This window comes from Acomys russatus, chromosome 23 (assembly GCF_903995435.1).
Source record: "Acomys russatus chromosome 23, mAcoRus1.1, whole genome shotgun sequence".
NCBI lineage: Eukaryota > Metazoa > Chordata > Mammalia > Rodentia > Muridae > Acomys > Acomys russatus.
Window position 1 is genome coordinate 30,932,080 of NC_067159.1, and position 144,179 is coordinate 31,076,258.

Genomic DNA, 144,179 nt, shown 5'->3' on the forward strand with positions numbered 1-144,179 from the left:
TGAGAATGGTAAATACTCAAGATGCACAGGCTCCCTAACTTATGATGTTTTGATTTATGATTTGTTTACTTTCTGATGATGCCAAAGAAATGCACATTCAGTGAAAACTATACTTTGAATTTTGATCTTTTTCTGAGCAAGTAATTATGCTGTGATAAGCCGCCCCCCCCCCCCATAGTTCTTGGCACATCAGGAGCATCCAGTCCACCACATAGTCAGTAAGGGAAGCTGCTGATACTCCCCTGTGTGTGGTGTGACTGAGTTCTCATGGCTGGGAGGCTAGGTGTATTGAATGCATTGCTGACTTGTGTTTTCGATGTGCAGTGTATTCAGCGAAATGTAACCCTATTGTAAGTTGAGGAGCACGTGTGTGACATGTGTAATGCTCACTACAACTGCTCGTTGTGTCTCTGAGTGGAGTTAAGAGTGGCATGACTGTCTGTGCATGTTTAATCCAACAGTTCAGCGTAGATGAGATGTATTTCCTGTGTATCCTATATCCCAAAGAATGAAAGGCTGAAAGTGATGAAGTGGTAGATTTCAATGGACATATGAGAACATTTTTTGATACTTCAGATTCTCTAGCAAAATAATGGATTCCTCACTGAAAAAGTTACAACAGAGGCTGCAATATGTATGCAGAAAAATCTTCAACTGGAATGTTGTACAAACTTCAAAAAACTGCCACAAAGTTGATTGCCAATCTGGCCCATTTATTTATTTTTCATTTCATTAATTAATTTATGCACTTTACGTTCCAATCACAGCCTCCTCTCCTCTCAGTTCCTCCCTCTGCCCTCCCTTCCTCTTATTCCCTCTCCCTTTCTCCTTAGAGAAGGGCGGGGCTCCCACGGATATTAACCAGCCTTGGTGTATCAAGTTGCAGTAGGACTAGGCACATCCCTTATTGAGGTTAGACAAGGCAGCCCAGTTAGGGGGAAGGGACCCAAAGGCAGGCCACAGAGTCAGAGACAGCACCTGCTCCCACTGTTAGGGGACCCACATGAGGACCAAGCTGCTCATCTGCTACGTAAGTGTAGGGGGCCTAGGTCCACCCTATGCATGATCTTTCGTTGGTGGTTCAGATTCTGTGAGCTCCTATGGCCCAGGTTAGATTCTGTAGGTTTTCTTGTGGTGTCCTTGACCTCTCTGTCCTTCATGCCCCTCTTCCACAGCTCAGCCTAATGTTTCTGGCTCATTTATTTAGTGAACTACAATAACCAATTTACAGGACCTCTCTCATATAAGTGCCAAAATTATACAGAAGAGCCATCTTTTTTTTTTTTAAGATTTACTTATTTATGTATGCAGTGTTCTGCCTGCCTGTGCCCCTGAAGGCCAGAAGAAGGCATAAGATCACATTATAGATGGTTGTGAGCCACTATGTGGGTGCTGGGAATTGAACTCAGGACCTCTGGAAGAACAGTCAGTGCTCTTAACCGCTGAGCCATCTCTTCCAGCCCGGAAGTGCCATCTTAAGTGTCACCATGGACTTTCTTCAGGTAATTGTTCTCCCTTAGTGTTTCCCAGATACACAAATATCTAGACACCACAGCAAAGGATGTTGTCATTTACCTTACTTTATAGAAAGAATAAAACCTGAGAAGGTGGCTTCTCTAGGATAGGTGTCCTTTCTGAAGCCCTTCATTTTCAATGTAGCTTACAAATAAATTTGTATCTCTACAAAATGAATTGGTCTGGATTTAGAACATGGAAAATTTATAATAAAATGTATTAAAATAAGGACAAGAATATCCACTTGTCACATCTGGTGCCTACTTCTGAACATTAATACAACAAAATAATATATTTAATTTTTGCCTGAGAATGGTTCATGCCTCTTTTTAGTCTAAGCTACTACTGTTAAATATGTCCAAATGTTCTGTTTTAAGGGCAGTATTGCACCAATTAAGCACAGTATTGGCAGGACAGCTCTGAGCAGGGAGTGTGGATTTCAGTCATAAAGACTTGTCTCATAATATTTAAAGAGGCTAAAATTTAAAATGTGAAGTAAGTGGGTTTTATTTCTCCTACTGTCTAAGAAAGCTATTTGCAATATGAGAATATCTCATTGTTGATGGCTTGTAGAATAGTTTTATAGGTCGCTGGAAGTAAAATTTTAGTGTCTGATAAAAAAAATGAATTTGTAATTTGTGTAAGCCTCAGACCCAAGGTATTTCATAGCTTTTCCTTTAAAGTTCTAGTTATACTTTTAGTTGTAGAATAAAAAGTTGGAAATTATACAATCAATGCAATAAAGAATATGCATCTCTAGGTTGGAACGTCATTTCAGAGACTTTGCTATGTTATTAAATTTCATGAAAGTCTACGATTTCCTCAGTATACAGAACTACAGGGTTGCACTGTATTTTATAAGTAATGAGAAAGAAAGAGAAATGCCATGTGGATGTGCTGGTGTCAAAGAATTGTGCTGTCAGCAGAAGTCTCTTTCTTCACTCAGAAGATCAATAGCAAAGCCATCATTACAATAGCACAAGTATTCAGACTGTTTTCTTACCCTACCCACCTAGTGTGTGTGTGTGTGTGTGTGTGCGCGCGTGCGCGCAATTTTTAAATGTTCCTTAAATTCACATATAAATAAAGAGTAAAAATGAAAGAACTGACAGACTTGGTAATTCAAATTTTAAACAGTGTCCCATGGGTTGCAAGACTCTAAAATGTTCCTTAAATTCTCAGTCTTTATCAAGGTTTTCCAGAGACCAAGTTGAAAAAGAAATGCCGCCCCTTTCAGTAAGAGACTTGAAAAAGTTCTTAAAAAACATTGCTATTTTCACATCAACATAATTAATTACTGGAAAATCATTTTACTTTAAAAGGATCATTAAATCATGGATCTACTTAAGGAGTACCTATTACACCCTTAGATCCTAGGCTCTGTACTGGGTGGCTATTCATTACATATGTTTTGGAAGAATTACTTCTATTCTAAATTTTTGGGACAGATGTGGTGGTCCCATGCCTTTTATCTGAGTAGTTGGAGACCAAGACAGGCAGATCTTTAAGTTAGAGGCCAGCTTGGCTATAGAGTAATTACAAGGACAGGCAGAGTTACACTGAGAAACCTTGTATGGGGTGGGAGGGGGGACTAAAACTAAAGTTTCTGAAAGTAGAACATCTTTATGAAAATTGCCATCGGTTCCATGCTAGCTCAAATTTTATTTCAGAGGAAAACCTCTATATCCTTCAGTTTAACAGTTAACAAGTAATCACAGCTTAACACAGGTAGGCACAGCTGTAGTAAGGCTGTTCATCAATCTCGTATTAACTTTTGCTTTTAAAAAAAAAAAAATGCTTTTATGAGCTGGACATGGTAGCCCATACCTTTAATCCTAGCATTCAGGGAGGCAGAGGCAGGAGGAGCTCTGTGAGTTTGAGGCCAGACTGGTCTACAAAGTGAGTCCAGGACAGCCAGGCCTACATAGAGAAACCCTGCCTCGAAAACAAAAAACAAACAAACAAACAAAAACAATACTTTTATGGCTCAAATCCAGGGTAATGAAGTACATGGAACAGTGCACAAATCGAATGAATTTTTTTAGATTAAAGTCACAAACAGCTAAGGATGGGAATATGCGGCGGAGACAGAACCGGCTGCTTTCTTCGAGCTCAAGTGCGTTGTTAGCACAATGGCTGTGGGACATTGTCTGCGCTAGATGCTGTACCGGTTTCAATTGGCAGCAATCTCTTATCTAAAAACTGCAGATGTGTGAACAGTCAGACACAACGGCAACGGGGAGGGGGGCCGTGTGGTGGGGGTAGGGAAGCGAAGTCCAGTAGCTGGACCTGCTTCTGAATTGTTTTCAAGCTCTTTTCTCCTCAGACGGCCAAAGAAAACCTCTGAAGAATGTTTGGAATCAAGGCCTGTCTGCTCTGGGCCACCACTCACAAATCCTGCATATTTGTATTCTCAAATTATCTTAAATGTCCAGTAGGTCCGTCTTAGGGTTAATAAGCACAAGAGCTGACACCAATTTACTGAAAAGAGTCGTGGCCTCCAGTGAGCTCCCAGCACTTCTACACTTGCTGGCACTTCTGCGATGAGTCATTCAATATGTTATATAAATGGTGCGGATGATTGTGTTGATGATAGTGGTCTGGCCTGCGCTTGCAATATTAAGTTTTAATGTTTTCTGTGCTTGAATATAGAGAAGTTTCTCAATGATTGATTAGAGCCATTTGCTGGCTATTTCAGAACATTACTTCTAAAAGCCCTGTGTTGACAAAATAATTTATTACTAAAAGTCCCGAGATTACTCTTGAAACACAGTCAATACCGTGTGATTTTGAGAGCTGTGCTCAGTGCACAGTAGGGAAGTAAAGAGGGGGAATTAAGGCAGTTGTCTTAATATTTAAAGTCTGTCCTTGTTCACAAGCCAGAAAGACTGTGTAGCCAACAGCCGCGGTAAAAAATATTTGAGGTTCTCGAGTTTTATTTTCATTTCTATTACAATACCTGAGCTTAGTGAAGGGAGGAAAAATGAGTTAACCCTTGATTTGTTAGTGCAGACTTGAAAACAATTTATTTTACACCGAGTTAACGTGGAAAATATATCCATTTATGTGATTAAAAGTGATGATGATTATAACAATAATAGAGAAAAGAGAAACCGAACGAATCATGAGACTTTCCTTCAAAGTAAGATCTTGTCTTTCTGGGGATTTGAATCATCTGGGTCCTGAATTCTACCATTCGAATTGAGTAGGCAAAGCCCATTTCCAGCAATAAGCTCAGTTAATGTAGCAGATGGCACAGGGTTACCTGTCCCTCACCTTTCCTGCATCAATAGTAATAGATTAATTCCATCCTGTCTCATGTTTTGACTTCCAGGTGCTCCGCAAGTATGATTTCATCATTGCAGCACTCCGCCCGACGAGGGAAAAAAATTAATAAACAAAATATACCAAAAATAAAACCGGTATTAATTTATCTGAAAGCACCTGTGTAAGACACGCAGAGAAATTAAATTGCATGTTTATATTAATTATATAAAGAAAGACAGCATTGTTCTGTTGTTCACTTTTGCCGCAACAAAAGACTTTGTTGGGAGAAGAGTTTCAGCGGGAGAGGAGTCGCGTGGAAGAGAGCCATGGGGAACTGCCAAAGAAACCGAAGTTTATTCCTTAGGTGTGCGAAGTTGTCAAACAAAAAGCAGAAATCATCAGGAAACTTCCCTGAAGGTCATCCTTTCAAAAGAGTGTCAAAATAATCAAGTAGGCAGTTTCTCAATCCATGTGCCTGCATTTCTCCTCCCTCGAGAATCGATTCCCCTCTAACCATGGCTTCTCACCACTTCTAAAACTGAAAATGGAGGAATAAATAAAACGCTCTTCCTAGTCGCTCAACAAGGGCTGCCCGTGAGCTACTTAGGGAAGCTTGAGGCTGGTAGGTAGTCCAGCGACATTTGTTTCCATAAAGGACGTTGCCAGGAAACTGGAACCACCTTAGGACACAGCAAAATGTCCCACCTCCCCTGGCCTCTGGACCTGGCTGCAGCCTTAGAGGAGGCACGCGCAGCCGCAGTCTTCCGCCTCCCTGCGATGGATGGCCCCATCATCCCGGGTCGCGTTCTCTGGGCCTCCGCGGTGCAAGCGCAGGGCCATCTCAGTGAATTTTATCCTTGCCCGGCGCCTTTCCCCGCCTTGGACATGTGCAGTGCCCGCCTTGAGAGAGGGATGCGATGGAGCCGTGAGAGGAGAAGCACCCTCCACCCCCGAGACCCCCCGTGGGCATCGGACCAGAAGAATCTCTCTCGGCTGAGGGTTACTCCAATAAAGAGACAGTTAACACTGGGCTGGCCCCTTCCTCCCCGAGTTCCTCCTACAATAACTTTAAGGAGACAGACAGGCACGGAAGGAGAAGAGATGGTCAAGTCTATCTGTCTTCCTGTAGTCTTTGTTCCTTGAAGTAAAACAGTCGCTCATCGCGCCCACCACGCTTCAGCTTGGAGGCCACAGTGTCCGCCTCCATCTGCAACGCATTGGGAGCTTTGGCACTATGCGTACAAATCCAAACAGAAGTAAGTATTAAGGACAGTTGGATGTGTAGCTGCCAAGGCTGCTTAGCTATTTTGGCTCAGCTCTTGCTCAGTAGTAAAGAAGTAGACAGCATTTGGGTTTGGCAAGGTCACTGTAAAGCCCTTAATCTGCCACTAGAGGCTGCTCTGAGGTCTTAATATGAGGGCTGATAGTAGTGAGAAGAGACCCCTCCCTCCCCCAGTTAGGGACTGGAAAGTCTGGAGGTGGTACTAGTTTGCAATTCACTCTGCAAAGTTTCACCCACACAGATAGCCTTTTGTTTTTCCTTTCTTTCTTCCCCTCCTTCCCTCCCTCCCTTCTTCCCTCCCTCCTTCCCTGACTCTCTGCTGTCTTTCTTCCTCCTTTCTTTAGTTCATATCAGTGTTTCATTTTTGTGGACATCCAAGCAGAAGATAAATTCTTACTTTTGCTTTAGTGCATCTGTATTTGAAAGTAGTGTATTATATGCCCCTGGAATGCCTGTATCCTTTATTGATATTTTTTATTTTATTTTATTTTTCTATTAGAAAGAAACGCTCGTATAAAAGGCATGACCAAAAATGCAGCGTGCCTGTAGCTTTTCTTGCAAACCATTACAGTGGATTAAATGACTGTTCTCTTTTCCTCAGTCCCCCTTTAATAAATAATGGATTTTAAGAAAAGTTTTTTTAAAGGCATGATATAATTAGATCTCAAATAAGCAAACACTAGATGACCCAAGGTGAAGATTTATGAAGAGTTCCAGTAGCTAATGGTGACCTCCCTTCTTATTAAAAGCATGTTGCATTCTGACAAATGAGACCTGCCCCTCCATGTCAGATGGCAACTGCTAATCTAACACATGAGTCTTACATGTTCTCCATTTTGCATGCACATTACTATGCTAGATGTGTTGTTTGTTCTAGGTTTTGCTTTGGGTTATTTTAGGTTTTTGTTTTTTTGAGATTTATTTATTTTATGTGTATGCATGGGTGCTTGCCTTTGTATGTCTGTGGACCGCTTGTGTGCATGATGTCTGTACAGGCCAGAAGCAGGAAGAGAGCATCAGAAACCTCCATATCTACAGTTAAAGATGCTTGTGAGATGCCATATAGGTGCCTAATTCAGGTCCTCTGCAAGATGGCTCTTAACCTCTGAGCCATCTCTGAAGCCTTGTGCTAGGTGTTCTCTGTGTGAAAATGTTATAACAGTCTTATAAAGCAGATATCATAATGCTTTTAATTTTTATTAAACTTTTTGAAGATGTATTTATTTATTCATTTTATGTATGACTGCTCTATCTGCATGTACACCTGCATGCCAGAAAAGGGCATCAGATCCCAGTATGGATGGTTGTGAGCCACTATATGGCTGCTGAGAATTGAACTCCAGACCTCTGGAAGGGCAGACAGTTCTCTTAACCATCGAGCCATCTCTCTAGCCCCATAATCTGTTTTTTAAAAATCATGTGTATGTATTTTTGGGGGTGGTATGTGCATGAACCTAAAGAATTTGTAGTTTGACCAAGGATAATGGTGCATGTCTTTAATCCAAGCTAGCATTGGGAGGTAGACGTGGCTAGATCTCTGTGAGGCTAGCGTGGTTTACATAGCAAGTTCCAGAGACCCAGGGCTATAGTTAGAGACACCCTGTTTCAGAAAGGAAGGAAGGAAGGAAGGAAGGAGAAAGAAACAAAGAAACAAAGGACTACAGAATTTCATAGATCACTAACGGCCTCCTTAGTGTCCCATCCTCTGGGCCTGAATCCTGAAATACTGATTAGGGGCAATGAGAGAATGAAGACAGAACAGAAACACAGGTGCTTATACAGTGAAGCTGGGATTAGGAGGGATTTGCCAAATGCTACCACTTGAACTTGGAACTTCAGTGTGTTTATTATGTACAGCAGAGGGGAAGGGGCTAGCAAGTCCTGGTAGGAGGCCTCTGCAGGTGGCAGTTTTAGGCTGTAACTATCTGGGAGGAGGCTGTATCTTTCTGTTTCTGTCTGTGTATGCACAGGGGCCAGAAGAGGCCATCGGATGTGCTCCTCCGTTTCTCTCTGCCTGTTCCTTTGAGGCAAGATCTCTCCCTAAATCTGAGGCTCATGTTTTCTTGGCTAGGCTGGAAGCCAGCAAGTCACAGCAATCTTCCACAGTCTTGATGGGGTTTCAGAGACCAGAATGCCAACAGGAATGGAGGCAGTGAAGATGGTGCTCAGGAAGTTTTGATGAGAACAAAGACTCTGTTGGGAGTTGAGTGAGAAGCCATGCATGTTATGTTGTGTGAAAGAGTTTGTCTAAATTGTTTTGGTGCTCGAAGACTGTATAGGAGACTGAGTTTAAAGATGTCATCATCAGCTGGGTGTGATGGTACATGCCTTTAATCCCAGCATTTTCATGAAAGGCAGAGGCAGAACTCTGACTTTGAGACCAGTATGGTTCACATAGCAAGCTCCAGGACCACCAGTGCTACATAGAGAGACCCTCTCTCAAAGAAAAAATAGATAAGGAGAAAAGGAGCAAGGGTGGGTGGGGGGGGTACCACAAAACAGCTGTGGAAGGTATATTGATAGCCCAGTATTCAGGCTGTTGCATGCGTAGAGTTAGTTGCTTTTACCCAGGTTTAAAATGAGAATTGAGAGCAAAAAAAAAATTGAGCAGAAAAGTTTGAAAAACTTGTTGTTTCATCAGAAAGCCTGGAATAACACTGGTGCTAAAGAAGGTATAGTTGGGGGATCCAAGATGGCGGCGAGCAGTGTGGACCGCGTTTGGAGGCTCCAGTGAACAATTCAGGGAATTGCACAGATTTCTGAGCCAGGAACACCGAGGTCCGAACATCACGGCAGCAGGAGTGCTCCACGGTTCGGAGGGACCAGGGTGCGGAGGACCTGCGTGCCCCTGCACACGGGAGGAGCGTGGTTTTTCTCTGATCGGAGCGGCAGCGGCAGAGGCGGCAGCACCAGCGGCACCAGCAGCGGCGGCTGAGGTTTGCAGCTCATAGCCTTCCGGTGGAGGCGATTGGTGTGGTGGCTGGTGGCAATTGCTGCGGGAGAGGGGACTCGGGGCAGGATTTGGGTCGCGTGGAGCCTTTGGACCCAGACTGGACTCGGCGGACAGTTCGGCCCCAGAGTCCCGGGTATTGGCCCGGCCCAGCAAACAATTCTGCCTGAGGCACTAACTCAGCGTGGCCATAGCTCCCCTGCTGTGGCGCAGGCTTAGTTGAGCTCGCTGCTCCACACTAGGCACTACCTCAGCTCAGCGGCAGCTCCCCTGCGGTGACACAGTCTGGGCAGAGCACTTGTTCCACCACTGGCGCTAACTCAGAGCAGCTGCAGTTCTCCTGCTGTGGCGCAGGCTTGGTGACGTGCTCGGTTCCATCCTAGGCACCACCTCAGCTCAGCGGCAGCTCCCCTGCGGGGACACAGTCCGGGCGGAGCACTTGTTCCACCACTGGCGCTAACTCAGAGCAGCCGCAGTTCTCCTGCTGTGGCGCAGGCTTGGTGACGTGCTCGGTTCCATCCTAGGCACCACCTCAGCTCAGCGGCAGCTCCCCTGCGGGGACACAGTCCGGGCGGAGCACTTGTTCCACCACTGGCGCTAACTCAGAGCAGCCGCAGTTCTCCTGCTGTGGCACAGGCTGGACAGAGCTCTCGGTTCCACCAGCTCTAAGACTCTGGTTGGACACAGTGTACAGTTTGAATCCAGAATTCCTGGCTGAGATTGGTGGTCAGTTCGGGCCCTGAGTCAATAACTGACCACAGCACGCACTTTGGGCCAAAGGCCCTAGTGGAGCTTGGTGCGTAGTCCCAGCCCAAAAATTCTGGCTGGGCCCTGTGTGCATTTTGGGCCCAAAATCCCTAGCTGAGCTTGGCAGACGGTTCTGGCCCTGAGAATCTAGCTGAGTTCTGCCCGTGGTTCGGTCCCAGTGCTCCTGGCTGGACTTGGCAGGGAACACAGAAGGCTGTGGATACCTTGGCCTGACCCAACGCTCATTCAGAGACCCAGAACAATTGCAGGATCCACAGCAGAGGGGGACTGAGGATCACTGGCTGTGAGAGACCAGAACAACAGGGCTAACCTCCTAACATCCACACCAGTGAAGCTTTGAGCTCGCAGCCTAGGGAAATCGTAAGAAAACAAGTGAATCTATCGTCAGACACCCTCCATTCAACTCTGGAAGCTACCCAACAAAAACAAAGACGGCAAGATGTCTAAAGGACAACGAAAAAAGCAGACGCAAAAAACCCCAAAACAACATGGCGTCTCCAGTTTCCAGCTATCCCAAAGAAAACAACCCAGAGAACTCAAATACAATGGAAATACAGAAAATGACCTCAAATCCTTAGTAATGAGGATGATAATGGAGGAAACAAATAAACTTCGTAATCAAATGCAGGTAGACGCAGACAAACAGGTGAGAGACATAAAAGAAGCACATAAAGTGGAACTGGAAAATTGCAGGAAAATGCAAACAACCAGATGAAAGAAATAACTAAAACGGTTCAAGCTCTGAAGACCTATAAAGAGGCAATGGAAGAAACTCAGGAATATACAAAAAATCAGATGAAAGAAATCAAAAAATCAGTTCAAGATCTGAAAATGAAATGGATTCAATGATAAACACACAAACAGAAGAAAAACGAGAACGGGAGACCTCAGAGAAGAAGGCGAGCAACACAGAGGTGAGCTTTTCTAACAGAATCCAAGAGATGGAAGAACGAATCTCAGGGCTAGAAGATACAATCACAGATATTGAATCAACCATTAAAGAAAATGCCAAATCTGGAAAACTCCTGACACAAAACATCCAAGAAATTAAGGACACCATGAAAAGAAGAAATTTGCGGATAATAGGCATTGAAGAAAGAGAAGACATCAGACTCCAGGGCCCAGAAACTATTCTCAACAAAATCATAGAAGAAAATTTCCCCAATCTAAAGAAAGAGATGCCTATAAACATACAAGAGGCCTACAGAACACTAAATAGAATTGACCAGAAAAGAAAAACTGCCCGCCACATAATAATCAAAACACAAAACATGCAGAACAAAGAAAAAATATTAAAAGCTGCAAGGGAAAAGGGCCAAATAACATTTAATGGTAAACCTATCAGAATTACACCTGACTTCTCAGCAGAGACCATAAAAGCCAGAAGGGCCTGGACAGAGATCCTGCAAACCCTAAGAGAACACAGATGCCAGGCCAGACTACTTTACCCAGCAAAATTATCAATAACCATTGATGGAGAAAACAAAATATTCCATGACAAAAACAAATTCAAACAGTACCTATCCACAAACCCAGCTTTACAGAAGGTACTAGAAGGAAAACTCCATCCCAAAGGGTCAAGCTACAACCAAAACTACTCAGGAAATAGATAACTATCCCATGGCAAAAACACAACTACACAAACGCTCGACTGGAAACAACATCAAAATTAAGACTCTTAACAGTCACTGGTCATTAATATCTCTCAACATCAATGGCCTCAATTCTCCAATAAAAAGACACAGACTAACAGAATGGGTACATAAACAAGACCCAACATTCTTCTGCATCCAAGAAACACATCTCACCCATAATGAAAGGCATTACCTCAGGGTAAAAGGTTGGAAAAAAATATTCCAAGCAAATGGTCACAAGAAGCAAGCAGGTGTAGCCATTTTAGTATCGAACAAAATAGACTTTCAACCAAAATTAATCAAAAGGGATGAGGAAGGACACTTCATACTCATCAAAGGTAAAGTCAACCAAGATGACATCACAATTCTGAACATCTATGCTCCCAATACAAGGGCACCCACATATGTAAAAGATCTCCTAAAAAAGCTTAAACCACACATCGATCCCCACACAATAATAGTGGGAGACTTCAACACCCCACTCTCACTGAAGGATAAGTCATTGAAACAGAAACTAAGCCGAGAAATAACATCATTAACCAATGCCATGGGTCAAATGGATCTAACAGATATCTATAGAACCTTTCACCCAAACAAGAAAGAATACACCTTCTTCTCTGCACCCCATGGAACCTTCTCCAAAATTGATCACATCGTAGGTCACAAAGCAAGCCTCAACAGATACAAGAGGATTGAAATAATACCTTGTATCCTATCAGATCACCATGCTCTTAGGCTGCAATTCAACAACAACAGAAATAACAAAAAGCCTACACGTTTGTGGAAACTAAACAACTCTCTGCTAAATGACACCTGGGTCAGGGAAGAAATAAAGAAAGAAATCAAGGAGTTTCTGAAATTCAATGAAAATGATGAAACAACATACCCAAATTTGTGGGATACATTGAAAGCAGTGCTAAGAGGAAAATTCATAGCACTAAGTGCCTTTAAAAAGAAATTGGAAACATCGCACATAAGCATCTTAACAACACAACTGGAAGCCCTAGAAAAAAAGAAGCAGAAACACCCAAGAGGAGTAGACGCCTGGAAATTATCAAACTCAGGGCTGAAATTAACAAATTAGAAACTAAGAAAACAGTCCAAAGAATCAACAAAACCAAAAGCTGGTTCTTTGAGAAAATCAACAAGATAGACAGACCATTAGCCAAACTAACTAAAAGGCAGAGAGACAGTATTGAAATGAACAAAATCAGAAATGAAAAGGGAGACATAACAACAGACACTGAAGAAATTCAAAGAATCATAAGATCCTACTTTGAAGGCATATACGCCACAAAATTTGAAAATCTAAGGGAAATGGACGATTTTCTTGATCAAGTTCACTTGCCAAAGTTGAGTGAAGAACAGATAAACAAGTTAAATAGTCCCATTTCCCCTACAGAAATAGAAGCAATCATCGATGGTCTTCCAACCAAAAAAAGCCCAGGGCCAGATGGTTTCAGTGCAGAATTCTACCAGACCTTTAAGGGCGAGCTAATACCGATACTCTTCAAGCTACTCCAAAAGATAGAAATGGATGGAAAATTACCAACTTCATTCTATGAGGCCATAGTCTCATTGATACCTAAACCTCACAAAGACTCAACAAAGAAAGAGAATTTCAGACCAATTTCTCTTATGAACATAGATGCAAAAATACTAAATAAAATACTTGCAAAACGAATACAGGAGCACATCAAAGATATCATTCATCATGACCAAGTAGGCTTCATTCCAGGCATGCAGGGATGGTTTAATATACGGAAATCCATCAATGTAATCCATCATATAAACAAACTGAAAATAAAAAACCACATGATCATCTCCTTGGATGCAGAGAAAGCATTTGATAAAATTCAACACCCATTCATGTTTAAAGTTTTAGAGAGATCAGGGATACAAGGCACTTTCCTCAACATAATAAAGGCTATATACAGCAAGCCAATAGCCAAAATCAAAGTAAATGGTGAGATACTCAAGGAAATTCCTCTCAAATCGGGAACAAGGCAAGGCTGCCCACTCTCTCCATATCTCTTCAATATAGTACTCGAAGTTCTAGCCAGAGCAATAAGACAACAAAAGGAGATCAAGGGTATCCAAATGGGAAAGGAGGAAGTCAAATTATCCCTCTTTGCAGATGATATGATAGTGTACATAAGTGACCCTCAAAACTCCACCAGAGAACTCCTAAAGCTGATAAACACCTTCAGCAAATTGGCTGGATACAAAATTAACTCAAAAAAGTCTGTAGCCTTCCTATACACAAATGACAAGCTTGCAGAGGAAGAAATTAGGAAAACCACACCCTTCACATTAGCCACAAGCAATATAAAATATCTAGGAGTTACCCTAACTAAGGAAGTGAAGGACTTGTATGAAAAAAATTTCAAAACTCTGAAGAAAGAGATTGAAGATGACCTGAGAAGATGGCGTGATCTTCCTTGCTCATGGATCGGGAGAATTAACATAGTAAAAATGGCCATCCTACCAAAAGCAATCTACAGATTCAATGCAATCCCTATCAAAATAACTACACAATTTTTTAAAGACATTGAAAGTTCAATTCTGAACTTCATATGGAAAAACAAAAAACCCAGAATAGCTAAAACAATCTTGTACAATAAAAGATGCTCCGGAGGAATCTCCATACCTGATCTCAAACTGTACTATAAAGCAATAGTACTTAAAACAGCATGGTACTGGCACAGCAACAGGCTGGTTGATCAGTGGAATCGAATCGAAGACCCAGATATGAATCCACACACATATGGTCACTTGATTTTTGACAAAGGAGCCAAATCCATTCAATGGAAAAAGGATAGCATCTTCAACAAATGGTGCTGGTCTAACTGGAGGTCTATGTGTAAAAAAATGAAACTGGACCCATATTTGTCACCTTGCACAAAACTCAAATCCAAGTGGATTAAAGACCTCAACATAAAACCAGAGACACTAACTCACTTAGAAGAAAAAGTGGGAAAGAGCCTGGAACATATTGGCACAGGAGACAACTTCCTGAACAGAACACCAACGGCCCAGGCCTTAATGTCAGCCATTAATAAATGGGACCTCATGAGGCTGAGAAGCTTCTGTAAGGCAGGAGACACTGTCAAGAGAACAAAGCGACAGCCTACAGACTGGGAAAAAATCTTCACCAACCCTACGTCTGACAAAGGTCTAATATCCAAAATATATAAAGAACTCAAGAAATTAAACACCACCAAACCGAATAACCCAATTGAGAAATGGGGCGTGGAACTAAACAGAGAATTCTCAACAGAGGAGTATCAAATGGCTGAGAAACACTTAAAGAAATGCTCAACCTCCTTAGTCATCAGGGAAATGCAAATCAAAACAACTCTGAGATTCCATCTTACACCCATCAGAATGGCTAAGATCAAAAACTCAAGCGACACCACATGCTGGCGAGGATGTGGGGAGAGAGGAACACTCCTTCATTGCTGGTGGGAATGCAAACTAGTACAGCCACTTTGGAAATCTATCTGGTGCTATCTCAGAAAAATGGGAATAGGGCTTCCTCAAGACCCAGCTATTCCACTCCTTGGAATATACCCAGAAGATGCTCCAGCACACAACAAGAAAATTTGCTCAACCATGTTCATAGCAGCCTTATTCATAATAGCCAGAACATGGAAACAGCCTAAGTGTCCCTCAGTAGAAGAGTGGATAAAGAAACTGTGGTACATATACACTATGGAATACTACTCAGCTATTAAAAACAAGGAATTCCCGAAATTTGTGGATAAATGGATTGAGCTAGAAATGATCATAATGAGTGAGTTAACCCAGAAGCAGAAAGAATCAAATGGTATATACTCACTTATATCTGCATACTAGCCCAAGGGGCATGTCCCACGAAAGCCTTCACTTACCAGGAAACTGGGACAGAGGGGAAGGCATCCTATTCGGACTCTAAATGAGAGACGCATGGGAGAACAGCAAAATAAAAGGATCCAGAGGGTCCTAGAAATCTACAAGTAGAACAATATGATAGGCAGATTTGGGCCCAGGGGTCCCGCTCAAACTAAGGCACCAGCCAAAGACAATACAGGAGGTAAACTTTAAACCCCTTCCCAGATCTAGCCAATGGTCAGAATATTCTCCACAGTTGAGTGGAGAGTGTGATACGACTTTCTCACATACTCTGGTGCCTCACATTTGACCATGTCCCCTGGAGGGGGAGACCTGGTGGCACTCAGAGGAAGGACAGCAAGTAGCCAAGAAGAGACTTGATACCCTATGAGAATATATAGGGGGACGTAATCCCCCTCAGGAACAGTCATAGGGGAGGGGAATAATGGGAAAATGGGGGGGGGGAGGAATGGGAGGATACAAGGGATGGGATAAACATTGAGATGTAACAAGAATAAATTAATAAAAAAAAAAAAAAAAAGAAGGTATAGTTTCTGACCACATTATCTCAAAACAACAACAGCAAAATAAAGCAAAATAAACAAACAAAACAAAACAACTCAAGTCTTTTGCACAGGGACAGTAGAAAAGATGCTTTGAAGACATTTCTGAAATTGGCCAGACCCAAACCATTGCCAGCTCAAGAATATTAAAGAATAAAGCCACTGAAAGAGTTTCCCTTGGGTACCTAGCTTAAATGGTCATGCCCAAGAATTTGTTTCTTCAGGATTCAGCTCACCACATTGAGCAGCCTACAGCCTGGGTATTCAGAGGTCACTAAAGCCATGACCCAAGTAAATCTATTTATTGTTTGAGCTGATGATAGATCTTGTCATTATTCCTGCGATGCTAACTTTGTTGATATGAAGAATCCAAGAGTTGTGGAGTCATGGAGGCTTCCTCCTCATTTTCAGTGGGAAGCCAGGCACCGTATGTCAAGGCCAGGATTCCTTTAAGGAGCCCCGATGAGGGTAACATAGGAAGTGATTAGAATGAAGACAAAGATGTAATGGAGATTCCAAAGGAAATAGAAATGTCAGGTACATGGACTATCTGCCGTGGAAAACATAGCCAGAGAGGAGAGGAGAGCAAGAGAAAGCCAGTGGTGGAGCTAGCAAGGCCTTTGGAGCACACGTCCTGCTACTGTGTGCTCCAGGTGCTGGACTGTAGGGTTTAATGTTTGCCCTTCTGTGTGTTAGCCTTGTCTTGACCTAACCTTTCTTTTTCATAACCTAGTTGTTCCCTTTTAGAATGAGAACATTTTCCCTTCAATGCTGTTCTTTGGGTATACATAAATTGTTTAATTTTAAAGAGACTCAGAGTTTAGAAACTGACTTGAGTCCTGACAGAGACCTTATATTTGGACATTCAAACAATATTGGAAAGTTTTAGGTTTTGAGACTCTTGGAAAAAGAATAAGTACATTTTGGCATTGAGCTAGACATGTGCCTTAGGGTCAATTTTATGATTTGGATGTGAAATGTTTCCCCAAAGGCCCAAAGTGCTTGGATGCCGACTGATGGGATTTGGGAAAGTGTTTGGACCACACAGGCACCAACCCACCATCAGCATCCATCTTAAAGAGACTAACTTTGCTCTATGCCGTCACTCTGACATTCTACCTTGCCATGCTTGGAGCCAGAAGCAGTGGAGCCAAGTGACTGTGGATTGAGATCTCTGAAGCCACGAGCCAAAGTAAAGTTTTCTTCCTGTTAAATTATTTCCCTCGGGTATTGTGTTACTTGGGTATTTGTTATATTTGGTTAATACAAAAGGTGCAATTCAAACAGCTCTAGTGACATGTAAAGTCAAAGCACAAACATTAGGTCTTATAATACTTAAGCTGTGCTCTTCAATAGCCACTAAAGAAAGTACCTCTTCCCTTTAATACCAAGATGAAAAATTAACACCATCTATGTAAAAATATCTTAGCTTGGAAATCATGACTAAGATGTAGGATATTTTCTGGGGTGCAGTAATTTGAAGCGTGACTTTAGCATGTTAAGTTTAAGGATTGGATTCCAGTTGAATACTAGTTCTCAGCCATATAAACCCAGGCTAGCTATTCTAAGTGATGTAGAAAGGCTAACTATTCTAAGTGATGTAGAAAGGCTAACTATTCTAAGTGATGTAGAAAGGCTAACTATTCTAAGTGATGTAGAAAGGCTAACTATTCTAAGTGATGTAGAAAGGCTAACTATTCTAAGTGATGTAGAAAGGCTAATTATTCTAAGTGATGTAGAAAGGCTAGCTATTCTAAGTGATGTAGAAAGGCTAGCTATTCTAAGTGATGTAGAAAGGCTAACTATTCTAAGTGATGTAGAAAGGCTAACTATTCTAAGTGATGTAGAAAGGCTAACTATTCTAAGTGATGTAGAAAGGCTAACTATTCTAAGTGATGTAGAGCTCAGGGTACTTGTACTCTGTTCTGCTTTCGTTTTGTGAGTTCACATTTCATTTTAAACTTTAAGCTAAACTTTGGTATTTTATATGCAATTGTTGACTAATCTGGGTTGGACTTAGAGAATAGTTTATCATTTACATAGTAAAGAAAGACCAAAATCACAGCCTTTTAATTACCTCAAATTATGGTACTGTCAGCCTATTAGTTGGTTTGACTAAATGTTTATGGCGTCCCTCTTGGATGCTTTGAAGAGTTGGAACATCGTTTCTCATTATAATGTGAGTAAATATTTTTATAAAATCATACATTAATTTGACCATTTTTATTGATCTCTAGATCTGGACCTTTAACTTCTTAGGTGAGAATCAGTTGTGCTGCTCAGTCATAATCACTGTTACAATTTTAACACAAGATCTTCCAATTACAGTGCATATTCAATTGATCTGGAAGTGTTAATTACAAAGATATATTGACTGAAGTTATAGATTATATATTACTTTATCAAGAGTTGTTTATCAAGTTGTTTAATTTCCTTCAAGGGGAACTGGCCAAGAAGGAAGCTTAACCACATTTTTGTAAAGTGTTTTACAAAACTCAAGTCCTCTGTGTCTTGTAATTTGGGTGAATTTACTATTGTTCTATGCATTAGAGCAAATGGATGCAGAATAATTTATGTGGGACACCTGTACCTTTGCACAACTTTTAGAGTGATTTTGATCTAGACAGTTGCCTTTGAACTTTCATAAGTGTTTACCAACATGGCTTCTGGCTCATCAAGTTTTTAAAGTAACAGGGGAAAATATCTGCATTCAAAGTCATTCTGGTTTGATAAAACTTAAGAAACTGCCATTAAAATAATATTGTAGTAAAACTTTTTCTGAAGAATATATTTTGTTCATTTTGATATTCTGAATTTGGCTTCACATTATTCAGTTATCAATTAACTTTGTACTTGCATAATATAGCTTTGGCTTTCTGTACAATTGTTTCAATAATTCACTACTGACTTTAGATGGCTTACCTCAAGAAACGTAGTTTTAGCAGACCAATGAGATCACAGCCCTATTAGCATGGGATCAAAGTGAGATCTTAGGTGGGTGTCAACAACTCATTAGAGAATTTGTGGTAAAGATACAGCAAAACCCAGAAAGGATGTCAAGAAAATGTTGTTGTTTTCTTTTTCCTTTTGGAAGAATAATTATACTACAGATACAAAGGGAGAAAAAAAATCAAATATTGGTGATGTAAGAAACAGGATGCCTTGTAGAATGGAATAACAATGGAGGCCAGCACACATTTAGAAAGCAATGCCCGTGCACTTGAGAAGACACTGGCCTGTCACTGGTGTGTACTCTGCCTCTGTCTGTCAACTGGCCTTCTCCTTCAGTGACTTTCCTTTTGACATAGGAAAGAAAGTGGTCAAATGAGAAAAATGAACGAGGCCACCCTAGCTGAAGGGGCACTGGTTAGCTGAGACATGCCTGAAGACAAGAAAAGAGTTATTATTTAAAAAAACAAACAAACAAACAAAAAACGTGTTTTACACATCTTTATCCCCGGACTTTGCGCCAGCTAAGAACAGTAGAAGATCATATTCTTTTACTTGGATAACTGTGTACATTCCAGAAAAGAGTGTGGATTCAGGGAAATGCAACCTGGCTTTGAACTGACAACTTTTCTCTTTCCCACTGAAAAGTAACATACTGCAGAATTAAAAGAAGAGTGGTACCTGTCAATAAAATAAAACTTCTCCGTGGCCATTTCAAAATGTTTGGTTCAATATGATGCATTGCTAAATCAATCAGACAGTCCTTCAGGCTATGTGCTGTCTTGCTTCAATGTGTTTTCCTTCCATCCTTCCCGTCCTTTGTTTACTAGTTGGGGGCGGGGGGCGGGGAGAGAAGTTCCTCCTCTTGTTTTTCCATGGAATTTCAATGATTGATAGACTGTGTTTTAACAATAACGAAATAACATTGCTCTCAGTTACCGGTTTCCCCTCCCCTCCACCATCTGTTACGGTTGAGACCTTAAAATGCTCTCTACAAACTCATGTGTTGAAAGCTTGGTCCCATGCTCCTCCAGTAGGAGGGTTGTGGGAACTTATGGAGGAGGGGTCCAGTGGGAGGCGGCAGCTCATTCGGACATATCCTCGTAGAGGATCTTGGGACCCTGGCCATCTCTGACTTTTGTTATTCTGACCATGATGAGGTAATTAGCTTTCTCCACCAAGCTTCTTTGCCTTGCTGTTACCACAGGCCCTAAAACAACCAGGCCAGATGACCATGGGCAAAAACAGGGAGCTAAAATAAATCACCTTTTAAGTAGATTTTTCGGCTATGCTGTCAAGCTGCAGAAAGCAGACCAACAAACAATCTCTCTTGGTTTTCAAATGGAGGGGGGAAAAAACAAATGCCTGTGATTTTATTAATAGGAAACAAATTATTGGAAAATGAAATAATTCATCATTTTCACACACAAATATATGGTAATAATTATAACAATGTTCTCAGCTTCTTTTCATTCTCCCCTTTTCTCCCCTCCCTTCTGCCACTCTTCCTCCCTCCAATGCTTATTGGTTCTTTCTTTTAGCCTCTAGATTTTTTCCATAGCATTTATCACATATACATATGTATGTATATATGTATATGTTGGGAAAATAATAGAGTCTTGCATTGAAGGGCCTTTTTCCCTAAAATTGAAAAATAACTCAATTTATGTAGCGATTTTCAGGTTATATATTTTAACAATCAAGGGTATATATGATATATGGGCAGCTAGATCAAGGTATAGAATAACGTGACCAGACTCTGGCTAAATTGTAGCCCGCTTTATGGCTATGTTATCTTTTGCTTATTAATTAATGAGCATTCAGGCTAACATTCACTTTTTGGCTATTTTGAGTAATACTTCAATGAATATCCATGAATATCCAGGTGGTGGTGGCACATGCCTTTAATCCCAGCACTAGGGAGGCAGAGGCAGGCAAATTTCTGTGAGTTTGAGTCCAACCTGCTCTGCAAAGTGAGTGTCAGAACAGCCAAGGGCTACACAGGAAAATCCTGTCTCAAAAACAAAAAGACAAAACAAAGAACAAAAACAAAAAAGAGTTTTTTATGTGATTCTGAACACTTTTTCCTGTAAATATTCCAGGGACTAGAATTACTGTCATTTTTGGTGAGTTTACACTTAACATTTTCAGAGCTGGGGAAGTCAGTGTTGAAGCCATCTCATGGATACCTGACAGTACATAGATGGATCATGGTACCAAAGTCAAACATTGCTCCATCGAAGAATCTCTGATCCACATTTCTTCTTTCCTTCTTTTTGAGGATGGGGTTCAAGACAGGGTTTCTCTGTGTAGCCTTGGCTGTCCTGGACTTGCTTTGTAGACCAGGCTGGCTTCGAACTTATAGCAATCTGCCTGCCTCTGCCTTTTGAGTGCTGGGATTAAAGGCTTGTGCCACCACACCTGGATCTGCTCCAAATTTCTTTAATGCCCCTGTTTTCATTACTTTTTTTTTTTTCTGTTATGAAACATCATGACCAAGACAATGTACAGAAGAAAACTTTTATTTGGGTTAATGGTTCCAGAGGTTAAAGTTCATGATGGCGGGGTAGCGCCAACAGGTAGCAACTGTAATGGCTGAGGCAGCAGTTAAGGGCTCACATCTTGAGTCACAAGCAGAAGGCAGAAAGAGGCAACTAAAGATGGCCAGAGTCTTTAAACTCTCAAAGCCTACCACCTCCAATGACACACCTCCTCCAAGAAGGCCATATCTCCTAATCCTTCCCAGACAGTACCACTAACTGCAGACCAAGCATTCAAATGCCTAAGAAGATGTGACATATTTTTTTTTATTCAAACCGCCACAGCTCCCACATTCTAAAACTTATGGGGGTCACCCTAGTCCAACGGTCTATACCAGACAAGAGTCTGTTTGCAGCCTTTATGTGTGAAGGAAAATGAGCAGCAAGAAAGCACTAGGTCAGTAGAAATGCAAAACAAAATAAAATTCTGTGATTCTAATTAGTATCTTTCAGGATCAGCCCAAGAAACACCCTCGGTTCTCCAAGCAGAAAAGAATTTAAGAGGGAATGAAGAACACGTCTGCTGTTAAGGCACCCGAGCAGAACAAAGAAGGCATATCTATGTCTCTCTGACCCAGAAATAAAACCAACCAATATTACCCAGAAGTGATAAGTTAGGTACCAAGCTAGTAACGCCCTGAACCGCAAAGGTGGTAAGTGTGAGGTGGAGGGGGAGGCAGGGTTAGAGTTCAGAGGCCGCCAAGTCATATCTGCCCTTGGTGCTCTTTTCTCCTCACTGCTGTGAGTGGCTCTTTCATTGACTGTCTTCTAAACGTCACACAAGAGCCTATCAACTGTGGAATCCAAGCTGTATGAATGCTCAGCCGCCATCTCAACCCTGCAGAGCAGGATGGGTTACTGTGGTGTTTGAAAGAATGACCCAGTGCTAATGGACACTATCTAACCAATCTTGAAATCACATGCTCTCAATTGCCATGAGGGCATAAATATTTTACATTTATCTTTGGCAATTTAACATCTAAGTATGCTGCAAAGGAGTGTCAGGACAAAACACTGGTTCTGAAGCCAGTCAGCATCCTTTCTGCCCAATTTGTCTCATCTCCCCCAACTAAGTGCATTTCCCCCATTGGCCTTTTAAAGCTACTTGTTGATTTCAGACAACTGTAAGTATGGTACTGGAGTACAAGTTTGGGGCATATAATGTAAATAAAGTGAAAGATAACATTTTTATTGTGTACATGTGCCCCCAACTCTCATCAAACCAATCCTGAACTTTCCAAGTAAATTTAGATTTTTCTAAATGGAGCAGATCGCAAGACAGGAATTCTGTGTTCTGCCTGTTGGACAGCCATTGTGAAAGATTGGGCATCAAATGTCACCATCAACATACCCTGGCCACCAGCTTCTATGAAATTGATGTCTTTCATCCAGTCACATACATAAATTAAAGTTTTTAATTTATTAATTTTATATGTGTGCACATGCTCATGGGCACACACACACACACCACCACCCTACCCCATCCCACTTCCCCACACCACATGCCATAGCACATGTGTGAAGGTCAGAAGCCAGGCTTTGGTTCTCTCCTTCTACTCTGGTGATGGAACATAGGCTGTCAGTGGAGCCATGTTGCTGGCCTACATAGATACTTTTTATCAAATGTATTTTGTATAGGTTTGTCTAAAGGTCTGTAATTTGTCTATGAGAAGACATATCCTTAGGTTGCTGCAATGCTGGAGACAACCTTGAATTTTCTCCATTTTTATACTCTTGTTACCAGGGAGGACAAAGCTAAATTTTAAGTCCTTCTACTTTTACTGAATAATCAGTCTTTTCTCTTTCCTGAACAGTTTCCAATTACGTTCACTCTTCCCTATAAGGCCCACAGAGCACCGTTAAGCACTCCATACCCATTAATTTCATAGTGCATTTGAAAGAACTTTGCATGCATCAGGAGAGATGAAAGCGTGTCGTGTGTGACCAAGGCCAGGTTCTTGAAGCACACTTGTCATGTGCTAAATTATTTAGGGAATGCTGCCATTATGGTTACTCAGGAGTAAGGTGTCACTGGGAAACAATGGGTTTTTTCCCTCAAGTTAATAATTTACATTTATTTAAAAAAATAATATAGCACTGTCTGATTGATTTTGTGTGAGCAAAGGCAACAGTCAGTCATTTCTTTGGCTCATTCATTCAATCCTTGAGCAAAACTTAAGCCAAGGTTACTTTGGTAGGATTTAAAGCAGTGAGACATATGTGAATAAAATGATATTAGGTCTATATAATTCTGAATAATAAAATAAAGATTAAGATGGCAATGTGTCCCGCAAGTACTGGTATTTAAACTTTAAAAATCAATCAAGAGAAAAGATTAAGTGGTGTTTCTTTGGTACTAAAAATGTAAAGCTAGGACCAAATTATTCTATTTTCACAGATTTAAGATACAAGGAATGATATTTAAAGACATTAATGTGGCTATTAAACCCTTTAGTTTGTAAAGACATTCCTATGAAGCACACTTAGCAGAAATCCCTGAGTATATTAAATACTCTATTAGTATCTTCCTTCAAAAACAAAGAGGAATAATTTAAAAGCTTTGCAAGACACAAACACCGTACTTAGCAAAAGCAGAACTCATTTCAAAGGCTCCCTCTGCAGTCTGTAAAACAGGCCACCTCAGCGGAATCACAAGATGAAGTGCTTTAGCCATCCTTCCGCGAGCTAGTAAACCACTCGCTTATGGACTGTCTGTTCACTTTCAGCCACTCAATATTATTCTTCACAGTTTCCAACACTTGTTCTCTCGGCTTTGCTCCTGCTCCCGCGTTTGGATATTTTGCAAAAAAGCTCTGTATCTAGAAAAGAGAGGAGACGTGATTAGAAAAGCCATTCGGAGCCCGCTTTGTTCAGGGATCCCATTTGGAAACTGGCTTTGTGTTTTTTATGATAGAGAATTTGTCCCATCTCCCGGCGTGGTGCTCAGAATGTGCCTGCCCCACACGTGTGTGAGCAGTCACTCCTCTTGGCTCTGGGCCCCTGGGAACTTGTTTAACCACAAGAGGCTATAATGGGGAAGGGGAGCACCAAGCCCTGGTTAGCATGCTCACTTCTGGTGACTTCTCTATGGTCTGTGCATTTCACAAAGGCCTCTGTGGGCAATGTGACGTGTAGCACGATTGCTTTTCTCCAGATTTTTACTCTAGGGGTCTGAAGAATTTCATATACTTTCACTTCATTTCCTAAAGACTTGTAAGAGGAAAAAAAAAATCTCTCTTTAACATAGTTCTGTACTCTCTCCTACCTTCCAAACTCCCCATGAAATTCAACAAGAATATTAACCTGCCATCTTCAAAATTAACATTTTGGTTCTAAACACATGCAGTAATCTAAACATTTCAGTATCCAATATACAGATATGGAAACTTCATGACATCTCTTTATCCTACATTAATGGACACTCTGTTTTCTTCACTGGGATTTATGGGATTTGTGATTCATTTCAAAAGTCCCAAACCACTACTTCTAAGTGGATTAGAATCTCAACCAACTTACCCCAGAGTCGCAGCTAGCTCCCTGGATCGGGGAGGCACACTGCACACACTTCCAAGAGCCTGACCCAGCCTTCCCAGGCCTTACAGTCCCCAGTTTTTAAACCTTATCATTTCTTTGTCATTTGAATCATTTTTTTTTTCAGGTTAGGAAAAAAAAAAGCAGTGTACATTGATTAGATATAAAGGGTTTCTTTTTCTTCTCATGTCTGCGATGTGATTGGAGAAAAGTTTACATTTGCTCCTCCCTAGACAAGTAGAAAGGATTCTGCCTCCATACCTGCCAGAGCTGCAGTTCAGTGTTGAAGGGTTCAGCTATGGTGACAAGCCGGCCAAGGTATCTGTCATTGAGTGTGTATCTGTAGACAAACAGATTGTCAGTATTCAAGCATGGAATCTTTTACTAGATGAAAAGTGTGTGTGTGTGTGTGTGTGCGCACGCGCGTTTACATGTGTGTGTGTGTGTATATGTGTGTTGTATGAAGTAGTTTTCAAAGGAAGCTAAACACAGTTGAAAAATATAAGATGTCTCCCAGGATAAAAGTGCCTGCCATGCAAGCCTGATGCCCTGAGTTCAATCCCAAGACCCCACAGTGGAAAGAAAGACCTGACTGCCCAAAGTTGTCCTTTGACCACCATGCATGTGCGTGTGCACACATACACACACAAACACACACACACACACACACACACACACACACACACACACCCAATACACTTTTAAAAGCAAACACTTTTATAATCATATTCGGGAGTAAAGTCTATAAGCCCCATACTTCCTTTTCCATATAGATTTCATACCATTTCTCAGATGTGGTAGACTGCTTGTTGTATCCCCCAAATACTTTCTTTTCTCCTGGGTATGTAGGTACACAGATAATGACTGAGTTTCTCCGCCTTCCTCAGAACTAGGTACAGACATGCCATCTAATTCTTATCAATAAAATGCAAACTAAGTCATGCAGCACACTAGAACATAAAGGAAATGTCCTGTCTGTTTCAGTTTTTGTTGTTGTTGCTGCTGCTGTATTGGAATGCCTGTGACTGGGGAATATGTAAAGAAAGAGATTTATTTAGGCTCCTAGTTCTAGGAAGTCCAAGACTATAGTGCTAGCCTGTGCTTAGCGTTTGATAAGGGTCTCACACTGCTTCACCTCACAGAGGGAAAGCAGGCAAGCGCACAAGAGACATGTGTCAGAACCCGGGCAGCATCAGGTACTTTACAACAGTCACTTTCTAATTACCTTGGAAGATTTTTAGCCTTTTTGTTTTTTTTCCAGACAGGCCCTTGTGCAGTCCAGGCTGGCCTTGAATTTTACATATAGCCAGGGATGACCTTGAGGTTTTGACCTTCCCAACTCCTCCTCTTGAGTGCAGGGATTGCAGGTGTGGGGAATTGAACCCAGGGCTTTGTGCATGTTAGGCAAGCCATACCAACTGAGTTAATTAATCCTGCCCTAGTCTCACTCCCTCTCAGCCTGTAAACATCAATGCCCAGTTTTAACGTGTGTTTTGGTGGGGACAACCTCTAGGTATGTCTAACCCATGCTAACACGTTAGAGTGCCTCAGAACCTCACTCACACAGGGCTTCTTTTTCTCCCTACAGATAGAAATGAAAATCTCATCACAACTAATTACAGTGGGAAAAAGAAAAAAAAAAAAAAAACTCCACAAAGTCATGTATTAAAACTTGACCACTGAGCCAGGAGGTCAGGTGGTACACAATTTCAATCCCAGCACTCTAGAGGGAGAGACAGGTGGATCTTTGTGAGTTTGAGACCAGCTTGGTCTACAAAGTGAGTCCAGGACAGCCAGGGCTGCACAAAGAAACCCTGTCTGGAAAAACAAAAACACGAAAATTTTCACCACTGAAATATTGGAAAATGGATATTGGAATATATACCTATATATAAATCAATAGGAGAAGTTTTATTATGCCCTAGAATTATTATACTCCAAAAAACAAACACGTCAGAAGATAGAAGTAGGTAAAGTTTGCTTTATGCTACTTTTAAGTTTTTTTTTCTTTTGCTATAAAGAAGAACTGTTGTAATCAAAAGTAAAAGAAATTAAGGAAAAACATTGTAATACATTTGGAAGCAGAACCTTCTATAGAGGAATTTTAATTCAGAACATGGCTTCTCTGACAAGAGATCACATCAAAAGACCTGCTAGGTCCCTGTGAGCTGGCTAGAATACAAACACGCCTTTAATCCAGGAGACTGAGGCAAGCATATGTGAGTTCAAGGCCAGCCTGGTATATGGAGCAAGTATCAGAAAAGCTTAGGCCCAGGCATGGTGATCCATGCCTTTAATCCCAAACAACGAAGGTAAAGTTAGTTTGTAGAAGGAAGCACCCATGATTGAAAGTGATGTGTAATTGTGTGGCAGAAGAAGAAAATCACAAAAATTTGACAGAATAGGATCCGCCCAACTCTCAGGAGAAGAGAAAGGAAAGGGAAGCTTCTTAAGGGGCAACAGCAGAGAGAGAAAAAAAAGCAGTTTTACCGGTTGAAGAGAGAACAAGCTAGACACGGGTGAAGACAGAGTGAGGAAGAGGAGGCAGCAGATTAGAGCAGATTGCTGGAGTTAGCTTTAAACCAAGCAGAGCAAGTCAGGGCCCGAGAGAGAAGCCAGACTTAATAAGCCAACTGGGAGAAAAGTTTAAGCCAGAACAGCTGAGTTGAACCAGCCAGCCCAGAGCTCAGTAAGAAAAAGAAAAGCTGAGATTATTAAGCAGTAAGCTTATCTCAGAGGCCGAAAACATTCTAGGCCTAGGTTAGATTGTATGGAGGCTAGAAGTTTCCAGGACTAGGCCTAGGTTAGCAGGAGGAGGCAGTAAGCCTCCCAGACAACAATTGAAACAGGTGAATGAAAGTTCCTTTTACAACCCTTTCCTTCTATATAAAGAATCATGGCAAAGTGCTACGAGGGAGCAATATTCCGAGATGAAATCAGCCGAGAGATGAAAGATAAGAGCTTCTGCACACTCACACAAAACCCAGCCTCACTGCAGACACCGCTGAATTTATATCCATCACTTCTCAGGCAGTCCAAACTCCTCAGTCACTACCGGAAGGTGACTCCTGTGCAGCGGATGTAAACACGTTTTTGTTTTGATACCAAGTGTGGGATGTGAAACTGCCTCCTGAGAGGGCACATATGTTTGTCCGCTAGAAAGAGGCTCATGTGCAGGCATGGTCTTTGCCAGCTGAAAAACATCCTGTACGGACTATGGCAGTGCATAAACAGTCCAAATATCCAAGCTGAAAAACATACTCTACAGACTATGGCAGTGCATAAACAACAGTCCAAATATCCAAGATCAATCGCTTTTGTATCGCTTGGAATTGCTTGTCTGTGCAGAGAGAAATGGTCCAGAGAACACTGCAGGGTTCCTGCTGCTGCTTGTTCCTGCCACTGTATTTGCTGTTGAAATCCTGATGACGAAGAATAGAATCGCCCCAAGGAACTGAGTCTAAAAAGGTCTACTTCCACTGTCCTCTCCTATCTAGGTAGGTGGGTTGGAAGGGAGATAGAGGCATTAAAGAAGCCAAATAAAGTAGGTTGTTTAGAAGAGCAAAGCCTGGGCTGGAGAGATGGCTCGGAGGTTAAGAGCACTGGCTGCTCTTCCAAAGGTATTGAGTTCAATTCCCAGTAACTACACGGTGGCTCATAACCATCAATAATGAAATCTGGTGCCCTCTTCTGGCATGTAGTTGTACATGCAGATACAACATTGTATACATAATAGATAAGTCTTTTTAAAAAATTTAAAAGATCAAAGCCTATACTCCTAGGCACTGCCACTGCCACTCAATCACTTCCAACCCTGGCAGGAAATAATGCCTCTTCCTTACTGAGTGCTTGCTTTCCAGACCCCTTTTCTGCCCTCTGACTATATACATCACTGTCCCTCCTACTCACTTGCTCCCATGTAGGATGCACATTTGCACCAACTGCTATTCTTTCTCTCTACTCCAAGTTGTGTCTCCGTCCTGGGTCATTTCCACATGATTCATGCAATATATTATCTCTTGACCATGTTTCCAATGATGTTTTCTTTTTTCAAATATATTTTATTAATTTATTCATATTACATCTTAATTGTTATCCCATCCCTTGTATCCTCCCATTCCTCCCTCCCTCCCATTTTCCCCTTATTCCCTTCCCCTATGACTGTGACTGAGGGGGAATTCCTCCCCCTGTATATGCTCATAGGGTATCAAGTCTCTTCTTGGTAGCCTGCTATCCTTCCTCTGAGTGCCACCAGGCCTCCCCACTGACTTTCACACGAACTCTGGTGCCCCATATTTGACCAATCATGTTTTCTATGTTCCACTTTAGCCACCCAATTCCCAAAAATGCCTTGGGATCACTTTAAACCTGCATCTGAAATTATTCATTTGTGTGGTGTCTACAAAATATGCTTTTCAGTTTTCATTCTGCCCATTCTAAGCTTAGCTGGATCTCTGGAGCATTGACTTTCTAATAGCAGCTACTATTGGGCCATAATGCTTTCCTTTCATGTTCCACTTATTTATTTATGTAGTTGAGATGTGATGGCTTAATATACTCAACCAGACTTTTAATTAAACCCAAGCTCTCTTGTATTGTAATAACCCATGTCTAGCAAAACCCTAACGTGATGAAATCAGCTTTTCATCTTCTCAGGTTGTTTCAGGCGGTCAAGTTCTGGCTCGAGAATCCATGACACTCTCCTGTATTGTCTCATTGTAAATTCATGGATTTAAATATCAAGCGATAGCCCCACCTGACTCCTCCCCCTCCATTTCCCTAGACAACATGTTCATTTTCCTCCAACTGGTCTTTTCCAAATGTTTTCTCTCCCTTCAAACTTCTAAACCCTAGCCCTCCTTTCCCCCTTCCTCTTAAAGATGTCGTTGCTTTCCACTGTACAGAGAAATGCAAAATAACTTCCCCACACACACACCTGTCCCCACAAACATCTGCATTTTGACGGATGTTTTTCCTACTTAAAAAGCAACAACTTTACTTTTTAAAATCTTTAGTTTGTTCCACATACTGGAACTTTCTCATCAGCATTTAAACACATTTGATACATTAAAATACCCTCAGTATAAAAAAGAAAAAAGTAGGGAGGGGGCTGGACAGATGGTTCAGTGGTTAAGAGCACTGGCTGTTCTTCCAGAGGACCTGAGTTCAATTAATGGCACTACACGGCAACTCACATCTGTCTGTAACTCCAGCTCCAGAGAGCCTGACACCCTCACACAGACATACATGCAGGCAAAACATCAAAATACATAAAATTAAAAATTAACTTAAAATTTTTAATTTTTAAAAAAGAAGGAAAGGAAGGACCTTCCTTTTTAATGTGACTTTTTTAAAGTTGTCTCTCCCTTCCACGCTCGGTCAGTCTTCTCGGGAGATTTTGCTACACACTCTTGCCAGCTCTTTTCGTTTGGAATCATTCCATATTGCTGTTCTTTAAAACTCTTTTTAATAAAAGTTTAATTTTTACGAGTGCTAATTACGTATATAAAGATGGCGGTGGTGTGTGCCCATGAGGACAGGTACCTGAGGAGGCATAAGGGGCTCTGGAGCTGGATTATGGGTGGTTATGAGTGTCTTGACGCGAGCTCTAGGGACTGAACTCGGGTCCTTGGCAAGGGTAGCAAGCACTCTTATAGCTGCACTGTCTCTCCAGCCTTGAATATTTCTTCCCAAAATTACTAATGGCCCTTTGCCAATAAATCCAGTGGACTTTCTTTTTCTTTTTTTTTTTTTTTAACTTCAATTTACTTCAAATTTTAAGTGGCATCCAACATGAGAACATATCTCTCTTGGAAAAAAACTGAACAAACAAACACCAAACTTTCTCTCTTATCCTTAAAAGAAAATATATAAGTCAGGCAGTGGTGGCGCACGCCTTTAATCCCAGCATTTGTGAGGCAAAGGCAGGCAGATCTCTGGGAGTTCAAGGCTTTCCTGGTCTACAAAGTGAATCCTCTATAGAGGACAACCAAGGTTACACAGACAAACCCTGACTTGAAAAATCAAAAAGAATAAAAAAAAAGAAAGGAAGAAAGAAGGAAGGAAAGACAGTCAGACAGACAGAAAGAAAGGTAGATCTTATGTGCAGCAGGCTAAATCCTTGTCATCTCACTTTCCTCTTCTGCTTCCATACTCCCTCCATGTTCTGCGAGTCCTTCATCTTCCCTCTTGCTCCATGGTCCAGTTTTCACTGTCTTCTGCTGCCAGTTGGTCATTGTCTCTTGATGCGACCATTACAGGGGCCCATTGTGTTTCCCGAACCCACTCCGGCCTCCCAGTGCCCAGGCTTCCCCATCACCAGCAGAAGCATTCTTTTTCAGAAGAAACCCATCATTTCACTGTATCACACACTTCTAGTGACCAACTTACCATTGCTATTAGAATAAAAGTCAAATTTTAACGTGACTCTACCCCCTCTTGACCTTTACCCTTTACTTTTCTGGTTGCCTCAGCCAAGATACTTCAGTTTTTGTTTAACTGCTTCGCTCCTGCCCTCCCTTCAGTTCAGCCAGCACTTCCTCAGGGAGACCTTGCCTCCAACTTCTTTCCAGTTGCTTAGTTTCCCTTTGCACTATTTTGGCGTACCCCAAGTCTCCCTTCTGGGTAGTTGCCACAGTTGTATGCATGCATTTGTGAAATTCTTGACATAACATCATTCTCACCAAAGTCTTAAGTTCTGTAAGAACTGAGAGTCTTTCCTATTGCAGCCCCAATGCCAAACTTGGAGGCCAGCACATAATGCTTGCACTTCATGCCTTACTAGAGGAAAGAATTATAATTTAAAATGAGGTATTACGGCTTAGAGAGATGGGTCAGCAGTTAAGAACACTTGTCGCTCTTCTAAAAGATCAGAGTGCAATTCCTACCACCTTCATGGTGGGTCATAACTGTCTGTAACTCCAGTTCAGGGGGAGGGTACGCTGATACCTTCATCTGGCCTCCCCAGGCACCACACATGCATGCGGTACACATACATATATATACAGGCAAAACACCCATACATGTAAAATAAGAAAAAAATTGAATTAAAAATAAAAAGTAAACATGAAATATTAGCAAGGGTATTTAAGAACAACACTGAGTACGGGAACATTCTGGGGAAATGGGCAGTTACTATCAAATGCCATTTACCAGAAACCCTAAAATCCTTTCATTTAGTAGCAATGACGTGAAAGGAGTAAATCATAAAAAACATGTGGATAACATGACTTCATGTGTATCAAATAAGCATTCAGAGAGAAATGACACAAGAACAAAGGCTGCTGTGACAGGAGAGATGATTTCTGACTAATCCCATTATAGATTACTTAAACACTCTTATTATTGCCTACAGCTTCAAAGAGCATACATATCAGTGTTGTAAGTAGAAGATGGGAATTTTTTAAAAATGGAAATATGTTTGCTGCTACAGTGAAAATCTAGAGTCCCAAGAACAGCTGCGAATTGCAAGTCATAATTATTCAAATGGCCTATAATTTCTGCATTATTATTACTTTACTCTTAGTGACTAAAAATTAAAATAAATATTTGGGAGCTAGCAACAAATACATCGAATAGAAATTGCAAATACTTGTTTAAATCCTACCTACACTGGAGCAAATTATGTTTATCCCAAGGTTCCAATATCATATGACATGAAGAAACATTCTGTGTCTTCACTGCAGTGGCTAAAACTACAATAAGAATTTAAGTATATCTCAACTGGCTTGAAAAAGTTAGATGAGGTCATCTTCTTTAATTTAATATTTATATACCTAATACTACATCAGATAGCAATTATTTTGATGTATTTACATTTTTAAATTAAATACTTATTATCTTGAGATAATGTTTAGATGTGTAGTTCATGTCCATTATGTCAAAGCTATTGCATTTTTTTTTTCATCTGTAGCAATCTAAAATCAAGTTTGATCAAACCCTACTACTGACCTATTGAGTTTGTTGAGCATCACGGTTTCACCTAAGGGTTCAGAAGACTCAAGAGCAAAGAGTTGTTTCGCACGTGTATTGGGATTTGTGGTTAAAGCGAACACTAGAGAACACAGCAGTGACCTGGCAAGCAGCAGTCATAAAGATCGATAGAAAAGCAGATTATTTATTTGTGGCTAACAATAAGTTGTTCAGAAATAGAGGCAGTAACAGCACTCTACCCAAAATGTGGAAAACATTCAAGAGTTTGGAAATATTTGAATAAAGCTTGGCTTGTTTCCTATTTAACATGTCTTTTATAATTTTTCATAGGGAAATTCTATTTCTTCACATTAGTAAAGCCTTTTGTGTAACACACATATGGTTATTATATGATTTTGTGTTGGGGCCATCTGCAATAATGGCTCATGAAAGTTAGAGCACCCAATGATGATGAAATATTAAAAGCCGTGGGCGAGGCTGTGGGCCTAGCTCTGACAATGGTTAATCAATTCATTGTCCATGGAAAACAGTTTAGTTTGTAAGATCTAATGTTTACTTTAAAGCCAGATGTTATGGTCTCTGTAACAAAGTAAAACCCATTTTTCTACTTATTAATCATTAAGGTATATAATAAATAAAATCTATTTTTATCTTTTCACAATTTAAAAGTAAACATTGTGCTTCATTTATATAAATTTCTTGCAGAATAGGTAGATTCGTGATCTTTCCACTAACACAATACACACACAGTAGGCGTCATTAGGCATCCATCTTTATAAACGGAAAGTGATCCTCAGACAAGATCAATTCATATTCTCAGACAAGACATTCTTGTTGAATAGATTTACTCAGTTTAAACCATGCCTTTCAATGAAACAATTATAAACAGATGAACCGTGGATATGGACTCTTAAGCACACACACATCCCAATGCTTAGAAATGCTAGTCACAAGAAGAAAAGAGGCAAAAGTCTATCATCAACAGAAAAAGCAATGTAGAAAACTTTAGTTGAGAGCTAGAGATACAATGTGCGTCTCAGAAGGAAAAGGAGTAGAGACAGACACAATGGTACTAGTGAAAACAGGAGATAAAGGCCATCCCTTTGCCTATATTTCTCAGAGAACAGTAATTACCAACCTCTGCTGAAAAGAAAGATTAAAGTAGATAACAGAGAGCCTTCCTAACATGAGGCTTACAGGTAGAATGACCATTCTTCAATGTGTGCACACTTATTCGGGAAATGTATTAGTCTACTTTCTATTTTATATTCTTCCAAATAACTGTCTTTTCGATAGAAGTTGAGCATTGCATTTAAAAGGATCAGAGCCAAGAACAGCAACACATCCTCTGCGTGGGGCTAAAGAAATAAGAAGCTTGGGGAATCATCTCTCATTGTCCTGCTCTTCCCTTGTCATCAGTAGTTCTTGTTTTCAAGATGCTATTACTAAGCATATGTAGGTTAGCCATAGAGCATATGCTCTTTGCCTTGCGAAGTCCTCAGCACCATACAAACACACACACACACACACACACATACACACAGAGGCTGCCTCTACCCACCCCACCCCCACAAAGTGCTATTGCTTAAGAAATGTAGTTCCCTTTTTAGAAGCATCCAGAATACTTACAGTTTATTATCTAGTCAAGGGAGATGAAAGTTCTTGAGACACAGGACTCTACGTGAAGCCCAACTCCAGGACTCCTCACCTAGTTTTCAGCAGATAGTAGCTGAGAACTAAACATGCATCTGGCATGCTGTTATGATTCAGTGTAGTGGGCAGAGTCATATTAACTCTTTTTTTTTTTTTTTTTTTTTTTTTTTTTTATTCTTCTGTGCACTGGTGTTTGCCTTTATGTATGTCTGTGTGAGGGTGTTGGATGCCCTGGAACTGGAATTACAAAGAGTTGTGAGCTGCCGTGTGGGTGCTAGAAACTGAACCCGGGTCTTCTGGAAGAGCAGCCAGTGCTTTTAACCAGTGAGCCATCTCTCCAGCCCCATATCAACTCTTTTTAATTAAACAAAAAAATAGTGCTATTTGGTTCTCACTCCAGATCTCAGAATCCTATGGATCAGCTGGAAATAGCAACTTTAAGAAAAAAGAATTGTGTCTAAAGTGAACAGACTTGTAGAAGGCACCCAGAGAGGGTGTCAAACAAGGAAAACAAGGTCTGAGCATCCTACCTGCTGACCAGATAGTCCCAGTTGAGTTGTATCCAATTCCAGGCCATGGTCTTCCCAAGGCTGTTGTATGAAATGTAGCGGATGACCGTAAACACATCCTGAGTTTTAATGATATTGGGGTCTTTGAGCATTTCCAGATACCTAAGACAAGACAAGAAGAAAACTGCTTCAAAATAAACATGGAATGTTTTACTGTCACCTACATTTCAGGGCCACACAACTTTCAACCCTGCAACTCAACTCTTGAGGTATCACAGCTGCAGTTGCATGAGTTAAATAGAACAAATGGGGAAAGATGTTTTTAAAAATTAGTGTGTTTAACTTTTTAAAGAATAATCTCTAATTTTGATGGGTAGAAAAGATCATTCTGAGTGAGGTAACCCAGACCCAGAAAGTCACACACGGTACATACTCACTTATGAATGAATATTAGTCAAATAATAGAGAATAACCACGCTACAATACATAGACCTAAAGAAACTGAATAACAAGGAGGACCCTAAGGAGAATGCTTAATTCTCATGCAGAAGGACAAATAGAATAGACTAGGAAGCAGTTGAGAAGAACAGGAAGGGAGTCTATCAGAGAGATCCTCTGAAAGACTCCACCCAGCAGGGGATCAAGGCAGATGCTGAGACTCACAGTCAAACTCCAGGGTGGAGCACAGGGAGTCTTATGGAAGAGTTGGGGGAGTAGAGGGACCTTGAGGGGATCAGGAGCTCCACGGGAGACCAATGGAGCCAACAAATCAAGGCAGAGGAGGGCAGTGCTGCAGAGACTGACGCACCAACCAGGGAGCATGTATGTTATGGACCTAGACCCTCTGCTCAGATGTAGTAGATAAGCAGCACAGTCTCTCTGTGGGCCCCATAGTATGGGGACTAGGGACTACTTCGGACATGGACTCTGGCTCCCAGACATTGATGTTGATCACTTCCCTCTGGCAGGGCTGCTTTGCCAGGCCACAGAGGAAGAGGATACAGGCAGCTCCAGATGAGACTTCATAGACTGAGGTCAGATATGAGGGGAGGAGGGCTCCCCTTTCTGAGGACTAGGGGAGGGAGGGAGGGTGGGATGGGGAGGTGACAAGGGAGAGGGCTACAATCGGGATGTAAAGTGAACAAATTAAAAATAAAAAAAAACAAAAAAGGATAATCTCTAATTTTGATGAGTACTGAAATAGAAACATCTAAATCTAATAATTTAATATTAGCTAATATTAAATATTTAAAAGACTATCAAAAATTAAACTAATTTATGATTTAAACTACTTTAGAATTACCAAAACAATTAAAACTAAGTTTTAACAATTACTGTGATAAAAGAACAATTATTGAATGCAAGCACTTGTTTGTCTAGTATTTCACTGAATTTTTTAAAAGCATATGTTAAAGAAAAACTTAAAGTTTACTTGTTAATATAAGCTATCTAGCTATACTTATAGTTTAATACAAATAAGTCCAGAATCAATGAAAGAACAAATGGATAGATGCTTATTAACTGTTACACTAAATATTGCCATTAGAATTATTTCTATCTAGCCGGGCAGTGGTGGCGCATGCCTTTAATCCCAGCACACGGGAGGCAGAGGCTGGCAGATTGCTGTGAATTCGAGGCCAGCCTGGTCTACAAAGCGAGTCCAGGACAGCCCAGGCTAACACAGAGAGACTCCGTCTTAAAAAGCAAAATACAAAAAACAAACAAAAAAAAGAATTATTTCTATCTAAAGCCACCACATGTTTTGTTTACTATGATAACATATGATAATCAATCTTCTTGCCTTGTTCCATGGCTTCCTACATGTTGGCTTGGACAATTCCTAATTTTAGGGGAGATCAGGGTTAATAAATACATTTTTAAAAAATCACTCAATTTGAGATGTGAAGTAGGTTAGGGAAATACTCTTTATCAAAGAAGAAAGAAAAGTATAGATTTCCTGACATTTTTTAATATGTCAACGTCGAACATACTTAATACTGAAGTCTAGACATAAAATAGCTCCAAAGGTCTGTAGTGGAAGGCCTAGCCTCAGTTGACAATGTTTTAGAAGTAATTAAGTCATGGTAGTGCTGTCTTCATCAGTGGATTGATCCATTTTGATGAATGCTTAGCTCAATAGGCTGTGAAGAGGCTCCACTTAGTTGAAGTAGGTGGATCCCTCTGAGGGGTGTATGTTGACCCTTTCTGTTTCCTGGCTGCCATTTGGTGATGCCATTCTCCTGTGATGTTTCTACCCTCTGTCAGGCCTAAGAGCATTGGAACATGAACTCAGCTCTGTGAGCCATGAGCTTAAATTAATCTTTCTTCACTGTAAGTTGTTTTCTTAGGTGTCCAGGCACAGTAGTCAAAAAAGAAGACATTTGACCCCAGAAATTTGCCATAAGTTAGACTGAAGAAAACTCACGTTTTAAGGTAAGTGTGTGCTGTGGGACATTAGGATATGCTACCCTCTCCTGTCATGCTTCAGGGGAAAGTCCTGCAGATCAATATCTAACTTTGTGCAATGCCCAACGTGTAATGGGAGCACAACAGTATGCCAGCGGCAAGATGAGGTGACAATATTAATTTGTTTAAGAAACTCCCATGTTAGCTGGGCATGGTGGCACATGCCTTTAGTCCCAGCACTCGGGAGGCAGAGGCAGGAGAATTGCTGTGAGTTCAAGGCCAGCCTGGTTTACAAAATGAGTCTAGGCAGCCAAGGCTACACAGAGAAATCCTGTCGTGAAAAGAAAGAAGTAGGAGGAAGAGGAGGAGGAGGAGGAGAAGAAGAGGAGAAACACCCAATGTTGCTTTGGCTTATCAGTTGTATAGGGGAGTCCTAAACTGATCTTCAGGTTAAAAAAAATGTGCAGGGGTGCTGAAAAGGCCGATGGGCAGACCAAAGTGCTGCACACTTCATAATCAGAAGACATGGCTGTGACCATAGCACTGGTCTCTAGAAGTCAGACAGAATTCTAGCAGGTAAAATGTGACCAGTTAAACCCCTCTGAACCTGGCCCAGGACCAAAATAGGTAAATCCGGTAAGGAAGACTAGCAAGAAACAGAGTTCCCCTTTCTCCATCACTATTAAAGGATGTGTCTCCTTTGTATAGAGGGAAAATGTAGGAGGGAGGAACTATGGGTCACTTACTTTAATAGTATACGTAAAGTAGGGTTTGGGTTTAATGACTCATTTATAAGCCAGACTTGCAGACAAAACCAGTGGACATCAGCAGTTCTTCATTGTACTGGCTTTTAGAACCAATCAGACAGAAAACAAAGGTGGCTACCTTCTTAAGTACGTGCACTCGTACAGATAAACCTAGTCCAGTGTGAAAAACATCACATTCATCATATGCTCAGATAAGCAAGGAATTCCAGGGACGGCCTCACTTCAGCCCAAACTTGCTGCCAAACCTCCTTTGTTATGGTCATCACTCAAGATCTGGAAGACTTTGCAGACACTTGGAATAACAATCCCACGTGTGGATATTGCTTCAAGTTCACAATTAGATTATGAGACTACTTTCTATGGCAGACGGTACAAGGTAGGGCAACTTGTCTTTCATAAGGAATGCCTTAGGGGAACATTTTGACACAGTAGTCCATGGAAGTTCTAGAAACTGTACTAAGGTGGTGGGCTCTGAAGGGTGTGTGTGTGGGTGTGTGGGTGTGTGTGCGTGCATCCACTAGAGTCTTGCTAAAACATCTAAAATAGTTGCTAAATTCTTTAACAAATATAACTAGCACCATGCCATCTAGCCTAATGTTTGACAGATATCAAGATGGTCATGCTCTTTACTTAATCTAAACCAATTTTATGTTAATTATTTAATTTTTGTATTATTATGTGTGTATGCATCTCTGTACTTAAGAGCCTGATGCTCACAGAGGTCAGAAGAGGGCCTTAGTTCCCCCGGGACCAGCAGGGAACAGGCAGATGTGGGTCAACATGTGGGTGCTGGGAATAGAATTAGGATACTCTGAAAGCGCAGTCAGCACTCCTAACTGCTGAGCCATCTCTTTAGTCCTAAAGTTTATTTTAAATTACACATTAAAACATGTCAAGCCTGGTGGAGAACAAAAGCAGGGAGATCGCCTTAATGTTAATCTACGGCCACATCGTGAGACCCTGTCTAAAAAACAAACAAAAAAGAAAATGGAAGAATAAATTGCACATAAGTATACATATTAATGTTGCCAGGCTTGGGCAAAGCGTTGGTTGGATTTAACCGCCACGACCACGAAGCAAGCAGTAAACAGTTTACCTTGCCAGAAGAGTAACATCCCTTATGGAAGCTAAGCCATAGAGCAGCTTCTCCTTTTCTTGGGCTAGGGATGTTTTTTGGTATTGCTCTAGGGTATAGTTCCATGAAGCCTCATTGCCGGAGTTCTGCATTCCGTAGCGGTACACCAGAAGCCTGAGATTTACAGGAATGCTGCAAAAAGACATGATGTTTCAGGCATTTCATGTGTTTGCCCATGACTCTGTTTAACATCTTCTAGCCATGCAAACAACACAAGAAGTTACCTTTCGTTCCTTGTTACCCAGCCCTCAAATAACTGCGAAGCACTGTTCAAGGCTTCTCTGTCTCCCATCTTGCATGCAAATCCTAACACAGAGGCACGGAGTAACCTTAAAAAACAAAACAAACAAACACAGAGCCAGGGCCTTAACAAATTTGCATTAGCTCTTAAAACACAAACGCAAAAATGTTTAAATGAATATTAGTTTTTAAAAGGTGAAAAATAACTTTGTGATGTGGCTTCCGGTATCGTCCCATGTCAGAGAATCTGCAATGAGCTTCACTTGTTCTTGGAAGTACGCCTGAAACAGAAGAGCAGGATGTGTGAGTGAGAACTTGCTACTTATCTGCATCTTCCGTCACCTAGAGCCCCCTATTGTAATCTTTCTCCTACAAATTCTGACAAGTTTGAGCCAGTGCTTAGGAAAAGGTTCACATTTTATAACGCTGAGTTTTCCTTCAGTCCTAAACACACAAATCATGTTTCCTAAGATGTTGGGGGAAGGGCCCTCTGTGATGCTTAGTTTTGGTTGCCAACTTGACACACCCTGAGAAGGGAGTCTCAGTGGGGGCCTGTCAGATTGGGTCAGCGTGTAGGTAAATCTGGTGGGATTTGTCTTGATTCCATTGTTTGATATGGAAAGACCCAGCCCACCAAGGGCGGCACCATTCCCTGGGAAGGGGGTTCAAGGTTGAGAGTTGAAGAAGTAAGCCATGCAGGTACAAACATGCGTTAACTCCTTGCTCTTTGCTCTTGACTGTTGATATAATGGGACCAGCTGCTTCAAGTTCCAGCTGCCCCGACTTCCCTGCTAAGGACTCTAACCTGGAACTACGACACCCTCTTTAACTTATTTTCTCCATATAGTAATAAATAGGACAGCATCTCACACACTTGTGATACTAAGATGATTGTTTAACCATTGGTGAGATATTAAAAAGTGACAGCTATTTAGATTAACAAAGGGCATTTAGGGGGTCCTCACTATCCCATTACCACAGGCAGGCAAGTATTAAGATTCCTTTTACACAAATGAAACTTATACTCCCAAATATCAAATATCAAAGTCAATTTTGATATCACAAACCAAATATCCCAAATATCAAATCATTTTTCCAAGGTCTTTTATTTAGTACACAAAATAACTAGATTCAGATCAAGAGTGTGTTTAAAATTGTGAGCAGCCTGCCACAGTGCTGCTGACATGACAAAGAAAAGGCCGATAAAAATGAAAAGCTTAAAGCATAACCCCAATGTGGATGTCAGAGTAAGATAATATAATTTTCTTATTTTGTTAAAAATAAATTAATATTTGCAGATAAATCCATTTTAAAGTAGATTCCAGCTTATAGCTTAAAGTAGTAAAACTTTAAACAAAATGGTCATATTCATTTTGATACTAAAATGGATGCCTTTTTGAGATATACTGAAACACAAATAGGAAACACTGCAAACTGAAGATCAGACAGCCTGTCTGCTTCGATTAGTCATGCCCTCGCACATCTCTTATGTCATGTGGTGGGTAGACATCCCCCAAGAGGTCCTTCCCTTAGACGCCACCCTCGTGCACTGAACATTTACATTTGTGGCATACTCATAACCTTAACGTCACCTCTATCATGGGGTACAGCTCTCTGTCATCTTCAAACATGCTAATGATGTAGGTTACAGCTGAGATGGCTCTCTCCCATGGCAGGAAATCCTTTTCTGATCTGAGATACTTGGTCAAGTTCAGAGCTATCTTATAATCCAGAAGTTGAGCTCTGGAGAGAGAAAATAAATAGGACAATTCACTGAAAGCCAGACTTTCGATCCAAAGGATCAGTATGGTGACCCCAGAGTTTCATGTTTAGTGAGAATTCCTCTGCTAAACAAACAAACAAACAAACAAACAAACAAAAAAAGCGCACATAGGAGCAGGAGAGGTGGCTTAGTAGTTAAGAGCACTTGCTGTTCTTGCAGAGGACCAGAGTTCTCAGCGCCCCTGTCAGGAGGCTCACAGCTACTGGTAATTGTAGCTTTAGGGGATCTGATACCCTCTTCTGACCTCTGTGGGCCCCCACACGTGTATACACACACACACACACACACACACACACACACACAAAATCTTTTTAAATAAACAAATTGAGTTTATTATTGAGACTCAACTGAAAAGTTTTGTGCAGTGGGGCCAAAGCTTAGTAATGGAACATTTGCCTGGGGCCATAGTAATCAGTACCCCAAAAATGTATAGAAAAGTATATTTTAAAGCCTAGCACAGATATATTTGAGAACAATGTTAGATAGAAACACTGACTTTAAAACTTGCATCTTGAACATTGAGACACACAGAAGATGCTGCCCTCGGCCTCACCCAGAGAGGCCATTCTCTCTGTGTGGAGAACAGTGGTGAATGAAGAAGAGATATGGCAGCTCAAGGTGCTGAGCATAAGAGACAATGGAACGCTGAGCCCTAAGTTCAGCATCTACCCCCTCCCTGTAACGTTCAGGGAGCACTGCAGAAGAAGTCCAACTCAGGAACACAGTGGGAAACACATTCGCTGTTAGGAATCTAAGGTGGGTGCACCGTGGTCAAGTAACAACTCGGTGAGAACTTGGTATAAGGAAGATTGTCTTTTAGGTCCCACGTGCCTATTTCCTGATTTATTCCTTATAATAATCATCTACAGTCATCTCCAGGCTTTTATAAGGAGATTGATCCATACAGAGGTGAAGAGGCTTTTATTCCAGTTTCTACAGAACCAGATTTTAGCTGGGTTCAAAAGCCTACTGTTTAACCCTTTGAAATCTGAGGACATGGTTTTTTTGTTTGTTTGTTTTGTTTTGTTTCATTTTGTTTTGTTTCGTTTCATTTTGTTTTGTTTTTTACTTTGGGTAAGTTATCTAAGGAGTCCATGTCAAATGCTTGTTATCCTATCCAAGTAGTCATTGGTCTGCTTGGCTAGTAATTCCTGAACTCTGTATTGTCACAAGCTGGGTTTGGATGCTCATCCTCATGAGAGGGTTTCTTGGGCAGTATGGACACTAATGATGTGTGTAATGCATGTATGTACGCAATGGTGCTATAGTGCTGTTGGAAAAGACGAAGCACCTAAGAATGATGCCCAACCCAGGCAGAAGCCGGAAGAGGCTTCTGAAGGAATCAACGTCTACTCTCACATTTATACAAATCTACTGAAAGGCAGAAATCAAATCAGCTGTGTATCTAGTTCCTGCAGAGGGTCAGAAAGAATTATTAGGATCAGGTGACCTGAAAAAAAATCAAGAGCCACCGTAGCCACCGTTGCTCTGCTCCTCAGTCTAGGGCAGGTGCCTTTACCCTTTGATCCATCTCCGCATCTGTGGTACTGCTGATCACTTTCAAATATCACTAATCAAGTCCCTGGTGTGGAGCAAGCCATACTCCAGGGCAGCAGGGAGAGGCAGGATGGAAAGCTTATCTATGAGTAGCTGCTATCAATCAGTGTTTGCTATAAGGCTCATATCATTTTTTTAAAGGGCCAAAAGTAACAGTGATGCTTAAAATACAGACTTTGGGATATTTTTCAATTTAAAAGATGCAATACTCAAATGTAATCGTAATTCATTTTAAAGATACATGGGAAAACTCGGGGTATTTTAAGTGACTTACTCTCCTTTTGAAACATACCTTGCCAAAGCAAAAGCATCATCGATAAAACTTGTTCGGTCCTCAGAGGAGAAGATCTGGAGGAAGAAGAAACAAAAGCAAAGCCATGATTCCCAAAGCAAAAGGCACAGAAACAAAAAAATTAGTATTGTTGACGTGCAGTTCTTGGAACAAAACTGCAATAGTCCATCCTGTCCCTTACCGTGTGGTTTGAGGAGAGAGTATCGGTTATCTTGCCCCAAGTTTCCACTTCATAATTTACACGATAAAACCCGATGTGATCTGGGTTTATTTTGAGAAAAGCATCTTCACTAAGATTAGTATTCAAAGTGGTTCCTGTGGTAGTAAACAAACACTAATGAGAAACATGTTTGCATACCCTGTAAACACAGAGAAATTAGACCCAGAGGGCAAAAAAAGGGGAGGGGGAAGGAAGAAAAGCAATATTAGCGCAAGGAGTCGAGTTTGATTTGGACCCAAAGCCCCTAAGCCTAATTCTTATTTAGTTGCCTAACTTTAGAATGTCGCTGGAGTGAGCAAGATGAACAAGAAATAAGCAATGTCAACAACCACCCTGCCATTTGTAACTTATACCCCTCCCTGGCAGAAGCATGCCACACCAAGTGCAGTAACTCTAAGCTGGCCAGTCTTTGCCTAAAGACAAAGAAATCCATGCCTCCTGGGAGGAAGCCATATATTCCCAAGTGTAATGGATTAACTGTGTGAAGGCTGTTCACTAGGACAGCCCGGAGAAGGGCTGAGATGCAGACATTTAAAGAAGGCCTTCTCAAAATCATCATGGAAGGCTGGACCTGCCAATATATGTTTATAATTCCAGCTACTCAGAAGGCTGAGGTAGATTATAGCCTTACTCGGAGTACAGTGAGTTCAAAGCCCAGTCTGGGCCACCTAGTAAGACCTTGCCTTAAAATAAAATTAAAACAGGTCTGGAGATGTGGCCCAGGGGTAGAGCACTTGCCTAGCAGGAGGAAGCAGCTGGATCTAATCCCCAGAACGAAATACATCAACACTGCAGCTAGAGAAAATAGCTATTGCTAAGCAGAATAATAATGTGAGAATCAGGACACATCTGAGGTGCTAAGACATGCAGCAATTGACTTGGAACCCAAATGCAAATGTTCTCACTTGGCAATCTGTGTCCTACTTGTGCTTTCTGTTTTTGTTTTTGTTTTTAAAGATTTATTTACATATTATTATGTATACAGTGTTCTGCCTGCGTGTACACCTGCAGGCCAGTAAGAGGGCATCAGATCACATTATAGATGATTGTGAACCACCATGTGGTTTTTGGGAATTGAACTCAAGACCTCTGGAAGAGCAGCAGCCAGTGCTCTTAACCTCTGAGCCATCTCTCCAGCCTCTGTACTTTCAGTTTTATTTGTCTTCACAAGGTCATCTATATCCTTACTTCAACTGACTATAATAGTGCTTTTTTATCAGTGGAATTAGCAAATTAACTTTCTTCCCAAAGTACCACCCAAAACACACAAGAAGCCCAGTGCTGAAGGGATAGAGGTCAAACATATGCCTTAAAAATAATAACTGTCCATAAGTATCTGTCATTATTACTTCTGTTCTTTGCCATTAATATATATCTTGCCTATGTGGAAACCAGACTATTCAAATAGTGGTGTGGGAACCTAGACTATGTGAGAGATTTCAAGGAGCTTAATATAGCAACAATGTAAGAAACAGCACTGGGAAATAGCAGGTGAGGCTAACAGTGAGGGCCAGGGCTTCAGTGTTAATGAAACATACCATGCAAAACAAGTTATCCTTGGAGGGAAAGCACAGGAAAAATTGTCAAACAAAGAAGTTATATGTTTAAGTCTGTTTTCTAGAAAAAGAATTCGACAGTGATGCAGAGATATTTTGGACTAGATTCTATAAGCAAGAAGACCAGTTTGGAACCCAACTGTAATAATCTAAGACAATAAAGGGTGAGGCCATGGACTCATGTGGCCACAACGAGAACGGAGCAGAGACATGTCAGAGGGGCAGCGGTCCAACCCTCCTTCTGCCTAGAGGAGGAGCAAAGGCTCACATGGTGGGATGAGGGATGGTGCTGCCAGCAGGGAATAGAGGAAGACAAGTTTGGGAGGAAAGGTGATTTAAATTTTGGAAGCATTTGCAAGGTCTGGAGGCTATCCAGGACCCAGTAGTTTTTCATAATATATATGCGAATTCTTCAACAAGACAATAAGTTTCCTTAGGAACCTTCAGAGCAGGTACTTGACAAATTGTAAACCGTTACCTCACTGGTGCAGTATCAATCTTTCTTTGTCATTTGGCCATGGAAAAGTTGTTGAAATGAAGCTAATCTTTTGGCAACCTCTCTCTTTGAACGTTTGTACTGGGAGGAGAGCTGCTTGCTAAGGGTAAAGCCATACGTTACTGAAGATAGAACAGGAACTTCGGAGTTTGACAGACCTGGGATAAAATCCTTTCCGCGAGACTGGCAAGCTGTGTAACTCTGTCCAAATCACTTGACCTCTCTGTCCCAGTTTACCGTGAGGGAAGCAGGGATAAAAATCCCTCTCGGGCCATTGTGAGGATTAAGTCAGATAATGCAGATGAAGCAAGGTCACATCGTTTGGTGTTATGTGACCAACAGATGCTAGCTATCCCCATTATTATGAAACGGGATAGGCTGCCAGTTCTAGAAATAGCCTACAAATATAAATAACATTGAGAAGTTCCTGGCAATCCATCTAAATACTGCAGTAATTTACTGTGCTTTCTATGTACCCAGTTAAGCCTGTCTAACGTTACTGTGATTTTTCTCACTTTATAGATGAGGAAGCTGAGACCCCGGAAGTCAGTAGTTAAGGACTTTCCAAGTTCACACTACATTGAGAACAGTTGACAACAGCAAACTGCAGAGTTGTTCCATGATGTAATGAAGCAAGTAGAACTGAACAGCCAATGCTAGAGTATACACTTATTTTAATTTATTTTCTCTTATGATTATAACACCACTATGTGTTCTTTATGGGACGCTTGGGAGATAAAGTATAAAAAATGCCAGGCAAGGTGGCACATGCCTATACTGTTAATTCTAGCACTCAAGGGGCTGAGGCAGGAGGATAGCTGCAAGTTCAAGTTTCATTTGTGCTACAGGATTGACTTTGTTTTAAACCAAACAAAACCAAAAAGTGTACATGATAATATAAAAAGCTACTCATCAAGATTAATGTTTTAAGTTTCCTTAGTGTGTATGTGTGTTATTGTGCTCTAAAGCTTTATTTTATATATTTGAAGATGTATGTGCAATGACCACAAAGGACTATCTCCACCTTATAAGTCAGTTTGTTCTATTTTTTCCTCATTCTGTGCAGCAAGTGTTGAATAAGTTATCCCTGGGTAGGGGATCTTTCTAAGAAATTTCACTCTCAGGACTGAGTGTCCAGTGAGTCAAGTACTGGCCAAACAAATGGGAGACTCAAGCTGGGATCCCCAACACCCCATAGGAGGCACACACCTGCAATCCCAGCGTTAAAAAGGCAAAGAGAGGGGAATTCCCAGAGATTGTGGCCAGTTAGTTTACCTAAAACAGTAAGCTCTGGGTTCAGTAAGAGATCTTGCCTCAAAAAGTAAGGTGGAAAGTGCCTAAACTCTGGCGTCTGCTCCCATACACATGGTTGAATGTATACACACACACACACACACACACACACACACACACAGACACACACACACCACAAAGTTATGCTGCATGTGTGGTCCTAGCTGTTCAAGAGACTGATCTAGGAGGATGTAAATCGTGAGCTGAAGTCTAGCCTAGTCAACTTAGTAAGATCCCAGTATGGGGAAAAAGTGGAGAGAGATAGGGAGGAAAGGAGAAGCAAGGAACTGAGTCGTGACCCTGTGAGTCATCATTACAGAGCTTGTCCTGGATCTCGGCAACTGACATAGAGCATTTGCCTACAATGAGACTTGTTTGTTATTTGGGTTTTGTGACCAGATTATGGCCTAGGCTGGCCTGGAATACACTATATACCCAAATCTGACCATGGGCAAATAACCCTCCTCCCCCGGCCTCAGCTACAGTCTTGATACGTAAAATGCAATGCAAGAAAGTCTGGAAAAAGGCAACCTGTCTGTCCTAAAGAAGGGTTCCCCCTCTTGTTGATTTGGAAGAACACCCATGAAGGAGAGCTGTATAGTAAGGATCTGCTCCTGTGTCTCCCACTTGCGCCAGGAGGCAAGTATCCCCCTGAGCCAGCACATACATTCCCAACGCTTTAACTTTTACAGGTCTTGTTCTGCAGAGACTAGCACCCATGGGAGAAATCTGCTAGTTGTTTGCTACACCGTTCTCTTCTACTGGGTAGGAGCTAGATTACATATATTAGTCTTCCTCAACACTAAGTGGCACCTTACAGCTGAGACCTGGACCTAAAATGTAGACAGAAGCAATGGATGCTCTGTTAGTCCTAGTGCCCCTGGTATTTTTCCTCTGTGTACTGGTTTTAAAAGACCCATTTAAAAAAAAAAAAAAATTCCAACATCCAAGCTGAAATGGAACTACCAGTAAAAAACAAAAACAACAACTCCCTCCCTCCCCTGCTCCCCGAATTTCCAAGCTGTTATTTGCTGGACAGTGTGACACCTGGAAGACAGTGTGAGTCAGGAACACTTCCTCCTTTGACTGTTGAACCAAGACACCAAGTTTCCCTCTCCTAGACACCAGTCCTGGAGTGATGCTTACAGGAACACTGTGCTTAGACAAGATTGATAACTTCTTTGTTCTGTGAGTCCTTCTAAATGTTAGAACATCACAAATCAAAGCTTATTGATGGTATCCTACTAGATGTAGGTGCATTGTGATAACAAAAATAGCAGCTTATATCAAAGCAGAGGTGTAATTAAATCGCAACACAAGTAAAATCTAGGAAGAACAGATTAGGCCAATGGCCTTCCACTGAATACACTCTTACCAAATTCTTACCATGTGCCTAGCACTTGCTGATAATAAGTAGATGGAGGACAAGAGATACCAGAAGTATTTTTTTTTTTTTTTTATGTTCAAGGAGCTTATAATTTAATTAGAAAAGAAAAGAGAGAAAATGGAGTTTCAGTAACAGTGATTTCTGTTCAAATACCAACCACTAACACTCAGAATTATAGGACTAACAAAGCTGCGAGCATTATATAAGAAAGATATTTATAATAAGTATCTGCCAAGAAAATCCCAGTGGCCACAAATAGCAGCAGTAAAGGTAAGGAAATATATTTTGATAATAATAAGTTCACTTAACAGGGTTAAGACAATTTAAACAAGGGTGATTTGGGGGGAGTGAAGGCTAGGTTAGAACAGCCAGAAAACATTTTTGTGTGAGATTTACTTCTTTTACTAGAAACAACATATTTTTTTTCCTACTGCTTAAAATATCCTGTACAGTATTTGTGTAAATAAAAGATCCCGGAAGTCCTATTATTGCTTGGAGCATTTCTAACGGATGAATCATCAGAGTGGCCAAGAGCAGGGACGTGAGGCAGGTAACCTGAGCTGGATGCCCATCCAGTACACCCAGGACATATTCGTCATCTGGGCCCTGAGCTGAAGATGTCCTCAGACAGGAAACAGGAACTCATGGCATAGCCTAAAAATGGAGCAGGCACTTTGAAGTAGGAAAAGATGTCTAGTCTTTTTTTTTCTAGTGAAGAGACCAGTCATGATCCTGAAGTTTCAGATAAAGGTAGGTTTGGTATCATAGCTCCTTGGACACTGAGCCCTTTATTCATTCATTTATTCACTCCTGCATACAATAAACAATCACTAGGTGTCTGCTGGAGAAACAAAGCAGTAGCAACAACCGTACAGTTGCTCATTTCTCCAAAAGACTATTCTATTAGCAGGAGAGACACAGATAGGCCAATAGTGGCCCAAATGCCGTGTGCAACATGTCTAAAAGCTACAAGGAAGCAGCAAGTTCCTTCTCCTCTTGCTTTCACACTATGCTCCCCTGCCTGAGGTGCAGGTCCCCACGGGACTTGGGCAGTCCTATCACCCTCAAACTCCAGTGAGCTCCTGAACTCTTGTTTTTCATAGCAACCTTTTCTGAACCCCTAAATCTACACTGGTACTTGTCCTGTGGTGCCTTTACCACTTGTATCATGGCAACACAGTGTACAACAGAATCTGTCTGTCTGCAGACCTGCCCTAGATCATCTGTAAGGCAGGGAGGGTTGCACTTCTTCTGGTGTTCATCCCCAAACTGTCCTCAAAATTGCTTTTAAGAAAATACTTGGGGCTGGAGAGATGGCTCAGGGGTTAAGAGCACTGGCTGCTCTTCCAGAGGTCCTGAGTTCAATTCCCAGCAACCTCACGGTGGCTCACAACCATCTGTAATATGCTCCGATGCCCTCTTCTGATGCGCATGAAGACAAGCATACTCATACAAATAAGTACGAAAATACTTGTTTGAGCTAGGAATGTGCTAATTTGGTTCCCGCAGTGCTTGCCTAGACATGTTAGATTGCATCCCCAGCATGGTATAATGCAGGAGTACAGGTTCGTGCCTGTAATCCCAGAACTCACAAGCTGAAGCAAGAGAGTCAGGAGTTCAAGGTCATCCTTGACTACATGGGAGTCCAGCCTGGCTTACACTAGACTCTGTCTCAAAATGAAACAAAACAAACACTTGCCTGAAAGATTAAACTAATAAATTAAGGGCTGGGTATTCAAAAATTCTTTTTAATAAGTATATAACAAGTATTAGAAGGATGTTTATTCTGGACTCTTGACGTTTGTTTCCTGAAAGTGAGCTATCACTTTCTAGAACATTCTTTTATGTGAAATACTCATTCCATGAAAGCACTGGAAAAACTGTGTTAGAACGGATGAATTATTCATGTTTTTAAGTTTGTAAACGGCAAATCAAGCTGCTGCCGAGACAGTCTTCCGACCATCAGCTAAACACAACAACCAACAGGGAAAATATGCGGTGTTGGTTCATGTGAAGGCGCTGAAACCCTAACCTTCTCATTGTGACTTTTATGAGCACTGTGGGACATCTTTACTGCCTGTTATTTCTCTTTCTGTCCTCTTCATTTTCCATTGGCAAGCCTGCCTGTGAGGAGGAAAATGGTCAGCAGACAGACCACAAGACATTCAGCTTAGAACTTAAGCACAGCATAAACATGCTGAACACTGAGACAAATCTGGTATTTCTGGAAGGTTTCAGAGTCATTGGCCACAGTGTCATAACAATAATTAGCATAAATGACGAAGGGGGAGTTTTCTAATGAACATATTTTATGTCAGGTCCAGCCTGGAGATGGGATTTACCTTCATAATAGTGAATACGGGAGAGTTGACAGTAGAAATAAAAATGTAAGACAATTTATAACAAAGGCAAAAAAAAAAAAAAAAAAAAAAAAGAAAGAAAAAGAAAGAAAGAAAAAAAGAAAGAAAGAAAGAGTAAAGATGAAAAAACATCTGAGGCAGAAAAACCACTACACAAATGATTCTAACAGTATTCTGTTAAAAAGATGGACAGACAGATAAAGAAAAGGAGATGCAGCCATATGAATATTGAATGGTATATGCCCTTTATGGAAGGAAATGAAGGATGGACCCTTGCCACAACACAGATGAAACCTGGAAAGTCTAAGCTAGTTGAAACAAGACAGTAGAAAAACACTACTTTGCCATTTCACAAAACTAATCTCCAGAGTAAGTTAAGTTCTCATTGGCAGAAGTTCAGCAATTGCTTGGGGCCTGGTCATGTGGAGGACAGATGGGCAATCACTAAATGTATGGGGGCCCTTCTGAGGTGATGGCATCATGTAGCTACAAACTTATCCAAAAAGATGAAGTAATACACTTTATCTTAAGTTTTGTTTTTTTGAGCCAGAGAATCATGCCCTTGCTTGCAGGCTGACCTTGAACTCACTATGTAGCCAATGGTCCTCTTGCCCCTAGATCCTGAGTGCTAGGATTACAGCTGCTCACCGTCATGTCTGGTTATGTATGGTGCTGGCAACTGAACCCAGGACTTTGTGCACACTTGTGCATGCAAGTGGATTGCTGTGAGTTCGAGGACAGCCTGGTCTACAGAGTGAGTTTCAGAATAGCAAAGGCTACACCGAGAAACCCTGTGTTGGAACCCTGCCCCCTAAATTAAATAAATAAATAAATAAAAAGCAGGCCGTTCACTTAGCATTTTAAGAAATTCAGTATCTTTCTTATTTGATATAAAGAGCAGCAGAAGAAAGCAGGAGGAAGAAAGGACATAGGGTGGGTTAAAAGGGAGGGGAGGAATCTTGGGAATCCAGGGAAAAGGCAGGAATCTTACAGCTTGGTTTTCCAATGATTGGCATATAAGTAAAATTCCTTTGGCTCTGGCCATTTATTTCTGTCTGCCATGATAAATCACTAAAAAGGGCACATCGAGGTGGGAAAGCTTTCACTGTAGACAAAGTTTTATAATTGTTGATAAGTTATTTGAGAGATGCTTTTAGCTGAAATTTAAAAGTCTGGCTTAATTGCTGGCTGCCTCGTTGTATTTATATTTGTTTACTGAAATGCATCAATTCAAAAAAGGAATGGATGTGTTAAATAATGCTTACCATTTTTTTCTGACCGATTGAAGACTGTGACCCTTGAAACATCGTTTTCGGTCCATTTGACTGGAATATTCCATGTGTAACTAAAAATTTTAAGAAAAACATTTAACTTAATCACAAAAAAACTTATGTATCAAAATCAACAGATGAGCACATTTTTCTTTACAAATTATTGGCCAGTGTGTAGTGCGCACCACATACAGTTTGTAAAATGTACTCCAGAGATGAAGAGAAGTCACGCCTTGGACAGTTCTCAGTTTCTATAAACCCACAAATTGCAGAATTTTGCATAAAATTAGATAAGGGTGACTAAAAAATGTTTTGAAATAAACATCTTGCACAACTTGCATAAATGTAGCATTTTACCTCATAGTGCAGAGCCTCTGCGTGCGTGCCTATATAGGATCTAGTGTGGTGTGCTTTCTGTTAAATTATATTGAAATTCTATCCTCCTACACACTAAGTATTTTGTGCCCTTCTCTAGAAACCACTTAATAATTACAACCCTGAAAATCAGTACTGTTAAAAAAAAAAAAATCACCAGGTAGACTTACTTCTTGGGTGCCCGAGTGTTCTCTTTAGCTACTTAGTATTTCAGGGGAGGGGGATGGGTGCTAGTTTTGTTTTACTGTTTGTGTCTGTTTCTGTGGAATTGGAGGGCTGACTCTAGGGCCCCCTGCGTGCCAATGATGGCTGTTAACAAGAGCTACTTCTTAACTTTTCATTTTGAGACCGATCCCCTCTAAACTTCGCAGGCTGGCTTTGAATTCATTATATAGCTCAGGCAGCTCTTGAACTTGCCATCCTCCTGTTTCTGGTGGAGTGTCTGGCTCCATGATTCAGGAGACCAGGATGTAAATGGTTTCTTGGGTTCTACAGCGAATGTGATGGGTGCTTCAGGCGTACCCAGTGCCATCTCCTTGCAGTTTTTTTCATCTCCCTATCTGAGTATGCTTCCCTGCTTGGCTAACGGGGTGGGAGATGCCCTCTGGCCGCTGGGGCCTCAAAGCCCAAAGCTCCAGGAAGTTCATTTCTCTGAATGTGGCCCTTCGCCTCCGTGGATGGGAACAACAACCTAGCTTATGTAATTTTCCAGGTATGTGGAAAACAGCTTTCCCGCGGTTGGCAGCCAGTTACTCTCCATGGATCGCGCATCCCCACCCTCACTCCCCTACGCCTTCCTAGGAAGTCACTATACTTGAATGGCCATCTCCAGGTCTGTTTTTAGGGAGCCTTACAGCTTCTCAGAAGAGAAACAAAGCAGCATTGTAAAGAGCCCCATTTTGTGGTCTTGCCTGCCGCTACATTCTTCTAATTTTAGCATCATGACATTGTATCTAATCTCAGTTGAGCAAAGACAAAGATTTGGGAACATAAAATGTCCAAGAGTGGAAATCAGGTAAATGAAATAATAAAGAGTGTTTCATGCTATCTAAATTCAGGGGTACCAGGAATCAGGGGTTCCTGAAGGTGTAATGAGTGTTCTGACCTTCTTACAGGCTCTATCAATGCTAAATATGGCCACTCTGGTTTCCTTCACTGACATTGACTTAATTGTGCAAGATGGCCCACCTCCTCCCTTTCTCCTGTCTCTTAATGAGGAATGGGCATCCAAGGTCCAGATAGAAAGAAATCCCACTGGCAGAGATGGAGAAATGGCCTGTTTGAATGATAAAACTTTCTGTTCTAAGTTTCTTCTAATCTTGGATTAAGCAAAGAGAAACATGCTCAGAGGCGGTCAGCCAACTCACAGTGACTGAGAACGCAGTCATCTACCAAACAAGAACACCTCCTAACAGAGGGAGGCTGAGGCTAGAAAAGGACCGGTCCCCACCTCCCTCCCCTCCACCCCAACCCCGGTCCCCACCTCTCTCCCCTCGCCCCCAACCCCTACCCTGTGGATAAAGATACTGCTTAGACATTTTTTTATTCATGTCTGCTAAGTATACAAGATAATGGGCCGCCTGAACGTATTTACTACAACCTAATATCCTAATAAAGTGAACCACAAGGAAGGAAGGCTCACTTCTGTCTCAAAGTCTCTTGCCTCCTTTTTCAGCTACTGTTGCTTTTTAACAAATATTCCCAACAGAGAAGAGCCTATTTTTCACTTCTTTTCCTGTTGGGGGGATGGTCTGATGTATTTTGATGCTAATTACTGCCTACTGTCTCTGTGATTTACCTTTTGCTTAATAAAAAGCCATCCCACCTGGGCAAGGCAATGGAAACAGGTGGGGCTAAGAGAGAGAGGAATTCTGGGAAGAAGAAGGACCGCCATCAGGAGAAGGAGAGAGAGCTGAAGGGAAGAGAGGAAGGCTGCCATGGGTTAGCTGGAGGAGAAGCATATGGCCGGTGGCGTGGATGGAGAATCCAGCCCAGATGAAGAACATTAGCAAGTATTTGGGATTATGGATGGGAGGTAGCTTGATAGAAGTTATTAGAAGCAGATGGCATGGGATTGAGGCAGGGATCCCATGCCTGCCCCACTATGGGAGTTGGTTTAAAGGACTGAGATCTGCCCTGCCCCAGGTTAACTAAGGCTATTTTAAAATACAAGTGTCTGTGTCTTGATTGATTACTAGCCGGGCCTACAGATAATACTTATAATTTTAAAAACAATATTTTCCTATGACTATATAACCGTATATTATAAACACAAGACAAATAAATCTACTTTATGATAAATGGCCTCTAAAGTTCATGTCTCTAGGACTCAAAATAAGATGTGTGTGTGTGGTGGATCGCTGTGAGTTCGAGGCCAGCCTGGTCGACAAAGTGAGTCCAGGACAGCCAAGGCTGCACAGAGAAACTCTGTCTCAAAAAAAAAAAAAAAAAAAAAAAAAAAAAAAAAAAAACAAGATGTGTATGCTATCTGGTTAAAAAGTTAAGAAAAATATTAACATACCAATGTTACTACTGTACTCTCTTGCTGAATAAAATTTTAAATATATTGCAACAAAAAAGGATTTTACGCCTAATGGTGTGTTTAATTCACTTGGCTGTAATTTATGGAGGGAGGGTTGGCATAAAGTGGAATTGATAGCCAAGAAGGGCTCTTTGGTTTGGTTCTTTTTTTTTTTTTTTTTTTTTTTTTAACTACAATCTCTCTAGCTCAAACAAAGCCCAGGCTGACTGTCTTCAGTGTAATAAATCAATGGCTACATATGACAGGAGGAAACAATTACTGGGAAACCTGCCTAGCAGGAGCCTGTTTTGCAAGACAGAAGGGTGTTGTTGCTTAATATCCAAACTCAAGCAAAATTATACATGGCCAATGTAATATGCTAAAACAAAAAATACCAGCCGTAAGTTAAACAGTTTAAAAACCGTTAACAGAATCAAGCCAAAAACATTTAAGTTGACTTTTCTTGGTGGTGGTGGTGGTTTTTCGAGACAGCCCTGTGTAGCCCTGGCTACCTTGGACTACCTTTTGTAGATCAGGCTGGCCTTGAACCCCCGGAGATCTGCCTGCCTTTGCCTCCTGAGTGCTGTGCGTGTGCCACCACGCCCTGTGTTAAGTTGCTTTTTATAGCTGAATCATTACCTGAAAACAAGGCAACCTATGCTTCAATCCAGGTATAATGAAAGAGTGAAAAGCAACCGATTTCCCCTATTAGCCTCTTCTAAAGTATACAGAAGTCTATCCTCTGATGACCCACAACAGCATAGGTACCAAGAAGTGACCCACATTGACATAGGTGCCCAGAAATATATACCTCAGTGATCTACGCTGGCATAGGTGTCCAGTTGAAGTGAACTGTGCGTTTTCAGAGCTTGTCTTACAGCAAGACTCCCAGTGTGTCTGGACTGTGCCCCTTGTGGGAGAGCTGAGTGTCTGAGGCTTTCAGGGCAGGCTGATAGCTTCCCAGGAGGGTAAGTACCACAAGCTTTCTGGATTCTTCGCCAGCTCGGGTACATACCAATCAGCATCTTGGAAGAATCTAATTTAAACAGCTTGAGTGCTCTCTAGTCTCTGATGCCTTCTGAAATTCTAATGCCTTGGTGATTTTAATTTCTGAAATGTCCCAGCGTGTTGTTAGTATCATTTAATTCCCAAAGCCAAGTTCTAGACAGAAAGTAAAATCTTTCACCAAATCTGTGCTGTATGTACCGTGTGTCTGTTAAGTTCTCCAGAAATATGGCCAGGTTGCCCTGTAGGTTAAGAAGAATATTCTGAAAAGGAAGCTGCCCTCTGCAAGACCACTGATTGAATTCCTAGCATGTTATAGCTCCATTAGAAATGTTAGTTCAATGCAAAATTTTGGCATATCTGCCACACCCATCAGCCCAGCGTCCCAGCCTGGGCCTTGCATCTCCATCACCTGTCACGTGGCTTGCTGGATGCAGGTTTTTATTTCCTTGTTGGTCTCCCTACTTCTACCTGAGAGGTCCCTTCCCTTCTAATCTACCCACCATGTTGTCACTGGAGGGAACTTGGGAAAAATACAGATATCATCCAGCCAATTCTCTCCTTTAGTTCCCTTGAACTTGCACACTCCTAGGCAAAATCTTTACGTTGGTTTGCATGCCTGTTCTGGGCTTTCTCTTCACCTCGCTCTCTCACTTTCCCAGCCATTCTATGCAGCCTGGTTCCTTAGCTCGTCTGCCTGCATTCAAGTGAAGGTCCCATCACTTACTCTCTGAGCAATCTTGAATGAGCTGCACAATCATTCTGCCCCAATTTCCACATCTGCTTTCATAAAATACATCTAAAGGATGTCCAATAGTGCTAGCCACTTAATCAATGCTCAATGTCGCATAGTATACACAAATGACTGCTTTCAAACTCTGGACTCCTCATAAATGTCATAGTCACTCCTTTTGTGCCAATTTTCTCACCTTAAATACTAAATCCCGGGAAACAAAGTCTTCTGCCACGTCTGCACACTTCCCATGCCCCTCCCCCAGTTAGCTGAGGCTGTCAATCAGTGCACAAGTAGGACAGGAGAGAATAATTATTGTGAACTTCCCAATGGATACTTGTTTCAACGTATGAGAAATGCTTTGAAACCTTGACATTGAAACGGTCTAGTAGTATTAAAGTTAGCCAAGCTACTTCACTGAGGCAAAACAGTACTTGTAAACAAACCAGTTTATAGTTACTAAAACTTTCCAAAATACCTTCTTTATGCTCTATAATTCTCCTCCCTCATGTTGTAGAAACTGCTACTAAATAGTTCACCTTGCAATAGTTTACATGTGACATACAGTAATATAAAAACCACATGAAATAACATCAAAATCATCACAAAATGGATGCAAAGATCTCTTCGGTAGTAGTGGAGACAATGATGTAAAATTCTCTCCACTCAAAGTAAATATTAAAAGTATAAAGGAGAGTTGAAAAAAATGGTAAGGGTAGAACTGGTGATGTTCTGTGATATTCCCGTTTACCCAATATGCATGCTGAGAAGGCTTAGCTGGACCAGAATGATGTCCTTAGGATGGTTGTTGCATCCAGTGTCCCAGGGCTTGGTGTCCTGAAAGTCTGATTGTCTTTCCCTCAGCAAGGGAGGGCATGGCTTGGTACCTCAGAATTGTATGCAGTATAGCTCTGTAACTGCCTACAAGTGTCTACAGTACTGGGACAAGGCTTGACGACCAATACTCTTCACTGTGGTTTTGAGATCATCACACTTCACTGGATTTATATTATTTAAGACATTTTATAAAGATTTAGCAAATTAGAGAGAATAACATATTGGCTTGCAAATTTAGTTGGAATTTTTAAAAAGATCTTAACTCCATAGCCATGCTTAATATTAGGGGGGAAATCTTGTTTGGTAAGATTGTGGGTTGTCTTTGTAACACAATGAACTATCTTCTGATACACTCTGTATGTGGGTTTAACATCTTTACCCTTACTCGCTTCTTCAGTCTGGAGGGGGCACATAAGTGGAGGTCAGAGGACAACTTGTTGGAGCCAGTCATCAGATTCGGCTGTGAGGGCCCTCCCCCACTAAGCCATCTCACTGGCTTATGTTTTAATTAGATCTATGAACATACATAGGAAATAAAAATGTAGCCGATGCAGATTTATACATCTTATTTGAGACCTCATACTTTGAAACGATTGTTTTTAGGGATTTTGACACACGATTTCTCTGTGTAGCCCTGGCTGTCCTGGAACTCAATCTATAGACCAGGGAGTCCCAGACTAAGAGATCTTTCTGCCTCTGCCTCCCAAGTGCTGAGATTAAAGGTGTCACCACCACCATCACCACCACCTGGCTTTGAAATGAATTTAATAAAGTTTTAATTAGTAGTGTTCAGATGAACTTGATTACATTTATACATTTCTATGTTGTATACAAGAGGATTTGATTAAATTTCTAAATGAAGTGCTACTTAGATGGTCAGGGGACTCTAACTTGTGCAATTTGTACAGAAATTCCTCATTAATCAAAAACTTGAAGAGCTGGTGCTGAAAACCCTCAGCCTTCACATCCCTCCCTCAGGCAAAGGCTTCTGGTTTTGCTCTGCAATTTATCTTTACTAACTTATTTAGCCAGTATGCTGTAATTTATCCACGAGAGGCATGGGTTAGCTCCTTTATATTATTTGTCCCTCTATTTCCCTTTAACAATAAAACCTTATAAAATGAAATCATTTTCAGGTCACAAGTGGACCTCTGAGCAAGCAGAACACGCCGTCTTTCTCAGTGTCACTGTTGTACAGTAAAATGAGACTAAGCCACTGAGTTCTTAGTGGATGCTTCACAATCAGCTCTCGGAGGTCAATTTATAGCCTTTGTTCATTTCCCTGCAAAAACACCCACAGGGCCCAAGGACAAGTTCCAAACAGTATCCCTGCCAATTGGCAAGAAACACAGCTCTTGCCACACGTGGGTCGGGTCCTAACACTTTCTTACTGACTATACCACTATGCCTGGCTGTTTTTTTTTTTTTTTCCTGAGGGACACCTCTTTCTCAGGCTCTAAGCTTTTATGTTTGTCTTCTTCATATTTACTATCTCACTGTGTTGGTTTTATATTTTTGGAGAATTTCTTCCAAATTTACATCAACTAAAATTTTAGGGTTTTTCTGTGTTCTCAGTTTGCCCTCTCTAAGACACTCTGTCTTGGATGATAAGCATAATAACTTTTTAAAATCTCTGAATATTTCTTTTTTTTTGTTTCTAAATTGTGTCTATAGAATCAGGACTTATTATTATTATTATTATTATTATTATTATTATTATTATTATTATTATTATTATTATTATTATTTTCATTTGCTTGTGCACATGAGATTTAAGCTTTTATGCTTAGGGGATTTTTTCATGTCTCCTGATCCTCCACTGTCTACTCTTACTTAAGAAAGGAGAGTTGAGTTGACTATTGCTTTGTGTCTGCATGTATGATGTGTGTCCCTGTTTTTGTGCAGGTGTGCACATGCCATGGCATTTGTGTGGAGGTTAGAGGATAACCTGGGGTGCTGGTCCTCACCATCCATCATATTTGAGATCAGGTCTCTCTACTATCCACTTCTGTATATGCAGACTAGCTGAGGATGCTGGGGAATGTCCTGTATCCACCATACATCTTGCCATAGAAGTACAGCGGTTACCAATGCACACTATGATATCTGGCCTCAAGTGCATTCTTAGGGATGCAAGCCCAGGCCCTCAGGCTTACATGGCAAGTCCATTACCCATTGAATCATCTCCCAAGCTCAAGTGGGTTATTCGTGGGGGCTGGGATGCCATCTCTACTGTCAAGGCGGAAGATAGGTTTTGGAAATGTTTCTCCAGTTAGCAGGTCTTAAGGGAGCCTCAGTCCACCTGCCTTAGAAGGAAGGCTTTGATGTGGAAGTCTTTGGCTATCTTCTGCTGGTTTTGTCTGTTTTTTTGGGGGAAACAAGCCATCTGGATTTCTGTCTGCTGACCCTGCCAGACTTCTGAGAGTTCTCTACAGTGAGTCAACAGTGACGAACAGGAACACACTGGAAAGGGTAGGTCCAAATGGCACAGTCTGGACTCATTCCTCGACCTATTTTCAGCTTCATTTCTCATGGTTCCTCTGCACTCTTCATGAACTTCGTGAGTACAGAGCCTGGCTAGGGACAGGGAAGACCCTGTTGTTTCTGGCACCATCTTTCCTTGTTCCTTTTTGGGCCACAATTTCTCCTTTGGCCTTTCCTCCCAGCATTCCACATTGTCCACAGCTCCACCCACTCATTTTCAATGCCATCATGGCTTTATTTCTTTTTATTTACTGCTTCCATTCTTCTACTGCTTGGTGTCTAGGTAAAAGAGGTGTGTGTGTATGTGTGTATGTGTGTGTGTGTGTGTGTGTGTGTGTGTGTGAAGTCTGTCACTTAGCTTAGCTTTGAACTCTCTGATGCCTAAAGGCTGTGCCTTTATAATGTCATTTACCAATCATACAACGATAGTAGGACCTAAGCATTTCTGTTGAATAATTTCTACTCTTCTTTTTAAGTGTGTCATCATAAAGCCTTACCCAAGTGCTGATGGTGGCTGAGAAGGATCAGCTTTGGCGTCCAACAGAAAGCGTTTCTGGTTGATATTCTTCTTTTCAGCCACAGTAACCACAGGATAGCCCATCTGGCTAGTCCAAGTGTCCATTACTTCTTTCACAGGTTGGTTACTTGCCTGTTGTTGGGGGTGAGGGGGGTGACGACAATGGCGCTCCGTTAATTTATAAATAATGAGAAATTAAAGCTTAGTGATGTTAAAGTGTAAATCACTTTTAAGTTGGGCAAAGAAATAGTTTGAAGATACTGCTTTCCTTACCTCTTGAAGTGATTCCCAAAAGTCTGAAGTTTTTGCATTCTTGAACTGGAATTTCTGCAAGTACATCTGTAAAAGATGAATGTTTTCAAGCCCAGTCTTGGCTTTCCCTGTACCTCCACAGCCACAGCCTGACCTTCCTCAACTGTTCATGCCGTTTCCCCGGCATAAGATGAGACAGACACAAAACACATATAAGAAACAACCATGGCTTTCTTGCAGTAAAACATCATTTACAGACACCGATATATCAATGCTGTGTGATTTTCATATTACTAATCTACTTTCCATTTTTCTAGCCATTATTATTACTATTATTCTTATATTTATTTGTTTGTTTATTTATTTTTTTATTTGGTTTTTCAAGACAGGGTTTCTCTGTGTAGCCTTGCCTGTCCTGGACTTGCTTTGTAGACCAGGCTGGCCTCAAACGCACAGTAATCCACCTGCCTCTGCCTCCCAAGTCCTGGTATTAAAGGCGTGCGTCACCACACCTGGCTTTCCCATCTGTTTTAAAAGTGGACACTTCCCTTAGTGCTTGAACTTTAAAAATGGTAGCAGTTTGAATTTGATATGCTAAGAAATGAATATGTATGTAGTCTTTGAAATAATCATAAAAATAAATGGTTATGAGAGTGGGCAATTCTTTGCTCTTCGAATACTTCTAAAAGAAATCTTTTAAGCAGAAAGCTGCCCCTTTAAGACCTCTGCAGGGGAATTTCAGGGGGATATGCCCCTAGACAGCATTGCCAGGCTTTTCCTAATCCCTTAACTGGCCGTGGCTGGGGGAAGGTCCTCCTGAGTTTGCCAGTGTTCCTCTCTTTCCCCTCCCTCCATGGCTCTGTAGACATGTGCTGTTTAATATCTGGGAATAATACCTAGAAATCAAACTTTGACAAGTGTTTCCCAGTGCTTAACATCGTATGTAACATTTAGTCTCTGAGTTGCTAATGTGTCAGGAGGTGCTATAGCTCGGTCACATTATTTTCTAGATTCTCTTTTGTTTCAGGACCTTGGTGAAAAAGCAAACTTGGAATCCCAAACCACCTCCAGCTGGGCTGAGGTGGGCTCAGAAAACTGCCCCAGTGTTAATTCTTTTGTATAATTCACTTCACAACACTACCGCCAGAGGGCAGGCGAAGGAAGGCAGAAGTGAGTCCGTTTTGGGTCTTCATTCCAGACTTCGTAGAATAACAATTGTAACTGCGGCTGGGAGTTAATGCTGTCTTCTATGGAGTAGTTTGTTCCTAAAGTCATCTTGGAGGAGTTCATTTCTTCAGTGGGTGTTTTGGGTTTAGTTGTTGTTGTTTGATTTTTTGTTTTTATTTTTTCTTGGTTATTTTTGAGACAGAATTTCCCTGTGTAGTATAGGCTGGCCTTGACCTTGTGTCTTTCCTCCTGTTAAATGGTTTTATTGGGTTTTCTTGTTTGTTTTGTTTTTGTACACTTACAAGATCTTGAGCAGAGAAATAGGCAAGCTGTCTTAAAACTGGATATCACCTTAAATATTGTTTAATACAATGGTCCTGTTTTTTAAGTGAAAGAAATGGGCCTGGCCAAATGTTTGTATCCTTGAAGGAAGAGAAATATGTCTGATACTCATTGGCATGAGTCTGAATGCTGGATCAATATGTGAGTATTTGGTTTTGTTTGTTTGTTTGGTTGGTTGGTTTGGTTTTTTGGTTGTTTTTGTTTTTCTTCATTGCAGTTTATTATTTCTCATGAACTAGAAACCAAGTTGAAATTTACATAAATAGTGTTTAAAAGTACCACTTTTATTTTTCTCTATCAGTGCTTCCTAATATTCTATACTAAGGACTTTTTCCCCTTATCACAGTCACATCGCCTTTCGAATCTAAACCACATGGCAACTAAATAATAGCTCCCTTGTTAGTTGGTACTGGTGAGCACAAAAGGAAAATAAACAGTGTGTGCTGTTAGTGTTCTAGGAAGGAAAAGGCCTTCCCAGCTCAGCCATTCCTCTTTTTCCCAATTAGTACTAATGCTAGAACAAGAAAAGGTGAATACATTTCTCATAGTGACATATTTTTACTATTGCCTCCCCATCTATTGTACTTTTACAGTGCATAATTGTGGCCCAAAAGTCTTCCAGTTAATGACAGTATCATTTTGCTCTGTGGTGCTGTACTTGATGAGATGGGCACAAAAAAGGAGACAACTGGCCTACCCAAATTCTGCACTGGCCACTTTTCCTAACGGAGAACAAGTCTGGGTAGAAACATAAAATTTGTAATGGAAATTCCTTGAATTCCAGTTTCTCAGACCACGGGACTTTGGGGCAACAGCCAAGGTGTGATAGCAGTGGTTCAAGGGTGATTTGGGTGAGAGGTTGAATGCCCCAGATGATCTGAGAGTTACATAGGTACCTGAAAATATCAGTTCAGGTTTGAAAAATGAAAGATAAAAAGTGCTTTGGTCTTTCTATTTCCTATAAATTTACTTCATAGCACTATAATTGTATGAAACAAATTGCTTATTATCCATTGATCCAGGTTAAATTTGTAGGAGCATTTGTAGTCATGATTAGAGACTGCTATAACTTGAGAAAAATTAGTCTTGGGTGAGACTTTTTAAACTAATGACAACACATTACGTTAAAGAGGAGTGAACATTGGTTGAATGACTAGCTCAGTTGTTTATTTTTAAGGACTTTTTGATAGTTCTCTACAAAAGTGAATATGAAGGAGCATTTAATTTAAAGTCAGCTCTTAAGATACTGAGAATGTGTTGTCTTAAATGGTGATTTAAAATAAAAACTATATAAATGGAATTGTAAGAACTTTTGAAAGAAAGTTTTCTTTTCTCTTTCTTTTTAAAAATATGTTTTGCTTATTTTGAGATAGGTCTCGCTAACTCAAAACAATTATAGTGTAGCCCTATCTGGCCTGGAACTCACTATGTAGATTAGTCAGGCTGGCCTAGAACTCACAGATAAACCTGTCTCTGCCTCCCAAATACTGGGATTAAAAGTGTGTGCCCCACCATACCCAGCTTTTCCCCCTATATGTTCAACACTGTACATTATAGGAATTCACTCAACAAATGTCTTCTAGATCACCTAATATATGAAAATTTCTATAGGCGCTAGCACATGTAATGTCATGGGAGACAGGACCTCCATGAAGATGCTCACAGTAGAAATGTGGTGGGCAATGAGTTTGAAGCTCGTGGAAAGTCATGCATGCTCACGGCTCCTGTACCACATATCATCCATCATAGGACATTTTATTGATGGGCAAAATAACTTTGTATGCACTCTTAATGTTTCCTAAATTCTACTCTTCTCTTGTTTTAATAGGCTCATCGGCATTTTATTATGACCCAAAGGGTCCACTTTCTTTTAGGATATCAAAGAGATGAACAAATGCCACCTACACAGATAGGGCAACAGTGATAGCTATAGAGGTGGTGGTGGCATTGTCCTACAGTGGTATGGTCCTGGGAAACAGCATGACAAAGAACTGGTAATCTGTGTGAAATGTTTCTCTCTTGTGCTGTATGGGCTGGAAGCCAGTAGAAAGGATTGTATTAAGTCCCTGGGCTACCACAACTGGAGGCTGGTGAAGGACGAGAAGCAGCTGGGATGTGATTCCATTTCTAGATTGAAACAAATGGGCCCAACCAGAATATGGGGCCATTATAAAGACACATTTTAGTGACTTCAATAAAGATCAGGAGTCACTAACCCTGAGGTAATTGGTATAGATTATTCCAGAAAAAAATGAACTGGAATGACTATTGGAGAGATATGTTAAGACAGGATATGTCTATGTTAAAACACTAGAAAATGTTCCTCTTCATTTGTTCCCATAGGGATCAAGATCTCCTTATCCAGTGACTTCATAGGAATATGATTATTTAATTAATGACTTTCCAAACCAATAACAAGGAAAAAGCCTTGTACCTTCTGTATGAGAAGACTGGCAGAGACAGATTTAAACACCCATGCCACGCTGCTATGAAGCGAGCAACATACTCCAGAATTCATACGTGATGGCCTTGGAGCCTCTAGAAGGCCTTCTGGTTAGTATGAGGTAATGAGGATGTGACCTCATGGTGAGACCCATGCTCTTCCAAAAGATACAGGAATATTTGTTCCCTGTGCCACATGAGGACAGAGGGATGCCCACAGGACCAAAAGACCCTCACCAGCAACTGAAATGCACCACCCTGATCCTGAACCTCACCATATCCAGTGTTGTAGGAAAATAAAATTCTGTTGTTTAAGCCACCTGGTCTATGCTATCTTTTCATGGCAGCCCCAGGTACATACCACACATGTAAAGAGTATCCAGCATCACTAAGTAGTCCACTTGAATTTCCCCCACGACATTTCTGGTAAATAATCATGACAGATGCAGTGTGGAGCCTTAACTGATGTGAGGTCACCCTTTATCATTTATCATGCCTTTATCTCTTGTCCTTATTCAGGGAAATTAAAGCACGTATCCTTAATCGCAATTGTCAGCCGCATATCAGTATGCTTTACTTTTGCTACCATCAACTAAAAAATCGTACCTGACACCCTTTTTGAAATTTCTCTGGTGTTATCCAGTCTTCAAGCATTCTCAGAATAGAAGCTCCCTAGGATTGGGGGAAAAAGGAGATGAATTGAATTAATGAAACTTTGCAAAAGGCAGGGATCAGTTAGCACCACCGCAACACTGCATGATCATATTTGAGTGTTTCTTGAAGATCATTCTGATGAATTACATAGTTATAGCTCTATGACTTCGGGTAAAATACACACACACACACACACACACGCGCGCGCCACCCTTCTGTGTATATGCTTCTAAAATAAATATCTAGGTGGTAAAAAGAAATTCCTCAAGTTGCCATTATGTCAGAGACTCAAGGCCTTAATGGTGGTTATTGCACTTCCCCAAGTGAGCCAGCAGGTGGCACTTTGTTAATGAAACAACAACAACAACAACAACAAAAATGTCTCCACTGCACATTATTAGAAAATAACTTCAAGGTTAAATTCCGGCAAACTATTAAGTATACCTCCACATAGTAAACAATAAGTATAGTTAACCGAAGGAAATGGAAAATAGCTTACCAAATAGTTTGGTGTGGATAGATATATAATGGTGGCACAAAACCTTTCTCACCAAAAGTAGTTTGTTTCATTTGGTTTTATAGATCTCAAGGACTTGAGGAATGCCCTGTTTCCCAGACTAATAGTAAGACATGCTTCTTGTAGGATTTTCAAATCAGTTTTCAACTAATGTATACAAAAAATACTGCCTTTCCACTTAACTTAGTAGTTTTTCTATAATTTCTAAAGTATTTTTAAATTGTATTTGCATGCAGTGAGAGTAAGACTCAGAAACATTTCTTTCTGACATTATTTTAAGCCTCTGGAGCACCCAGGACTTAGAGAATTGAGTCTGAGGTTTCCTTTGTGAGTTCCTAAGACTCAGTCACTTAAACGAAGCCTGAAAAGATGTCCTGGGAATGATTTAAGAGAAAAGGCTGAAAATTATGACATCTACTTAAAAAAAAACATCTTTTTTTCTCTTAAGCTGTTTCTGATAAATATCATTTTAATAACAGTAAATAAAGACAACCACATCAGGGTTTATCCAAGATAAATAACAGTAGCTTTTGAGTAACTTAATATAATGGATGAGCCAAAGGAACCATGATAGGAAGTTAACCAAGTAAAGATTTAAATTTTGTCACTGTAAGTATTGGATACGTGTGAAGAAGATACTGTAGGAGGTAAAGTGAGAGAGAATGTCATGGAACCTTGGGCCTCCCTCCTCTCTCTCTCTCTCTCTCTCTCTCTCTCTCTCTCTCTCTCTCTCTCTCTCTCTGTCTCTCTCTCTCTCGCGCGCGCACACACACACACACACACACACACACACACACGAACACACACACACACAAATGGTAAAAGTTTCCCCTCCAACTAAGTTGCATTTGTGGCACAAAGAGGAAAAGTAAGGCACAGTGTTTTTCAGAAACATCAAGATAAGGGCTGGTAGGATGGTTTAGTGGGTAAAGGCGCTTGCTGCCAAGCCTCACAACCTGAGCTCAATCCCCATGTCCCATGATGAAAGGAGGAAGGCTGATCTGCATCTCCATATGCATATCTGGACCCTCCCCACCCCAAACAGAATACATTTTTAAAATTAAGGAAAAAAATTAAATTGGGTGTTTAAGTTCTAAGCGCTGAATTATCAGAATGAAAGTTGCTGTAAGCCCAAGTGAAACAAACAAACAAACAAAGCAAAGCAAAGAAAAATTAGTTCCAAAATCCTGTGGCAGTGATCAGCATTGAGTCCTTCACCTGCAAAACATCAACTCTTTACTATTCAGCCTCAGACTGTGCTCTCCCTGTGTTCCAGGCTTCACAGCAGAATCGAACAACTTTTTTTTTTTTAATGTTTTTTTTCAGACATGTACTACAAGTGAGCAAACAGAACGATGTTCAGAAACAATGCTCTGTATCTCCTACCTTGCTGTACGATATTCCATCGAACACGGAAGTTATTTCTGCGGGAGTTGACACCGTGACAACCACCGGATGTGAGGACATCAAGGAGTCTTCCTCTTGCACCGGAAACACATCATCCAGAAGCAGCTGACTGAGCTGAAACAGCAGAAAGCAAAGAAAGGGAGCACTCCCCTCGCTCGGCTTTCTGTTTTATAACGTTATATGTAATCAAAATTGTGGGGAAAAGAAATAGAAATGACTCAAGTTATCTCAAACGGTCTCTAGGTCTTCAAATGAGTCCCGTAAGACCAACTGCTCCACACTGATCTCAGACTCCCATCTGTAACCCTTGACTTCTCTACGACGTCACCTCCCAGGGTTGTCATGAACATTCACCGCGGTAGAGAGTCAATTGGCCAAAGCTGTTGTTTCCTGGTCCTTATCATTGGAATATGGACAATTCCACACTAATCCAAGGAAACACCAACCAACTCAGTCTTTAGTCCAGTGATCGATTATGATGCAGCCTCAGGTTTTCTCGGCCAAGTGGAGTAGCTATGACCTCACGGTATGAACGGCCTTCCTTGGCTGACAGCACAGTCTCTCCATTTCCTTGATACATAACTTAAACAAGGTCCCTCCCTCACTGGCAGCGAGAGCACCTCCTCTTTGGACTTGTTCATGGGGTTCAAACCCAACTCATGCACAGCACTTGACATAGTACCGGGCACACAGGGAACCCAAGAAATTAGCTGTCGTTATTATTTTGAGTCCTATGGAGTAAGATTCTGAAGATTAGCCCTGATATACTAGCACTAATTATTCAAAAATCAAACGTTTTATTTTTCTACTAACTTAAATATTTCTGAAAGAGGAGCTGGTTACACTAGCTTATATTCTCCAGTGTCATGGTTGCCATTCATAACAGACGAGGTACTGTGGTTAAGTGATGGCTGCAATCAAGATGGTTTGACATTAAAAAAAAATGTTTAATTAATTAAAAAAAAGAAGAAGAAGGTTTGACTTGGACTTCTGTTTGTTGACTTGCTTGTTTGCTTGCTTGCTTGCTTGCTTGATTTGGTTTGTGATTCAAGAAGCTTAGGTGAGAAGAGCAAGGCATATCCTTGGTGTCAGAGAACCCGAGTGTAGTCTGATTTTCACAGCATTGGGAGGTGTTATCATCTTCCACGTTTTCACTGAGGAAGTAAGTTACAGTGGTATTTGTGGGACTTCCTTTCTAACTTATTTCTCTGACTCCTTCCCATACAGGATCTTAAGGTGAGAACTCTGAGAGGACTAAAATCGTGTTTTTAACAAATGTCTTGATCTTCTGCTCATAGCTAAATGCAAAATGAATGCATGGGAAGGAGAAAAGGGCAACTTATGGCTGTCTTATGTGATTACATTCCACTGAGATGTCACGAAGTGGATAATGAGTTCTCCTAGATTTGCTAATTTTTCTTTTCCTTGGTCCTGAAGATTGAACCTAAGGCCTTGCACATGCTAGCAAAGTACTCTTATCACTGAGACATATCCACAGCCCTTGGCTTTCCAAATCTGAGCATCACTAAGTATCTCAAACTCTTGACCCTGGTGCCTCAGTCGCCCAAGTGCAGGGATCACTGGCATTTGCAACCAAACTGGGCTCAATTGGTGCTTTTGAAACACCAAATTGGAATATTAACCAACACTCGGTGTTAAATTTCATAAAGGAATTTGGTGTAGAAAGGACACTAAGGTACTTTTGTAGGAAAAAAATAAGTTTCCATTTGTATAATTTATTTTCAATAAATTATGAAGTCACCAATTTTTACTGTAGATGATGATTGACAGCTGGAGATTTTTTATGTACTCATTTTTACCTCCATTCCCAGCCTTTGGCACAGCTGGGAGAGGGACGCTAGCAGTAGTTAGTAGCAATGTCCCACAGGCCACAAAACAAAGCACTGCCTCAAATGTTAATTGTTCCAGGGTGAGAAACCCCTGATGTAGATGAAATGTTGAAATAGGCAACTTAGCAGTGTAGCTTCCTCACCTTTCAAAGACGGTTGCAGAAAGTACAGGCAATTAATTTAAAAGAGAGAGTCTCCAAGATCCAGGCATGATGGTACACATTCCTTTAACCTCAGCACTCAGGAGGCAGAAGCAAGTGGATCTCAGTGAGTTCTGCATAACTCAGTGGTCTACCTAACTTGTTCCAAGACAATCAAGGCAACATAGAGACAATGGAGGGGGAAAAGGGGGGGAGGAGGAGCAGGGGTGAGAAAATGTCCATACCAGAAATGCCAAAAGAACATTCTCTATTTGACAAATAGAGATGCTGATTTGCAACCATTGCTTCTTAAAAATTTTAACCTACATCAGCAGCTGTGACTGCATGCACACCAAGCATCCCAGCAAACCAAAATCCCAGATGGATGGGGGAGGGCTTCCGAGGCTCCACCCCTTGCTGAGGAGCTATTGGGGAGAAAGAGTCAGTTTTCTTCAGGACTTTGGCTATGGAAAGACTACCCAGGCTCCAGTAACTGGTCCTAGACCTGTGTGGCTTTTGCTTGTTTGTTTGTTCTTTTAAGAGCATAAAATTGTGAAGGGAAAGTGGGGGTAGGGAAGGGAGGTAGAGGAAGAGATGGAGGGAAGAGAACAGGGAGTGGGTGGGAAAAAAGAACCTTTTAAAGATGAAATAAAAGAAATAGTTATAGACTTTTAAGGCCCACTGAAGTTAAACTTCTGTTGTATGGTGTTTTCCTTAATTTTTAAATTTGCCTTTTAGTAGACTTTCTACAATACTTACACACTGAAGTTTAGGGATCATTTAAAAATACTTTTAGAAGTCAGAGAAAGATAAACATAACTCCAAGTTTATCAGTCTTGGGTTTTTTTTTTCTTTTTCAAATTCACATGGGAGGCTGAGCCCTTTGAATACATCTTATTGTTCATATTTATAACAGTCGGAGGAGGTAGTTCTTACTACGTCTATCTCTTTTAAAAGGATTGTAGGCAAGGTAAGCAAAAATTATTCTAAGTCAAAAACAGTTGTTCCAGTAGAGGGCAGTATTCTACATACTTCGCAGCAATCTACAGCTGTCTAGAGAGAGGTCACATCTATGTGTGTGCACACATGCATATGTACAGCCAGAGAGGGATGCTTACATGATCTATATATAAACAAAAATGTTTACCCTTCCAAAAGAAAATTCTGTAGCATTCTTGGAAATTTCTCTCCAGCTCCCTTGGGGGCACACTGTGTGAGTATTCACTATGCATACAGTTTGTGGACTTGGAAGCTTACTTGACACAAAACAATGCTCTTTGGATGTTAAAGGGAGACCTGACTCAGAGAAGGCCATGCACCTTGCTCACAGCCACATTTCCTGTTGTGCATCTAAGAGATGGTGTGTTTCAGAACTGAGCTTGCCTCTGACTACTAAGCATGAGTCTCTTCACCACCTTCCAGCAACCTGCTCAGGTCAAAAAGCTTATAAAATAAAACTTTGTAGGGGCTAACACTATGCTTTCCTGAATGTAAGGTGGGCTTTTTCTACACTGCCTTCCCTGATCCTGAGAGGTGTGTGTGTGTCTAGGACTCCCAGGTGCCTCAATGAGTGGGTAAAACCTCTGGGCGAAGACCAGCTCAGGCCAGGCCACTGGCTCCACTCTACCCTCTCACTGGATGTCCAAATCTGCCATGGTACTTCATCTCTACCTTAAGCCATTGTCAAAGGCTTCAGTCTGGTTTCCACAAAGAAACCCAACTTGCAGAGTATGTGTTTATGACTCACCATTTGCCATTCGTTTTCTGCATGGTTTACTCCCAAGAACTGGAAGAAAGAGGCAAATCCTTCATTTAGCCACAAGTCATCCCACCAGTCCATGGTCACAATATTTCCAAACCACTGAAATGATAGGCAAGGAGGAAGTAGTTAGATGTTTATTCTTGTGGTAGAGAGTTGTGTAGAAAATTTCACAGCATATTTGTAACTGACAAAGAAGTGGCCAACATTGTACCTGATGTTTATTTCCCACTTTACCTTGATTTTGAGACTGTTAAATCCTCCAATTTATTCCCATATTTTAAGGAATATATAATGTTATGGGAAAATCTCTTATGTGTTCATTAAAGGAAAAACAGCCTAAGACAGTGGTTCTCAGCCTTCCTAATGCTGTGACCCTTTAACACATTGTGTTAAGCACATCATGTTGTGGTGATCCCCAACCATAAAATTATTTTTGTTGCTACTTTGAAACAATAATTTTGCTACCACTATGAATCATAATGTAAATATTTGTGTTTTCTAATGGTCTAAGGCGATCTTGAGACAGGGCCATTTGATACTCAAAAGGGTCGTGACCCACAGGTTGAGAACCACTGGAAAGTTTCTGCACAATTAAGTATTAGTTAACATTAAACCTGGTTTTTACACAGGATTTTCTGAGTTGGCCTTTTTCCACTTCTTTTTTTGCTTCACTACTGTGAAACAGGCCAGTTTTAAAAAGCAAGTTGATTTGCTTCAGGCCCCTCTCTCTACCTGATGTACAAGCTCATGGGAGACCACACTGGCCACCCTCTGTTTGTTGGATGAGGCTGATAGCAGGGGATCATAAAGCAGGTTTGTTTCTCGATAAGTGATAAGTCCCCAGTTTTCCATGGCACCGGTGCCAAAATCTGGAATAGCGATTTGATCTATGGAAAAAGACAGTCCAGTGAGAAACGCATTCTTTCCACTTGCTCCTAGTGTACCAAATTAAGTTCTTTGGATGACTTTTTTTAAGGCTAAAAATAATTGTTCAGAGTGAGAAACAGGAATCATTTGTGCAAACATCTTGTCCTAATGCACCCAACATTCCCACGGAGCAGTTCCTGTAGGCTCCAGACTTCAGTGTGTCATCTTTCTCTTCCTCCCTCCCTCCCTCCCTCCCTCCCTCCTTTTTTTTCTTAAGGATTACATGACTCCTTTTTTTTTTTATTCGATGCCTATATAATTTTAGGTCTTTTCTTCTCTGTACAGCACTTCATTTTTACCAGTTTTCTCCATCCCTCGTATATGATCTTGGTTATAAACAGCATCTGCATGGGAGATGCATTGCTCGGGGAAAAGAGAAGGAAGTCTTTAGATGAAGAGGACAAAGAAGGACAGAGCTGGTAAGTTCATAGACACAGCGTGCATGTCAGGGACACGGGCGAGGGGACCTGCCATCTCTGATGCTGCCTGACGCTCCACACATCTGAGCCTCTTCTCTCTTCTCTTATCCCTTCCCTTTACCATCTTCTTTTATATAATAAATAAGTTAGCGAGACGTGGAATTGACTGGCTTCTCTCTGCTTTTTTTTTTTTCCCAGATCTCAAAGGTTGGATGCCTCAGGGAGTTCTGTCTTTATTTTCTTTGGATTTTAGACATAACACCCAACAAGGGAAGGCAGTGTTGAGCGCTTCTATAGGAAATCTGCAAATACAAAAACATTGAGGTCGGCATGGTGGTGCACGCCTCTGATCCCAGTACTCAGGAGGCAGAGGCAAGTGGATCTCTGTGAGTTCGAGTCCAGCCTGGTCTACAAAGTGAGTCCAGGACAGTCAAGGCTACACATAGAAACCCTGTCTCAAAAAACCAAAATAAATAAATATTTGAAAATTAAAAAAAAAAAAAAAAAGAAAGAAAGAAAGAAAGAAAAAGAAAAACATTGAGTAGTGGGAAATACAGCTTCCCTACCTAGTGGACTATAACCCGAATGTAATTTTTATTACTACTATAATTTAGTTGAGGCACAAAATTTAAATAAGATAAATTTTCTTCTAACATACAAGAAAGGTGCCTTTCTGGTTAAAACAAAAATTCTTAAATATTTGTATAAAAGAAAAACAGTATATATCTTCAGGGGGGAAAAAAAACGAAAAAAATCAAGTTAACAGCATATCATTCTAGGATTTGGTCATTATGGCATAAAAATATCCCTAAAGACTGGGGTGGGGGGAGTATTTTCCTCTTAGCCAATGCTTTTCACAAGGTTGGAAAGTATAATTTGCACAAATCCTTCAGCAAATGAAAGCAAATCTCTTCTCTAGTGAATACAGACATTATAATTAATTAACCCCAATTCAATTACCTTTTCGTATAAATGAGGCCATCATTTCCAAAGACTCTGTCCTACAGCTAACTCTGAAAGTGTTGCAGATGTACAGAAAAGCATTCGGTGAAGGAAGAGAAGAGGAGGAGAAAGAGGGGTTGGTGTGAGCTCTGCATCTCAGGTCGTCCGATCACTAACCAGTCAGACAAAGACAATGAGATCTGTGGGTTCCAGTTCTTGAAACTTTGACTCTGATAAAAAGGTACTTGTCTTTCTGTCTCCTCTAACAAAGGGCCACTGAAGGAAAAAAAAATGAGGTGTGTACACACGAAAAGCCCCAGTGCTTTTTGCCTTCCATGGGATTTATTAAGAGGTAGGTACTAGATAAGGAGTGTATTCTTGATTGCTTCTCTCCCTCCCTTCCCTCCCCCCACCCCCCCACTCCTCTCTCTATCCCAAGACAAGACTTCTCTATGTAACCCTGGCAGTCCTGGAACCTGATCTGTAGACAAGGCTGGCCTGGAGCTCAGCTCTGCCTGCCTCCACCACCCAGCCAGTTGGATGGTTCTCCTAATACTTTCCTTACAAGCATCTTCAAAGACCTTACAATCACAGCTTTATTCAAACCAACCACTCAAGCTTGCTAACAAAGTGTTTCTGCTGCTGCTGGAGCCAGCCTGCCCATACATTTGCACTGTGGCTCTCCTTCTTACGTTTTGTGCTTCTGTGCATATTAAAGAAAAGTCTGGAAGGAGCTTCAGTGTTTTATTCTCAGGGCTGGAGAATCTTGCACAACAAGGGGCAGATTGGAAGCCCATGGGCCTCTTACGACATCACTGATTCTTACTGTTTTCCAGCTTCCTCAGGAGGGCCATGTGTGTAAACTGTTGGATGAGTACTGATTTTTAAGTCAAATGACGGCATAGGTGGCCCCACTGTAAGCAACTTCTGCAGTACTGTGTACACACTTTCATCTTGCTTTGCAAATCAAGGGTGATACCTTCACCGTACCAGAGTAGATAATACCTATTATTTTAAAGGATTCCAAAATAGAACTTTGAGCTTGTGGTAAAAATCAGATATGTAGTACAGGCACACACCAAAAAGACTCAGGGACAACCAGCAAGTAATGGTAATGTAATTACACACACTAGGTTAACTTAGGTAAACAAACACCAAGGCAACTTGAAATGAGGAAATAAAGGCATTTTCTCACCCAGTTTAGGAAGAGAATAGTTCATAGCGAAGTAATCTTCAAAATAATCAAATGCAGCTTTCGTTATGTTTGCAGCATACTCCGCCGTTTCCTTTTGCTCTGGCTGGACGTAAACACTGAGCTAGTAACACAACACAGATATTCAGGAAGGTGAGTCTTCATTCAGTGACACACGTACGCACAGATGGTGAGACACGGCATTGGAGGCACTAGATTTTGACTCTTTATTTTTCTTTCCACCTCTACCTCCCTTCCAACTCCCTGACCCTAGGCAGGAGAGAAAGAAGGTTAGAAGGGACAGGGGATGTAGACCTCTTTAGCCCTAGTTCTGGCCAGTTTCTTTGGGAAAATACCAATCTCAGTTGTCAGGATGTCCAGCAGTCCAGCAACAGCAAAACCAACAAATGCAGGAGGACGAACAAGCAGCCCTTCTTCCTCCTACATCTGTCTCCTCAAAGCTCCTTCCTCCCTCCCTCTCTCCCCGGCTCTGGTATTTATACGCTCCCAGAGTCCTGAGAATTCCACTAACTCCAGCTGGCATAGACTATGCTCTGCTCGAGGCAATTGTCGGCCGTGGACAAACTAAAACAGTCCAATTTCCCACACTTGGGATTAAAACAATAACGTGGTTACATAACATAACTGAGTTTTTAAAGAAACCAAAACTCCCACTATATGATATGACTGAAAGAAGGAGGCCTCCAGAGTCGAGGCACCGAGTCTGCGTCTCTAGCACACTTCATAGTAGATTTGCCCCCAGCTGCTTTGTGTGTAACCTTGGACAAATCACATCAGGGCTCCAGGACTTGGATAAAAGGCCATTCAAATGTATTTGTGTGACGTCAGTGATTAGCAACAGCATAAGGCATGGTGACTGGCACGGCATCACAGACATTGAAAGACATTATCACTTTTTTGTCTTTAAATTTTGTATTGTCTGGAGCAGGAGAGATGGCATAGCAGTTAAGAGCATCAACTGCTCTTCCAGAGGACCTGGGTTCAACTCGCAGCACCTGCACGCCAGCTCCCAACTGTCTCTAAGTCCAGTTCCAGGAGATCTGACACCTTCACACAGACATACATGCAGGTAAAACATCAATGCACATAAAATAAAAATAAATAAATCACTTTTAAAAAACAAAAACAAAAAAAAACCCCACACTTTTTTGGTATCTGAAATCTACGTGTCTATTTATCTTTCTTTGTACCCGTTGACTTGTTTTGTGTCTGTAGTTCCTTGTGAGGAAACAAATTCATTTCATTTTAAGGTGCTTTTGACTACATTTCCCCTTTGTGATACTTTTTCTAAAGGGCCCCAGCCATGTCTCTATTTTACTCCCACAGGCTAAAATATGATGATCCAAACTTTTCCCAAGAGGGAGTGAGTAGGCTACATCAATTCTCTGAGTTGCTGAGGAGTTATTTTATGTCCCTGTGACCTAATTTACAAGCCAAAACTGAGTGCAGATATTTTTCCCAACTCTATTCATACACTACTTTATTAAAAAAATATTAAGAATCCTTCTAAGCAGATGAATAAATACTGTCCCTAGATGCTAAAATTTGTGCTCAGAAACCTTCTGGTTGTTTAGTAATTTTCCATGTGTGAAAGAGGGGAAAGAGCTTCAGACTATAGTCCGCTAAATTCGTGAGACAGCCAAATGAAATATGGACACTAACCCTAAGACCTGATCTAAAACCCTCCAGCAAAGGCACGAGATTCAGACACCTTAGTAAATTCAAGATCCTTGACCTTTCTAGAGCAGATGATTCAATATTAGAAAAACACCAGGGGCGGGGGGGGGGGATAGCAACTCACTTCCTGTACCTGCTGTATTGCTATTGGTGATGTTCATTTAGGCAACCCCAACCCCCAGCCCTGAGAGCTCCTACAATATGCAAGACAGATACTGAAAGAATGGCCTTTACGTGACCAGCGCTGATTGACTGCTCCCCATCCTAGCTACGTGATGTCATAAATAGAAGTACACTCCCACCTCAGTCAGTGACCTCTCAACATTCCTACTTGCCAGGAGAGACGAGAGGATCCATTTATACTAACTTCTCCTATCCGCTTGGTGAGCAATGACATCCCTTCTCCAAGCAATAATGGAACCTAGGGATCCAGCTGGCAGCCACCAAAACAGAGCTGTGGGAAGCCGCCATGAAAAATCAAAGCCAATGTGGTTGCATTGGCATTGCCCTATTGTCAATGGAAAGGCTCAGAACCTTTCACCTGCCGACACGTTAGTGTGATATGACTGGCTCAGGTTTTTTGCCACACTCATTCTCCATCAGACACTCCAGGGAGAGCCGTTCCTCTTGACAGTGCTCTGCTGCCTACATGCCCCATGCTTCCTGCTGTCTGTCTGGAGAGGGAAGGCAAGTTGGAAAAAAGGAAAAGTCAGAAGATAGTGAACCCTCCACTTTAGGTGAACTGTCCTTCCTGCCACTGCTTTGCTATTACCCACAGAAGTGGTCTCTTTTTACTAAGCCCAGGGCTTAAGCATCAACTCTACTACCACTGAGCTGTATCCTCCAGCTTGCACAGACTTCTTCCTGGCAGCATCCGTCCCTTTTTTATTTCTCCACATTCCTGTCGGTGACAGCAACAGAAGAGATTGCTATCAGCGTTCATTCAGTTGGAATCAAAGCAGTTCCTTTCTCAGTTGTTTCTAAGGAAACATCTCCCACCCCGGTCCCCACACATTTGGAACTAGCAGAGTTACAGTAACAACAACTGCTATAGTATAGGAGGAAGGCAACATATCAGAAAGCAAACTTGGAAACATGCAAACAAAACTGATTTGTTAATGTTGCTTTCTACCAAATATCTTATGCTAGCTAGCCAGTGAGCTCTTAGGGATTCACCTGTCTTTGCCTCTCAAACTCAGGGATTATGAATGTGTGACACCTTGCCCAGACTTTTATATGGATCCTAGGAAACCAAATGCAGGGCCTCATGTGTATGCAACACACATTTTGCTGACGGAGCCATCTTCTGGGTACCCCACCCCTGCATAACTTTAAAAAAATAATAATATGAGCTCATGTCCAAAATAACTGCTTGGGAGATTTTGAAAATCACCCTTTGCATGACACAGTGATAATGGCTATAGATAAGAGCTACTGCCTTAATGAGAAGTCAAAACTGTTCTGATAAGAAGGGTATTTACAGAGCCTTGAAATCTTCCTAAATATTTATTGCTGACTGTGGTGATTAGGAGGAGTATGCAGAGTCCCTGATGGTCCTGAGCTCTGTTCCCTTCCCTGAGCTGTGGCCTGCATGCAGTGTCTGCTTTTAAGGAAAGAATACAGAAATGTAAAAGGGGGAGTTACAGAGAAAAAGCAGCTTTTACCATGGTAGCTAATGCTGGAACTTAGATTGCCTGGAATGTCATGTTCCCTCTGACATGATGGAAGAAAATGGACTCTTCATCTCTCTGGTACCCTCCAAAACAAAAGCCATGGTCTATCTTAAAAAAAAAAAAAAAATCACACAAACCCAACTGAGACAGCCCACAAGATACCTGACCAGTGCATTTCAAAGGTGTGGAAGTTATTTTCTGTGCCCAAACTGTGCTCCCATGGACATGGAGATGTTCCTACCCATCCCCCACCCCCAATGCCTCTGAGAATCATAACCAGCGTCAACTCATGAGGTGATAAAGCAGAAGAAAGGCAGGGACTCTCTGTGTACACAGGGAAGGAAGGGGGCATTAGAGTAGGAAGAAGAGTGGCCATTGTGGATGGCTTAGGCTGTTTAAAACAAAACAAAATGCTTAAGCCTACCAAGAAGATTGTTTCCAAGTTGGCACCTCACTGTAAATCTAAGATGGTTAGACATTGGTGACCTGAGATCTGGGAGGAAGCGTGAAGAGAAAAGGCCAAGTGATCCATGCCCATTCTCAGTCTCATTATGAAGACAATAAAATGTTCAGGCTGTACTCAATAAACACACACACACACACACACACACACACACACACACACACACACACACACACACGTCATAAAACAGGAGACAGAAAGTACCCCAGACTTAAGGAAACAGGCTGGACTAAGCCCTATGCGGATGGAATGTCTACTGGATATTAAAACAAAGCAAGCACAATGGCAGAAAAGCTTCTAAAATTCCAATAAAGGGCTGTTGCTTAGTCAGTAGTGTTGTATAAATATTAATTTCCTAGTCTTAATGAATGCATGATAGTTATATTTGGTATTGACAGCATAGCAAACAAAGTCTTTGTAAATTATTTCAAAATATGATGTTAAAATATACCCATTATTAAAACAGCATTTTCTGGTGAGGTAATTCCTATGATGGGAAAGGCAAAAATTAAAATCCATGACATAAGCCAGGCATGGTAGTGCATGCCTGTAATCCCAGAATTCAGGGAGGCAAAGGCAGGCAAATCTCTGAGTTTGAGGCCAGCCTGATCTACATACAAAACAAGTCCAGGGCATCCAAGGTTACACAGAGAAACCTTGTCTCAAAACAAAACAAAACAAAAACACGAAATCAACAAAACAAAATAAAATCCATGACATAAAACTTAAAACCTGGGCTGGAGAGATGGCTTTGCAGTTAAGAGTAACTAACTGCTCCACCAAAGGAGCAGTTCAGAAGATCTGCTTCTGAGTTCCACATGATTCACAGACAAAACACCCATCCACATAAAATAAAACAATAGTTCAAAGAACTTAAAACATCCCTAAATGTCATCTATTTCTTAAAGCAAACAAACAAAACCAGTATAATGCATAGTCTTGGACAAAGTGTGCTCATGAGAGAAACACTGTCTTAATAGTTACAAAACTACTATAAATCATTCTTCTAACTTCTCCTGCTTTTCCAGAATTGAATAAAAACATAACACTACTACTCTTCCAAAAAAAAAAATTGTATACAGAATCAAGTTTTCTGAGCTAAACATCTCTCTCTCTCTCTTTTTAGCATATAAGAAAGACACTTCACTTACAGCAGATGGCTCCATTCCTGTCCCCTGGGTTGACCTGTCTTCTAGTTACAGTAAATAATAGACCTTGATCTGTTGGTAATGGTGGGAAGGGCTTCCCATCATGGGATCAAATATCTACACTCCTCCAAGTTTGATGAAAGCATCTCCAGTTCTTGCATTATGTAGTACAAACCGATAGAATGAGAGGAAGGGATTAATGTACCAGAATTACAGCGTCGGAAACTGTTGATAATAAGAGTGGCTGTCAGCTCCACTCAGTTTCTATGAAGAATATTGTGTGCACAGTTATGATCTAGCTCCATCTTTAAAGTGACAGGCTTTTGGGTCCAGATGATGAAGGAAATGGTGCACCCTGCTGTACCTTTACAGCTCCCAGCATGCAGCTGTGAGGGATAAAATACAAAATGAGAAACCTGTAAGACACAGCAGGGCTGTAACTGATGCACCTCCGTGGACCTTGTGATAAGAAGCAGTGGATGGAGTTGGAGTGGCCCGCTTGCCAAGTAGGTATAGGGCCCCACCCCTAACCAAGAAGTTCTCTGCAGATGAATCCCCACTGGCAAAAGAAAAATCAGTTTCTCCAGTGGATTGTAACTGGGTGTATCAATCACACTCCAGCGCAGGCCCCATGCCCAGGGGTGGTTGGCCAATATAACAGGAATTCCATGGTGTTTGTTTGTTTGTTTGTTTTGTTAGGTTTTTTTTGCTTTGGGTGTTTTGTTTTGTGGACTTTTTGTTTCCTTTTTGGGGGTTGGTTTGTTAGTTTGCTCCCTCCTCCCTTGTTGGTCTTTGGCTATTTTGTTTTGACTTTCATTTCTCTGTTTTGATTTTGAAAGAGAGGATAGATAAGATAGATAGATAGATAGACAGACAGACAGACAGAATAAAGTTGGGAGGTGAGAAGATGATGGAGATACTGGGAGGAGGGAACATAATCAAAATATATTGTATGAAAAAGAATTTAAAACATAATTATTAGATTTGAATTTGAGAAGAAGTAAGGAGGATTACAGGAGGGGTGAAAGGGAGAAGGCAAGATAAGAGTCAGAGAGGAAAGGGGAAAATGATGTAGTAATATTTCAACTAAAAGTTTAAAATATTTTTAAATTGAAGAATGCTCAATAGCCATGCTGTAAAGAATAAAAATTTGTGATAGAAAATAGTAGTATATGAGGGACAATAGGAGATTTTAGATGGAGAATTGTCCTTCTCTATTTATTTATTTGCTTGTTTGTTTTTCCAGACAGGGTTTCTCTGTGTAACCCTGGCTGTCCTGGACTCGTTTTGTAGATCAGGCTGGCCTCGAACTCACAGAAATCCACTTGCCTCTGCCTCCTGAGTGCTGGGATTAAAGGCATACACCACCACCGCTTGGCCTCTTTATTTTTAAAAATATATTTTAGGTAAAAAAATTCTAGAAAAATTCCAAACGATAAATATCTGTGACTATGGTCCAGGAAAACCCGTGTGTGGGAGAATCTGTCTGTCAATGGAGGTGAAATGGTCGTGTAGCCCCTTATTCACCTCTGTCTGAGAACCACTTGAGACAATAGCAAAAAAGTCAGAGAAATGCAGGACATTAACGAGTAAGGCAAGGGGTATCCTTCTTGAGGCTGGACTGACTGCCTAATGTTTATGTCTTACCTTACTAGGGAATTTTGCAACTCACTGATTATAACTCATTTTCTAAAATGAGCTATAAGACTTGGGTGTCACATTTCTGTAGGTCCAAGAAGGCTGATTGGTCTTTTGTTTGTTTTGGTTTTGGTTTTCCGCTTCTCTCTGGAGTGAGTATCACACTGGGAGCATCTTCTGGGGGGAGGGGGGCGGGCAACATTAGCCTTCAATTCCTTGTGACCATATGGAGAGAGGAGGGGCGAAAGGAAGTCTTCGCGAAGCATCAGAACACACATTAGGTGCTTTGGGTCCTCTGGTAAAGTTCTGTTCAACTTTTAGGGGAAACTGCCCCACAGGGTAGCAGAAGAGGGCAAGGCCCCGCCCTGCCCCCCGCCCCCCGCTCCCCCCGGCCCCCGCTCTCCCCACCCCCCCCCCCCGCGCCCCCTCAGCTTCAGCTCCAGAGTCACCATGCAGGTTTCTAACTAGAGCGACTGGCCAACCAGGGAATTTCAGAAGGCTGTTGAGTTGTGCTGGTCTCTTATGAAGTAGGGGACTGAAAAAGAATGGTCACGCCAGGGTCTCCTCGCTTCTCTTCCAAAGGATGGAAGAAAACGCTACTGATGTAAGACAGCATTTTTGCTGTCAGCTTTCATAGGAGAGCCATTTGGGAAGTATTTGCTACTGGTGGGACCTTCTACGAAACTGTATTTTCCACTCCATTGTTCCATTCATTAACAGGAACTCCATCCCTAGAGTCTAGCCAGTAGTTAACGCAAGCCATGATCAATACCTCATGCAGCACGCAGAGCTTCCAGGTGGACAGAGTCACGGGGGAACCTCCAGGTCACAGCTGCTATTAGAAAGTAACTAAGAGCATAATCTCCTCTGCTGCTCGCTTGGCTGCATTCTGACTCCTTAAACTTTATGAGAACAGAGGAATCGGCTCAGCCTTTCTGCTTTGTCTTTATGTTCTACTCAGAATGGGGGGGGGGAGGATATGCAGAATGTAATCATATTGTAAAAGCTTAATGTGAAAAACACCTGTACATCACAAAGATAGTTTATTGTGAGTTCTAAAGAAAGCACTCAATAAATATTCCACATTTGCTATGACAGTGGAAGAAAAACATGAACTTGACTAATGCACTCAACTTTATATTAAGCCATAGGTATTTGCACCAAGTAGGCAAAGTACAGTCTAGAAAAAGCAACTTCCTCTATTGATGCCATTTCCACCAACACTCGGTATTATCCTTAGGAACTGCTGGTGACCTTGATCACACTGAAGGTCACATCAAAGTAGCATGTGTTGAACAACAAAGAGTTGAGCTGGATCAGTCCTTCTAAAGTGAAAGACCATTGTCTGTTCCCCACTCACGGCAACTTCGGTATTGGAAAGCCCGTTTCAGCATGTCTCAATGTCGACCCCATCAATGCCTAAATGCAGACAGCCTTTTCTAGGAGCAAGTTTTATGGGAAGTAGAAGCATCTGGCTCTTCCCTTGCAATGGTTGATGATAAGGTGATGCTACTTTCAGAACATTGCATTTCCCAGGAAACTTAGCCAAGCACGTGAGTCCCCACCACTTCCCAGATGGCTCCTCAGCAAAGCATTTGAACTCCTTTGCTTCAAGTTTCTCATCTGTAAAATGAGGTAGTGACTTCTTCCTTATAAATACATACTTAGAAAAGTGCCATATGGACACACACACACATATTATATATACATACATGTTATATATGTTATAGAAAATGGAATTGCTGTCTAAGCAAAACAAGAATTCAGAGAATAGCAAAATGGGGGCTTCCAAAACAAACCAAATTTTTTTTAAAATCTTAAAAACATTTATTTTTTATTATTTTATATGTATGGGTGTTTTGCCTACATGTATGTCTGTGCATGTACATGCCTGGTGCCTGAGGTAAACAGAAGAGCACATCATATTTTCTAAAACTAGACTTACAAATGGCTGTAAGACACCATGTGGGAGCTGGTAATCTAATCCCAGGTCCTCTGGAAAAGCAGCCAGTGCTCTTAACCTCTGAGCCATCTCTCCAGCTCCCAAACAACAACAACAACAACAACAAAAAGTAAGTAAAAATCTTTCTGGTTTTTCAAAAGGAAGTCATTGGGACAGCAAGTTAAATCATCAGGTAAGGGGGATTGGTGCCACCCTGAAGACCTGAGCTCAATCCCCAGATCTTACTTAATAGAATAAGCTCCCACAAGGTGTCCTTGACCACCATACCATGTCTGTAGCACACACCCACACCCACTAAATAAATAAATGTAAAAAAAATTTAAAGGAAGTTATTGAAACTGTCATTTAAAAAACATATATTGTCATACTTTCAAACTACCTCTGATAGGTTGTTGACATTTGTTTTTAAGTGTTCTGTGCCAGTTTGTTGATTTAAAACTTATATAGTTTGAATTAAAGATTTTTCTTTTTGAGTCGAGGTCTCAGGTCTTCCCTGCCTAATTTTAATTACATATAGAATAAACTGCTCAGATCCTGGTTGCTTGCAGAACATTCCCCTCCCCACCTATCTCTCCTGAGGATCCTTTCCTAACACATGCCTAGCTTTGTAATGAAGTTGGGTAGGGCCACATAGTGTGACATACTTGTGCTGGTCTATATAGGAGCTAGCTTTGGATTGCCAGTGACATTTCCCTTTAAATTAACTCAAGGCTATGTATATTTCTACCTTCACCTTTGCTGATTGATCATCTGTGTCCTTGCAGTTTGCACTTTTCTATACTGGTCAGTATATCACGGAGCTTCCAGAACCTGCTGGCTAACGAGGTTTCTTGTCTGTTGTATGAAAAACTAATTTTTTAAAAGCCAGAGAGTTAATCAAAAAAATACAGTGGTGGCGAGTGTTTGAAATCTAATAAGACTCACTGGTTTGCCGCTCTTGGATGTCCTCTTTATAGAGGTGAACTGATGTACAGCAAAGCACACCAGGTATGTGCTCATGGGGACAGACTTCATAAAAACTGTTTTATTCCACTTGTCATCCACTATCTCGACTTTCTGTGGAAAACAAAAGATAAGATCAACCATGAATAAGACGAATGAATGGATGCCCCAAGCCCTAGTCCCTAAGATGAACGAATGGATGCCCCAAGCCCCAGTCCCTACCTAGAAGTTCATTTTCAAAATTCAGGGGTCAAATGATAAGTGGTGATGTTGAAAAGGCTATAAAGTCACCTTATTTTTTTTCAACATTCTGGAAGTGACTTAATTACACATTGTATCAAGTTTGCCAAGGAAAAGTACATTTAACCAGCAATATCAACTGGGCAGGAGTTTATCTTTCTGAAGAAGAAACACACACACACACAACACACACACACACACACACACACACACACACACACACACACACACACACACACACAATGCTGACCGTATTTCAAGGGAAACTCAATCCCTTAATGAAGAATAGGCTGAATCTTGCAGGAAGAAGCATTTAGCAAGTAGCAGCTCGTTTCACTATGTGTGTGGGGGGGAGCTAGTGAGGGTGGGGGGTGGGGGACAGTGACAGCCATGTGACTAACTAGTGTTGGCTTTTCTTTTCCAACTCCAGCTGCCTAGCTTGAAAACCTAAGGTATGGGCGCTAAAGTGAGTGCCCTAGTCACCACTGTCAGAGAGAACTTCATTGTTTCACACAGCCACTAAATCGTTTCTTCATTCACACCAATTCTGTCATCCTCCTGTCTGTCAATCAACTACCAGCCCTGAGCACCTGCCAAGTTTTTGCTCCCGTACCTTAAGCATTTGTACATCTGTGTACAACCACTCTCTAGATGGGAGCATTCTTGCCATTGGTGTTCATGCTCCAGAGAGAAAAATTACATCATAATAAAAGTCTAGTGGTATCAGTTTAGGCCTGTCTTCTAACAACCTCAGGAATCATCCTCTGAGACAGTTTCTGAAGCTAGCAGAATTAAGGATACATAGTCTTTTTTGGTTGTTTTGGGGTTTTTGTTTTATTTATGAGCAGGGTTTCTCTGTGTAATCTTGGCTGTTCTGGACTTTGTAGACCAAGCTGGCCTCGAACTCCCAGCAATTTGCTTGCCTCTGCTACCCTGGGTGTTGGGATTAAAGGAGTGTGATATCAGACCCAACTAGGAATATATAGTCTTTTGAGATGAATAGGTCATGAGGAAAGGGAGGTCAATTTGTCTTTTTTTTTTTTTTTTTTTTTTCTGCATCACCCCTCAGCTGCTCAAAGGCATTCTGATGCTACCCGTACCCTGATCATATATTTTCAATTGACGTGTCAAACTTGAATTTTATAGTTTACCCTTTCTTCTCCAATCCAAACTTAATTTCTCAGGTACTCAAAGAAAATAATTTGATAACTGGATTCATTTTGGAGCTCAGGACATTTCACATTTTTAATCTTTATATATTTGTTCTCTTCTTTCAGTTTCCAAGGATCAGTTTACTATTAGAAGGATGGGTTTCACTGATATTTCAGATAGTGAGTCAGAAAAGTGGGAGATATAATCTTAGGTAGAGAACAATGGACTGTAGAGTGAGCCTGACTCTTTTATGCCTCAAATGTTTGATGTGAACAATGAATGTTAACTTCAAGGTAATAGTCTTTAGTTAACTAGGCCACCCATTATGAAGAGGAAAGATAGGAAAGAGTCTTGTATTAACAAGTATCCAGGCAGAATTATAGTAGCCTATTATTAATTCGGTGTCTGACAGATTCTTTCACAAGGAACATCTGTGTGCATGGTGTTCCCTAGAGTTGGCTGGTATAGCCAAGAATTGAAGTAATAATTTTTTTTAAAAATAAGCTTTATCTATTTTTAAAAATTAAAGAGGGTTTGTATTGAACTGAAAAGTCTAAGTAGTATGGCTGGCCTGGAAAACTTTAAATATGTCATTGTTTTTTTTTGTTTTTTTTTTTTTTTTTCATGAATAGTGGTTTGTATAGTTAAACAAAAGCCCCGAACAATCTTTATTTATTGTATTCTTTCTTCCTGAAAAATTTCAAGGTGAATTTATTGCTAGACTGTGATAAGTTAATAATTTCTTAGAGTCGAAGGAAAAAAAAATGTTGTTAAGATGTATTCTTAATCTTTAAAATTGATAGACATAACACATTTAGTTTTTGAATTCAGGGTTCCTGTCTATGGGAATCTGGTACTTCAAGTAATACTGAAAAGAAAGGGTGTGCAGAAACAAAATTTTAAGAATACTTACCTCCACTGGCATATTTGAAAGTGCTGAGTACTCCTTGGGGTGAATGATGGATATGTTGTAAGTTGCCTTCTTGTTGGGTTCATCAAAACAAGGGAAGGACTTCCTGGCATCCGTCGGTTCATGGTCGGTAGCAGCTATGCTCCTTAGGAATAAACACAGACACCATGCATGCTGCCCTTTCTCACAATCCCTGTGTTTCTATGCCTACAGAAAATATAGGCAACATTACTACAACTATTAACATTGCTTTTCCTGAGCTCCATCTTAAAGACTATCTGTGCCTGTCAGTGGGTTGTAGAATCCTGAGGGTGCTCTACCCCAAAGCACTGAGCAACAGGGAAGCAAGCACAAGCAGAGCCAACTGCCTGTTTCTAATTCTGTTGGGAGCTGTGAGCAGGTGTGTTCTATCACAGAACAGAAAGGTGGCTTCTCACTCCCTCTGGCCCCATGCCACATTCTTCCTTGCTTATGCTGCTCATTTTCAGGCAATCAGTGCTGACCTGGTGAAGTAAATGTCAACCTAGTCTAAAGCCCCGTTTTGAGGGCTGAGGACATGGTTGGTAGTGGATCGCCCCCTTGATTTGTGCAAGGCCCTGGGTGCCATCTATAGCATAAGTCTTTACATCCAAAAGCTCACTTTTGAGAAGACAACAGCATTCCTGATGGCTGTTCCTAGGCGAGTACTTGTATTCACTAAATGGGTAATGCTTAACATTTCTAGACTTTAAAAGTAAAAATACTGTATGAATGTGTGTATATCACAAAGAATATGAAGCTAAAAAGCCAGGAGGAGTGTTTCACTCCTCTAATCTCAATACATGGGGGGCTGAACAAGGAAGATTACTTTTAGTTTCAAGCCAATCTAGGGCACACACAATCAGATTCTGTCTCAACAACAACAAAAATCCACAAGACAATTAAAAACCGCACAAAGTCACACACGTACATACACATACAGAGAGAGAGAGAGACAGAGACAGAGGCAGAGATGGAAGACAAACCACCCTCATCACAACAAAAAATCTTTTCATTTATTCTAAAGGTACTATTAACGCCCCATTTTTATACACACACACACACACACATGCACGCATGGGCATGAGCATGCACACACACACACACATGCACGCACGGGCGTGAGCACGCACACACACACATATGCATGCACGGGCGTGAGCACGCGCACACACACACACACACATGCACGCACGGGCATGAGCACGCACACACACACAGCATACTTGTACTAACACACATCACAAACATTATTCTGCTCCCAGATGATGAATTCCAAATGCCGTTCTCTACTGGCAGGAGCCACGTCTCCTTAAAGGGGCTGCTGCTTCTAGAGCTGGGTACCCAAACTGTGGTGGTGTACACCTTTAATCTCAGAATGTGGGAGGCAGAGGTAGGCAGATTTCTTAGTTCAAGGCCAGCCTGGTTTACATAGTGAGTTCCAGCACAGCCAGGGCTATTACACAGAAAAACATTGTCTCAAAAAACAAAAAACAAGAAGAGGAAGAAGAGGAAGAGGAAGAAGTCCATAGTGACTCAGATCACCTTGTCATCCCAAGAAAGTAAGAACTACTCAAAGAAATCGTGTGGGTGGTGCATGCCTTTAATCCTAGCACTCAGTGAGGCAGAGGAAGGCAGGTGAATTGCTGTGAGTTGAAGGCCAGCCTGGTCTACAAAGCAAGTCCATGACAGCCAAAGCTACACAGTGGAACCTTGTCTAAAAAAGAAGTAAGGAAGAAAGAAAGAAAAAAAGAAAGAAAGAATCATGGGAACAAGTCAGAAGACACAAGTATCGCTTTACAGGAATACCACTTGCCAAACCTGGTAAACTGGAACATCAACATCTACAGAATAGGATTATAACCCATTGGATAAACCAAGAACCCATGAATCCTTTCTTGCTTAAAACAAAAACAAAACCAAAAACCCTGCCTTTTACATTTTTATTTATAGTGTGTGTCTATAGGGTGGGCGCACACTGTGGCAGAGTGTGAAGATCTGAGGACATTTAGTGGGAGTCAGCTCTCCCCCTTCCACCATGAAAGTTCAAGGAATCATACCCGGGTCATCAGGTTTGGTGGCAAGGGCCTTTGGGTAAACTGAACCATTGTTTTGGTTAGTTTTTGCCAACTTAACAAACTAGTCATCTGGAAAGAGAAAGCCTCAACTGAGGGCTTACTGCTAGCCTGTATGTGGGTCTGTAGGGCATTTTCTTAACTCGTGATTGCTGTGGGAGGGCCCAGCTCATGGAGGCTGGTGCTACCCTTCAGCAGGTGGTCCTTGGTTTCATAAGAAAGCAGGCTGAGCAAGCTATGGAGATTAAATCACTAGTAGCATCCTCCATGGTCTCTGTTTCAGTTTCTGCTTCCAATTCCTGCCATGAGTTTTGTCCTTGATACCCCTCATTGATGGTCTGTGACAATGGTTTAGGCCAAATCACTTGTCCTCAAATTGGTTTTGGTTAGTGTTTTATCACCACACAGAAGCTAATTAAGACAGCCCATGAACTCTTTCTTTTATTTCAAGTTTGACTTAAATTTTTTTTTAAATAAATTACAGACATTTTATTTTGCAATGCTAGAGATCAACCTTCATGTATGCAAAACACACACTCTACCATTGAGACACATCCCAAACTCTCAGAGACCAAGACACTCTACCAGTGAGACGCATCCCAAACTCTCAGAGACCAAGAATTTTAGAAGGAATACAGGATTCAGAAAAATCTTCAGTAGATGCCAAAAGAATTGAATAAAGACATATTTGCAGCTGGGTGTGGTAGCACATGCCTTTAATCCCAACATTCAGGAGGCAAAGGCAAGCAGATCACTGAGAGTTCGAGGCCAGCCTGGTCTACAAAGTGAGCCCAAGACAGCCAAGGCTACATAGTCAAACCTTGTCTCAAAACAAACAAACAAACAAACCAAAAAAAACCATCGGAAACTATCTGAACCACAGGTCTAAAAATGAACATCAAAAAGCCAGATGACAGTGGCATACACCTTTAATCCCAGCACTTGGGAGGCAAGAGGTAGAGCTCAGTGAGTTAGAAGCCAGCCTACTCTACAGAGTGAGTTCCAGAACAGCCAGTGCCACACATAGAAACCCCGTCTCAAAAAACAAAAACAAAAAAGTAACATCACCAACAATAACTAACATATAACAATACAAACATGGGCTGTGGCTCCTGGTGACATCACTTCCCAAATAGTACACAGCCTCAGTTACTTCATACTAATAGAAGTGCTCATCTGACATACAAATATATATTTTAAATCATAAAAGAGCCACACAAATGGAAACTGAGGGGCATTCTCAAAATAACTGGCCCATCCTCTTTGGTACTTCTGACACCAAGAACGACGAAAAAAAGGTTGGGGAATCACTTGGGTTTGAAGGAGGCGGCAGTACTGGACATGTTTTCAAACTGGCTTGTTGGGAAGAGGAAAAAAACTGACAGGCCATTTTGGAGTCAACTGAAGAAATCGGAGAGTGAGCCCTAGGTTGTGCAACTGTTTTGATGCTAAATTCTTTGATTTTTTTTTTTTCTTTCTTTCTTTGTTTGGTTTGGTTTTTGGTTTTTCAAGAGCAGGTTCCTCTGTGTTAGCCTTGGCTGTCCTGGACTCGCTTTATAGACCAGGCTGGCCTCGATCGAACTCACAGTATCCTCCTGCCTCTGCCTCCCAAGTGCTGGGATTAAAGGCGTGTGACACCACGCCTGGCTAATTTTTTTTTTTTTTAATTGCTGTATAGTTGTTAGACAATGTCTTATACTTAAATACACCCTGATGTTAAGACAAAATGAGTTCTTTAAAGAGAGAGAAGAGACGGTCAAAGGGGAGCAAAATGTAAATAATTGATGAATCTGGGTAAATTATTTTTACAAGTTCCAAGTATCATTCTTGTAATGGTTCTATAAGTTTGAAGTGGTTTTTTTTTTTTTTTTTTTAAATCAAGTTAGCCAAGAAAAGCCTTAGCCAAGCATTTGTTATGCAACAGAATAATTACTGATTAGCATGATGTTAACAGTTCAGTAAACCGAAATTTTATTGTTTTGTTTTGTTTTTGAGACAAGGTCTCATAGCCCTGGCTGCCCAGGGACTCACTATGCAGACGAGGTTGTCCTTGAACTCACAGAGATCCACCTACCACTGCCTCTGTAGGGCTTAAAGCCACCAAGTCCTGTAGTAAACTTTAACTTTAAACATTTTGTAGATTCGGTTGTACTGGGTTGTAAATACATCAGCCTCTGAAAAATCCCTTATGATTTCCCAGGGTAGGAAGGTCTTACGATACAATGCAGGAGGGACCACTCATGCTCGCTCGGATGCCTTTCCTTTTGAATTGTTTCGACTTCTAATTTTCACCCCCAGAGGCAAAGGAAAAGGAACAATCATGTTTCAGTTTAATCCAAGTCAGAAATAAGGCAGCAAAATGATGAGAGATGAGAGAGAGAGAGAGAGAGAGAGAGAGAGAGAGAGAGAGAGAGAGAGAGAGAAGAAGAAGAAGAAGAAGAAGAAGAAGAAGAAGAAGGAGGAGGAGGAGGAGGAGGAGGAGCAGGAGGAATCTGGCAAATGGCTCAGCCAAGCACATCACAAAAGCCTAGCATATCCAGGAAATGAAGCTGCCTTCCGGGAACAGTCATTCCTCATGTACGTTTTCAAATGTCAACTCACTTTGGGGGGGGGGCGGGGATGTTAGAGCATAAACTCCTGAAAAGTCAGGTGAGAGAAGAATGTTTACTCCTCTTCCCTTCTCTCCTTAAAGTGGCTCCAACCAATTGCTCTCCTACACTAGGGAGTTAGTTCTTGCTTTTGCTTGTGGACAGAGAGCAGGGGAGAACAGCAAGTGTGTCAGTGCAGTGGGTCTGTTTTGCTTTGGTAGCCTTCTCAGCGGTCACACCGTGTCTAACACAATTATGGTGGCCAGTTGTGTAGGGGAAGTAAATGGCATTAATCTCCATCAGACAGGCAAAATGTGTATTGGTTTGCTGGCTTTGGGTTGATTGTTTTTTCTTTCCCTCATCAAAGTGCAGAGCCCTGGGATTTTATTTTATTTTATTTGTTTTGTGTTTGTTTGTTTGTTTGTTTGTTTGGGTTTTCAAGACAGGGTTTCTCTTTGTAGCCTTGGCTGTCCTGGACTCACTTTATAGACCAGGCTGGTCTCGAATTCACAGTGATCTACCAGTCTTTGCCTCCATGAGTGCTGGGATTAAAGGTGTGTGCCACCACACTCAGCTGAACCCTGGGATTTTAAGGGGAAAGCTCTTCTAAGAGGAAAATAATTTGAGATTCTAATCTTTTCCCTTCCCAAATGTGACCCAGTGTTTTCAGGCTGTTAGAACCTAGTTACCAGAGTAAGACTTGCCTATCATACATTAGGGATCTTCATATGAAGTAAGTCCTTTGAAATGTTACAAGAGTTCCAAACACATCCCATGCTATTCCCTGTAAATCTAGAAGGTAAACTGTGCATTCTTTGCCTTTCTGACTCAGGGCCATGCTGAGTGGTCCAGGTAGGTCTTGAACTCCTCATCCTCCTGCCTCAGCTGCCCCAGTGCTGGCATTATAAGTATGTGATGAACTAGCCTGCTTCCATTTTAGGCTTAAAAGCCATTTTATAGTAAAGACAAATTAGGTTCATTCTCAAGGGTAGGGCTAGTTCCCACCTGTGACCTTAACAACAAATGGTTTCTGTTCCATGTAAGGGGTAGCATGCCTTTGTTTCAAACAGTTATTATATTCACCTGTGACTGCCTGATGTTATGACTACCTTGTTCTGACCTTGCAATCATGTCTTTGTCTCAGGAGGTTAATATATATATATTTATTAATTTATTCATATAATATCTCAATTGTTATCCCTTGTATACTCCCATTTCTCCCTCCCTCCCATTTCCCCCTTACTCCCCTCCCCTATGACTGTGACTGAGGGGAACTTCCTCCCCCTGTATATGCTCATAGGGTATCAAGTCTCTTCTTGGTAGCCTGCTGTCCGTCCTCTGAGTACCACCAGGCCTCCTCATCCAGGGGACATGGTCAAATATGGGGCACCAGAGTGAGGTTCTTATTACTGTCTTGTTATGTTTATGTTCTGAGCCTGTAACCCTGCCTATTTTGCCTGCCAAATCCCTGTCTTCCTCACATCCAGTGCTGATCTCTTGAACCCTACCTTTAGGGGGCGGTAGCCCGTGTACATAAATAAAAGAGCTTGCTTTAATGAGTTTGGCCATGATGCTTTAGGTTGGAGGTCTTTCTCCTCCAAGCTTTGTACGACCACACCAGGCTAAGGCTCTCTGACACAGTGCTTTCTGCAGTCTAAGGTATTTAAAATCCATTATTATTTCCCCCAGGGCTATGCTCTGGGGGAAAATATGTTGTGTGTAAGTCCTATACAAACATATTTTAAAATGGTAACATGCCAGGTGGTGATATATCCCAGCACTTGAGAGGCAGAGACAGGCAGATCTCTGTGAGTCTGAGGCCAGCCTATTCTACAGAGTGAGTTCCAGGAAAGCCAGAGCTACATTGTGAGAACCCTGTCTCAAAAAACCAAACACAAACAAGGAAAACCAAAAAAAAAAAACAGAAACTTGTTTCTCTCATGGTTACTGAAGAATTCAAAAAACTCTGTTGATATATGGCCAACTCTTTCAGTTGTCACCAGGCTTTCCTAAATGCTACGCAAATTTGAAAACAAGGTGTATATTATAGCAAATATAAAGTGATTTTTATATCACAATCTTTATTTCACATTAAAAGTCCCTTTTGAAATCTGAGCTGGGCTGCAAATGAATGAGACGTGCCCACCAACAGCAGGGGATACTCCAAAGTGACTCTGCCATGTTCTGAATAATTAATTACACCGGGCAAATGTGCTGAGCAAGGCATTTATCAAAGGGCTTCCCTGGGCCATGTTAATAAGTCACTCACTGGACTTAACACATTAAAATCTTCTTCCTTGTAGCTTATTAACTCACCATCAGGGAGACCCTCTGTCTGTCTTCCCTGGTTACAGCATACCAAGGTGTTTTTGAGAAAGCTAAGGCAGGAGAGGTAATGTTGAAAGTTACAGCCCTGGTCACTCTGTATCAACTTTAGAAAAACAGAACCCAAAACAACTGGGTTATCTCATAAACCACTGGCACCAGGCTCCCACTAATGACGCCCAGGCTGTGTTTAACAACTTAGTAACATGAGCCAGCGAGACAAAAAGCCAAATCTGGCTTAGATCCTTCAGCAGAAAGACTTTCCTGACTTAGAGGTAACAACTAACAATACAGTCTGTCCAGTCACGTACACAAGCTGCTCAGCTGACACAGAGTGGTCACTCGCACCCCAAGGGAGTTGTACGGTGGATTGAATGAACCAGTTCATCACTTAATTCCAACTCCTATTGCTTTGTATGCAGAAGAAGCCAAGTAAAATTTTCTTGCTTCCAAAATAAAGAAAAAAACACTAGCCCTGTAACAAACATACAAGACCTCCTCATAAATCTCTCTACGTAGATAACTATTTTATTTTCCTTTTTTCTCAAGACAGGGTTTCTCTGTGTATCTTTGGCTGCCTTTGGCTGCCTCACTTTGTAGACCAAGCTGGCCTGGAATTCACAGTGATATGCCTGCCTCTACCTCCCCGGGATTATATGCTCATAGGGTATCAAGTCTCTTTTGGTAGCCTGCTATCCTTCTTCTGAGTGCCACCAGGCCTCCCCATCCAGGGGACGTGGTCAAATATGGGGCACCAGAGTGAGGCTCTTATTACTGTCTGTGTTTATGTTCTGCACCTGTAGGTGCAGGATTATAGGTATGTGCCACCGTGCCCGGCTAGACTGATAACTTTCAGTGTTTGGGGAAGCATCTAAACTACAGCTAAAGTGTCAAGATCAAAACTTCACGGCTGAGGATACACATTTCCGTAAGTGATAATATATGTTCCCGTAGACACGCTATTTTCACGCAGCTACCAAATCTTATCCTCAACTTTGGTGTTTTGCTTCAGAAGTATTTACCCAGATTCCTACCTGCTGCTATATCTAGCTCAGGCTTCAACAGGTCTAAAACTGACCTTTTCCTCTACGCCAACTCCTCCCATTTCCAGTATCAACTAGAAGCCAAGGTGCTTGGCATCTTGGACTGATAACCTAAGCCCCTCCCCACCATGAGTCAACCAGCAGACCCGAGGTACTTTTGCTCTGCCCCACCCCCACCCCTGTCTCCTTCTGTCTCCATCTGGGCATCACCTGGTTTGCCCTCCTCTCTACCCTGGTCACTGCAGCATCTCCTCTACACTTGGATGGAGGTTTCAGTCTTTCACCACCCATGACCGCTGTGCCACACTCACCAATTCTTTCTTATCCCCATCCTGACCTCCTCCTTTCTTCCAGCGCCTTCCCACAGTTATCTTTAGCTTGCCTCTTCATATAAATCTCACCAACAAATTTACTTTCTCGTTCCCACGGCGATTTTCTGGCTTTTTAACCTTCCCATTTGCCTCTATGTAAGCCCCACCATAATATCAAAAACTCAGCATAAACCCTACCAATGCTACGAAAAGCACCAGAAAACTCAAACTGGACGCAGTCATAAGTGATCATCTATAAGGTTGGTCCTTCCATTGTGTAGGAGCAGCTTAATACTCACATTTAATGGGAAAGCTGAGTGAATTCTACTATGCCTGCAGTGAGGCGTGCATCCACCATGTCATTAAGTGGAAGAATATTAAATAAAAGTCAACTCATTGGTGGATGTTTTTAACCTTTTAGCTTCTCTGCAATGGCTGTGTATTATTCATGTATAAATTGCTAAAAGTTTGCTGCTGCTGCTGTTATACTGGTGCCCTTTGTTCTGATAATTCAACTTTTAGGATAATAACTGAGTTACAGAAATAAGCAAATATGTACATAAAGGTGTATTTACCTGATGTCCTCTTCTGGTATGTTTATAATAATAATATACTAGGAGAGCACGGATGTTCAACAATAGGGTCTGGGAGAATTCAGTGCATTTATGAGATGAGATAGTGCACAATTTTTAATATCAGGTTCTTCATGTGCATATCAGATAGGAAGATAAGAAATTAGATTAGATAGCATATAGTAGTTTTATAATTATTTAATGTGTATTTTAAACACTTCTGGTTGGAATACTGCAGGGAAGTAAAACATTTCTGACTGCCTTTCATCTTGTAAGGACTTACCATTACTATTGCATGCTTAGCAATGATTGGCAGTTTCAAGACTTACCCATATACCGGTTTCAAGCACTCCCTGAAAGGCTAGGTAGAAACCGTTCTGGCCATTGAAGAATAGAACACACAGCAAACACCTAAGGACCACACCCAGACCTTTTGTAATTTTCATTAGGAGTCTTCTCCAGTAAACTGCACAAAATAGCAATCGGCACTTAATGTAATTGCTATTTCAAATGAAACTGTCATTCCTTGTAAACATGGCTGTGACATATCCCCCAAAACACCAGTAGTGAAATTTAACAAATCCACATACTCCTAAAAACCTAACATAGTGTGTGTACATGTTTAGGGTTGAATGCAGTATGTTGTGATTTGGCCTGGTGTCATTAATAAAAGACTCACTGTTTTCTCTACACCAGGTATTCCATTTACGATTTTCAAGCTCGGTGATAAGCTTTCAAGTTACAGCGAGGCAAGACATTTTGCTTCTCACATGAGCAAGCAGAATTGAAAGCAGGGGCAGACAAGGACCAGACCACCACCAAAAATAAAAGATGGAAAACAAAGGGGAAAGGAAAATAAACGTCGCAGAAGCTGAGCTCAGAGGAAGCACAGCAGCCGCACAACACATACTTTACTTGCCCCTTCTCGGTGTAGGTGGTTTTGTAAAAACCCACAAGGGAGCTGTTCAACCAGCCCGCAAACTCCATGGTCAGCAGGTAGACACTGTTCCCGGTGGTGGCGCCAAGGTCTTCTTCAGCCTGGACCACCACGTACTCCTGCTTCTTGTATTCGAAACACCGTCGAATTGGTACCTGCCTCCCGGAGGGACTCCTTAACTCCGGCATCTTGGTGATCTTGGTCTCCCTGATGTGCAGCCATAGGTCACGCGAGGGCTTGGTCAAGCTGAGCGAGATGGTCACTGTGCCAGTGTATCTGTCTTCCTCCATCAGGGTCTTTATCTCCAGGTCGTAGTGAACTGGTTGAATAAAGTCTGGCAGCCTGAAGTTTTTCCACTGGCCACTTTCATCTTCACTGTCAGGGCAGACAGTGTTGTCAGTGGGAGGAGAGTGGGAAGGAGCCGGGGTTGTGTCTCCAGAGGAGTCACACGACCTGGTGGTCAAGCCCACAGAAAGTCCCACTATTAATCCAACCGCCACCACCACTGCGCAGATGATGGCCACATGTTTGCCTTTAATGCAGTATTTCTTAGAGGGCTCTTCCTCTGCAAAGTTCATTTTTGCTCCCCGAAGTCAGAAGTTACACAAGAAAGGATGTTAAATTTAACTAACAGTCCTCAGCTGACTTCCCTTTTCAATCGGAAGGAGTCCTCTGGCTTGGCAGCCTGGCTTCCCTTTCCCACACCTTTCGCTCTGGCATCCGGTGTCTCTTCCCAATCGCCGCAGGTCCTCACTGGCTGCTCCAGAATGAATGCGGAAAACCAAGCAGTGGGGGATGAAGACTCAGAAGAGAAGCTGACTTGACAGAGGAGGACTGATGAGAATGTTGGCCCAGCTCTGTATAAACAGCGTCTCTCTGGGCCTGCCCCTCCTGAACTGAAGCGAGTTAAATATAAAACAGGGCTTGAGCCTATCGGCCAACGGGGGAGGAGATTTTGCCAAACCTCTGTCAGCAGCCTTGAGGGAGAAAGCATTTGGCTAAGAGGTGTGCTCACGATAGAAAACACAACCTTTGCCACCAGATCCAGGGCTTCTTCCTGCCGTGTGAGCAATCAGGCTTTCTCAGCCAAAGACCTTCTTGGATTTCACTGTTTTATTAGGTCACTTGCCAAAGAAGCTAAGCGGTCCCCCCCCCCCTCAGATTATGTAAACATTCAAATCCTGCTCTCCGCGGAAATCATATCTTATAGTTGGATGCTTGGAAGGATTCCTAAATTGAAGGATCACTTGGCTACTCAGAAGCACATTGGTTACAGAACCAGGTAGCCCAAGGCAGGTGAACAGAAGACAGAGGGAAAACACAAAGAGGTGTGTGTGTGTGTGTGTGTGTGTGTGTGTGTGTGTGTGTGTGTGTGTGTTTAAGATTTCTTTACTTATTATTATGTATACAGTGCTCTATATACAGTGCTTTGCCTGTATATGTACACACACACAGGCCAGAAGAGGGCATCAGATCTCATTATAGATGGGTATGAGACACAATGTGGCTGCTGGGAATTGAACTCAGGACCTGTGGAAGAGCAGTCAGTGCTCTTAACCACTGAGCCATCTCTCCAGCCCTGGAGAGGAATTTTAATCCAGCAACATAGCTACTCTGGCCAGGGATCACATTCAAAGACCTAGGTCTGGTCTGTGTGATTGGGCTGGAATACAGACATAACCTTAGTATTCACCTTCAATGCTGCTGGCTGGAATATAGACACAACACACTTTTAATCCCTCTGTCTGGAATACAGGCACCCCGTCAGTAGACACCTTTAATCCCAAACAATGAGGTCTACTTGAGAGACAAAGTGACAAATCAGAGAAAGATTTGACAGAATGAATCAGAGATAGGATAAGCCCAACTCTCTTGAGAAAAGATGGGAAAGAGAAGCTACTTAAGAAGAGTGCAGGGAGAATTGGGGGTAGAGTGCAGTACAGGAGTACAATAGAGCTTGTGCAGTTATTACAGTATGGTTCTGTTCAGTTCAGTTTGTGGAGTCCAGAGGCAGTTTTTTCAAGCAGAGCAATTCACTGAGAAGTCAAGAGAAGCCAATTTGAATCAATCAGCTTGGAGAGAAATTTTGAGCCAGAACAACTAAGTTGAACCAGACAGCCAGAGATTAGAAAGAGCCAGAAAGGGTGAGCTTATTCAGCAGTAAGTCTCAGAGGCTGAAAACATTCTAGACCTAGGTTAGCAGATGGAGGTTGGACACTGAAGTCTTCAAGTCCAGGCTTGCAGATTAGATTGTTACGGAGGCTAGAAGCTTCCAGGTCTAGGCCTGGACATAGTTAGACAGGTAGGCTCTGGGCTCAGCCTAAGCCATGTATTTGTAAAGCTGGGGATGGCTCTCATCACATGTCCACTTCTGGGGGACTAAAAATGAATTTACAAGTTTGGGGCAGATAAGAGGTGCAAAGGCTGACCTATACAGAGGCCATTACCAATGACACTGTTGGCAGGGAGTGCATATGTGTGCAGAGGGACACAGCTTCTCTACTTGTAAGTAGCTTAGTTGCAACCACTAGCCATCTCTGGCAATAGCAATGCGAAGATAACTACAGAGGTTTCAAGAATCGCTTATATGCCATGCTCTGTGTAAGACACTTTATAGAAACTGGCATTCAAATTTTCCTTATAGCCCCATGCAATTGGTTCTATTTCGATGCCTGTTTTAAGGGAGTAGAGGCTGTGAATGCCTAGAGACACACAACTGGCAGAAGTAGAATTGGTGTCTGAAGCCAGGCTGTGTGAGTTGAAGGTCCATGCATTTACTGTATTGCACAGCTTTTCTTATCTAAAGAGATGAAATATTCAAGGTTAAATGGTTATTAGAAGCTTAGCATTTTCCAAAGAGCAATTCCCATGGTCTAGGTAAGATAACATTAAAATCTATAGCTGGGGAGGTGACTTGCCTTGTAGGCAAGAAGACCTGAGCTGGGTTACTAGAGCTCTCCACAATGTTGGAAAGGAATAAATAAGCAGGTGCCTGGGGCTTACTGCTTATGCAGCCTAGCTTATGTGGTGAGTTAAGGCCAGTGAGAGACCTGTATAAAAAACAACGTGGTTGGTTGCCTGAGGAATGGTGGCCAAGTTTGCTCATCCTCTGGCTTCCACACACATGCACCTGTATACACACTCTGTGTGTGCGTGTCTCTGTGTCTCTGTGTCTCTCTGTCTCTGTCTGTCTTTCTCTCTCTCTCTCTCTCTCTCTCTCTCTCTCTCTCTCTCTCTCTCTCTCTCTCTCCTTTATTGTCCTGTTTTGTTTTGTTTTTGATTTTTCTTTTCTTTCCAGAGTCTTCAAATCTGGACAGTGAGCTTCCAAGAGAGAGCATGCTATGGAATAATTTCCCAATTTGGCCGATATGACAGTTTGCTCCATCTTCATCTTCTAGTGTTTGGTGAGTTTTCTGTTCTTGTTTACTTTTATGTGCAGGAGTGTTTTGCCCAAATAGCAGAAAAGGGTTCTGGATCCCCTGAGACTGGAGGTACAGATAGTCACGACTGGGCTGCCATGTGGCTGCTGGGAGCTGAAAGGTCCTCTGGAAGAGAAGCTGGTGCTCTGAACTGCTGAGCCATGTCTCCAGCCCCTGGCAAGATACTCTTTAAGGAACTTTTTTTCCTTCCATCGGACACATTCTGAGAAATGCTACTTTAAACCATTCTGGATTTCAAACTAAACAAACACTAGAAAGAAAAGAAACCCTTTCATGTCAAAATAGCTTATTAATCTCTAACATTTGGGGGATTTTTCTCATGAAGTAGAGCTGAGGCAAAGAACGGAAGAGCTGTTTTCTAAGTTATAGGTCCATCTTGTAACTATTAATTTCATATTCTGAAGTACTCTAAACTCTTCAAGATCTTTTGTTTTATTTTGTTTTTCCTTTGGTAAGTCAACTTTCTATATTTTAGCTCCTGAATTGTCCTCCTCCATTTTATTGTAAAGATCATCTGAGATTTGACTAAATACTTTTTTGATGGACAAACATTTTGCAGAGCATCTCCAAAAACAAAAATAAAATGTGTATCAAATTTTCTTCAACCTATTTTTTTTAATGAAGAGGAAAACTATTTGAAAGAATGCACATATAATTACATTAAACTAGAAGCTTTTTTCTTAAATTTCCAGCCAGCTGACATATATACATATTTCTTCAAACCTTACCCTGTGTGGATACATAGCCATCTGAGGCCTGTGTCTGTGCTCCAACCTGTCAGACACAGATGCCTTGAAGGGGAAAGGCACTGCAGGACTGAAATGGCCACCCTACTTGAAATACCAAAAGGAATTCATTATGTAACTGCATTTTTTTCCTTAGAAGAAATTAAACACACTTAAATATATGGTGTGAGTGTGCGTGAGGTCTGATTCTAGCCCAAATATCTTCATTCAGTCAGGAACAACATATTAGCACTTCCTCATTAAGAGAGGGAAAACACAGCTCTCTGGGGGCACAGCAGAGCAAGCATGTGCACTAGCCACACCTAGGGTCAATGTGGCAGGGCAGCTTCCACAAGCCCACACTTGTCCCTACTGCAGCAATGCCTGTGGTCCTTTCTCTCATGGACAATGGAAGACTGAGTCTGCAGCCAGAGGCTCTTCACTGTGGAAACCCTCACTCCTCATTCCACGTCCTGTGTACAGTGAGGATCAACGCAGCCACTGGTGGGAGGATCTCTTCCCACGAGGAGACTAGTGAATCACCACCCACCTAGATCAAGTTATTTGTAATTTATAACCTTGTGATGAGTTGTGTAGATAACAGGGAAGGACCACCCTGCCTGGTTCTCACTCATTAGCCTCTGGCCACTGGACTAAGTAAACAGCCACTCAGTGTGAGTCCTTGACCAACACCTCCAGTAGCTTTTCATGATAGAGATAATCTTCTGCTTTGAGCACAAAGTCTGGGATCCGTTCTCCAGTTTACAATAAATGCCTACTGATTGCTTAACGAATCAATAAATTAAAAAACAGCAGGCTGGGCGTGGATGCCTTTAATTCCAGTACTTGAGAGGCAGAGGCAGAAGTATCTCTGTCTCAGAGAGAGAGAGAGAGAGAGAGAGAGAGAGAGAGAGAGAGAGAGAGAGAGAGAGAGAGAGAGAGAGAGAGAGAGAGAGGACACAGAATTCACACTGGGAAGAGTTCATAGATGCAATATACCAGAAATATTGAGATAAAATAAAAATAAGATTAAAAAAAAGATAATCAGTTCAAATTCCAGACTGGAAAGACTACCCAAGCTGGGAATCTTATCCTGAGCAAGCTTTTGGATAATTGCTTCTCACAGCAGTGACCCTCAGGTGACGTCAGCCACCTCATGTTCACCTCTCTTTTTCCAGCTGGAGCTTCGGGTTGATGCTTTTCTTTAGGGCCAGGGATTTCCTACTCCACAAAAGCTTATGGGCTCTTTTTTGTGTGGGTGCCACCACTTCACCAGACACAAAGCCCACACCAAGAATTCAGCCAACGATGAACAACAGTGCAGCTGTTCAGCCGGTCCTTGACACCCATCAGTTAATCTCAGCCTAGCTCATGGCTCAAGAAAGGAAAGACAGAAAAACACAAGCTGTCTTCCCTGTGGACGAAACGTAATCTCCAGACTGCATTATTTTAGGAAATGGTTTCCCACCAAATTGCTAAGAGTGTCACTATTATCAAGGATGGAGATTCTGTAATCCTCACGGTCAATGTTAAACTTCTGGGTTAGAGTTAGGAAGGTATCTCTGTATCTGATGCGCCGATGAGCCCTCCATCCACATTTCACTGTTCTTGGAGACACTGTAGTCACTGTGCCTTCCCCTCGCTGCTCTACTCTGCATCCTTTACAATGAATTAATTTAATAATTTCACGTACGAGTACACTATAGTTGCATAATTTCCACCTTTCCCTGTCTTCCTCAACTCTTCTCTTGTCCACGCCTCCAATTCATTGTTCACACACACATACACAAAACAACAATTAAAGGGGGAAAAAGGCCATGAATTTGAGAGGAAAAGGGGGATACATATGAAGGGTTGGAGGGAAAAAAGGAAAAGGATAAATGATGTAATTATATTTTAATTTTAAAACATTAGAAAATGAGAAATATCCCACACGCTTGCCTGCAGTCCAATAGAGCCTTTTCTCAACTGATGTTCCCTCTTCTCAGATGACTCTAGTTTGTGTCAAGTTGACATAAAAAAGCAAACAGAATAGTGTGTGTGTTTGTGTGTGTGTGTGTGATATGTGTGTGTGTATATATGTGTATGTTGTGAGTATGGGATATGTGTGAGAGTATGTGTGTGATAAGTGTATGTGAATCTATGTATGTGTGTGAGTGTTTGCATGTGTGTATGTGTGTGTGATGTGTGTGTTTGTGTGAGTGTGTGCATGTGTATGAGTATTGTGTGATGTCTGTGAATATATTGTGAACGTATGTGAGTGTGTGTGTGTGTGTGTGTGTGTATACATGTGTGTGATGTGCATTTTAAAGTAAACGTATAGTATGAGATATATCTCTGTGGCTTTTCCAAGCATCATTAATGCTATTTATCCTTCCTCCTTTACCTAACACTCTGAGAGTAAATTACAGCAGTAAACACTTCTAAACTAGGTGTGTAGAGCCCTGTTTTATTCTCAGCATGTAGAGGCTTTGAAAACATTCAGAAAAATCAAACAAAACAAAGCGAAGGAGTCATTTTTCATATAATTCAAACTGCTTTTATATTGAGCTCCCTCAGGTATATGAATACACTGGAAGAACACAGCTAAGTGAGAAGAACAGCAGGAGAAAAAGAATAAATGTAACACAGTGCAGATTTCTACTGTTCCAAGAACTGCAGAATTATCTTTATTTTCTCAGTGCACTAACTGGCTCTTGTGCTCGTGAGTTTTTAAATTTCCCAAAATACTCCATCCATTTCACATTTCCCCTCAGCCTTTGTGGTGTCAGAATTCTTGGCAAGGATTCCCCAGTCTCTGTTCTGTATCCGCAGAAGCCTGTAAAAATAGGGTTGGCAATTCTAAACTCCCGTAGAGAAGCCAAGGGAGCTGCAGCGCTCATGATGGCTCTGGGTGGAGATCCCCCACAAATGCTAATGGACTCAACCTCCAAGGATTCTTCATAATCCCTTCCTGAGGACAGACCTGGGCCTTTCCCAGTGCTGTTCATGGAGGCTAGTTGCTCGGTCTTGGTCTTAAGCCTTTTATTATCACATTAACATTAGCAAGTGAAGTTGTCTTCAGCTTTTGTTTTCCTTGCATGTAAAAACTCAAAATAGATTAAGATGATAAAAATCACCCAGTTGGGTACCGGGGACATCCTTTTCCTAGCAAGGCCTCTTTTTGGGTGTCCCTTCTGTTTTCAGTTGGTTATCTGTGTGGTGTAAAGATGGATCGACTCCCGCAGGTTCACACATGACTGCCTTCTCCCCAGCTAGAGGCATTATTTGGGAAGGTTGGGGAAAGTTTAGGGGGTGGGGCCTCTGGCTGTGACTGTTCTCAGCTTCCTATGAGTCATGAGGCCCCGCAGCCTCACTCTCCACTTGTTCCTGACAACATGATATTCTGCTTAAGTGCACAGGGCAAGGGACAATGGATTGAACTCTCTGAAAGTGATGCAAAACAAATACGTAAATCCACAGGAACCACGTTGCTGGGGATTCCCATCACGGGTGTATGGAAACAAGTAAAGTCCTTTTCAAAATGCTGTTGTTTTAACTCCTCCTGCGCCAATCCCTGGGATTTGTTAATGTTATAGGCTTTAAAAAAAAACAAGGTAGAGGGCTGGAGAGGTGGCTCAGTGGTTAAGAGCACCACCTGCTTTTCCAAAGGTCCTGAGTTCAATTCCCAGCAACCACATGGTGGCATTACAACCATCTGTAATGTAACCTGGTGCCCTCTTCTGGCCTGCAGGTAAAATAAGCAGACAACATTGTATACATAATAATAAAATAAATCTTAAAAAAAAAAAGGTAGAGTAGATAGGATTTTCCTGAGGATACTGAGATGGGAAACTGATCCTGGATTACTGGCGTGGGTACCAAATAAAACTTCACATTTCCTTCCAAGAGGGAGACAGAGATATTTGTACACACACAGAGGCATGATAAAGGCCGCAGAGAAGGATTTGAAGATGCATGTCTTATAGATGGGAGTGATGCAGCCACAAGCTAACACGTGCTAGCAGTCACTGAGAACGGATTCTCCTCTATGGCCTCCATGGAAACAACCTTGCTGATTTATTGATTTAGGACTACTGGTATTCAATTTGGACCCCTACTTTTCCTCATACACAGAATAAATTTCTGTTTCTGGTTTTTTTTTTTTTTAAGATTTATTTTTATATTATGCATATGAATGTGTACCTGCATGTATTATATATGTACTATGTTCATGACTGCTGTCCATGCAGGCCAGAAGATGGAGCTGGGCCCTCTGAAAATGGAGTTAAAACTGCTTGTGAGCTGCCAAGTGGATGCTGGGAACTGAGCCTGGATCTTCTGAAAGAGGAGCAGGTACTCTTAACCACAGAGTCAACTCTCCATCTACAAATTTTGCTTATTTTTACGCCACTACATTATTGGGAATTTGTCCTAGCAGTTTTATTAGTTACTTTTTTTTATTGCTGCTATAGAAGTGAAAGCTCACATCTTGACCCACAACCATGAGGCAGAGAGAGAGAGACAGAGACAGAGACAGAGACAGAGAGACAGAGAGACAGAGAGAATATACAGGGAATCATGAGTCTTTTGAAAATTCAAAGCCAGCCCCATTGATACACCTCTTCCAACAAAGCCATACCTCCCAATTCTTCTAAAATAGTTGCACCAAATGGGGAAAAAGTATTCAAATATATGAGTCTATGGCGGCCACTCTTACTCTAACTACCATGCCACCTAAGGAAGACAACACAACAAATTTTATATATTTGTTCAACCGCACTATCAAGAACATCAATCTGGCTAGGCATGCTGGGGCACGGCTTTAGTCTCAGAACTTGGCAGGCAGAAGCATGAAGATCTCTGAGTTCAAGGCCAGCTTGTTTTACAAAATGAGTCCAGGACAGCCAGCAAGAGATACTACACAGAGAAACCCCTGTCTTGAAAAACCAAACCAAACCTAAACAAAACAAACAACAACAACAATCTGAGCCAGGCAGTGTGGTTCACGCCTTTAGTTACAGCACTCAGGAGGCAGAGAGAGAGAGATGGATCTCTGTGAGTTCTAGGCTAGCCTGGTCTATAAAGCAAGTTCCAGGATCATCAGGGCCACACAGAGAAGCTCCTGTCTCAAAAGTAAACAAACAAGAACAGCAATGTTTTAGGTGTTTACATTGACATAAACACACTAAGTATAAGCACTAGTGAGACTCTCAAGAAAATAGATCTTTCTTGAGCTAAAAATAGAGTCAGGATAGACCTTGTCTCATTGCTGAAGAAGCACGCCTCTTCTTTTATTCACCTCAGATTTTCTGAAGGTACACTTGAGAATTTTGTTTTGTTCTTGGTGTCATGTGCCAGGTTGTGGAGGACTCTCAGATACTAGATTCCTAACTGTTGTGTCATGCAGATGGAACCAATTTCTGTACAAGTAGCAGGCCTCCCACCAGTTAAATCTGAACCCTTCACTACAATGGCACGTAGTGAAAGTTTCATATTCACTTCTGATTCTGAAACTTTAATCCTAAATCCTTCCCGCCTCCCCCGCCCCCCCGAGATGTGGTTTCTCGTGTAACAGTTCTGTCTGTCTTGGACTCTCTTTGTAGACCAGGCTGGCCTCCAACTGACAGAGATCCACTTGCCTCTGCCTCCCAAGTGATGGGATTAAAGGTGTGTGCCACCACACCCCACATCCTAAGTCCTTTTTTAAAAAATCAATAATATTGTCGTTTCACAGGGAATGACACTGTCCCTTGTCTATAATGTAATTTCCTTCTCTCTTCTGAGTGCTTGTTTTATTTGCTTCTGAGTCTTGTCACTGATGGCTGAGCTATGAGTGATTTGACTTCTTCATTTAAAAAATTGTCCTTTAGTCCTGTTCTTTCCACATGGTATTTAAGAGGGCTTTAGATGACTTGGTTTTAATTCATCTGTCTCTTTTGTATCTGGGCCCAATACATTTATTTGTATGTGTGGCAGGGCCTTGGCTTGACTGCTTAAAATCTCTTTGCTCAGCATGTAGATGCATTTTTGTGTGTGACATCATCAGATACAGCCAGCCATGCATTTGAATGTATGGATTTTTTTTTTTTTTTTTGATGACTTTTGAGAAAGAATTTATTGCAGAGTTCTCAAGTAGGTGCATTTAATACACATAGGGAAAAAAAGACTATATAGTTGTGCCTAAATATATAAAGACACCTAATTATCTTCCTTCCTCAGCACTGTGGAAGTGGATGGAAGTCTCAATGTACTTTTGTACACCTGACATGTCATCAAACACACTATCTGCCCATTTCCCTACTCTGTCCTGCTTTTAGGGTCTTGTCTCAGTCATTGTCCTATTGCTGTGATGAGACCCCATGAACAAAGCAACTTTTTAAAAAGACAGTATTTAATTGGAACTTGCTTACAGTTTCAGGGGGTTAGTCCATTTTTAATCAATGGCAGGGAGCTTGGCAGCACACATGGTGCTGGAGAAGCAGCTGACAGTTACATCCTGATCTGTAGCAGGGAGACAGAGAGAGAGAGGGAGGGAGGGAGGGAGGGAGAGAGAGAGAGAGAGAGAGAGAGAGAGAGAGAGAGAGAGAGAGAGAGAATATGCCCGGGTATGCTATGGGTTTTTAAGACCTCAAAGCCCAGTCCCAGTGACACCTTTACACCAAGAAGACCACACCCACTCCAACAAAGGCCACACCTACTAATTCTTCTAATCCTTTCAAACAGCTGCACTCCCTGGTGACTAAGCATTCAAATACAAGAGCCTGTGAGGGCCATTTGTAGTCAGACCACCACAGGTTTCAAGCTGACAGCACTAGCGCCAGGTATCATAGTCACACTCCCAAGAAAAGAGACTGGGAAGAAGGGCAAAATGTGGTTTTTCTTAAGTATGCCTTTTCTTTCATCAGTGAACAGAAGTGTTTCCAGAAGTTTCCAGAAGACATCTCCTAACAAGCCCTGGGCCAGGTCTGAGCTATCTGTCTGTTCTGTAGCTTCAGCTGGCAAAGGGGAGCATTATGGGAACATCAACTTCGATAACCTCAGCTCAGCTTCAGAACAGCTCACACTGCTGCCACGGAGTCGGAAAGTCCATTGGCGAAGAGGGAGGAAGAATCGCTAATTGGGTCGTATCCTGAAACTGATGCTCGCACAGCCTGCATGTGTCTTGTCTGGAGGAAAGACAGAGCTGGCCTTATGCTTCCTGTTACTCATGGCACCTTCTACACCCACCACTTCTTCCTCAGCTTGTCTCCCTACATAGAGCTCCTACTCCAGCCACCTTGTCATTCAGGCTCTGCTTCCCTGGCCATTGTGGGCTCTGTGTGTGTGTGTGTGTGTGTGTGTGTGTGTGTGTGTGTAGAGACCTCAGGTGGCTGTGAGTATGACAAGAACTCTCTTGAGGCAGCTTCGGTGAGACAGCTCATTTATTGAGGGGACAAAAGCTATTTAAACCTTTGCGGGAGCCAGGTGTGGTGGAGCACACCTTTAATTCCAGAACTCGATAGGCAGAGGCAGCTGGCTCTTTGTAAGTTTGAAGCCAGCCTGGTCTACACAGCAAGCCCAGGACAGCCAAGGCTACATAGAGAAACCCTGTCTCGAAAAACAAACAAACAAACAAACAAAAAACAACCAAAGAAACAAAACCCTTTGAGGGAATGGGCAGGGACTTTAAGGATGAGTGTCCATCATTGGCTGGAGCCAAGGTGCTGAGGATGCTTCATTTGCATAAGGAGGAATTCCAGGTGTTGCCAGACATGACCTGGGCAGGGGGAGGCGGCAAGGTTGGGGGTGCAGGACTACATGTGCTGGAACACACAGGCCCAGGTCAGCGAGGGAGTAATCCTACTCCTGCCTATCTCAGGATGAGACTTCCAGAGTTTGGACAGGCCTGAACCCCACTCTTGCTCTGGACTAGCTTCCTCCAGTCCACAGCTCCCAGCCCCACACTCACTGTACACTGCTCCCTGTCACTGCGCATGCACATTCCACCCTAGGTTTACTTCTTTTTGATCTCTATTTAAATTTCCCAGAACACAGTGTGGTGGCTATTATTGGTTGTCAACTGGATTGCATCTGGAATTAACTAAAACCAGAGTAGCTGGGTATACCATGAAATGTCATTCTGTATGTTCCGGAAGGCCCTGATGCCACCAGACCGGAAGTGCATGTTCTCCCGCAGAAAGGCCCATGCTCCATCAGCTTTCAGGTGGAAAAGAATGAAGTGCAGGGTCAAAGGTTCCATCCACCTCTCCCAGGGACACCAGTGTCCGGGATGAGAAGGGTGCAACATGGAACCAAGATTTGTGCTAGCAGATTTCTAGTTCAGCCAGAGGTGAGGGAGAAAAGATTTTCTTTGCAGTGTTACTGTTCTTTTAGCTAGGCTGCCAGCACCAAGCCAGCATGGAGCTCAGGGATATGAAATCCAAGCCAGCGGGCAACGAGGGCCAGCCATGACTTGAGCTAGTTGGTGGCTGGCTGAGAGGCAGTGGTGGGAACCCAATCTGGTTCAGGCAGACAGAATAGCTGCTTTGAGATGATCAGCAGTTTGCCTTCGCAGATGGGCATTGTGATTGGCAGAGTGGCATGAGAAAGATGGCGGCAGCATCCTTCAGCAGCTCTGGCTGCCTGACCGGCAGTCAAGGCCTGGAATCCAGCAGCGTAGCCTTCAGGGAGAAGGGTAGCCCTTTCTTTCCCAGAATAAACGGGGAGCCTTGACGATCTTTGTGAAATAGATGAGGGTGCCCCCGTTTATTTCATGTAAATCGGAGACTTAATAGCCTTGGGCAGTGGGAAGGGTTTGGGGGGTGAATGTGTTTGATCTGCTCTGGCTACGGGTGCCAGGGATACTTCATTTTCATGCAGCAGCAAAAATCTTATCTTAAGAAGAGAACCCAGTGATTAAGTATCCAATGGGCAGTGGGTGTTGGGGAAGAACTCAAGATACAGACAGAGGTATGGGAAAAGGTCATTGGTTGAAAGCTAAGATACTGTAAGCACAGGAGAGAGTATTTCCAGGAATCCCCAGGTGAACACTAAACAGGTTTCTTAATGGGAAAGGTTTAGGCCTGTAATCTCCCTGAGGACTATGTGACATTCCTTTCCTTAAAGGGTCTGGGATTCCCCAGATCAGGTGGAGAGGAGAGAACACAGTTGAAGAAGGAAGTCCATCGTTTTAGCACCAACCTCAGGGCCTGTCCAGTAATTTCAGACTTTGATCTTAACAGCAATGTCCAACAGTCAGGAATTTATTTATTTATTTATTTTATTGGTTTTTTTGAGACACGATTTCTTTGTGTAGCCCTGACTATCCTGGATTCTCTTTGTAGACCAGGCTGGCCTCGAACTCACAGAGATCCGCCTGCCTCTGCCTCCCAAGTGCTGGGATTAAAGGCATGCGCCATCACCGCCCTGCCAATTTTTTTTTTTCTTAATTAAATCATTTGAAGTAGAGAGATCCATTTTTAATTTGGATCTTTTGAAGTAGGAAGATCCACCTTTAAACTAAACTACACCTTCTGGTGGCAGTCTATATAAACGATACGGAAAAAAGGAAGCTTTCCCTCTGCCTGCTTGCTCTTACTCTGGTTGGCAAGTACACTCCTTCACTGGCATTGTCTTTGGGATTCTGGCATATACTGAAGTCCAGCTGAGACATCCAGCCTTGTGGACGGAACAACTACTGGACTGTTGGACCCTCCACTGGTAGATCTAGCTTTCTGGATCATATCCTTTAAGCCATTTGAATAAATGTGTACATATGAATATACCTGATATATGTGCATATATGTATAGAATGTGCACACATATTCTGTACATATAGAATGTACATATATTCTATATATGTGTATATATACTTTTTATTCTATACATTCTCTTCCTCTAGAAAACCCTGCCTAATATACACAGCTGTCTGTCATGCAAACCTGCATTGATCAAGACACACCACAATGACAGATTGTATACATGGTACCATTGATTTATCTTCAGATTGACCTCAATCTGGCCTGTTACACTGCACATTAATAACAGTAGACTAACAGCTCAACCAAGAACTAACATAAATAGTATAAACAGCCCTGAGAACTGACTTCTCACCCAGGCCCCATTCAAAGCAGATGTTCCTAGATAGGGAATGCTATCTGACAAACTCCTCCAAGTAGTGATGTGGGGCCCTAGGCTTCTTCCGTCTCAGGGTAGTATCCTCTTCAAGGTGGCTGCAGAAGAAAGTGCTGTGAGCTCACACTGGCTTTTTGTTGTTGTGTTGTTGTTGTTTTGTTTTGTTTTGTTTTTGTCACCTTTGCTTGGGTTCCACTGCCATTACTGATACTCACATCCTTGCTCATAACCAAGGCCGTGACTGCTGTGAATATAGCAAGGAAGCTGGAGCACAGAGACAGCAGCAACTCTCCCCTGCAAGAGAGATGAGTCTTTGGTGACCATCTCTTCTCCACACTGGTCTCTCCTCATCGTAGGGATTGTTTTGCTGGTCCAGTGCAATGGCAGGTCATAAAGAGAAGAATGTTGCTGTTGTAAAAATGTGTACAAAGGTCAAAGATTATCCCTGTGGTGGTTTGAGTAAGAAGGCCTTTCTAGGGTCGAAGATTTGAATGCTGAATGATCAGGAAGTGGCACTATTATTAAGTGTGTCCTGGTTGGGGTAGGTGTGACCTTGTTGGAGGAAGTCTGTCACTGGGGGTGGACAATGAGGTTTTCAATGCCCAAGCCAGGCCCAGTGTCTCTCTTCTGCTGACCCAGACATAGGACTCTCAGCTCCTGCTCCGGCACCATGTCTGCCTCCATGCCTCCATGCTTCCTGCCATGATGACAATGAACTAAACCTCTGAACATGTGTGCCCCAGTTAAATGTTCATTTATAAGAGTTGCTGCGGTCATGGTGTCTCTTCACAGCAATAGAAACCCTAAGACAATCCCCAAGGCAAAGCTCTACACATGCGGAAGTGCTGTTCTGGGACGTGTTTATCATGTATGCTTACTTCCCATGAAGGATACACACACTGAATATTTACTTTAACTTTCTCATCCTGTCTTGATGGGGATTTGTAAAGAGCAACTTACTATGAGCCCCGCACCTCTTCCAAAGATGACTCAGGTACAGAGACTGCCCATGCTAGGCTCAAAAAAAATTTTTTAAAATTTAATTTACATATCAGAATTCCATAGAAACAAACATGGGTAAGGGTGATTGCATTCAGGTGGAAGGAGAGAAGAATGACAATGGGCAAAATTAAGTGCCCTTCCTGGTACACACTTGGTGCCAGGTGTCTTTTATTCATCCCTTTTAGTTTACCCAGAAACACTAATGGATGTTTTTATGAATCTCAGCTGCCACTTAACATACCATGCTGTCTCCAAATCTAATAGCAGAAATTTGGTACCCTTTATGGTCCACTGCAGACCTTTTAATGAATGCTTCTGTGAAATTGCTACAGCATGACCTATGTAAAACTTCATAGATATTCTGAGGCCCAAATCACATTTACAATATTGTTTCTAAAGAAGAATGTATTGTAAGTCCTAACATATAAGACAAATGTATCTGAGTATCAAGTCTTATACTGGGTGAACTTTCTCCCAGCACATGCTGGCCAGGGCTGGATGTTCTATTTCTGCTGGTTCTGTAATGCACTGGGGGTGTTCCTCTCTGCTTGGAGTGGTCAGAAAGTAGCAGTGTTATCAAGGTAGTGTAGCACATTAGTGACATGATGCCAAAGTATAGAAAAGTCAAAGGGTAAAAGACTAAAAAGTGGCGGCATGCACTGATGTATAACACGAACTGTTTTTTTCTCTCTGTATGTTGCATGTGTGGTACATGTACATGTACATACCATGTACACCTATGGTGGTTTAAATTAGACTGTCCCTCACAGGCTCAGGCATTTGAATACTTGATCTCCAACTGGTATTGCAGAAGTTTTCAGGAGGTGTGGCCTTGTGGAGGGAAGCATATCAGTTGGGGTGGGCTTTGAGATGTCAAAAGTCTTGCCCCCATCTCAGTTTTGCTCTCTCTGCTCACTGCCTGTGGTTTGAGATGTGAGTTCGGGCTGTTCCTGACTCTGTGTGACTCTAGTGTGCTGACTCTGAGTGTCACTCCAAGGTCTGAAAGAATCCATGGTTTGAATTGTAACACTTGATCGCTTTGCTCTGTTTCTCTCAATATTAGAATTGCTGAATCCCTCAGTTGTTTCTGAGACACTTCTCATATTCATTGCTGTAGCCTCAGAGGGCAGAAGGCTTGGAGATAGATATTTAATAAATTACTGAATGAAGACAGAACACAAATAGAAACAGAAGAGGAAACGTGAATGAACTGTCCTCTGTTCTCAGTGCTCCCATCTCTGTTTCCTCCATACTACCTTGCTCTGGTGTTGCCTGAACTTTGCCTGTGTTCTGTCTCCTCCAGTGTTTTCTCCTTTTGCCTTCAAGGTAGACTTCTTCCACAGGTTAAATTTTTTTCTTCCCTCTCACTCACCTTTGGGTAACTCAATTTTATGACTCTATTCATCTATTTAAAGGACACCTGATTTTTTTCCCTGTTGGTTTTTTGAGACACGGTTCCTCTGTGTAGCCTTGGGTGCCCAACACTCATTTTGTTGACCAGGCTGGCCTCAAACTCACAGTGATCCGCCTACCTCTGCCTCCTGAGTGCTGGGAATAAAGACGTGTGCCACCACGCCCAGCTAGGACACATGAAATTTATCTCGAACTCGTTTCCCTCCTAAGATTTCAGTTCAGAACCATGCTTGCTTGCCCCAACTGTTTAGTCCACCCTCACCTGCAATTAATTCAGTTGGTCCAAACCTGGGGAGGTCATAGGTCCTAGTATGGAGTTACTGCTGTTGTTTTGGTAGATATACATGATGTGTCTGTCAAATTGCTTTCTAAATAATTATGTTTATGCCCATAGAAGGATGTTGTTGTGCTGTCAGCTTTAATTAGAGAAATATTACCACTGCCCATGAAAACATTGTATCTTTCCATACTTGTTGAATTTCCTTTCTCTACAAGTGTTATAGTCATTATTAACATAGTAACATTGGCATAGACACATTGTTTTTTTGGTTTTGTTTTTCCGAGACAGGGTTTCTCTGTGTAGCCCTGGCTCTCCTGGACTCACATTGTAGACCAGGCTGGCCTCAAATTCACAGCAATCTGCCTGCCTCTGACTCCCAAGTGCTGGAATTACAGTGTGCACCACCAAGCCGGCGGCATAGACACATTGTAATATTAGATATGATACACTGTGACAAGGGCTTCAACGAAAACTCTCCCTCTTTACTGCTAGGTCACAGTGAAAGTAATTCTCACGATGGTTTATTTAAAATGGTAAGTCCAAATATTATCATTTTATGTACCAAAATCACCAAACAAAAGCTTGTGTTAAGTATATATAAACTAGATCTTACTTTCTATACTGCCAAAATGTAGTGTGAGCTATCTCAATTTAGACTGCATTTCAAGTGCTCAACACTAAGCTATGTAAGTTAACAAAATTGCTCCAAGAAGCCACAGGTTTTTAAATAAAAACCCCTGTGCCAGGAGTGAATGATCTCACTATAAATCATTGACTAGGGAGACTCCTGAGGTCCCTCAAAACAATACAAGAAAATTGTCACTGCTGTTGATTGCCCACCAAAACCAAAAGACCCTCTTGCTGGAGATAGCCCGCATCTTTGTCAAAGAATGGAGAAATGAACTGGGCTAGAAGTTCTAGGTGGCTAGTCCCCTGTGCTAGAAGATACCATGCAGGCTGCTAGGGAGAAATTGTTATCAACAGTCTTACTGTGTTGTTTCCTCAGGGAACAACACAACTACAGATAATATGAGCCTGTTTTTGCAATAGTGGCACATCTGTTGTGGGAGTAACCAACTGCTTTCTGATTGGATTTGATGCCTGCTATGCAGGGGAGAATTTACAGCTGGTATTATAAATCCAATCGAAAGTCTGTAGCTAGGAAGGCCATATGGCCTAACAGGGAAGTCACTGCTCTTGTTCTGCTAGATAGACAAGTTGCTTTATAAATAGCTATGTTTATGCCCATACAAAGGTGCTGCTATCAGCTTTAATTAGATGAGCTTCCTTTTGCAATGATCAGCAGTGACTGCAGAGTCTCATAACTGGTCAATGTACAAAGAATAAATGACTATTGAATGCCCTGCTATCGATGGACTATCTCTATCACCTCCTCAAAGGCCCAGAGAAAGTTACAGAAGAAAAAATAAGAGATAGGAGCTAAAGAAAGGTAAGAAACGATGTGAAACTCTCTCAAAAGGGCATGGCTCATAGCTGTGGTCTGCACAAGATCATCGCAGAATTGGGACCATCAATACCCTGCCATACAAGGGGAAGCACTCCTGGGGCCCACCTTGCCCTGAGGGTTTATATGCTGTTAAACACACACACACACACACACACACACACACACACACACACACACACACACACACCATGAAAGTAGAAAGGGGTTGAGGGGCTGATGGGGAAGACAAGGAGGCTTAATAGGAGTGGAAGGAGAAGTAAGACGGTAACAGAGCAGGTGAATATGATCAGAATAAAAACCTCCCCTGGGCCATGGCTAATCTAATGCCTAAACCAGCCCTAGAGCTCTGGAGTTCATCTCCTGCTGGTTGTCGTCCTGTGCCTCCTTCAGGGAGCATGTGTGTTCAGCTCCCTGTGTGAGGCACTGCCCCTTCCTTCATCGAACTGGGTTCTCTTTGTTCTAGGGTGCTGCTGAACTCATGCAGAGTTTTATACTCACTACTACTTTAAGTCATTTTCCTGGTCTGTGGCATACATCTTCCCAGGAGGTGTCTGAGATCACTTGCTCATTGTGTTTTCTAATCTAATCTGATCAATTCACAGAAGATTTTCTACAAGTAAGATGGGTACATATAATGACACCTAGAAAAACATTTAATTAAAAAATAGTTTTATCTTTGTATTATAAACTTAAAAATCTGAATCTATCATATCTAAAACTTTAACTATGCTATATTTAGTTGATACAATAGCATCTAATCAGCTTTTCTCTACATCAATCAATTTCAGTATAACACTATATTTACATTTAACAAGTACAAAATTATTGTAGAAAAAGGATATTTCAGTAACTTAATAAAGAATATGTAGAGTGATAAAGCACAAACAATAAAATGACATAGCGTATAAAATTGCTTCTCCAAAACACACATCTCAAGGAGGCTGGCAAGAGGGCTATGCAGGTAAAGGCAGTTGGCAAGCCTGGTGACCTGAGTTCAGTCTCCAGAGTGTACATGAAGGTGGAAAGAAAAAACAGTTCACATACATGCACGCGCACACACACACACACACACACACACACACACACACACACACTACAGCTCTCAGCCAGAGGCAGGCAGATCTCTGATTTCAAGGCCAACTTGGGTCTACAAAGTGAGTCCAGGACAGCCAAGGCTACACAGAGAAACCCTGTCTCGAAGGGAGGGAGGGGGAAAGAATACAGCTCTTACCTCAAAAGGAATGAGTTTATTCTGTAGTTGAAATTTGAGTGACCATGGTCTAGGAACACATATTTAGGTCTCCTCTAAATCCAATGTTCTAGTGTACAAGCAGCTTCATAGAGTTTTTATAGTAACAGAACAAAGTAAGTTATACATCAAGGCAATTTTAAAGTGTGTTGGTGGAAATATTAGAGGAGACAGATGAATCTCAACTCTAGGACCCTGGATGTTCTCTGCTAGCGTTCTTAGTCCCACCATTGGTAGAGAATGGGGTTTTGTTAAGATAATGCATTGCAAAGGTTTTTATCTGTTTACCAGGATGTCAGGTGTGACACAGAGGTAGGCAAGGAATGGCCTTTTATGGGGCTAATGACAGCCCAAAAGAAACTATGTCTAGCCTGTTGGATCAGCAACCTTCCAAACTCTTCACGGTCCTTAAAGTTATCAGTGCATCAGCCTATGCAGGCAGCGTCTCTCCAGGAATTGTCCTTTGTAGAACCAACTCCACAAAGTTGTCCTCTGCCCTCCACATGCGTGCCTACACATTCATATTGTACACGCACACAATAATAATAATAAATACTATTTAAATATAAATGTATTTGTGCCAGCATGGTGGTGCATGCTTTTCATCCCAGCACTAAGGAGTCAGACTCTGTCTCTGGTGCTTGCCTTTAATCCCAGCACTCAGGAGGCAGAGGCAAGTTGATCTCTTGGAGTTCAAGACTAGCCAGAGCTACACAGTCAGACTCTGTCTCTGGTGCACGCCTTTAATCCCAGCACTTGGGAGGCAGAGGCAGGTTGGGTCACTGTGAGTTCGAGGCCAGCCTGGTCTACAAAATGGGTCTAGGACAGCCAAGGCTACACAGGGAAACCCTGTCTCAAAAAAACAAAACAAAACAAAAACCTTATATGTATATGTGTGTGTTAGTGGTATTATGTGCATGGGGGAGGTATGCCTGCCTTTTAAAAAGAGACAGGAAAACATAATTAAAATGCCAATTGTAGCTATTTACATACTTATGAAGCCATCTTTTGAAGTTTCATGTGGTTTATGTTTTGGTTTGGTTTAGGATATTTTGGTGAAAATATATCTTTTTTGTTTGCTTTGAGACAGGGTCTCAAGTAGCTCAGGCCAGCCTCAAGCACTTTAAGTAGCTGGTGGCCTAGAACTTCTGATACTCCTGCCTCCACTGCCCAAGTGCTGGGATTACAGGCACGCTACACCATTTGCGACCTAAAGTGTTCCGCAGTATTACACAAGAAGGCTACACACATCACTACAAAATTCTTCTGGAAAAACATAGGTGTGTGGAAATAGCTGCCTTTTGCTGTGATGTGATTATAACCCTCTTCCAAATCTTGGTCCATTAAATATACACAGACAGGAAGTTTATGTTGTTTCCAAACGAAATGCAAATGTCTTTTTTCCATTACTCCTCACTTGCAGGTTATTGCGGGGGGGGGGCGCGTGTTTCATTCTTTTTTGCCCAGACTTCCTTATTTTTTACTACTCTCCATAAACTGTGTTTTTTGACTGCTGATCTTTAGTTTGTCAGGAGCTTTCTATCCCATTTCCCACCTTGAATCACCTTTCACACTCACCACCCACCAGCTCTGCCTCTACACATGACTCCTTTTCTCAGAGACTGTTTTTCTCCATGAATGACAGGACATCAGATAAGACCTTATCAAAGCCTTTATTAAAGATATCTCATGCTCAGATCCACATGCAGGTAAAGCCACTGTTCTACTTTTATTAATTTTATTTTAGTTTTTTATTAATATACCCAGAAGCCATGATAACATAAAAATGTCAATTACAGCGGATGGTATATTTATGGAAATGGCATTACTTCCCATAAATTCTCAGTGGCTTACTTTCTAATACAACTGGAACAAGCTGAACCCCTTCTGTGGCCTGAGAATGCTGCCCTAGTTCCTTCTTACCCACCCCAGGCTCCAATCTCTCCAGCTTTCTTTCTTTCTTTTTTTTTCTTTTTTTTTCGACTCTCTAGAGGTTGGTTCATCTCTGTGTTCTTCAAGTTCACATGTGTGTGTGTTGTCTTTCGCCACAGCTAGAATGTCCTCTCAATCAAGCAAGGACTTTGCTTTTGTCCCCATTGTCTGGGACTATGCCAGGTATATAATACAGACATAAGAAATAAATAGAAATTAACTTTGAGAGATGTGCCTCACAAAGGCCCCACAGCATCAGGAAGCTAGAGAACTACTCTCCTTACTACAGTAGAGAACTCTCTTCTTCCAGTTCCCACAGGGCTCTTTGTCACCATGCTCCAACCTTTGTTGCTTTGTCCTTCAGACTACCACGACCTGGACTTCACTCATACTCTCCAATGTTTGCGGGTTCCTGGAGTGATTCCCACCATTTCCTGTCACAGAAAAGTGGTTTAAATGCCTAATCTTCGTGCCCTTTGGTTCACAGATATAAAACAAGAGGCGTTATCAGCAGAGGCCCAGCTTCGCTGAAATCATCTCTTATCTAGCCAAATTCTTATCACACCCTTCCACACCCACGCATTCAAGGACAAGGCGGTTCGGTAGGGCCAACTGTCCGACAAGCCTAGAACTGAGGTAAAGATCAGAACCCTGTGCACAGCTTCCTTAGCGTCAGGTGATAACTGAGTTTGCTGATTCATCTGAGCCTCTGCCTGCATGAAATACCTACAAAAAAATAGAGATTTGCCTTTCATAAGAAGACAAGGAAGCTGGGCGGTGGTGGCCATGCCTTTAATACCAGAGCTCGGGAGGCAGAGATAGGCAGATCTCTGAGTTCAAGGCCAACCTGGTCTGCAGAGTGAGTTCCAAGACAGCCAAGGCTACAGAGAGAAGCCCTGTCTTAAGAAAGAAAGAAGGAGGGAGAGAGAGAGAGAAGAGGGAGAGAGAGAGAGAGAGAGAGAGAGAGAGAGAGAGAGAGAGAGAGAGAGAGAGAAAGCCACAAGGGCTGGAGTGATAAACTGCAGTTTTGACAGAATCTACTTAGTGGTAAGACAACTGAAGTCATACTCAGGTAATCCGAAATTACTGCCCAGCACCATGCCCGCCTGCCTCCTGCCATGGTCTCTGCCAGGAAACTCTAATCCTCTGATAAACTCTTCTGTAAATTGCTTCGGTCATGGTGTCTCTTCCCAGCAATAGCAAAGTAGTGAGACACTGTCCCTCAGTATGGGTGACACCAGATATAAGAGGTCCGAGGGGAAAGGAATGCTGCCTTTGCCTGTGTCCGTCCACGGCCTGCAGGAGTCCTCCAGGTCTAAAGTGACAGACAGATGCTGAGGCAACAGCCTCGTGGAACGAGCAACGTCAGAGGTCTCAGCTTTGTCAGCATGTAGAGGGTCACTGTTGGCCTATCTGGCCTGTGCCACAGAAACCAACCTAACGAATCTCCTTCGTAATATCAGTTCTGTTCCTCTAGAGAACCTCAGCTAATACAAGGTTCTTTTCCTGGGAGAGGGGAGGGGAGAGAGAAGAGGAGGTGGAGAGGAAAGGAAGGATGGGGGAGGGAAGGAGGGGAAAGGGATGGAGGGAGAGAGAAGGAGAGAGGGAGGGAGAGAGAGAGAGAGAGAGAGAGAGAGAGAGAGAGAGAGAGAGAGAGAGAGAGAATGAATTGGTGGACTGACTCTGAGTGAGTCTGTGTATCTGGACTGATGAGATAGCAGAAAGACACTAGAATCCTTCCCAAATTAGTCATTTCCAGTGGTAGGGCTGCACACGGAGGGTAAAAAAGATGCTTAAGTGACAGTAGGACTACCATGGGACTCTCGGTTCCATTTTGATTCTGACGTTCATGTCTGTGGTGATAACTTTCTGTTCTGCACCCTGACGCCACAGTCTGGCGTCTGCAGTAGCCAGTGCCAGCTGTGGTAAAGGCAGTTTTCTCACAGCATGCAGGCAGGCTCAGCCGCAACAGCAGGCATCACAGCTTGTCTGGTGTGGCTAGGTTGTGGAGGTTTCTCATAGAATTGGTGGAATCCATCCCTTTTGGGAAGGGCAAGTTCTGGCTCCAGCTGCAAAACCAAAGCAAACACAGAGAGTCCTCCATGGCAAACATTCTAGAAGATTCTGGACAGTTTTGGACATATTAAAGGAAAGAGCCTAGTGGGGTAGGGAGTCGTCTCTTCCCGTGGGGGCGAGCATGACAGTGAAACTTGATTTCTCCTAAGGGGCAGTAACTACGAGCCACAGTGGAAGGAGGCTACAGACAGCCTAGAGTCAAATATGAAAATAAAACAAAAATAGTCCTGAAGTACTTTTTTGGAAAGCATTGCCAACTTAAACTTCCACTTCAAATCCCAAGAAATATCTTGATATTCTTATTCACAGATCTCAAAATGAATATGTAAATATCGCTAAACTCTACACCTTCTTTTCCCTCTGATATATATCCAGCTAGCCGGGATGAAACTTGTTATGTAGACCAGGCTGGCTACAAACTCACAGATAAGCACCTGCTCTCTGCCTTGCTGGAATTAAAGGTATACACCACTATGCCCGGCTTACAATTGCATATTTCTTTTGCCTGTTACTCATGTACTCTGGCCGGTCAGAGTTGACGCATGGATTTAGCATGTGGCTAGTAGTACTGTGTACATTGATCTGACTCTTCCATACAGTTCACTTGGGATGCTCTTTATTAAACAAACAAACAAAAAAAAATGGGATGTGGTAGGAATAAATACTATCTTCCCAGGACTGAATTTGATGGGGAATTAAAAGGAATTACTTGCAGATTCTAAGCAATGGGACAGTATTTGTATTATTCTTTGCAAAACCTTATTATTCAGTCACTCTTATACTTACACTTGGAGTCACACTTACACTTGAATGCTATGATTTAGAACCTGTTACACCAAGACAGTTGTGTCTAAACCTGAAGCCATGTGCAGCATAATGAGGTTTAATGTAAATTTATTTTCCCCTAAAGTGCACATGAAGAAACACGACTCTGAGGGCAGGAGGAGCTCCACAGCTTTGAACAGAAACACATATACACGCGAATCACAGGCAGAATTCCAACCGCTTGTCGTTTCCCAGTAAGTCTCTCTCTGAACTAAAGTCCTATCTCCTCTTCTGCCTCGTCACAACACAAGTGATTTCTTGCCATTTTACAAATCAAAAAAACATTACTCCCTAATGATGATTTACAAAAGCAATTTTTATTCAATGACTAAATAGTCTTACTGCTCAAGCAAAAATGTCAAATATTAGGAATGGAAAAAAGAAATGGGCCAGCAAGATGGCTCAACAGGGAATTCCCACTGCTATCTCTGGGAATCTGACAACCTGAGCTCTGTCCTGGGGACCCACATAGTGATGGGTAGAGAACCAACTCCCACAGCTTCTCCATTGATCTCTATATGTATGCACATACAATAAATTAAAACAATGTAGAAAAATTAAAAATATACATTGAGCTGGGAAATGGGGGTGCACGCCTTTAGTCCCAGAATTTGGGAAGCAGAGGCAGGCAGATTTCCAAGTTTGAGTCCAGCCTGGTCTCCAGGACAACCAGGGATACACACAGAAACCCTGTCTCAAAAATAAACAACAACAAAAACACAAATGTATGTGTGTGTGTGTGTGTGTGTGTGTGTATCCACACACACTGAGTTCTATAATTGCAATACTTGGGAAGTTGAGGTGGGCAAATCATGAGCTCAAAGCTGTTGTGGAAACAATAAGCCATCCTTCTCAACTTCCTTTCTGCTCAAAGACTAGATTCCTGTTGAAATAATCCCAAAGCCATGAGAACCAACAACGCGGTAATTTCAAAGCTATACTGATGCTTAAGAATTGGTGTGTTCTGGTTCTTCACAAGCTATGATATTAACAAATACCTCTCATGAATTATCTTACCTAAAAACTGAGTTTCAAATCATAAGACACTAGAGAGATGGAAGCACATTTATAAAAATGGAGTTAAAAATAAAATTCTCAAGAAATTATATGTCTATTGTTAGTCTTTCTTTTTTGTTTTGTTTTGTTTGTTTTTTGAGACAGGGTTTCTCTGCCTTGGCTGTCCTGGACTCCTTTGTAGACCGGGCTGACCTCAAACTCACAGGCTGGCCTTGAACTCAGAGATCTGCCTGCCTTTGCCTCCCTCTCCCTCCCTGGTGCGTGTGCCACCATACCTGGCTATTGATAGTCTTCCCACACATACAAATCAGTTTTACAAAGCCATCATTATAATATTTCAGATTTCAGGATTCAGTTATCTGTGTTTTACTCACATTTATCAAAATAGCCGAAAATAGCTGGATGGTGGTGGCACATACCTTTAGTCCCAGTGCTCAGGAAGCAGAGGCAGATGGATCTCAGTGAGTTCAAGGCCAGCCTGGTGTACAAAAAGACTCCAGGACACTCAAGGCTACATAGAGTAAGCCTATCTCTAAAAACCAAAACAAACAAACAAACAAATAAACAAACTCTGGTGCCCCATATTTGACAACCTCCCCTTGGTGGGGAAGTCTGATGGCACCCAAAGAAAGAACAAGCAGGCTACCAAGATGAGACTTGATAGCCTATGACCATATAGTGGGGGAGGAGGTCCCCCTCGATCATAGACCTAGGGGAGAGGAATAAGGTGAAAGTGGAAGGAAGGGAGGAATGGGAGGATACAAGTGATGGGATAACAATTGAGATTTAATCTGAATAAATTAATTAAATAAAATTTTTAAAAATGCAAAATAGACCAAAAGCTATTATTCAGATAAATTACTTAGTAAATAATAATTCACTGTAATGATGGCATTCTTTCAGGCCACTTACCTAATATACCAAGTGATTTTTTCTTCGCCTGAAAAGCAAATGTAAGAACAGGAAAGACAGGGGCGGGAGAGATGGCTCAGAAGTTAAGAACACTGACTGCTTTTCCAAAGGCCCTGAGTTCAATTCCCAGCAACCACATGGTGGCTCACAACCATCTATAATGAGATCTAGGGCCCTCTTCTGGCATGCAGGGACACATACAGGAAGAATACTGTATGAATAATAAATAAATAAATCCTTTTTAAAATAAAAAGAATAGGAAAGATAAAAATAAAAACTAATGTTGACTGTGAAATCATTTATTCACCCATGGAAATATGACCAACAAGAGAAAACAACCCCCTTACAACATAGCTATGCTCATTAGTCATTGTTCATCTACAGCGTTAAGACAAGCAAATAAAAGAGATTATCACTAACCATCAGGCAAACAAACCTCAAGAATCCCACGGAAGCAGAAAAGAGACTCAACAAGTGGTTTCTCCAAAATGGATTATTCCAAATACAAATAGCAAAAAATTATTTTTTTCTGTAGCCATAACTGTCCTGGAACTCACTATATTGATGGAGACGGCCTTGAACTCACAGAGATCTACCTGCCTCTGCTCCCTGAGTTGCTGGCATTAAAGGTGTGTGTCACTATACCTGGCAAAAACCCATTTTTCACTGTATAAAAATAAGCCTTCACCGTTTCCACAAAACTTACTTTTTCTTCTGTGCATGAAAATACTAGCAGCTCTAAGGATTGCCAGGAAAGCACCTTTCCTGCTATTCGTGGAATGGGAAAGATTACACCGGACACACAGGAATCCAAGGGCAAGGTTGTGGCCATGCCACCATAAACACATAGCTGAACGGTGGCTGGCACCTCCAGGTCTGAAGACTGTCCTGTTGTGAGGATCCCTGATGAGATGTCATGGAATTGAATGCTGTTCCTAGGAAGTGTCACCAGGAATTGCCACCAGGAAGTGTCCAGGTTCCTGCAGTCTGCGCCACAGCGGCAGCCTGGGGTCTGCTAAAGTGAAGAACTCAGATGAGACTCAGTGACAGAGCCCACGCGCACTCCAGAGTTTAACTGCAACAGGGAAAGAATGAAGAATAACACTCCAAGGGGGCAGGGGGAAGGCTTCTTGCATAAAGTGTCCGAGGCGATTCCTAGCACCTATGTAGAAAGCCTGCCACGGGAGGGGGGGGGGGCGCACCTGTAACCCAGTGCTAGTGCAAGTGGTAAAGTTAAGTGGATCTGGTCCTCTGAAGCTTGGTGATCTGTGAGTTGAGCTAGTCAGCAAGCACCAGGTTGAGTGAGAGTGAGAGGTTATCAGAAAATAAGGTGATGAGTAATTGAGGAAGATACTAAGTTGAATGCTGGCATTTACATGTGCATAAACGTTCTCTCTCTCTCTCTCTCTCTCTCTCTCAATCTCTCTCTCTCTCTCTCTCGCTCTCCTCGCTCTCTCTCTCTCGCTCTCTCGCTCTCTCGCTCTCTCTCTTTCTGTAGCAGATATTACCAGGCACAGACAGGCCCTACACCTCTTCTCTCCATGCTATCACCTTTCTTTCTTTCTTTCTTTTTTTTTTTTTTTTTTTTTTTTTTGAGACAGGGTTTCTCTGTGTAGCCTTGGCTGTCCTGGACTCACTTTGTAGACCAGGCTGGCCTCGAACTCACAGCAATCTGCCTGCCTCTGCCTCCCAAGTGCTGGGATTAAAGGCATGCGCCACCACGTCCCAGCTGCTATCACCTTTCTTGAGTTCTCCTGGAATACGAAGTGCTGGTTTTGGTCTTGGGATCCCTTTTTACCCAGAATTCAGTCTGTTATAAGTAGATGCATAAGACGAAAGCTGAGGAACAGGAGTTGAAGAGTTTACTAGGGCAAAAGGTGACAGCACTCTGCCTGTGCTCTCCTGGCCAAGAGGTCTCGAAGCCAGTTTAAGTTGGCCCAGCTAGCTGACCACTACCACCTGTTATCCTTCACATCCTGTTTGGGGGGGCGGGGATCTGAGTGGGCCCATCTGGAGTCAAACATCACCACTGCCTTCATATCCTCAACACCCAATCAACTGCCACCCTTATCTCTACATCCTTGAAGGTCTCGAGCTGATGCAGCTGGAGAGACCACCATCCCATTTTGTTCCTTAGGTCCTGATGTGGAAGCCCCGTTTCTTAGTCCTTCCCAGAGCTAGCCTCCTGCCGGAAAGCTGAGCTCTTCAAGTTTATCTGAGTCCACCCAGCAGAGCGGAAGTGCAGCCTCCAGATGCCTGCTTAGATCAAGGAGGTGAGCTGGCTCTTTCGCTTATTTGGTTTTTGATTTTTTTTGTTTTGTTTTGTTTTGTTTTGTTTTGTTTTGTTTCACTTGAGACTATGTAACCAGGGAAGTCTCAGAACCCAAAAAGTAGCTTTGAACATAATAAGATTCTGCTGCTTCGTCTCCCAAGCACCTTTGAAAAACAACAAAATCAGTCAGGTGCTTGCCCTTTAATCGGAGCATTCAGGGAGGCAGATCTCTCTGAGTTCAAGGTCAGCCTGGTCTACAAAGTGAGTCCAGGACAGCCAAGACTACACAAAGAAACCCTGTCTCAAAATACACACACACACACACACACACACACACACACACACACACACACACACACACACACACACACACACACACACACACAGGAAAACAATAAAATCATCTAATGGAGAAAGTCTGAAGTCCCAGGCCTGAAGTTAACATCAACGAGATCAGGAAGTGGGAACCTGGAGATCACGTGACACTCACTCAGGCCAGACTTTGGCTGGAGCCTCTGGGCCAACTAGGGAGGCAAGGCAGCCTTTTTTATTTAATTTTTATTTTTTAGCACTCTTGCTGGCAGGCAGTGGTGGATACTGCCAGTGCATGAAATGCTGCACCTGTCCAGCATTAGTGACCCCATCTAGCTGAGGGCACAGCTGGAGGGTTCTGGCGGCCCACTGGGAGGCAGGCTCAGAGTGCTGCACAAGCCAAGAGCGGAGACCACCTGAGCAGGGCCACGGGCCCACAGAGCACCACAAAGCAGGATGGTGGAGCGGATGTGGGGAATGGCAGCTACTCAGGGAAAGAAAATAGATTCCAGGCATGGTGGTGCACACCTTTAGTTCTAGCACTCGGGAAGCAGAGGCAGGTGGATCGCTGTGAGTTCAAGGCCAGCCTGATCTACAAAGCGAGTCCAGTACACCCAGGCCTACACAGAGAAACCCTGTCTCGAAAATCAAACACACAAACAAAAAGAAAAAAACTTTTTTCAATTGAGAAAGGGTCTCGCCATACATTACCAGGCGGGAAGGTTTTTAAGGTTTCTTAACACCTGTAGAACTCTTTCAAACAAGCGCACCAATAACAAACTGCTGCTCCCCAAGACCAGCTCTGGGAACAGCGAAGAGGAGAGAAGAGAGGTAGATCGGCAGTAGGGAGAATTGGGCAGGCATGAGTGACTGGTAAAGGGAAACCAACTGTTGGTTGAACAACTAGCTAAAGGAACTAGTTGTTGAGGAGAGGTTGAGGAACGGAGAAAAAAGAAATACCCGGAGACTCAGGTACAAGCTGAAGGTCTTAAAGCCCAGGAGAACTTCTCTGTCTCCATCTCTGTCTTGCTTGCTGTCTAACTCCTTGCTTCTTGCTCACTTACTAGCTTCCTGTCTTTCTATCTATCTGTCTATCTATCTTGCTTGCTTGCCGTTACCCATCTTTTTATCTCCTTGCTTGCTGTTAACCATATTTCTATTTCTCTTCCTGATTTTCCCCAGCTCTCTCTAGCGCTCTCTCTCTCTCTCTCTCTCTCTCTCTCTCTCTCTCTCTCTCTCTCTCTCTCTCTCTCATCTCTCTCTCATCCTCTCTCTCTCTCTCTCCATCTCTCTCCTCTCTCCTCCTTCTGTCTCCTCTCTCCGCCTCTCTCCTCTCATGTCTGTTACTTGTTTGCCCAACTAACTAACTAATTAACTAACTCCATGGGCCAACCCCAGTATTTTATTAAAATGAAGTTCAATTTTTTTCATGATTTTCTTATCTTTTACAATCAATAAAGCCTTTAAAAATCAATAGTGCAAGAAAACAATGCAACAAAGAAATATAAACAGTTCTGTATAACCTACAATAAAGGACACAGCAATACTAGGGAAGGTTTAATCATATATTTCCCCAGGCTAAAGCCATTGTGTTTACATGATTGTTATAAGAACATAGCTTGAAAATAAATGTTCTTTAACAAAGAAAAATCTTGACCTACTCCCAGTCCAGACCAACAGGTGTGCTACCTCCACCTAGGCTAACTGCCAAGGGGTCCTCTATTATAAAATATCTGTAAAGCATGATGTTTCAAGCCCACCTTCTACTGCTCTCAAAGCAGATTCTAAAGAAACCTTTCTACAGCTAACAGTATCTAGCCAGGTACTGATATGCCTATGCCAAGGCTTTAACTTTCTTTCATGCAGTTTCTTCTTGGGTGCTCACAGTCAGAGAAAAAACTTTATCAGTGTCTCAAGCCTTTGGCCAGATGCCTTCTTTCAACACTCTCTCTGGGAAAAAGTTGTCTCTGTATGAATTTCCTAAGGGCTGAGAAATAAAGAGAAAAATCAGTTTGGTTTCTAAACTACACCTGGACCATACATAATATTTGGGGGACAATGGTCATCAGCTGGAGATCTTTGCAATGTTGTTGAGCAAAGCCTCAACAGTTGTTCTAGAGGTCTAGAAATCCTTCTGTACAGTTGGAAGTCTCTGGAACTTTGTCAAGCAACGCCTCTATGATTCATCCTCATGTCTGCCATAATGACAATGAACATGAAGTTTCTCCCAGTGAAGGGGTGTGTGAGAGCGCGCGCGCGCGCGTGTGTGTGTGTGTGTGTGTGTGTGTGTGTGTGTGTGTTTTCTCAGCTGACACTTTTCTTTATTTCTAATTTTCAATTCATGATGTTCATTGTTCAACTTGGCTTTGAAATTTTACGTGAAATGTGCTAAGGGTTCAGGTTTTCATGTGCCTGTCAGGATCCACAGGCTGAGCGCATGCTTCTCTTTGAATATATACTTTTCCCTTCTCTGTAAAACACAGAGGTCACTCAGCACACACACCCTCCCCCCAATGACTCCATCTCTGTAACTCCTGCCTTGGACTTCAGGCAATCATGGATCTTGGTGACAGCACCTTGGAATGCATTTCTGAGCCCTGGGCCCCCTTAGTAGTACTGTTGGCTATGGTCCCAAAAATTGCCAGTTCTGATGAAGAGAACAGACCTAAGAGTCCCATAAAATGAGTTTTAAGAACATTTTACCATACAACACCTGAAAACATTGTTCTTTCGGTGTTGTACGTTGTTATTGTTGTTGCATAGGTCTGTATACATCAGAACAGCTGTATTTTATTAACAAGCTTTTATTGTTCAGCAGCCTTAAGGTCATAAGAATGTTGGTGGGGCTAGGTGTAATGCTGCACACCTAGAATCTCAGCTACTCGTGAGATGGGGGCTGGAGGATCTTACGTTCAAGGCCTTTTTGGGCTGCATAATAAATTCGAGGCTAGCTTGGCTTCCTTAGGGCCTTGTCTCCAAGTAAAAATAATTAAGGGGTGCCAAGGCTGTAGCTAAGCAGTAAAGTGCTTGTCCAGCGTGGGCTAAATGGCCCTGGCTTCAGTCCTCAGCATCTTTAATAAAAGCAGAAAGTACAAAGAGTTTCTAGTGCCCTTTATCTTCCCTCCCATCGTGTTCCCTTATATCACGCAGAATTTTATGGTATATTTGTTAGAAATGATGAGCCAGGATTGACACATTATTAACTGAAGTTCAAGGTTTACATCAGAGTTCCTGCCTTTGGTGAGCGCTCTGTTTGGATGAGTCTACAGTGACATGCACAAAACAGTACAAGATGATTTAACTTTCTAAAAACCCCACATTCCACAATTGGTCCCTCCTGTCGCTCCCTCGAATGCCTGGAAACCACCAATCTTTCTACTATCTCCATAGTTTCCCTGCCACTCCCCATTATGTAGGTGGAAGTACAGGATATTTAATCTCTTCAGATTACTTTACTTCTTTATTATTATATCTTAGTTACTTTTCTAGTGCTATGACAAAACACCATGATCAAAGCAACTTATAAAGAACCCTGGTGCCCCATATTTGACCACGTCCCCTGGATGGGGAGGCCTGGTGGTACTCAGAGGAAGGATAGCAGGCTACCAAGAAGAGACTTGATACCCTATGAGTATATACAGGGGGAGGAGGACCCCCTCAGTCACAGTCATAGGGGAGAGGAGTAGGGGGAAAATGGGAGGGAGGGTGGATACAAGGGATGGGATAACAATTGAGATGTAATATTAATAAATCAATAAAATATATTTTTTAAAAAAGAAAGAAAGAAAGCATTTAATCCGGCGTGATGCTGCATGCCTTTGATCCCAGAACTTGGGAGGCAGAGGCAGGTGGATCACTATGAGTTCAAGCCAGCCTGGTCTACAAAGTAAGTCCAGGACAACTAAGGCTACACAGAGAAATCCTTTCTTGAAAAACAAAACAAAACAAAACAAACAAACAAACAAAAACAAACAAACAAAAAAAGGAAAGAAAAGAAAAATAAAGCATTTAATTTGGAACTCACAGAGCCAAAGGGTTAGAGTCTGTGACCATCATAGTGGGGAACATGGCAACAGGCAGGCATGGTAGTGGAATGGGAGCTGAGAGCTCATGTCTAGATCCATGAGCAAGAGGTAGAGAGAACTAACTGAGAATGACATAGGTAAAGCCCACCCCCCAGTGACACACCCCCTAATCCTTACCAAACAGTTCTGCCATCTGGTGGCCAAGCACTTAAATTTATGCCTGTGGGGGGTCATTCTCATTCAAACCACCACAGTATATTTTTAATTAATAGAATTTTAATGGTATTCTGCAAGTATAAAACTTATTGCAGAATAAATGAAATGCCAGCAAAGGTAGTTTTCATTGTGAGGGAACAAATGATGACACAACCCCTGCGCAGCTGTGCACTACTACTTTTGAGCTTCCTTGAGGGTCCCTGTGAGTTGTCATCTACTAAGTGACTAACGCTATGCACCTTTTCCTAAGGAAGTTATACAGCTCAGATAAATGTCAACAAACTTTACCTAGATGGTGATTTGTAGATCCAATGGGAACATGTAAACCCTACTCAGAGTAACATCAATTTTATGCTGAAATTGTGAATAAAATGTGACAATTTGTTCAAGACACTCAGGAACTTCCAGGCACATTCCTAATGCTCAACCACTATTATTTTTCATGCTCGACACAGGCTGATTTCCTTCCTTTGCCAAGTGGATGACAAGGTTGTGCTCAGGCCAATAAAAGAGCAGCCACTAAAGGCAGCAAGGCAGTACCAAAGGCTCTGGGTGAAGAAACGTGTGTTTGCCTGTGATTATTTATTACCTGGAGGGTCAGTTGCATTTTTCTCTAGGACAGATGTTTTCCTGGGTAAATGAGGAGACTCTCTGGCTTCTCTGCCTGGTTCTTCTTTGTTGAGCCCAAGCATTTGCTCTGCACTAAAGCAATGATCAGACTCTGTTGCGATCCCTAAGTCCTCATTCTGGACTCTCGGGGTAAGTCCCAGCCCTTTTGGTATCTAGAAGTGGGATGGCACAAGTTATTCTACTCTTTCTGTGACTCTCTCCCCTTTGCAAAATGAGATCCATAGACTTTAATAATCAAGGAAAAGTGGAGAGAATATACAAGGAAGTAAGATTTTCTGAAAATAAGCCAGGTATTTTAGGATAGAAACAAGCATTTTCATATTTGTGTAAACCTTTGGCTGATGGGCAAACTCCACTATAATTTCCTATGTAATAACTGAAGGCTGTCCACCATCACCAGACATGAAACCAGACTGTGGGAGCAAGCCACTTACCCTCTCTGAGTTGTCTGTGTGAAGCTAATAAATGGTGTGTGCCTCTCAGGAGTTTGGTGATGTACATCATGTGTGTGAACTCCACAGTAACTCAGTACCCAACTATGCATCATGGTGGGGGGTGTGGCTACCGGTTTAGTTTGCTTCTCTGTTGCTGTGCTAAATGCCATGACCAAAAGCAATTTTGGAAGGAAATGGTTCATTTAGCTGATATTTTCAGGTCACAGTCCTTCAATGAAGAAAATCAGAATAGAAATACAAGCAGAAACCATGGAGGAATGCTGATTACTGACTTGATTTCCTGTCTATACTCCACTATCTTTCCTGTATAGCTCAGGCCTGCCTGCCTAGGGATTGTGCTGCCCACAGTGAGCTGGACCCTCCTGCATCAATACACATTCAACAAAATGCATCACAGACATGCCCACAGGTTAATGCAATCTTCAGAAAGGGTTCCTTCTTCCAAGTGACCCCTGGTTATATAAAGTTGACAATAAAAACCAACCAGGAAACATGCGGAGACCAGTAAGACCAGATTCCTACTGTTTCTGAGCATTGAAGTGTCCGTTTGTACAGGTGACAACCTCAGCACAAATGAAAACTATTGTCTTTGCTTGGGGTCAATGAAAAAGGGCTCCTTTAGGGTGGTGACACTCAAATGAATGTGAGAAAGTGATCATTTTAAGTGACTGACTCCCAAGGCATCAGAAGCTTTGCATACCATAATCTACCTTTGAAATTGTAGAGGTCAGCTGAACCAAGGATTGGAGTTCAGAGCTACTAAGATGGCATGTATATTTCCATCACTCTGCTCTTTCTTCAATGCTGAGCAAAGCAAACTTTACTGCTAATACATGTAGAGAGTTAGAGGGCATCCCATTTTTAACACTCGCCCAACTTTTCTAAGTTGTTTCAACTCAGAAGAGATGCACAAGCCTGCAAGAGTAAGGAGAACTGGGTGTGGTGACACACCCCTGTTATCCCAGTACTCAGGCAGGCAGAGGCAGTTGGATCTCTGTGAGTTCAAGGACAGCCTGGTCTACAGAATGAGTCCAAGACAACCAGGGGTACACAGAGAAACCATGTCTTGAAAAACCAAAGAAGAAGGAGGACGAGAAGGAGGAGGAGGAAGGGGAGGAGGAGGAAGAGAAGGGGGAGGAAGAGGAGGAGGAGAAGGAGAGGAAGGAGAAGAAGAAGAAGAAGAGGAAGAAGAAGAGGAAGAAGAAGAAGAAGAAGAAGAAGAAGAAGAAGAAGAAGAAGAAGAAAAGGAGGAGGAGATGCACAAACCATCAAGTGAAACAAAATGCTCCATGGTAGCAGAATGGTTTTGAGTGTTAACGTATCTGCCCCCCAGAGGGCTAATTACAGAAACATAATGAGCATTTATAGTGGAGGCTGCCACATCATACAGGAGGAGCTTGACCTGTGGAATCGCCAGGAGTACTGTCTTGGAAGCTATTCAATAAATGGCAAAACTACCACTCAGGTGATATAGGCAAAATGTCTGATTTGAGCCTAACCACAGGTAACAGGAAAATCCAGACTATGGGATGTTCTGAAAGGTCTTCAGGCTTTGTATTATGAACAAAGGAAGAAAATACGCAAGTCAGATTTGAAGTGGCTCAAACAAGAATAACAGCCATAGATATCATAGCAACCCTGGCTGGAAATTGGATAGAAACTGATCTACAAATAAAAAATGTAATGGAGCAGTTGTGGAAATTAGGTAAGCGGGGCATGCTGTTGGTTGGTGGTTTTCTTAGGTAGGATAGTCTGTCCCTCAGACATGGAATAATAACAGGCGGTGTATCCTGATGCCTAGAGCTAATTTTTGGATGGTTGAAAAAGGAAAAATTCCTGATATCAGTGTATAATATGGATAAGTGAAGAAAGGAATGAAGAGAGAGAGGAAGAGAAGGGGAAAACAGCAGATATGGCACCAAGGTTACTTTTTCCCTGCTTCTTTTCTGAAACGGCATTTTAAAAATTAATTGTTTAGTTAGCAAACAGCAATGGCTGTCATTACAGCATCTGCCTTAATGTTCTATTACTGTGAAGAGACAACATGACCAAGGCAACTCTTGTAAATGAAAGCATTTAATTGGGGCCTTGCTTACAGGGAAGTGATACCTTAACAGAGCAGTGGCCTTTGACAAAAGGAAGAACTGAGTTCTGGGGACTCTGTGGAAGAAAGATGGAGGATAAATATCATACATTCACCTCTGTCCGCCCTCCTTCCCATGGGCCAAACCCAACTGGTCAGCTTCCTGGTGCACAGAATCAGTGGAGAGTGACACAGAGTGGGTCAGGAGGAGCAAAGTAATGCCACCAAGTGCAATTCGCACTCACTGACTGTCTGCAATGTTATGGCATTCACCAAAAGAGGGAAAGATAAATCCAGCACAGATCTGGTCCTCCTGACTCTTGTGGGACCAGTAAATATGATGAACTATATGCTCATAGCTAAAATGTGAACAGACTCCATTATGATCTGAATGTAAAAATGTACCCCACGTGTTCATGCATTTCAATATACGGACTTCAGCTGGTGTCACTGTTATGGGCAGTTGAGTTTTCAGGGCCAAGAGGCATGATTGACAGAGATGGTCATTGGAACTAGAACTTTGAGGTAATAGCTTGATCCACTTCCCGCCCCAGCCTCCTCCTTCCTGTCTGATACCATGAAGAGATCCCCTACCTCATGTCTGGCCACTGGGAGATAGAAACCAGTCCCACAGCTATGCCTTCCTTCCAGCCCAGGATGCCCTCCCCCGCCCACCAACTCAAAACCATGAGACAAAACAAAGCTTCCTTCTGTGAAGGTGCTCTGTCAGGTGCTGGGTCATGGTAACTAACAAGGCGGTGCACACCTTAAATCCCAGGCTTACCAGATTCCAAACAGTCTAGTGGGGCATTGTACACTGAGGCTTCCTCAGAAAAACAACTTAAGTGTTCGTAAAGAAGCCAAGTCGAGAACATAGTCAAGCATGCCTTTTTAAAATATGACTTCTGTTTGTCTCCCACATACAGCCACATAAATTTATGGGTCATTTTAAAGTGTTAAGGTGGAATTTTAAGGATGGCCCGCATGTGGAGGAAGGAAGATAGACTCGGGGATGTAGTAAGGCCTCGTGTAAGCATCTAGGCAGAGTCTAAACTACATGGCGATCTCTCTGTTTTCCCTTCATGGTCTCTGAGAAGGCTTACTACACAAGCAAGGATTGCAGGAGAGATATGGTAACAAGCACTTATGCTCAAGGACACTGCTCAATCAATCTGGTAATTTTCTGTCTTTCTTTCCCCTGGCTTTCGGGTGGGGGGGGGGACAGTGGGACTTTCAGGAAGCAGAGGCAGTTAGAACTCTGTGACTTCAAAGCCAGCACGGTCTCCATAACTAGTTCTAAGCCAGTCAAGCTCTGTCAGAAAGAAAAACAAAATGCAGCCAGTACAGACATGTACAGGTTGATTCAGACATAGGGTCTGGGAGAGTGAGAGGGAAGGGGACAGAGAAGAGAGACAGTTGACAATAAATGGATAAACTTCACTGAGAAAAATAGAACTTATATTGGTATTTAAGAGCTAGGTGAGAGTGGGGTATTTGAAGATTGGCATTTGAGATGGAAAAACTACCACAGAAGTACGAAATCTAGAAATGCAGAATTAAAGTCAGGACATGTTATCAAGGAGGAATAGAAGTGCAGAATGCGTGTAGCTTGGACCACAGTTGTAACACAGCAACTTTGTATGACAGGCTTGTTCAGTTTAAACAAGATATTTGTATTATAGCGTGTTTATAAGTAAACTGATTTTTTTTTTTAAATCTGATAATCTGTGGAGCAGATGCACTTCCGCACTGACTGTGTGCAGAGCGGGAATATTTGTAAAACAAGCATATTCGCTGATAAGATTTGCTCAACTAGACTGAAAGCAACAACTCAAAGTCTTCCTATGTGAAACCGTGCCCTGTCGATACTGTACACATACATGCAGGGAAAGTTTGTAAGGTTGATCTCAAGCTGCAGCAAATGTCACTACCCTCTGGTTGTCTCTCAGGATTTCAGAGAAGGAGATTTTGAGATGGAGTCCTACAGTGTACCTCAAGCTGGCTCTGGAATTTACCGTGCAGCCAAGGCATCAGACCCAACCATCCTCCTGCCTCCACTGGGATTATATACACGCACCACCAGGGCCGGCTCAAAGGAAGAGTGATACAGTCAAAGGAAGCACAGATCACTGAGGGCAGATCACAGCAAGGTGTGGTGCAAACAACCTTAGATGTGAGTTAAAAGCCACAGCCTTGATGGACATGACAGTATATACCTGTGATCCCTGGACTGAGACTGAGGCAGAAGGGTTGCTATGAGCTCAAAGCCAGTCTGGGCTACAGAGTGAAACTGTCATGTGTGAGTGTGAGTGTGTGTGTGTGTGTGTGTGTGTGTGTGTGTGTGTGTGTTGTGGGGTGGGGGAGCCACAAGCTATGAATTTTAGTTCCATCAACCGCGTGTGGTCTTGGGTAGTCCCAGGAGCTGGGCAGAAAATACCAGATTTCCTACCAACTATTAAGATCCGTGGGTTTTTGTCTTCTGGAAGGCCTGGACACAGAATGAGACTTCCCTGTCACGAAGTCTTCGGTTCTGCCGGGAGTGTGTGAGAAAAGGATTTTTCTCTACAACAAGTATTATAGCTCTTTTAATATGGCCACACTAGCATTGGAAGGTTACAGGTCTTTTAGCTAAGCTCATGCTGCAGTGGTGACAGCAGCAGTCTGAGGATCTTGCACCCAGAGCAAGCCTGGCTAGGCCGGTGAATTTAAAGGTTCAGCAGTCTCAGATGGTCCAGGTGGAGGAGTAGAATGAGAGAGTTTATCTGGTGAATCAGGGACGTTATAAACCTTGGGTAGTGGGAGGGGTTTGGGGGTGAATGGGTTTGATTGGCTGGGGCTAGAAGTGCCAGGGATGCTTCATTTACACGCAGCAGCACAGTCCTATCCTAAGACCCTCCTATTGGGGCAGGTGGAGAACGGCAGGGATAGTTAGAGATATAAAAAGCTCACTGGGAGGCAAAGGCAGATGGATCTCTGTGAGTTCAAGGCCAGCCTGGTCTACAAAGCTAGTCCAGGACAGCCACGGCTACACAGAGAAATCCTGTCTTGGAAAAAGAAAACAAAACAAAACCAATAAATAAATAAATATATAGCTCATTGGTTAAAAGTGAATGAATGAATGAATGAATAGATAAATAAATAAATAGCTCATTGGTTAAAAGTGAAGACACCAAGACATCTCATTAGCACGGGGTGCTATTTCCAGGACTCCCCAAGTGCACACAGGTTGAGTTTCTTATAGGGTAAGGGTTAGGCCTATAATCTCCCTGAGGGCTATGTAACACTCCTTAGAAGATTGGGGTTTCCCCAGGCAGGAAAGGAGGGAACCCAGCCGAGAAAGGGACTGCATTTCAGTACAAAGCTCAGGGGGCTATCCCAAAGTGCCAGATTTTGACTTTAACATCAGAGTCCAGCAGGTTTTTTTCTTTTGGGGGTGGGGAGGACCTAAGCCTCTTTTGAAGCTGGTCATAAAGTTTCAACTGCCCCAAACAGAAAAGGCTAGTCAGTCATAGTGTAGTGTGCAATAGGGATATTGCAAATTGCATATTCCCATTAGGCCAGCAGCTTCGTTATATCCCCAGGTCCCTCTGTGGCTCTCACAGCTCTATGCAGTCCTCATGACGCAAATGTGTCACAGTTTAGATAGTATGCCAAAATATGAAAGACAGCAAAACAAAACTAATTTTCAGTGTGAGTTAAAAAGCCTGAGCTAGGCAGTCTCAGGCAGCTGGGCAGGCCCACACACTCTGTTCCTGTGGTGTCAGCATTTTGAGCCTGGGTGTGGGCCATGCCTGGTATTTTCTTAGTGACCAATCTAATTAGTCTGTTGGTCCCCTTTCTCCTAAAGGCTTGGGAGGTCATCGTGGGCTTGCATCAGAGGTGGCTTTGGAGCAAAGCAGGCCCCCACGGGCCTTGTTAGAGCTAGCTAAAATGGAAAAGAACAAAAGAACTTGGCTATGCATCCAAATTAATGAGATGACCACACACTCTTGAACATCAACACTTTACTGGGTTCATCAAGTTCAAGTCTACATTCATTTAAAATAAGTTTTTGCATGCACCTTTAATCCCAGCACTTGGGAGGCAGAGGCAAGCGGATCTCCCTGAGTTCAAGGCCAGCCTGGTCTACAGAGTGAGTTCCAGGACAGGCAAGGTTCATGCAAAGAAACTCTGTCTTGAAAAACAACAATAATAATAATAATAATAAGTTTTTGTTGGCTGGGTGGAGGTGGTGCATACCTTTAATCTCAGCACTTAGGAGGCAGAAGCAGGCAGATCACTGTGAGTTCGAGGCCAGCCTGGTCTACAAAGTGAGTCCAGGACAGCCAAGGCTACACAGAGAAACCCTGTCTCAGAAAAAAAAAAAAAAAAAAAAAAAGAATTTGCTTCTAATCATTTTTTAAATAAGAAAATGTTTAAAGAATAGATACTACTGGGACTGGAGAGACTGCTCAGCAGTCAGTAGTGTTGTCTACTCTCTTAGGGGACCTGAGTTTGCTTCCTAGCACCCACCTCAGACAGCTCTAGCTCCAGGGGATCCAGCGCCCTCTTTTGACCTCCGAATGTGAGTACTTGCATGGGTGTATGTGCACACACACACACAAAGTTTGAAAAAAAAATTTTTTAAAGGAGCAGTTAACTATTTTGGTCTAATGCTTTAAACTTAACTTTATTAGATGACACGGTGTCCTTCACTTCTCTCATTCCCCCAAACCCTGCTCCCTTCTGTCTTTATTGATTGTACACTTCTAGTCTCTTCTTTCTTGTCCATTCTGGTTACTAAACTGTATTTCCTTTTCATTCCTGAACTCTATATTTTCTTTCTTCCTTGTTAATTTTTTTCACTGATACACTGTAGCCAATCTACCCCATAGGAAAGTTAGCACTGTGGAACGCCACCTAACACATGGTAAGGGTGACATTCTATGGAATATAGTCTCCAACTACATCCCATGGTTTTTCTGATATAACTGACACTTTGTTTATAGAGTTTTGCTGACATTCTTTCTTCCCATGTCATGATTTTCTTCCTTTCTTTTTTCCTTCCTCCTCCTCCTCCTCCTCCTCCTCCTTCTTCTTCTTCAGTACGCATGTTATTTTACAAAAGTTTGTTCATTTCAGGCACTCTAGTGCTAACCTGAAGTTTCACACATGGCTGCATCAATACAAAGTCAAGTAAGAAGTCTACTGTTGGGACCCTCCTTTCTCTTTTCCTCTAACTCCCCTTCTCTACAGATAACTTGCTAGCCAGACAATGCTTTGCACAACAACACATCTCTTATCAAAGTGAAGTTATCACTAGCTCTAATAATGTGCAAAATTCTTTTTTCTTTTCTTTTTTTTGGGGGGGGGCAGTTTTGAGACAGGGTCTCTCTGTGTAGCCTTCACTGTCCCAGACATGGTCAGACTTCTTATCACGTGACTGTCACAACATTGATATTTTCTGTCTTCCCAAAACACCACCAGCCAAGGTAGAAGAAAGACTCCAACACATAAGCCCAGGGGACATTCCACAGTCACACCATAGAGTTGTTGTTGCTGATTCAATTAAGACCGATTAGTCACTAAATTTAATGAAGAGGGAAACTAAGCATTAAGAGACTATGTTACAGTGAAGACATCACCCCCCCCCAACACACATACACATACACAAGCTAGTAATGACAAGGTCACTAAATAAATTTAGTTTTCCCCATGATTTGACTTAAAAATCTTTTTACTGAGTCAGCTTGCCTACAGGCAAGAGAATTTGTTAGTTATTAAAAAAAAACAAAAACAAAAACAAACAAACAAAAAAAAACCTCTAATCTAGGAAAGTTGAGTAAATAATATTTTTCTGAATATGCACATAATCTTAGGATGCCAAAAAAAGCAAATGCAACTGATTGAAACATTGATTCTTGAAACAAAAAGTCACTACCAACTATACAAAGAAAAGAAGTTTTTTATTTTAAAAGTGTGTTCTCCAAATGTTCCTGTGCCTGAAACACTTTGAAAGTGAGATGATGAAGATGATAATGGCTTGAGCTAGCGTATACTGACATGGATGTTATTTAGTCTTCCTATCATCATCATCTTCTTCTTCTTCTTCATCATTATCATTAGTTCTGTCAAGGATTTCTGTGTAGCCCTGACTGTCCCGGAACTCACTCTGTAGACCAGACTGGCTTCAAACTCAGATCCATCTGCCTCTGCCTCCCAAGCGCTGGGATCAAAGGTGTGCGCCACTACTGCTGGCTACGTGTACATTCTTATCTCCGTCCTGCCCTTGTAGAAGTAGAGGTTTACAAATGGTAAGTGATATGTACAGGAGTTAAGACCCAATCCCTTGTCTTCTTGTCTGATTCCAAACCCATGTTCTCCATTGTGAGGCCCCATTTCTGGGCTATATCCCAACAATCCTGGCCCTGAGAACTTGCATCTTCTCTCATTAGTAACACTGTGATTGCCAGCATACCCTTTCAATAAACCTTACATTGTTATTGCTGGCACAGCTTTCCAACAGGCAGCATCCCTAGATTATACTGTGAATTTTTTCTTTGGACTTGGAAGCAGCATGAACTGACAGAGTGTTCCTCCTCAGGGCATTCTGTTAATGCAGGTGGAAGGAGACTCCTGCCAGGCAGAACCTCTTTGTGCTCAAGTAAATTGTAGAGCAGGCTACCTCCCTGCTGAGTGTAAGGAGCCTGGGAATGGTGCTTGGGCAGGAGTCCTGCAGAAGGAAGGCAGCTCTGGACACCCGTACAGCTCCTTTCTCCTGGCTTTTCCCTTTTCTGGGTGACATGCCCTTGAGCCGTGGTAATGCCCTGCAGCTTTAGGAGCTCATTTTCCTTCTTAGTTTTTACCCACAACTCTCCTGGCATCATTTCTGTGACTTCCTATTGTCACCTCATAGCCACTAACATGCAATAAAGAGACCTCATTTCCTGATGCATAGAAGCAATTCTGAACAGCTTCTAGACTTCAAACTTTACCATTACCCTTAATTCAACTTTTTAAAATTATTAGTTTATTATTATCTCAAGTTGGGGGTTTCTCTATGTAACTCTGACTGTCCTGGACCTCACTATGGAGACCAGGCTGGCCTTGAACTCCCATTGGTCCACCTGCTATCTTGAGTGCTGAGATTAAAGGCATGTGCTACCACACCCTCATTCAACATTTTATATTTGAATGGGGGCTGTTAATGGCCATGTGGTACAGAGGCTGGACTAACCAGGAGATAGAAGTTGATGGGGGTTGCAGTTTTATTCAAGTCTGGACTTGGTGGGGAAGAAAAAAGAGATAGCGACTCTCCCAGGGAAAAATGTTTCTTCTTTTTTAAAGGAGAAGCATCCAGGACTTTTTGTGGGGTGGAAAGTCCCTGCACTTGAGAGAAGCGTTTATCCCCCGATCCAATGCCATCTTTGAAAGGTGTGTATGGTGGAGATTGTCTCGGTCTTTTCCTTTGAAAACCAGTCTCAGCCCTGACCTTCTCAGTCCCCATTGGTACTGACCTGGTTTTGCAGATGAAAAACTGTTAACAGGCAGAGGAATTAGGAAATGTCACACAAGTGTGGCTTCCTGCAATTTAGACAAGAGAAAAGGAGACAGGGTGGGCTGGGCTACATGACAAGGCAGATCCCGCAAGGCTGTGGCTGTGGTTGTATGCTTCCTCTTTACGATCTCATCTGTATCCTTCTCTCTAATTTGTCTTCTCTGTTGCATTCGGAACGCCCATCCACATCCTCATGACGTTGTGCTTGCTGCTTCCCTGAAACGCTGCACCTTCAAACCTCTAGAATGCTGCCCCTTTGCACTGTCATAGATTGTAGCCAGAAGTAGTGCCAACACTCAAGGACCAGGACACAAGCCACATCGAGGACTGAGTTTCTCTTGTCCCCATTTTCTATGTTAGTTACTCTTGCACTGCTGTGACCAAAATGCCTAAAAGAGAAAATTTTCTGCTGGCTTCAGTCCATGATCGCAGTACCCCATGGACTTGGTTCTCCGTCTTCCGGTGCATAGAAACCAGAGTGAAGACTGCGCCAGGAAGCAGCTAACCTTGAAATGCTCGCCTACAGTGCCCTACTTCCCAGGAAGACCCCGCCTCCTAAAGTGTCCAGAATATCTAAAAATAATGCCACCATCAGCTGGGGACCAAGTGCTCAAGACACAAGGAGCACTTCTCCTCTGTGGAGGAGATTTTGTTTTCAGGCCATCACACATTCCCACATTTTTAGTAAATAAATAAATAAATAAATAAATAAATAAGGTATTAACATAGGAACTTTATGGCTGGGTATGGTGGTGCATGCCTTTAATCCCAGCACTCGGGAGGCAGAAGCAAGCAGATTGCTGTGAGTTTGAGGCCAGCCTGTTCTACAAAGTGAGTCCAGGATAGCCAAGGCTACACAGAGAAACCCTGTCTCAAAAAAACAGAAACAAAAAACATAGGAACTTTATAAGAAGGCAACTGCTTCATTTATGTGAGATACGATATCGTCACAGATCAGTGCATGAGTCCTAAAGTCTACAAATGTTTTTTTTTTTTTTTCTTCTCTGAAAAAGTCTGTTTTGGACATACGCTTTGCTGAAATTCCTGAAAATGTAGTTAGTTTTGTCAAAGAACAAAAATTACAATTTGATTAAAAAATCTTTAATTGGCTTCATTTCCAATTGTATAACCAAGAGAAATTTGATTCCATCACAAAGATTGTGTGTTCTGATGGGTTGAGCAGAAAAAGAAAATGTTTCAAAGGCTATATAAACAGATAAGGATTTTTTTTTTTAATGTTAGAAACAAAAACCAAAAAGTGAATGACAATTTCTAAGTCACTTCCTTTTAAGAAAGGTACGTAGAGATAAGACAATAGAAATATGGCTGATTGAGCACCAGGTTACCTCGCGTTATTTTGTTTTCTATGAAGATTAAACTTAGAACACTTTATTATCCTGCCACTTGATACTGCTCTGCTTGAAAACTGTTTTCCATCTAAGCCACATTCCTTGGAAGTACAATTAACAAATTAGTTCTGGTTTGGCACTATGGCACTTATGCATGGTGACTCTATTTCCGTTTTCAGTCTGGCCTATTGAGACCTAGCTAAAACAAATGGCTCAAAATGATGTCATAGTATACTATTGATTTGGTAGCACCCAAATTTACTAAACTTCAGCAATGAAAGACTTAAAGTGATGACAGCAACAGCTATGAATGCATTAATCCTCATTCAATTTTGAAAATATACAGTATTCTATGATATAAAATAACATCATTAATTCAAGCTATATTTTCGTATTAGTGCTGACTGAAGAAAATTTAAAATAAATTAATAGTTTCAACATTTAGTACCATTTCTTTAAATGCATGATTATGCCGTAGATCACTCTGATCTTTATATGACTAAGACTATGTAGTTCTCTAAGTTTCTGCCTTCTGGAAATAATTACTTGTCTTAAGAAGTGCTGTGACTGGCCAGGCATGGTGGCGCACACCTTTAATCCCAGCACTCGGGAGGCAGAGGAAGGCAGATCACTGGGAGTTCGAGGTTAGCCTGGTCTACAAAGTGAGTCCAGGACTGCCAAGGCTACATAGAGAAACCCTGTGTCAAAAAAACCAAAAAGAAAACAAACAAACAAATTAGCCTAGGTTATATCCCATAGGACTCCACCTGTTGCCCCAGCTTTGGGAAAGGCTGCTGGCTCCAGAGGAGGTAGGAATAACTTCTAGGAGAGGTTCCTGGCCAACCCCACTGTCCTGCTTAGGGTTACTATTGATGTGATGAAACAAGTTGATGAAACAAAAGCAAGCTGAGGAGGAGAGGGTTTATTTGGCTTGCATTCCCCTGTCATAGTCCATAACTGAAGGACCTCAAACAGGTCAGAAACCTAGAGACAGGAGCTGATGTAGAGGCCATGGAGGGGTGCTGCTTACTGCCTTGCTCCCCTTGGCTTGCTCTGTCTGTGCTGCTTGAGAGGCCAAAGTCTGGAGTATCCAGATATCCAAATGAGCTTGGTCTATTAAAATGGACTCCCTTTCTTAGAAGGCTTCTCTCTTTCCCTGGTCTGGGACCCCCAGATCCTCTAAGGGGTCTCATACAGCCTTCAGGACAATTACAGGCCCAACACTTTTCTGATAAGAATCTTGTTCAGCAAGCACCTGGGGATTCCTGGAAGAGTCCTATTGTAAGGAGATCCTAACCTCCAGCAACTGACCTTTAGTTATACCTAGAAGTTCTTCCCCTATCCATAGGATAATTAAGTACTGTGCTTTCCTTCTTCTGATAGGGCCCTGTGTGACTGCATGTAAATGAGGTATTGTACCACTGCATGTAGATTATGTATCCTGGCACCTCTAACCCTCTAGTCTGAGCGGATCAGACACATTCACCCTCAAACCCCTCCTCATTGCCCAAAGTTTATAAATAAAGGCTGACTGGCATGCTCTCTCCCGTGCTCACCCGATTCCTCCACCATGACCACCTGAAAGCCCAATTATTCTGGGAAAGAACCACCGCTGGATGCCAGGAGCTTGACTGACACCAAGGCACTCAAAGCAGCAATGGTAGATCTGTCTTGGCAGTCGCAGAAGCCTGCTCCATTGCTGCTAGCTCAATGCTGACCGGCACCAGCCTTGCGTCTCATCAGACCTGCCTGCCTACTGGTTTTGAACCTCCACCTGCTTCTTCTGCCTTGCTTAGCACAGCAGCTTGACAAACGGCTGTAACACTTTTGGTATCATCCCAAGCTTGTAGAGCTCCTGAGTTTCCCCTGCCATCTGATACCAGCCATTTCATCCTAAAAGAGCTAAACGCCCAGTGGCTATCATTTGCACCGCTCCTGGTGAGAGCAGGAGCCTCACCTACTGCACGGGCCTCACCCTGGAGCATTCCAGGCTGCCCCTCTGTGAGAAACAGGATCTTGGGACCTTTGATCTCAAGGTCCATCTGCTCTCCGGAAGCAAGCAAGCAGCACTGGGATGACCCACCAGACTGGAAAGCCAGGCTGTACACAAGATGGTGAATGACACTGCTCAGCCTGCTTTCTTATAGAACCACCACCAATGGCCTGGGTCCTCCCGGATCAATCACAAATTAAGAAAATGTCCTACAACCAGATCTTACGGAGACATTTTCTCTATTGAGGTTCCCTCCTTTTAGACAACTCTTGCTTGGGTCAAGTTGACAGAAAACTAGCCAGCAAACCAGCCAAAGCCATGCGAACTCAGTGGTGCAACTACAAAGAAGCTAAGTCCTGCCAGCAACCTCAATAAGCATGGAAATGGATTCCTTCCCAAAGCCTCCTCATAGAAAGGCCCACCGCCCCCCAAGGTGGTACCTGGATTTTGAACTTAGATTCCTTGAGAAATCCAGTCAGTCTAGACTTTTAACCTCTAGAATGGTATGACGGCGTGTATATAGATAGATGCCCTCAGAATCCATGGGTTCTGTATAGTTACACTCGATCAAATGTGGATCAAAAACATCAGAAAAAATGCACCTTTAGCTGAGCATGCTCAGATTTTTTTTCTTGTCTTTCTTGTCTTTCTCCCCCAGTGCAGAAAAAACAAGCAATTACAGTCTTGACAATCAGCATTCAGCATTATAAGTAATCAAGAAATAATTTGCAATACACAGCAGGATGTGTGTAAGTTACGCATAAATACTTCCCCACTTTTCCGAACAGTCGCAGACACTGTTATGTGTGGGCGTCAAGGCAGCTCTGTCATGGGTCCAGAGGGATGACTGTAGTTTAAAGCCATTATTTGGGGGTAATTTGTTATGTGGCCATAGATGAACACCACTGTACTCCACGGCTACAAGCTAATGTTCCCTCACCAGCCACTTCTCTTAGTGTTTCC

The 144,179-nt window shown here is 42.1% G+C and overlaps 1 protein-coding gene across 1 annotated transcript; it reads right to left on the reverse strand.

The window, feature by feature from the left end:
• Positions 1 to 22,960: 22,960 nt before the first annotated feature.
• On the reverse strand, positions 22,961 to 96,784 carry Enpep (glutamyl aminopeptidase). Its single transcript, XM_051165574.1, has 20 exons — positions 95,884 to 96,784; positions 86,045 to 86,186; positions 83,722 to 83,853; positions 74,218 to 74,338; positions 71,467 to 71,621; positions 70,720 to 70,833; positions 66,962 to 67,096; positions 65,011 to 65,076; positions 60,475 to 60,540; positions 60,182 to 60,333; positions 51,724 to 51,803; positions 43,328 to 43,461; positions 43,147 to 43,202; positions 41,107 to 41,257; positions 39,722 to 39,795; positions 39,499 to 39,603; positions 39,236 to 39,406; positions 34,988 to 35,128; positions 25,134 to 25,212; positions 22,961 to 24,160 (listed from the first exon to the last, which is right to left on the reverse strand). Exons 1-20 carry the CDS (start codon positions 96,486 to 96,488, stop codon positions 24,008 to 24,010), a joined length of 2,832 nt encoding a protein of 943 aa, XP_051021531.1. The 5' UTR covers positions 96,489 to 96,784; the 3' UTR covers positions 22,961 to 24,007.
• Between the last annotated feature and the right edge of the window lie 47,395 nt (positions 96,785 to 144,179).

Coding starts and splice junctions, on each gene's coding strand:
- Enpep (XM_051165574.1), bottom strand. CDS start 96,488: ATGAACTTTGCAGAGGAAGAGCCCTCTAAGAAATACTGCATTAAAGGC. Junction 70,834..71,466: donor CCCATGAGCTTGTACATCAG/GTAGAGAGAGGG, acceptor CTATCATTTCAG/TGGTTTGGAAATATTGTGAC. Junction 24,161..25,133: donor CTGAACTGCAGCTCTGGCAG/GTATGGAGGCAG, acceptor TCTCTTTTCTAG/ATACAGAGCTTTTTTGCAAA.